Source organism: Grus americana, chromosome 2 (genome assembly GCF_028858705.1).
Source record: "Grus americana isolate bGruAme1 chromosome 2, bGruAme1.mat, whole genome shotgun sequence".
Classification (NCBI taxonomy): Eukaryota; Metazoa; Chordata; class Aves; order Gruiformes; family Gruidae; genus Grus; species Grus americana.
In genome coordinates this window covers 79,299,500-79,443,678 of record NC_072853.1, presented here as the reverse complement: position 1 = coordinate 79,443,678, position 144,179 = coordinate 79,299,500, and the positions used below count along the sequence as shown (strand labels likewise).

Sequence of the window (144,179 nt, the reverse complement as noted above, 5' to 3'; positions counted from 1 at the left end):
CTCCTCACTGAGACCGCTAGAGAAATCCATCTGAATACATACGGTGTAGCTCCATCGAGGGCTACAAGTGGCCACCTTGGAAATATTTCTCTTTTCAGAACATAATGAATGCTGGCCAGCAAGTATTATAAATGCGACTTTATGACCAACACAGTTATTATATTCAGTATATTGAATTTTTCTCCGCCTGTTTCTTCTACGTTCTTAAATATAAACCAGGACGCTGAGAAACAGTGGTCTCCAGCAAGGCCACGGGGATACAAAACCACTTTGTTGCTTCAGTATGGGATTTCAGAGTTTGCAATTGTTTCTTCATACAGTATGAAAATAATAACACCCTATATTTGGAAATGCGATTCCTTGTATGTGCAATGAATCACGCTCAGAGGATTTCTTGTTTTTCCTCTCCCGCCTCTTCATGAGATAATTGGTCTTTCTGGTGTTAACTGGCATTTCACCAGAGTATGCAATCATACGATTAACCAGAGGCTTGTATTGAAAGACAAATATGCTTAAATATCCTGGAAAGGCTTTGTGCATGTATTTAAGCGATTTAGAGAATTAGTGCCCTGATAAAGATACATGTGGTTTGGAAACGGTTTGGAAACTCATAGAATAACTGTGGGGCTATTATTATTTTCATATTATGCACGTTATCTATTAGGTTTCCTTGTCTCCAACAGGATCGTACTCATTTTCATCTTTGCAGAAATATGATGCTTTTCAAGGAGATTATTTATTTAATGTCTTCCCGAAATCATTTAAATTGCCATACTGCCAGGTTAAAATAAATAGATGTTTATCTCACCCAATGGTTCCCTTGTTTCTTGGTGTTTTCATAATGCAGTTTTCACAAATCACAAACATTATGGGACTTATCCCATGAGATGCTCAAGTGCAAGCAGATTATCTGTAAAACATACCTCTTTAGAGCTCATACCTCCCATGTGATCGTTATTTAAGCAATTTTAAATATCTTACTCTGTTGCATCTGTTTTTATCAGAATTCTTCCACCTAAGAAAATATAGTTCCATTAATTTTCTACAGAAGAAGTTAGAGGGGTAAGTCAGTAGATAACGCTGACTACACTTCTGTGGTAAATTCAGTGCAGTTCCATTGGGTTCAGTTTTGTTACTATCCATATTCTTCTGTACGGATATAGTGCATTAAAACGAAGAGCTGTCACTGTTCAAAGCGTATTAATCCATAGAGGGCATGTATGGAGGATCTTTCTGACCCCCTGTACAGAGCTAGTTAACGGGTAACACCAAACGGAGAGTGCAGTATCTCCTTCCCGTGGTGTTCTCATTGACTGTATTATTTTCTTTACAACTCCAAATAAAGCCTGTCACTGATTCAGTAAAGGAAATAGATGCTTCCGTGTGGTTGTATGTTCTTTGGAAACATCCTATGAGACTAGTGTAATTTCCTTTTGATTGCCTCTTGCATATCCAGCAACAAGAAAGTCTTTAACTTCCTCTGTAATAAGGCAGCATCGAGGGATGAAATTTCCATAGTCAAACTGCTTCAGAAGGAGCAATTAATAGTCAGAAGACACTGAGATAGGTAAACATTGTTATCTCTGCTTTTCAGTTGGTGAAATTGAAATAAAGAGGTCAAGGTCAATGTCTTCCAATTTAAAATCTATGGTTGGACTTTGACAGCTAAAGTAGTGACATGATTTGCAAACTTTTGAAACCTATAAAATCAAAAAGGACTGCACATTCCTGAGAATCCTGGAAATCCGAACACTTATTTATATGCCAAAAGTGTTGTAACGAAGTTAGACTTTCTTGCTTTAATGATTAGGGCGATGTTAGGTCATGGTCAAAGATGTCCTGCATCTTTTTAGGTTTTGGAGTTTTGTCTTATGTTCAGCAGTAGATATTTGCATTTAAATTACCCCCCTCTATTTATTTGCACTTGTGTAGTACCAAGATCTTAGGAGGAAATTTTCCTTAAATATCTTGGTTTCCCTTAAAGTTAAGTTGTATTTAGATTTCTTCAGTTTCCTTCGCTACGGTCTGTCTCACATTGATGAAGGAACTTGCACACAAAAGGAAGAAAAAGGTATCATCTACTCTGTGGGTGGTTGTGGAAAAGATGAAAACTTGCCCTCTCCCGATGAAGAGAGAAGAGGGAAGTAAGAGCATCTTGCTTTCCCAGAGGACAGTATCAGGGAAAGGGCAGGGCCAGACAACGCAGCTCTCGAGAACAGGGTTTGCACTCAATTCTTTTCCGCATCCGTGCAGTCTTGTTTGAAAGGGAATCCAGAGTATGGTGGCGAGCGGTGAGGCAAACCAGGAGCAGCATGACTGGCACGTTCTCTTCGCTAACGGGTAATTTGTTAATGAAGTGCTGACCACGTGGCACTCAAAATGCATTGCATGGATCTTATAGGACTCTTAGAAGTTTGGGGTTCAAACTTGAATGTTTTGGACTGATCGGCGCTTTTAATCCTCTCCTTCACATTAAGGCGTGTGGCCAAAGCAGAGGTTTTTCCATTTTCAGCAGACATGACACAGAAAATATAGTTATGCTGCCTAATTTAGTAATCAGTGGTGGAAGAAGACAGGCGCTTCCTTCTCTGCATTCACAAGATCTGACTCCCCCTCATGCTGCATATTCCCCTTCCCCTGGCAGAGGAGTGAGAGTCGAGCCAGGTTATCTCCTTTCTGGTTCTTGCCTGGAGGCGGCACGTCCTGCCTGGAGGCACCGAGCACCCTCGTCATGTCCTGCCCCACACGTGCCCGGTCGATAAGGGGGAACACAGGCTGGGAGCCGCTGCTGAGACAGATCATAACGCTCCCATCAGAAGCCTGGAGACGGTATTTTGGCAGTCCGGGACAGGTGCACACATTTTGTTATATTACTTGTAAAAGTTTCATTACGCCAGTTAGCATATTAGCGTTGCAGGCACCATAATGAAGCGTAATTGGTACATGGGCTCAGTGTGAACTAACTGATCTGGAAAAAATGCCATTTCAGAAAGCAAGCAGGAAAAATAAACCTTGACTTTTCCTAGAAATTTCCAGGAGGCCTTTTATTTACAGAATAGTAAGAGAGCACTGAAAACTTGCTAGCAAGCTGATTTAATTTTTTTGTGGATTGGTTTATAAAAATGGCATCTTGCTTATCACCTAGCAATGAGATTTACCAGCACGGACTTGTATATTGAGCTGTGTTTGATTGCAAACTCTGCTGAAAATGTTGTTTCGGGAATAATAGGATACAATATATTCAAAAAAGAAAGACTGTTCCTAATTTTTGTTGTAAAGGTAAATATCTTCAAACAAGGTTACTGAGACAGGGAAACTCATTCTATATTCAACAAAGCTATAACAAAACTGTCAGCCCTGCTGTAGGATTTGCATTGCACTGTGCTGTACGGCATGCTCTAAAGTTAAACCACAAGAGATAAGTTTTTGTCAGTAAAAAATAGTGACGTGGCCTTCAACTTATAAACCCTTCTGCTTCACCTCTCTTTTCTTCTTAGCTAAATTAAGAATACATTTTTCAATACTGAAAAAAATCAGAGATCTAACATTTAGTTCTACAAATTTGTCTTTTGCTCACCCATATTAAACCTAACTCTGGAACTGTGCTACCTACAAACCTTTCCTTGTGTTAGAACCAAAAGCATCCCTTACACTTCTGTAAAAAAAAAAAAAAAAAAAAAAAAGTGTTCTTAGAATGATAGTTGTGAAAGATAATGAAATGCCCTTTAAATAGCTAAGATGTATTGTCATTTAATTGAGGACTTGCTACAGCATTCTTGGTGAGATTCAATTGTTCTTATGTGTGTGAAGCACCACTGTCTTTCTGCGGAGACTATCCTCTGCTGGTGGCATTGGGACAACTTCTGGAGCAAGCCGCAACGGTGTAAAAAGGGCAGAGTCTTGGATAACAGGTATATCTTGGATCATACGCGTGTTTGCAGTGGGTGTCATTGGGTTTATGCCACACAAGGCATTGCTAAGTATTTGAAGAGCACAGTCAGAAGGCTCGTGACACCCACAAAGAGAGCAGGGTGAGTGAGCGTTCCTGGTGATTTCACGGCCAGGAGGGAGAGGAGCGAGGCCAGCAGAGTCCCTCTGGGGACGGGGAGGAGGGCTGAGGGCTCACCTGGGTAGGGGGGCTCAGAGGAGACAAATACGTTGTGCACCAGGGCGGAGAGCCACGTCACCTGGCTTGCCTGGGAGCAGGTTACATCCTCCTTCTCCCCCGGCGTGACAGCAGTAGCTGTTCACTGGGATTCAGGGTTCCTTCTAGTGGCACCCTCCATGCTCTTCACCCCAGTTGTGTTTACCTCTGCCTAGTAAATCCCTTAGCAGGTAAGACGAATGCATTAATAACACTTTAAAACATGTCAGAATTGTGAGAGACGCAGAGCTGAGTGCTGAGAGCGCCAAGTTCAATTCACACACAATGTCCCCATTGAAATGTTTTGGAGTGAGTCATTTTGGTCTGTGTACGCCAAGTGCGCTGGCACAAGTGCCGCAATAGGTAGTGTTTCTCTTTCTGCGTGGTGGTGTGTCGGCTCAGCACAGATGGTGCAAACCCCCGTCAGCGAAACACCCGGCTTCGTGCAACGGGTGGGTTTGCTTCCTCCAGGGGTGGAAGAAGAGTGGGTGGGGTGGGATGGGCTGAGTAAGGAGGCCTCCCCAGCCCAGCACCACAGCTCAGAACCACACTAGGCAGAGGGTACACCTGGCCTGTCAGCAGGGATTTGAGAGGAAATTAATTTTAACCATTCGTTAAGTCAATCATCAATAACCTTCTTTCTAAATTACAGCATTTGAGCTAATTAGAAATGTGGAGCGGGGCACACTTCTCTGGTGGTGCTCCTCTGGTTGGGTTGGGAAGCAAGGCACGATGCTGGCAAGGGTTCCTCATACCTCTGGAGACCACGAGGAGGACTGTCTTCTGCATACCAGTAATGTTCCTAGGCTGGAGACTTTGAAATAGGGATTACCTCCCAGGTCCATGTGGCCAGGGAGGCTGCCGACACAACTGGAAGGTTCCAGAGCAGGTTTTAGTGAAGGTTGATGGTGAAAGACATGCTAATGGAAAGCTTTGAGGTCCACTGGGAGTAACTTCTGAGAACAAGACACATACTAGTGGGAAAACTCCCTGTGAATAATAGGAATGGGCTATGGCCCTGTGAAATCAACTGTCTCAATTTCCAGTGGAGTTTCATGATGTTCCCATTTTTTGCTCAAAGTCAGAGGTCCTGCAATCACCTGCTTATATGGAAATCACATTTCTAAACCAGAAAGGCGAGTAAAAGGAACCATAAGTATGCTATTTGAAATACTTGATGACTTTGAAGATAATCTGGTAATTTGTGTTGCTGAGTTCAGGATCTCTGAAAGCTTGAGTGTGGTGGTCCCTGAAACCTCTGAATCCACTGTGATGCATACCCTACAAAATGATGCACAGATTGGGAGTAGTCCCCAAATTCGTGGCTTGTCTGAGCTAATTCTGCTGCAATCTGGGATAGAGAACCCACTTTCAATGGGCTTGCTGATGGTTACAGTGCGATAGTATCTCGATGACTTTGCAAGTTAGTTATTAATGAGTAAAAACTCTCTGTAGTTTGAAATTTAGTGGTCGGGAAACAGTGGTTTGAAAGAACATCTGGCTGACAGTTCTGGTGAGGAACATATATTTGTGGGTTAATAGTACAATGGGCACTCCCACACTGTATTGCCCCACTATTCTCCTATACAGGCAGAATAATTTTTCAGAAATAATAGGCAGTCCAGCATTTATAACCCAAAAAGTTCTTGGCTACCCTTAATTCCAGTCCTGTATTGCAAGCTTTTCACGTGTGGCCCAAGGACATAATACAGTGATTTCATACGTCCAGCCTTTCATTACTGGGGAGCAGGTTTCATTAGCTATAGATCTGTGCTGGACTTTGAGAGAAGTTTCTGCAGTTCGTGATCAATATCAAGCCTTCCATAACAGAGATTCAGCCTCTTGGGTCCTGATGTAATTAAGGCAGCTTAACACTTTCCCATTATAAGGGACCTTGTTCTGTTAAAAATTCATCAAGTTTTAAAAGCTCAAGCAAAATTCCTTAGGTCTTAGGAAGGTTGCTTTTATGACTTCGGGGTTGTTTTTTTCTTTGGTTTGCTACTTTTAAGAAGGGAAAAAAAGAAAGGACAAGAGTGCTGTTCTGGCATGTTAAAAAACCTCTGTGTCCTCTTTGAAATTTGACTTTCCATAAATATTTTGATGACTTCTTTTTGCCAGCAGTGTAATCCTTCAGCCCTTTGAACCCAACCTACTAGTGATCACTAGCTGTGTGTTCCTGGTTTTCAGAGGGTCTTGATTCCTTCTTTTCAAAGTCCTTGAGCTGTTTTTCAAAAATACTGATCATTCACTGCTGCTGCTGAAACATACCTATGCTAAAGAGAGAGAGCAATCCTGTAAAACTCTTAAGGGAAAGATGAAGGTAATTAGGCACATAGACAATGTGTCTAAATACATTTAAATTTTTTGCCTTATATGCACTGACAAAATCCAGGTCCTAAGCACCTCCAGCAGTGTACTCTAAATTAGCGGGCACTTACGACCCCTGTCTCTCTGTGCTTCATCTCCTTTGAAAAAGCTTTTTAGTGTGTGACAGCATTTGCTTCACAATGAACCATTCTCTTTAAAAAGTCAGGCTTTACTTCACTTTTCTCATTATTCCTTTTTTTTTCTCCTATTTTACCAGGAAATATAAAAGTTAAGGAGACATGGGGACTAAAATAGTTTCTGAACTACCTTAACAAAATCAGAATTTCTGCCACACTGCCTTCACTTTCAGGAAACTCCTGTTTTTACCAGCCTCCCCTTCAAAAATGTAGCTCAAACCATCTTTAATCCTGATTCCTCACGTGTCTGGCGTTGCACTGTCCCTAATTAGGCAGTGACATGCCATTGTTTTTCCTACCTGTGGCACGAGCAGCACAGATGGGGCACCATCGGAGCTGAGATACTGTGGGACAGGCTAAGTAGGCTCTTATCCTCCGTGCAAAGCAGCTTCTTTGAGAGGAGGCAACGTACGCACCGCGTCCTGCCAGCCCGTTACACAAGAATTTGTGAGACATCTGCGGATTACTGGCGTGAGGATGCTCGGTTTACGTAACGGTACCCAGCTTCCAGGCAGCGCTTCTCATCGGTAGGTACTAAAGTACTCTACACAAAAAAACAAAAGAGGTCAGTGTTATCATCCTCAGTTTACATATTCTGTGACTGGCTTTGAGGAAAGAGCATTTTCTCGTGGTCAGAGCAGTGGTGAAAGACAAGGCGGCTTGTGCAAAGATTTAAAACACTTGAGCAATGTGCCTGAGTGAAGGAGGGTTACCTATTTAGTACTTAAGACCTGTGTCTGAATCTGAAACACGCCTCAATTACCTTTGTGTAATCTTCCAGTCATAAAATTAAATACTATTAATTACCTGTCTGTCTCTGACATATTTTGGGCTGCAGAAGCAGGAGTCCCTACAACTCAGTTTGCTTAACATTTTTCATACTAAGACCCTGTCTTTTGTTGAATGTAGTTTGTGCATGTGTGCACAGCCGTGCAGGTTAGGATTCTCAAAGCTACCTCAAGCTGATCTCCAAAAACCTTTTAGAAAAAGTGCTTCTGCAAAAACAAGTCAGCACAAATTAAAAATTTCTTAGGCATATCATGGGGGAGTTTCAGCCTCACCCTGTCACTGGACGTAGGTTTTAAGGTTGCCACTGTTATTTTGGTGTCTGCACACATTGTATGCCCCATTCCCACAAGCCCTCTGCTTTAGTTCTGCCCCTGTAAAGTGAAATAACACTTCTTTATTTCTGCAGTTTTTCCTGTGTTTTGCTTTTTTGGCCTGTAAGATCTTGAGATCAGAGTCTCTGTCTTAAACACACTGTCTAGCTTCTCTGGAACCCAGTGTTATTCCAGAAACTTGCTGTAGCTTCGCTACAAGAAATTTATAGTAATGTAATATTAGCATAGGCTCTTTGATCAGCATTTCACAACATATTGAAAGAAAAAAACGTTTAGGAAGAGGAGCGTATCTCGTAGGAATGATCATTTCTTTGACCTTAATCTGTCATTGGCAAAGCTTCCAGCCTGCACTGTATTAGCAGATGGATAATCGGCTCCAGCTGAAATTACTTGCACAGCTAAGTAGTTTATTTTCTCATTTTCCTACAGTGAGAGTCTCTAAGAACAGGGCTGGCGTATAAGCGCTCAGGTGCGTTCCTGTACAAACGCGTTGGGCTCATCGTTTGGACTGCTTGAGTGAGAAGCAGAGGAGCTGCCATCTATTCTCCAGCGATTTGTGCAAGGAGCAAAGGCTGGATCCAGGTCACTGTTGCTTTCCTTTTCGGGGGGAAGCCTGGCACAAAAGTGCAGCACCTACTTCTGCCTCATTTGGGACCTATTCCAAAGGACACGGGGAAGGAAGTTTTTCCACAGATTTCACTGGATTTTTGGATCATCTTCAGGGTTGTTTTGGGGGGGATTTTTTGTTTGTTTGTTTTTGTTAGAGTAGCTTGAAAATCTTCTCTATATTGAGCTTTTCAGTGATGTCTTTGTGCCATGTAGAGAGAAAGAATTGAAAGAGAAAATTTACCATAGCAGTAAATGAAATTAGAAAATCACAAAATTCAGAAGAAATGGGATTCAGATGATAAAATCAGAGAAAACAAGAGAATGAACACTCATTTTTCATGTATGTAGTCTTATCGCCCCTAACTTTTGTTAATAGGTTAAGGAGAGCTCTTACAGTGATTTTTGTAAAAGTGTAAGCAACGTGAAAACCAAAAATTATCAATGCTGCTAATAACACAGCTTCTGATGACTTTGACATCTCTAGAAAGGAATTCCTTGCACCATGGCTGGATCAGATTTGCATGGCTTTTTGTCAGGATGACTACTCCTCTAAATTATTCAATTATTATTAGAGCAGAATAAAGCGTTGTGCAATTCTTGCCTGTATCCAAAAAATAGCCTCTCATTTGAATATGAAGATGTAGAGGGCTATTGATTATCAGTTAAAACAATGTAAAAAATTGTGCACAAACTAAGTGGCACATCCAAGAGTTTTATTAGGGGAGAATGCATTTATTTACTCAGTGACGCAAAGAAATTTGCATCTAATGAATAATAATATAGATGCTCAGTAATGTAGTTACAGAAATGTTACGGTTTTGGTATGGTAGAAAATTGTCATTTGAAGCTGGCTTCTTGCCTTGACATATAAACCTGACATAGCTGTTACCAATGACATCAGGTAATTTTAATGAAACATAATTGAAAGAAATTGAAAGGCAGGTTGGATTTGGAACTCCCATCTCAATTATATTAATTCTGCTTATATTAACCACAGACAAAAGAAATTCATTTCATTTTCCTTATTCCTAACAGAATCATGGGTAAATGACATTCAAAGAAAATTGAAAAAGAAAAGAAGAGCAGTTCCTCTCCTTAAAGCTGTGGAAGCTGAATAGAAAAGGGATTTTTATTTTTTCTTAAATAAGGAGAAGCTGTAGCAGCTAGAGAAATAGTCACAGATTTTGCGAGGATGTTCAATCATTCCAGATTTTGTGATGTAAAGAAAAATGATTCAGGAACAGACAAGATGAAGCCAATGCTCTTGAGACAAATATGGGTTGGTGGTGCTAGTCTTCCAAATTATTTTCATTCCAAATTATTTTAAGTTGTGTATGAGTTACTGTGTTGTGTAACTTGTTAACATTTAGATACTATAAAGTTGTTTGGAGAAATCATGCTCCTTGGAAAGGCTGCTGTAAATGGGGTTTGCTTACTCTGTTGCTACTCCAGTTGTTGAGGCACTGGACCTTAGTGTTGGCCTGAGATTCCTGCAAGAAGGGATTGCCCCAAAAGCTACTTGACCATCTCCATTTTATGTTTGGTTTACAGGTGAGAATAAAATGATTTATCTTTGGAGTGTATCCAAGCAGACAACTGTTCTCTCTTTTCCACTTAAAAGACGATCTTCCAGTATCGGTTAGTATCGTAAGTGGACGCTCAGAAGTCAGAAGAGGAGACTTTTCCAGTGCCTGACAGGAGAAAAACTTCCAAGAACTGGAGCGGGAGTTTCAGTTTGGTGCAGTGTTTTGAAGCTTTGGGTTTGAGCCCATGATCCAGCTATTCCAGCACGGGGCCGAGACATCCACCAGTTTTTTCCCCTACTCAACAAATACAACAAATTTTGAGCAAAAATGGTATTGGATCAGGAGCCACAGGTATTTCAAAAAGAGACACAGAAAGCTTTGACCAGTTTGCACCCATTTGCCCCTTGCGTGGCAAAGCTTTGCAAATGTAGGATCCTCACTTGCCCTGTGGCTTGCCCACACGCTTGCTGTGCAGAACTGGGAGGTGCGGAAGTGAATTACTCCAGCACTGAAGCAGTGCTGGGCTGTGCGTGAGCTTGCTAAACCTGCTAAACTGGGGCTGGGAGTCAGGGCTACAGCTGGAATTTAAAGACTTGGGAATTTGCTTTGAGGTTCCATTTTTTTCTGATTGCAAATATGGATGTTTTAGTGAGGGTAAGGCATCTGCAGTATTTCTGCTACTGTTATACAGCACACAGAAATCAGCTCCAACAATGGGTGTGAAAAATGTTTCTAGATTGCTTTGTGGCTATATATGATTGATAAGATCAACAGAGCAGAAGTGGATGGGATACTTCTTATTTAACTTTAGGGAAGCAAACACCATAGGCTGTATCTCCATTAAAATATTTTACACTGTGATAGGAGCAGGCCAGTGATCTAAATGGTGCTGAGCTCCCTACATCCATGTTGCACGAAGCCTGGGATTTTTACTTGAGATGACATGTAGTCAGATATGACACAGGGCCTGCAGCATACCTGCACCCTTCCGGTGCAGCATCTGGGAGGGAGGTGGGACGCTCTGCTGTGTCCACAAGGGCAGGAGGTACCCAGATCTACATCTGAGACAGTTACGTGGGCTCCAGCCACGGTCAGCGGAGTCTTGCAGGGACAGTCAGTGGAGACTACGCATGACTCTGCTCTCCACCAACAGCATTAGGTGGCTCCTACACCTGGCCCACATATAGGTACTGCACTGTGGCCACCCAAAATTAAGGAATAAAAATCTTAACTTAGCTTTTCAGCAGTTAGCCTGAGTATTTCAGCTCTGCCAGTGCTGCAGACCTCAATGGCATGAAAGAGGGAGAATTGCATAGTTGTTGTACAAATTATTCGGAGACTGCTGTTGTTCAGGATCTGTCTATGGGCAGGGAGAAAAGGTGCTAAAGAGTCTACATGTGAACTGTGAGTTAACGCAGTAAGATTGGTGTAACTAGATAATCCCTGTAGAGGCACATGGAATTTTAAAAAAAAAAAAGGTCAATTTTTTAATCTTCTAGCAACCTTATAGCATGATGTCTTTTGTTCCACTGTAAATAATTATATTCTCAGTTCAGAGTTCAGTGGCTGAATTAAGTAAGAAATGATAAAAAAAATTTTTGTTTGCTTTAGAATAAAGCACGGGAATGACAAAATTACTTGCAAAAATTATATGAAACTGCATTTTTTGTGAACTTACGTTTACAGGCAACATTTGCTCTAGTTCTGATGAGTCGCTGGACTTTGCATAAATCAGCAAGCAGTGGCATTTTCTTAATGTCACTAATGACATTTAGGCCCAGAGGGTCTCAGCTGACTTTGTTCACTACAGAACTGTACACCACGTGTCCTGAGGGGAGTTACTGCATCACTGTGTTTGTTTACATTACTCTTTAAGCTGCCATCCCCAGCAAGTGTAATTAGTTGTCCAGTGAAACAAGATCTTTCATTACCATCTTTCCTAATGATTAATCTAGGAATATCTCTGGGATATTTGTTATATATGGAGTTGTGGTTTAACCCAGCAGGCAGCTAAATACCACACAGCTGTTCACTCACTCCCCGCCTCCGTGGGATGGGGGAGAGAATCGGGTGGAAGAAGAAAAAGTAAAACTGGTGAGTTGAGATAAAGACAGTTTTAATAGGACAGAAAAGGAAGGGGAAATAATAATAATGATGATAAAAAAAGATACAAAACATGTGACACACAATGCAATTGCTCGCCACCCACCGACCGATGTTCAGTCAGTTCCCAAGCAGAGGCATCCCAGCCAGCTTTCCCACTAGTTTATATACCGAGCATGATGTCATATGGTATGGAATATCCCTTTGGCCAGCTTAGGTCAGCTGTCCCAGCTGTGTCCCCTCCCAGCTTCTTGTGCACCCTCAGCCTCCTTGCTGGCGGGACGATGTGAGAAGCTGAGAAGTCCTTGATTTAGTATAAGCACTGCTTAGCAACAACTAAAACATCAGTGTGTTATCAACATTATTCTCATCTTAAACCCAAAACACAGCACTATACCAGCTGCTAGGAAGAAAATTAACTCTATCTCAGCTGAAACCAGAACAGGATTAAAACATTTCCTTCACAGTGTGGTGAATAAAGTTACTGTTGTCAAATGCTGAATGACGAAAGACAGTGTTTCCCAAAGGCGCTGTTTTAGGGGGATAAAGGAGGACATTGATCTGATGCAATGTTGTTGAGGTTATATGGCAAATTTAGTGAAGAATGTGTTATTCCAGGCTCTTATAGCATTATATCAGCCAAGGGGCCAGCTAAGAAAGTAAAAATCTCTTTCCAGGGGAAAGAAGACCACACCGAGTATTTGACAATAACTGTGCTGTTACTCAAGTGATGGTGATGGATTAAGCCAACGTTAATGTAACCTAGCTGAACCCTGATATACCGTATACTGATGTATAAAGCAGGGAGGTCTGGTAACGCTGCTAGCCACTGTACTGCACTCTGGAGAACAAGAGGAGTGTGCTTACTCTAAGTCATATGCGTTTATCACAGCATCCAGGCAGACTGAGTGCTTTTTGGTGTCAGCACTCAGTGCTTTTGGGATAGGAAGGGAGTAAAAAGTGCTCCCACAGAGTGCGTTAGGTTATAACAAAATGTCTAAATCACTTATGAATCAGACTTGTATTAGGACTTGTGGGCACAGAGCACTTCAAGGGTGTTGTGAACCTGCACCCAGGATATCTGGCCTCCTAGGGCAGTTCAGCCATGACTCTGAATGTGAGCAACATTTTAGGCCAGTGCTATGCTTACCCCACCTTAGTTATTTTTTTCCAATGAACGTATATTGCAGTCTTTCTTCTGGAAAGACCAGTCTCTGCCTAAATGGAGGAATACGCTGTTACACAACGTATGGTGTCTTTTGGCACATTATACTTCTAAGGTCTTGATGTCTTGTTTCGTCACTGTGTTAGGGCAAGGCTGTGGTAGTATTAATATCCCATTGGTCTTAGAATAGCATCATTAGAGGGGTCAACATAATAAAGTACACCAAGGGCCAAGGGATGTAAAAAACTAAGTATCTGACATCTGAGAAAGGCTTCAGTGCATAGGATCTGTGCTTTCCATGCTCCATAGAGATTAAATATTTTTTGGGCAAAAATATTGTCTCCGAATGGCGTGTTCCCCAGGAGATTAATATGCTCCCCTGTTTAATTGGGTTATTGATTCCCTTCCCATTAAGAAAAATTGCATCAGTTTTAGTTGGAGAATAAGGCAGTAAAAGAGGTGACAGAGCAGCTCATTAGTCAGGGGACTATGACTCATGACTCAGCTTCCATAGGCAGAGAAGGTGGAAGAGACGGTAAAAACTATGGAGGTGGAGCAGAGGAAATGGGAAGGCAATCCTGACATTTCTTTCTAGATCAAAGTGGTCAGCCAAGTCTTCATGTACACTATGTTTGATTTATAAAAGATAATAGCCTTGCTAATATTTTCGGGCAAATGGGCAACAGGGTGGGGTTTTTTTTGTTTGATCAAAAAGAAATTTACTGAAGAACAAGTAAGCAAAATATGAATTTTATCAGGCTGACACCAATGCAAAGAAAGAGAGCAAGTTTGCATTTAGATTCTGATGCAAACAGGTTGGACCAGTGGAGAGGTAACTATAGCACTCATTGCTGCTCCTTTAAAATGCTCTTCCCTTCTTGTCTAAACCTAGCTGTCCAATTTTCTTTTTAATTATACTGTTAAACAACTCTACTGCAGTTGGAGTAGTTTGAAGGAAAGACAATTCATCCCTTTGCTTGAACTGTTCATCTGTCATGTCAGAACCTATAAAGTAAGGAGATGCAGTTTGGCATATAGCACTTGGCACAAACGGGACAATTTGCCTTGAATTGTGCCCCAAATAAAAGTAATGCAGTCTCAGGACTGCTGGAGTAACGTGGTCCTTTCCCCTAATCCATTCTAGAGAAGGCACAGTTCAAACATGCTTTGGGAGTATTAATTAACTGTAGTCCAGGTATGTACAGGTGGAGATGAAGTAAGTGGCTCATGGCCTCACTCAGCCCTTCTTTCCCTGAACCCTCTGACATTTGTGCTCCTTTGCTACAGGATGAGTGTCTCACCTTGAGTAGTGGAGGAGGACCTCAACATACGCTTGTCCTTTATGCCCTCTCAGGATCTCCTCTGTCTCAGCTGGAGAGCATCGTCTGAGGAGAGGCTGGGGATGGTACTAGTCTGACACCAGGGAATTTGCAAAAGACCTCAGATGAGCAGTAATCCATCATGCTGCCAAATTACTCATATTCCCTCAAGCAACCAGATTGGAACCTACACATGGAAGCAAAAAAGGTGCACCAACAGCAGGTGAGTCTCTGCCAGCACTGAACAATGGTTGGGTAAGCAAAGGCCTTCCACCCAGTTGAGGTTCACACAGTCATAGGATCATAGGATCATAGAATCATAGAATCATAGAATGGTTTGGGTTGGAAGGGACCTTAAAGATCATCTAGTTCCAACTCCCCTGCTGCAGGCAAGGACACCCTCCACTAGACTACGTTGCCCAAAGCCTCATCCAAGCTGGTCTTGAACACTTCCAGGGAGGGGGCATCCACAACCTAATATCATAGGATATCCTGAGTTGGAAGGGACCCATAAGGATCATCCAGTCCAACCCCTGGCTCCACACAGGACCAGCTGAATCAGAGCATATGACTGAAAGCGTTGTCCAGACACTTCTTGAACTCAGTCAAGCTCGGTGCTGTGACCACTTCCCTGGGGAGCCTGTTCCAGTGCCCGACCACCCTCTCGGTGAAGAGCCTTTTCCTGATATCCAACCTAAACCTCCCCGGTCGCAGCTTCATGCCGCTTCCTATCACCGGTCACCAGAGGGAGGAGATCAGCGCCTGCCCCTTCGCTCCCCCTCGTGAGGAAGCTGTAGGCCATGATGAGGTCTCCCCTCAGTCTCCTCTTCTCTAGGCTGAACAAACCAAGGGTCTTCAGCCTCTCTTCATATGTCTTCCCCTCTAGACCCTTCACCATCTTTGTTGCCCTCCTTTGGACACTCTCCAATAGTTTTATGTCCTTTTTGTACTGCAGCGCCCAAAACTGCACACAGTACTTGAGGTGAGGCCACACCAGCGCAGTGTAGAGTGGGACAATCACTTCCCTAGACCGGCTAGCAATGCCGTGCTTGATGCACCCCAGGATACGGTTGGCCTTCCTGGCAGCCTGGGCACACTGTAGACTCATGTTCAGTCAGCTCAAGAGATTGGACAATTTCTACTAGTGCCCAAAATTGCTGAATTCCAACCAGAAGTGATGTAGATTTCAATGCCAAGAGGCATAATGCAGCTTCTGGGAGCAGCCTGAGGCAGAAGAGCCTTCCGGATAGAGATGTACATACGGAAACAGTCAGAAACACTACCTGAACTGTTGTACACTGATTGTTGCTCGCTCTTCCTTGTGATGAGACAGCATCATGGCTGAATAACTTTGGGCAATACCAGGTTTCCAGTAAGTCTCCCAAACTCATTTTTTTGAGGATTAGTGTAATGGTAATTTTTAACTGTGCCCATTGTTCTCTTTGTCGATTCATGAACTGTGTTTGATAAAGATTATTCTGTAAATACATCATCACAAACAATGACAAGTACAACTGAAAGCACTTGGCTTACAAGATCTTATTTATTGGTAATTTGCACTGGAGGAAGTGTTTTGAAAGAGCTGTTTTCCACCAAAAAAAAAATTCAGATTTTGTAGATGCTTGGTGTAGTGCAGCATGTTTAACGTGTTAGATGGGAGCAAATCTATACAATGGCTTTCACTATCTCACCAAAATGTTTCAATAATGTTAAAAAAAACATTAGAAGCAAAAAAAGATACATTTTTCTCTGACTTTACCATTGTACTTTATTCCATTTTGATGTGTCTGCGGTATTAAGATATTGGAATGTATTGTTTTTAATTAATCCATTTATTATGTATAAAAATTCAAAGTTGCAAATGCCAGAATTTCATTGCAGAACAGAAATTCTATTTGTTGCACAGCTCAGTAACTGGGCGTTGCAGTCTGTGAAGAGTGTAGCTTGGGCTCTCAGTTGCAAGAGCATTTTTTCAGGGCTGGTGCGTGGTGAGTTGGCATGTCCCAATGGTTAGTTAACACGTTAGCTTCAGACTATGACTGAGGTTCATGCTATGCAAACTTTCTGTGTGGCTGTAGATGGATCACTTGCTCTTTCTGGGCCTCATTTCTCTAGGTATAACCATGTGAATAATAGCAATTCACAGATGTGCTAGAGGAGAAATGCATTAATGAATGTGACCTGCTGAAGTATCATGGACAAATGACTGAATTGCAAAACAAGTGGAACACCAATAATGCTGTTTCTACCAACAGATTTTTTTTGAACTGGATCCTAACAACAATGGGTTTTCTCCACAGTGTTCCTTACATGTTTAAGTTAAGCAAGCATAATAAAAATTAAACACACTCTGGCATGTATAAGCAGATCGAGTCTTGTTTTTTACTCTGTTTTCAAGAAAGCCACTGACAATTCAGTATTAACCTGGTCATCACGTACTTCCATGAGAGACAACAGCTTAATGTCTCCTTTAATGAAGAAGCAAAACATGGGGTTTTTTTGTCACATCATCTTGAAATACTATACAGAGGAAAAAGCCAAGTGCCCAGCTACAGTCCTTTGTTTCTTGGCTGAATACCTGGAATGTGAAGGGAAATAGCTTTTATAATAGAAGAACATGTTATGGGATAAGTCTTTCCAAAGCAATTACATTCTTTCACAGTAACGCTTTCATGAAAGATAACCTGATTAAATTCTTCGGGTCAGGAGCCTATTTTTAATTAAATACCCTAAGGATAGCTCTAAAAGATAAAACATTTCGCTCACTTGGTTTTAATGGCTGTCACTAAACCCTGAATGATTCACACGGTCAAAGAGGCTGAATTTGTGAATAAATCCTAACTCATCCCAGCCTGAATCCACGGTTGGGCAGAGGGGTTATAAAGTGAGTTAAGGAGACTCTGCCACACAGACCTCTGGAAGCTGGAGAAGTACCTACACCTGCTTGCCCTGCCCCGTGCTCCCCTACAGGCATCTGGTATAGGACACTTTCAGATGGACCACTGGTCTGATGCAGTGCAGCTGTTCTTATGCTGCTATGTTTAAACTCCCTAGGGTTTCATCTTTTGCATACTCAGCAGTCTTTTGGGTCCCCAACATAATGAGACTTCAAGCACACTCTCCAGAAATGTTTATGCACAGTTCTGATGATGGGCAGTTGAACATATTGGGGAGGCCAATCAATGTTTCAGGCTGCCTACATCTCAAATAGAAAGGGGGGATGAAGCTTATATATATATTTATATATATATATATGTACTAGACTTACATATATAGATAACATCCATTTACCATTTATCATTCATATATATATGAAATACATCTGGTGGTTATGCAGACAGATTGAATGCACACTTAAGACACACAGAGCCCACAAAGGTCTCAAGGAACAAGCGTCTGGAGATATTAGTAAGATATTCTTGAGCGCAGCCAACAGAGGTAGCTGTTTGGGCAGCAGCCTCTGCGTTCTGCTTTGTGAGCTTCTGCACCTTCTGGGAACAAGGTCCAGGATCATTGGGGAATGCCTGGGAACCCTCTGAGAAAGTGGAGGGTGCCTGCCCCTGCCAGGAAAGAACGAGGGAAGGGGAGCTACCAGGATATGGGTCTGAGGAAATTCTAGCAGCTTCTAATGAATTGATCAGTTGTCCTTGACCCACGGTGCCTGGAGCCTTTGTTGCAGCTGCCCCCAATTAAGGAGCACCCTTTAGCCAGCGCTCAGGAGAGGACTATATAAGAGCCATGGCCCAGAGTACAGCTTTTAGAAGTAGCAATTGGTGCAGCAGGGTATAGGGAAGGAAGGATCAGTTATGGTGATGGCATGCCACAGGGCAGTCTGCTCAGCAACTGTCCCAGCTAGGGTGGAGGCTTTGATGCAGACTGAACTCTGGATGGCAGATGCAGCCCTCCAAGTCCTGGGCTGCAGGGTGTGCTTAGGGCTTCTCTTTGATGCCCAGGGAGATGGCCCACCATCCCAGCTTCTCTTTGATGCCCAGGGAGATGGCCCACCGTCCCACAGGATGTATACCACCTTGGAGGAACTGTGCTGCCAAGTAGAGGACTTATAGGAGGAAGTGGGCAGGCTATGTGGCATCAGAGAGGGTGAAAAGGGAGATAGATAGGGTCTTCTCTGAGATGCAGCAGCTTGAAGAACCCCAGACTGTAACTATAGCAGATAAGTGGGCAGTGTTCATCCTTAATATTAAGGTAAGTGCTGGAGAAGGGGAAGGAAGGAAGCTAGTGACTTCTGGCACCAAGAGAAAGGCTCCTGCCCCACTTAAGGGCTTACAACTGCAATAGGTTGACCACTCTCAGAGTTGAAGAGAAGACAGATATGCCTTCAAGCAAAGGACCTGGTCCACCTGATCCTAAACCATGCAAGACCACCTGGAAGAAATGGTGAGCCTGTGTAATGGGTGACTCCCTGCTGCAGGGGACAGAGGTACCTATCTGTCAACCTGACCTATCATCAAGAAAGGTTTGCTGCCTGCTGGGGGCCTGAATTGGGGACATTGTGGAGGGATTGCTGGATCTCATTCAACCCTCTGATCACTAACCCCTGCTGGTATTCTATGTGGACACAAATGATACTGCCATGGAAACCTGGCACAAAAGTGACTGCAGAGCTCTAGGGGCAGTAGTCAAGGGCATGGGAGCCCAGGTGGTGTTTAAAATCCTTTTAGTAAGGGTAAAGGGTGTGAGGAGGAAGACACTGATAATACAGGTCAATAATGGGCTGTAGAGCTGGTGTTGGCAACTGGATTTTGGGTTCTATAACCATTGGACCCTGTTGCAGATCAGCATCTGTTTAGGAGAGATGGGATCCACCTCACTAAGCAGGGCAAAGTTATTTTCACCAATAGGATAGCTGACCTTGTAAAGAGGGCTTTAAACTAAGAATGATGGGGAGGAAAAGTAACTAGAAGTCTTGAGGGAGTGCTGGATGGGATCAGTGAGCAAAGGGCATGGGGTGATGTGACAGGAATGGAACACAAAATCAAGAAAATGGGGTTTAAGTGGCATGTAAGCAAGGAAGTGCCTATAAGGTACCATTATGGAGAAATCCCCCAAACCCTCTCCAGAAACTCAACATGCTGAGGTGCCTCTCTAAAATGCCTGTATAATAATGTACACAGTATGGGGCAAAAACATGATCAGTTGGGAGATCTGTGTGCAGTTGCAGGGCTATGATCTTACTGGAGTCACGAAGATGTGGTGGGATGGCTCCCGTGACTGGAATGTTGTAATGGAGGGATACAGGCTCCTTTAGGAAGGGAAGGCTGGGAAGATAAGGAGGGGGAGTTGCCCTCTATGTGAGAAAGCAGACAGAGAGCATGGAGCTCTGCCTGGGGATGGATGAGGAGCCAAATGAGAGCTTGTGGGTTAGGTTTAAAGAGAGGAGAGGTAAAGGTGATGTTATAGTGAGTGTCTGTTACAGGCTGTCTGACATGGAAGAGCAAGTAGATCAGGCCCTCTACAGACAGTTAGGAGCATACTCCTGTTTTCAGGCCCTGATCCTCATGGGGACACTTCAACCATGCCCTGAAATCTGCTGGAGAGACAGCAGGACATAAGCAATCAATAAGGTTCTTGAAGTGCATTGACAGTAATTTCCTCATCCAAGTGACAGAGAAGCCAACAAGAGAGGTGTTTGGCTGGACCTCATACTCACCAATGAAGGGTTTGTTGGGAATGTGAATGTAAAAGGCAACCTTGGCTGCAGTGACCATGAGATGGTGATCAGGATCCTGAGGGCAGGGAGGAGGGTAAAAAGCAAGCTCACAACCCTGGACTTCAGGAGAGTGGACTTCAGCCTCTTCAAAGATCTACTTGGAAGACTTCTGTGGGATAAGACCCTGGAGCAAAAGGGGGCCCAAGAAAGTTGGTTAATATTTGAGGATCACCTCTAGGTTCAAGAGCAATCCATGCCAATGAATAGGAAGTCAGATAAAAACGCCAGGAAGCCTGCATGGATGAACAAGGAGCTCCTAGCTGAACTCAAATACAAAAAGGAAGCACATCGAGGGTGGAAGCAAGGATGGGTAACCTGGGAGGAATACAGAGACATTGTCCAAGCATCTGTGAATGAAGTTAGGAAAACTAATGCCCAAATGGAATTGAATCTGGCCACAGATGTGAAAAACAACAAGAAGGGCTTCTATAACTACATAGGTAACAAAAGGAATACTATGGAAAATGGGGGCCCAATGCTCAACATGACCGGGCACCTGGTTACACAGGATGTGGAAAATGCTGAGGTACTTAATACCACCTTTACCTCAGTCTTTACTAGCAAGACTGGACTTCTGGTATCTGGGACTTCAGGAGGAAAGTCTGGAGCAAGGAATATATACCCTTGGTGGAAGAGGATCAGGGAATACTTAAGCAAACTGGTCATACATAAGTCTATAGACCCTGACAGGATATACCCATGAGTGCTGAAGGAGATGGCAGATGTCATTGTGAGGCCACTCTCAGTCTTTGATCGATCATGGTAACTGGAAGAAGTGCCCGAAGAACAGATGAAAGCAAATGTCCCTGGGAGGAGTGGCTGATATGTCAGAGCTGTGCTGCCATCCAGATGGAGCTTGACAGGCTGGAGAAATGGGTTGACAGGATCCCTAAGAAGTTCAACAAGGCGGAGTGCAAAGTCCTGCACCTTGTTGGGGAGGAACACCACTGTGCACTAATATATGCTGGGGGCCATGCAGCTGGCAAGCAGCTTTGCAGAAAAGGACCTGGAGGTCCTGGTGGACACAAAGTTGACTGAGCCAGCAATGGGCCTGTCTTTCAAAGAAGGCAAATGGTATCCTGGGCTGCATTAGGCAAACCATTGTCAGCAGGTTGAGAGAGGTGATCCTTCCCCTCTACTCAGTACTTGTGAAGCCATACATGGAACACCGTGTCCTGTTCTGGGCTCCTTGGTACAAAAGACACTGGAGAGGATCCAGCAAAAGGCTATAATGATGGTGGACTGGAGCAACTCTCCCATAAGAGGAAAGGTTGAGTGAGCTGGGACTCTTCAGCCTGGAGAAGAGAAGGCTCAGGAGGAACTTATCAACATGTATGCAAATATTTGAAGAGAGAGTGTGAAGAAGATGGAACCAGGCTCTCTTCAGTGGTGCCCAGGGACAGGAGGAGAGGCAATAGGCACAAACTGAAACACAGGAGGTGCCATCTGAACTTCAGGAAACACTTTCACTGTGAGAGTGACCAGGCACTGGCACAGGTTGCCCAGAGAGGCTGTGGTGTTTCTGTTCCTGGAGATATTAAAAATGTCTGGACATGGTTGTGGGCAGTCTGCTCTAGATGAACCTGTTTTGATGAGGGAGGTTGGACCAGATTATTTCCAGAGGTGCCTTCCAACTTCAACCCTTGTGTGATTCTTCCTGTTACTGTCATAGGGCTTTTTGATGGCAAAACTAGAGATGTATTACACATTACTGTGGTACTTCACAATTTTATTTCATTCACATTTTTGACTGCATCAGAAATGTAAATTTGCAGAGTTCTACCTTGAGACAATACTCTAATGAGAATATGCTCATTACAGATGGAGCTGTCTTAGCCCATTAGTTGTACAGAAAGAAGTGTATCTGAAAAACAGTCCTTAGAGCATGTGGTGGTATAACACCGCCTCTTCTTGAGCTGCTTGGTATCTGATCCAATTTCTGCCCCCCCCCGCCCTTTTCTGGGCCACATGCCTGGGCAGCAGACCAGAGCATTAAGGCACCCCTTTAACGTGCCTGGCTCTTTCTTTGCTTGGGAACAGCAGTAGCCTGGTACTTGGACCATGACGCTCTTGCTGCCCTATTGTTCGGAAACAATAATGACAATTGATCACCTCCTGACAGCCTGGTACACCTGTACCTGGGCTGTGGCCCAAAAGGGGGTGCTGCCAGAAAATTTCTGAGTCTGCACAACTGATGGAAAGTACCAGAATATTTCACCATCCGAAGCGGAAAAGTACCTGACAAAAGCCAATTATCTCGGATGCTATAAACAGCAATTCTAAGCGAGACCCTTTGAGCTCTGCTGGATTGCAGCAGGCTGTGACCAGCATCTCCCCGGAGCTGGGGCACCACTCGGGTACAAACTCCTTGAGGAACGTCTGCTGACAAAGTCAACGCAAGGCCAGGGCGAAATCAGCCTCCTCGAGTCTCAATCATTGCCTGTTGAGGAATGCCGATGTGTTAGGAGTATTTACTCTAAACTTGAAGGGGGAAATTCTACCCATAAGCTAGCTTCCTTCATCCACCTCTCTACTTATCTATGTGTTTAAATATACACATTTGCCTTCACGAGTGTAGGTGTTATACATCACTGGGCCCAAATATTTCTGTCTGCGTGTGTACCTGCATATTTTGTGTTTATAAATACATGTACCTATACACTTTAAGATAACTTACAGTAAGTTAGTGTGAACATTGCCATCTTCAAATCTGTAATTAAGTTGCTGTTTTGATCATAATATATTTTACTGAATTACTTCTAAATCTTTAAATTAGTCAATCACTGAGCACTGCTAACATTCAACCTTTAATTTAACTTAGACTATTAATAAATTTTGAATTGCTACTAAATGATAAGTGTCAAACATTTTCACCCATGACAGAGCATTAAAAACAAGAAACCTTTGCCTGATTGCAGCACAAGCTGAGACACTAACACAGAGGTGTAGACTCGTATGTAAAGTGCTATAGATGGCCATACCGCATCACATGGGCAGCCACTCAGCAGCCCTAGTGGTTCGGCCTTTGGGAGAAGAGTGATGGACTCCATCCTATGATGTTATACATGTAATTTAAATTAACTTGGCAGCTGGAAAGGAGATTTACATTATGTGTGGCTAACTTAGCATGCTGGCTGTGTACACACTGATCCTAAAAACAGAGGTGGCCATAATGTCAGTGGTACAGTGAGTTTAATTTGGGGCTGACACATGGGGTCAACATCAGCAAACAGAGCCAAGTCAGGAAAATATATTTCACCCAGAAGCAAAATTATAAAACTTCATCTGTTTTAAATTTAATTTCACATTTTCTAAAGGTAAAAGAAACAGTTTTGGGTCTTCCATTGAAGATTTGTTGCTTACAAATATTGATGAAATAATCCCCCCCAGTAAATAAGAGTAAAGGATGTATTCAGTTTCTTTGAGGAAAGTGATGCAATCAACAGCATAATGAGTTCCCCCAGGTCACACAACATATTTATGTTGCACACAGAAATACAGATAAGACCTTTCCACTAGCTACAAGCCCTCCTTTCCTGAAAGCTCCTTCAGAAAATAACATCTGAATGAGGAGCCAAGCAATTCTTTAATCTACCAAAGCCAAGTTTGTAGCACAGAAGCAGACAAGGTTTGAATGCTGCTAATAAGCAATCAGTGAATCCCCATTTCTCTTGATCTTTGATATCTTAAAACAATTGATGGGAAGTTTCTGATTAAAATGAGTATTCTAGGAGGTACTTTAATAATCAAGCCCACTTGTCTTTTGCTAAGCTTGAACAAATGTTCTGATCATATGCAGTTAACATGCTTTTAGTTAAAAACAACGTATAAGCCTTAATTCAGGACACTATTGAAAACGTAACTAAATAATGTATAGGTCCATCTTAAAGAAGCCTTGTGAATAACAGTTTATTTTTACTATCCAGGTATGATATTTCTTTACTGGTAACAGATATTAGGAGTGATCAGGATTTAACCTACAGTGTTAAGGAAAAAAAAAAAAAAAGTGAGTGATTACAACCAGCCGCATCCTGAAAATGGTCACAACCAGCAGGCTGACAGTCAAATTGGCCTGTTTGGCTGAACTGCTGCAGTACTGCCATATTGCTAATGATCAATTTCCACAGCAGTGAGTTTTCTTTCTGGTGCTGTTAATTTTTCCCTTGATTCTTTCATAGGACTCTGGTTGTCTTTTAGGCATAATACCGTCCTGCTAAAGTAAGCTTAACAGTCTATAATGGCCATTTAAAGCATTTTTTTTCTTTTCCATGATTTTTACAGTATGTTTAGCAGTAGAATAGAGTGCATTGGATTAGAAAATGTGTATGTCCAGCTTGCGGGTTAATGGCTCCTGGGGGGTCTCAATATTTATCTGTTTCAAACCACAGGTTTCTCTTTGAAAGGCAATCTTTTGCCTAATTTGTCCTTTTACTGTGTTAGACGCGAACACCAACGCTCACAAAGCCAACAGTGCTCTTCCACAGAAAGACCGTTAGTCTAAATATTAGAAAAAATGGTCTTTTCTCAGCAAAGTCACGAAATAAGGATCTGCTCACACTGATCAAGGAAGATTTATGAAAGAGGTCTGGGAAAGTAAAAGATGATGCTGATTATTTTTTTTAAACCTTTTTAAAATCGGAGCAGATGCTGGAGGGATCAGATGAGAGAGAGGTCAGCAGGTGGGATGCAGAGCTACAATTCCACAAAGAGGGCCTCTGCCCCAGAAATGTGCTGGGGGCTATCCCCGCCCTATTGCTTTATCTGTCCAATTTGTAGACTGTCACCTATATAATGTAGTGTCCCTGCATTGCTCCAAGGGCAGCCCAGGCTCAGGCACCTGCTGAAAGTAGCTTTCTGCTACATGCAAACATATTTTCTTGAGGTTTATTTTATTTAAATGAAGACAGATGCAATCCCAAGTTGGCTGTATGAAGGTCCCACATCTGTACTCTCCTCTCTTTCAATACTGCACGACTGCATCAGCCAGTGCTGAAAAGGGAGATTTTCATCTTCTTAATAAAGCCATCCCTGTTAAGGACCCTAGAGCCATCTTGTGTGACATTACAAGGGCTGCTGATGGTAGGTTCAGGTGAGACACATGCAGCCATACCTGTTGCCATTCCCCCAGTTCTGCAGGGAGGAACTTGCTTGAATGGTTGTTCAAGGGGACGTAGTGCAGATGCAAGCTTTCCTCTGCTGTGCTTGGGGGGGGAAGCCAAAACGCATGCCTCAGTGTAGACATGTGCCCCAGCTCTGGACATCTGGGAAGATCAGGCCCCCAGTCAGGGTAGTAGGGTGCTCAGATGTGAAGAGCTAAATGGAGAGAGTGCGGCAGTGCATTGAGACCCACAAGCAACATCTGTGGCAGTCACTAAAACAGATCCAGTCCTGCATTCTGAGCCTGCCTGCTGTGGTACAGTGTGCACGCATACACTTCTTCCCTCCCACTTCCCAAAACCACGTGGCTGCATCCAGACAGTTGATGGGAGCAGTCCCTCACTCACACCTGTCCCGTGCCTGGGAGCTCTCGGGCCAGGTGATGGCTGGTGCAGGCGAGTGATGTGCCAGGGACCACCCAGCAGCTTCACAGGACAGTGGTGGGGCTGAGGGGGTGACAGCCACGGCTCTGCAGCCAGGGGCACCAAGGCTGCACGGAGCGGGCAGGTAAGGCAGCCAGCTGCAGAAGACCAAGAAAAGTGGGTTGATAAGGTGAATTAAATTGCTTGTTAAATAATTAAACTTCCACTGAGAAAGTGCCTTATAATAAAAGGATGAAGAAAGCATGAGTTTTGCTTTTTTTTTTACAGGATATTAGTGTTCTACATTTGTGCCACAGGTTAGGATAGCAAAGGAAAACTTTTTAATGGCTTCAACAATCCAGCTGCTTTCTGGGGAAATTTTGGCATAAAGCAAATTGTTAATAATACTGTAATATGATCATCAATAATAATAAGTAGATATAGTAGGCCATTATTATGCTATGCATAGGGCTTTTATTATGCATTGTATGTAACTCCTGCTAAAAGGGGTTTCCTGTCCTGAAGGATTTAAAGTCTAAGGCTCTAGTCCTGTAATTTACAGTATACAAATGCATTTCTTAATCTGTATGCAATGCCAACACGGTCAGTTGCATGGGATCAGTCAGTCACAGGACTACAGCCATCCTAGAGCAGAAATGAAAATTGCCTGGGAGGACTCAGTGCTCATTTTTTTTTAATTTAGCTAATACACTTTATTTTCTTGCAAAGTCGAGGTAGCTTTCACTTTAGGAAGAGTAGTGCAGTGTAGGGCAGCTCCAATAACTCACTGTGATTGCCAAGTGAATACTGTTGCGATGAGTCTCTGTAAATCCCAGAAGGTCTTCTGGATATACTGTGCCTTTCCCTTAACTTGGAAATGGTTATTTACAGCCGGCAACCACACTGAGACTACAGAGAAATGAACAACTCAGCCAGCGTGTCTGTAGTTTCTGCCCTCTGAATGGACAGACAGAAGCCCCTAAAGCACCAATCTTACCAGTAGTCTAAAAATTGTCATTAGTAAATAATTACCATGATTCGCTAGTACCAAATTTACTGCAAGATAAATGTCTAAGAGAAGTCATGGATTTTGTTCGTTCATAGTGGCTAATGTCGGTGAAGGCACAGCACCCTGCGTTCCTTTATGCTAACAGGTCAGCGGTAGCGGAGGGGGAATTTTGCCATGTGTGATCCGACGTTTTATTTGTCTATTTTTAAATTGGCAATCACCATCCTCCGGACTGCCACCACAGTTTGGCACCAGCTGAATGAGGGCTCACTTGGAGGGGACTAGGGGAGTCATTTGGGGGCCAGTGGGGATGGCACCCTTCAGGGCTCCGAATGGCAGCCGAAACCAAAGCACTTGGTCAGCAGCAGTGTTTGTGGTCCTCCAGTCCGCTTCCTCCTTTTGCTGCCTGTGTGAAAACTGCACAGTCAAGTCCCACATGCACTGTGAGCACCTTCTTGTGTATTTTGGAATATAGAGTGTATACGCACAAGGAACTCACTTTACTAGCTGCGTAGTCAAGTGGTTTCTGAAGTGGAAGATCAGAATAAGCCCTATTTATTGCTGCTGTTGTAGATAGCACCAATTAAAATAGCCCTTGGGAATCCCCATGTCTCGTACTCACAAGTCCACTCTGACTACTTCTTTTCTTAGACTTCTAAAAGAGAGTGCCTAGACTTCCTTCTTTTCTCCCCTCAAAAAGCTTGACCAGAGTAGCTGGTATTTCCACTGTATCAAGCACTTGATGCAGCCATCATGCCAAAATGAAAATTAGCAGTGTGGGTTTTTCCATTAGCTCTGAATGCGCATAGCTAAAAACATACGAAAATGAAAGTGTGAGGAGGGAAAATAGTGTCTTCATTTGTGGTAGATTTTTTTTTCCCAATTTATCATGTATTTTAGGGGCGGTTGCTGCTCTAAAGGTGGGTGAGATGTAGCAATACATCTTAGGGCTCTTGAATCTGTTTCTTTTAACACTGGGTATCATAAGACTTCTTCAAAACTGAATTGCTGCCAGCTAACCTAAATTGAGGCTGTGCTTTGAGGAAACCAATTCCCCAGCAAGTGTGGGCGCAGCCTGTCGAGGGATGGCAGTTCTTCCTCTCTGTCCATCTGCCAGCTGCCTCAGCCCACAGTCTGCTATATTCCCAGCTGGGAAATAATGAGCTTCAAAACAAGAAAGCAAAATAATTGAACATATTTTGAAATAGCAAAACCATTAAACAGCGATTTAGAAAAAGCCATCATATTGGCTATCACAGCTTAAAAAAGAGCAAAAATCTTTGCATTAGCCTTTGTGCTACTTACAAGTGAGATAATAAACAGGGCAAGTTTATCTTCCAACATGACCAGTGAAAAATACATAAAGCAATACATACAGCAGCTTAAAACTCTGTCCATTTAAAGGAAAAGGAATAAAGGATTAAGGTGAGTATGATGAAAAGTTAAATAATCTGTCCCTCCATAGTCTTTTCAATAGAAGTGTAGGTAAAAAAAAAAATCTGTTTCCTCTGAAAAATCTACGTGTCAACTGCAATCTACTCTGTACTACATGGTGATATGTTCTTTCTCATTCTTTCCTTGCATGTATATATGAAAGAATATTTTTTCTCTCATACCAACACTTAGAAGTTATTTGTACTGCTACATATAGATCTCAGAGTACTACTCATACTGTGCAATAGTATATTTTCTCCTCTGGCTGCTTTTCTCCTCACCCCCAGTCCAGCCTGATGTGTGCAATCGCACTGTTGCTCACAAGTCTCATTTTTGCTACCAAAATATCTCCTTTTCAGTGTGAGATAGCCGGAGTGCCGCTCTGCATGTGGCAGCATGGGAGGCGTAGACATTGACAGCACTATAACACAGTATGGAATGCAGAATCTGACTCATTTGCAAAAGTGCTAAGAATATTTATTGACTGTGTTGGTAGTTGCAGAGTTGAGCAAGAACTGAAAAAAGTGTGCTTTCTTTATGAATGCTTATGGTGTTTTTACTCACAGCTGCAAAGGGAGCTGTAACCCACGTGCACCTGAAGCAGTGCCCCCCCAGGGGAGCCCCGGTTGGGTCATACTGAATTCTCATCCTGGCTCTGCTGCCCAGCCACATCACTGCCTTCAGCAAGCCCGTCTGTCTCTCTGCCTCCGCTATCTGTCAAGTGAGATTAATTGCAATCAGATTCTCCTTCCTGCTACCAAGATTAGAAGGGTAAAGCCAAACATGTCTGCAAGGGACTTGGGTGGCATGCTGTTAAGGATCCACTTGGTTGCTTTTGTGGAAGTCTCTCTTCAGCAACACGTGGTCAGGCAGGAACGTCCCTCATCTCCCATGACCCTTCTCAATTAGGGAAACCAAGAGCATAATCTCATTAGCTAATCTGCGTTGCTGCACCTTTTCATTTTACCTGCACAGTGTTTTGCAGAGGACCAATGAAACCCGTCACAGGGGAACACAGGAAAGACTCCTGCCATCAATGCCTGCGCAGAGGAGCAGCACGGTGATCTTCCTTATTGCCTAAAAATCACAAAGTGTGAAACGGAGAAAGGAGAACTGACAGGGGCCTGCCATGGCATGCATTTATTGTCTAAAGGCTTTCCATGTAAAAAAAAAAACAACCATGCCCAGGTGATTTAAAGCATTGCTTTCTTTTTCCATAAGATTCTTCCCTGATGCTGCTCCCAGGTTTCTACAAGAGAGAAGAGATTTTTGGTGACTATGCTTTTTCTCCCTCGCTCGGGATTTTTCTCTTGCACCTAAGGGATTCTCAGACCCCTTTAACACAAGCACTGTGATGCTAGTTACTACACCTAGCATACTGTCTTCTGAAGTTCAAACACACAGGTACAAAGATACTGTGCTCTCACCACCAGCTAAAAGCAAGGGCTTCCGTGCGTAGCCTGAGTGTGTGAAGTCTCATTGTCCTGTCAACATGGGTTTTATAGTTGGTCACCACAGAGGTGACATGAACTCCAGGATACCATCTGCTTGTGCACAGGAGTAAACATTACTGGTGTTAGTTTAGTATTTAGCTAATCCGTACTTACAAATTTCTAGCACTGGAGTTTCCACGGCCTCTCTGACATCAATTTATTCCAGATCTCTTTCATTTTTGAAGGACAGTGTCCAATCTAGGCATATACCTCCAGCAGGGGCCTTACAAGTGCTCAACAGAACATAAGAAGTACTTGCAGGATTACCTGTAGGTCTCGTTCGCTGTCCTCCTGTTCATACGGTCCTGCAGTGCTCACCTATCGCACAGCAGTCTGCCACAGGCTTGTGTTCAGTTTATGGTCCACTGTAATCCCCAGAACCTTTTCTCCAACACTTCCTAGCTATTTGGTCCCAACTTGCACTCATCAAATTGATTATTCCTGCCCGAGGGTAGTGCTTTGCCCTTGTCTTGACAAAATCTCATCCTCATTTATTTTCAGTCTGCTTCTCCAATTTGTCAACTTTAAATTCAAATCCTGCCTCTGGTGTATTTGGGGGAAGGAGGTAAAACAGTGATGTACTGAATATGGTGAATATGGTCACAATAACCTCACATTCTTCGGAAACTGGTAAAAACTGCAACAAGAGGAGAATTCAAGACTTGGCACGTTGCGCCGACTGTTCTACATTCGCAGCAGGAGAGAAAAGTAGTGACTACAGACTATGTTCAAAATCCAAAAGTTCTTTCTGCAGCACAGTCTGTCGTAGCCGAGCCCTGCTTCTGCCCCTGGCTGCCCGCACAGCCCGCAGCTTTCCCAGGGATGTCAGAACATGCAGAATTTGGCAGGTTGCGCCCAGACGTGCTCCAGCCCGCACTGCCAGCACGTGTCTCTTCCCTTTGATTTGAAGTCACGGAAACTGCAAGGCAAGGCCTGTTTGGAGCTAAGCGTGCCTTTGTTGCTTTGCTGGATCAGGGCCTTAATCAGTCTTTAGATGAGGTGTGAATACAGGAATACAAGTAAGATGAACTGCAACCAGATTTTTCTACATCCTGGTAAGAAGGATGAACCAAGCATTTCTTGGATTCACACCTGTACTGGGCTGACAGGACAAAGAGAAGTATGTTATAAAAGTTCACTATTGGCACTTAAGCAAAGAGCAACGCGTGCTTTTCATAAAGGCTCTCACGGTAAATACGGAGAATAAGGAGGTTGTACTTTTTAGTCTAGCTTTCAGTAGAAACATTATCTCATTTACAGGCAGACTGGTATATATGATAATGATTCCAGTATTTAGCAGCGGCTATTTTGGCCTATTTGTCTGGAAGCCTCTAATAGCTTAGTCTGGTTGAGCTCATTTCAGAGCTTCCCCTAGCTGTGGGACCATCTGTTATCCACCTCACTTTTTTTTTCTTTCCTTGATTGGTTTCACACAGGCCCTTTAGTTAATTTTAAATTAGGGTTGTTTGGAGAAAATCATAGTGTAATCTGCAGTTGTTTCCCCCCCCACTAATTAGATGGAAAACATCCCATGATGAAGAGCATTGTTGAATTTACTTAGTGGAAAAAGGGTGTGGGGGGATTTTCTCCAAAGCTGGAAGGTTTCTGCAGGTAAGCCTATAAAACCTGCAAAAGAGGGTAATCATCACAAGCCTTTACTGCCATCCTAGGTGACCTCCAGTATTTTCTCAATTTGACAGAACAGCTAAAAATATCAAGGGTCTCTTTACTGTTGATCTTTTATGCATATATATATATACACACTGTTGACCTTTTAAATACATACATAAATAACATATAATGTATAAATATACATCATGTATATGTGTATTATATATTAAAAAAACCCTGTCTCATTTCCTTGGGGATTTTCTTTTTAATTTAAAAATGTCTGGCTTCCAACTCATACAGGTCATGAGTGAGGCTGGAGAAGTATAAGGGAGACAGAGAGGTATTAGAAAATTCCTAGGAGCCTCTTGAAAAAAATCTCCAGACAGATGAATCTGGAGGCTTGTTCTGTTGCTGGAAATTAGTTTGTTGTTTGGTGGTTTTTTTATATAATTTCAAACTCTGAGCAAGAGCTAGAGAATGCTGGACTGGGGAATTGCTACTGTGGGGAAGATTTTTAGAAGCAATAGTTCAGAAACAGAAGAGCAATGCCAAGCTCAAGGAACCTTGCCTCGCCTCTATTGTCATTTTGTCATAACAAACAGAGTCCTGTGAAATCCTCTGGGCTTTAAACAATTCACATTTCAAACTGAGAAAAAAAAAAAGATCAAGGAATAGCTGACAAGTTCTAATATCCTCTGTGTTGTCTGAAATAGCATTGCAATAGGCCAAACCATTGACAAGCACAGGAGCAATCTTAATTTGAGATGTTAATTTTCAAAGCAAAAAAAGTCACTTGCTGGCTGCAGGAAACAGTGTTTTTGCAGAATTGCTCATGGCACATTTCTGCTGTGGGATTTTCCCGAGAGCAGCCGTTCTGCCTGTCCCGCGGTGCCTTCAGTCCGAGTTTGGCACAAGCTCCTCCAGTTGAAATCTTCTTGTATCTCTATTCCACAGCCCCGGAGAAGAAAGCAGGCAAACCACAAATGTCAGCCTGGAAGCATTTCCATTTTGGCTGGGAGTAGGGCACCACACGGCTTGGACTGGCTGGGGAGCCCCTCGGCCGGGGGCTTTGGAGAGCTGCTACGTCTGTCCTGTCCACCCTCTTACATCCAGCCCGTATGTACCTGCCTGCGGCCCCGGCCTCTGCGTCCTCGTCTGCTCCCGGAGCCTGCGCAGGGGCCCCGGGATGGGAGGGGAGCACTGGGCTGCTGGTGGGCCAGGGAAGGTTTCCAGGGTGCCTCGGGGGGGTGGGAAAGAAAACCCCGATAAAATGGGACAAGACGGAGTGCAGGACGTGCTCCAGGTTTATGCCGGGAGGAGGTTGAGGGCTACTCCTGGTGATGTAAAAGCACCGGACCCCTCCAGAAGCCAAGGAAAGGGCTTGTGCGACTGTTTCATCACTGAAATATCACTGAATCCGTATTGCTATGCCTTTCCCAGGCAGCGAGGCGTGAGATCCCCTACCGCTGCCCGCAGCAGGCAGGGATGCGACAAAGCAGCGCCAGGGTCGCAAGAGAAAGCCGCGGACATTTTGTTTGAGGAGAGGGAGCGGCACCTCGGCGCGCCCGGTGCCCGCAGCCCGTGCTGCGGGGCTCCGCGGAGGTTTCCATAGCCCCACCTGGTGTCGGGCCGTGGCAAGGGAAGCGCTTCCAGAGCTGTTCCCGTCCCAAAAATCCCCCCTGCTCTTCTCCCCGTGCTTAACGCAAACTGCTTCTCCGTGAAAGCCTCCTGAGGTGCTCGGCGAGTAGCACCCCCATGCCCAGGGCAGCTTACCCCTCCTCCCAGGGGTCTGGCACACCAGAGCCTTTGTAGCTTTGCAGCTGCCGTGGGCAGCTGGGATTTCTAGGAAAGGATGAGTTGGCATTTGGCTCTTACGCCACGTATCGCTTACTGGGGTAAAGTGGTGGTGGCCTTCTCGTTTATCAGCATGACCAGGCTGTGAGCAGTGACAAACCCTGGGTGCAACCACAGGGTCATGGCGTAAAAAAAACACATCGACTTGGTTAATCAGGCTTGCTTTCTGTAAGTGAGAGGAGCCACAGCTAAGGCTTTTTCTAGTAACTGTGTGTTTACAACTTGCTGCGCTGCTGCCCCTACGGATCCCCGGGCGAGGAGACAGAGGAGGCAGCCAAGGAGCCCTGCTCTGCCTCCCACCCTGCGGCTGCTGCCTGCGTGATTGCACCTGAGCGATCCCATGAGGAACGAGGGGGAAGCTCAGGTATCAGGGAACAGGATCCTGAATCTTCAGCACTGGGGTTTACATCTGCAACCAAAAAACAGCCTGGTTTGCAGGATTTTGTATTTTTCAGTGGTACACAGTAGCAATTGCCTTTTTCCAATACTGAGTGAGAAATTTAAGAGCAGAGACAATGCTACTATACTTTGCGCAAGTACCTGTTTTAAAATCAGTTTTTCTACCTGACTCCTATTCTGGTTTCCTGTGTAAGCACCTACAGCCTAGGAAAGGCAAGACTGAGTTTAGGTATCCTGGCTTCCCTGGCTGCATCTCCATTCCTGTAAGACATGCAAATATCCTTCCTCTTCAGCAAGAAGGGAGTCCTTGCCAAGTTTGGGACGGGAGGTGCGGCTTGCAGAACGGCTCCAAATCCCCCAGAGGCAGCCACAGAGCTTTTCAGAGGGAGCCCTTCCAGCCGTGGGCTCTTGCTTATCCGGCTTGTAATCACGGCCGTACCCATTAAGACTCTGCCACTGGAGCCAGGAATAGACCAGAGTAATCCTGGTGCCCGGCAGCCTTCCCGATAGTTTTGTAATTCACAGCCGTATGCGTGACATCTTAATTCAGCTTATTCTGCCGGGGCATTGCCACATACAATATGTACGGGAACGATCTGACCCTTACCCACCAAGACACCGCTGTTCTCCATGCGTGCTGCAGTCATGAGAGGCTGCAGCACCACATGTGGACCCTCAGCTACAAATCTGGCTTTTCCTACATTTGAGTTTGCAGCTTAAATGATGTAGTTTTAAAGCAGTTCTTTTAACACAGTTTACAACTGTTTTGTGTTTATTAGGTGGACCCTGGATTGATTATTGACATGCTTTTGCTTTGCTAACAGTTTTTGCTGACGTGAATGGAGCTGTTGTCTTAAGGTATCTCCTATTAGTGTTTCTATATTGCTTCTGCTGTGGTGGGCGAGAGACATACCTGAGGTGAGACACTTCCCTGCACAGTGCATTTGACAGGCATGAAGAACAGCACATGCGAGGTTCTGCCTGAGTGTCTGGAAAGTGGAATAAACAACCGTTAAAAGAAAATAACCTTATTCTTCATGCACGCTTGCAGGGGAGCTTGTGCCAGGGTGCTGTGCGTGCATGCTGGGATGGAAGATGCACCCAGTGAAGTGGGTGAGGGTGGGTGCTTTTCCTTTTTACTACAGTCAGGTCACTGCTTGCTTTGCAAGGCTGTGCCTTGTGAAAGACAAAGCACCCGTTAGGGGACGTGCAGCAGGACGGTTCAGAGCTGCAGAAATAATGATGGGCTGAGCAAAACGGGGGGGTTTGCTCAGCTGGGGAGCATTTCGTGTTTGGAGGTAATACTGTAACAGCACAGTGGAGCAGTTCCTGCTTTTCAGAGAAGGTTTTGAATATCAGCGAACAGCATCAGAAAGACCTGGGAGGACACAGCTGGGATGGGGATACTGAAGAGTTGGGGACAATTGCGAAACCACAGGCCTGACAGGAGGAAATGGGGGGGAAGCCTGTAAAGAAGTAACAGAGGATGGAAAGAAGCCTGCACTGAGAAACAGAGGGATGTGGAAGACCACAGTGTATGTGTGGTGGGCATTGTGCTTTAACTGCAAACTTGTAATGACTCCTGTGTGTGTGTAGAGTCAAGAGAAACTGGCCATGACATGGAGTTTGACGCTGTAATTCAGGCATGCACAAGTTACTGAGGGCCATTTCTGACCACAAGCAAGCAGCACTTTGGTTTTGTGTCTCAGCCGAGAGGCTGAGCGTCCAAACATGATGCTGCTGGGGTGCAGTTTTTGAGCTGAGCCTGATGAAATCCCATCACTGATGAGCTCAGCAAATACAGTGATCTTGAATTATCAGTCCCTGTGAGAGCTAAAGCCACATTGTGGTTTTCCCATTGGCAACTGTTGAGCAGGATGTCTGTTTCTCCACTGCCTTCGCTTCCTCCTTCTCCCTGCCTCCACACACTTGGGAAGCCTGAGATGGTGTGACCATCTGAGCATATGCCAATCTCTTCAAAGGGCATCTGTAATCCCCCATGCTAATCCTCCTGCAAGAGGAAGGATGCTTGTAGGCAGCACTTGCAAATCCACACCCAGAATATTAAGCTTGTTATAAAACCTGGCCTGTCATTGCATCTGCTGACTCTTGTTTCCAAAGAAATTGTTGCAGATGAGTAAGTTTCTCCTTCCTGTGGGCTTCCTTTGAAATGTCGCTTCATCTTAAAGTCATACTGCTTGTTTCACACACCCTCATGAGAAGAAATGGCAGCACCTAGGGACAGCTGTCATTATTCACTGCACTAATAGTGCTGAACATGATAGGCCAGAGTTTCAAAGCAACCTCTAAAACTGTACCCACCTGCAGATGCAGCAAAAGCAGGCGGCTAGATCCATATGTGTCTGGACATCACCTGCTGGCCCCATGCAGGCGAGGATCCCCCGGGGCCTGGGGCATACACAGAGCCCCCAGGGGAGGAGCTGAAGTTCCCTGTATCAGCACAGAGTGGGGCACACTTAGGCCATGCCCACACAGACAACCACAGAATGGTTTGGGTTGGAAGGGACCTCAAAGATCATCTAGTTCCAACCCCCCTGCTGCGGGCAGGGACACCCTCCACTAGACCAGGTTGCCCAAAGCCCCATCCAACCCGGTCTTAAACACTTCCAGGGAGGGGGCATCCACAACCTCTCTGGGCAACCTGTTCCAGTGCCTCACCACTCTCACAGTAAAGAATTTATTTCTTCTATCTAAACCAAATTTACCCTCCTTCAGCTTAAATCCATTACCCCTTGTCCTGTCACTCCATGCCCTTGTAAACAGTCCCTCTCCAGCTTTCCTGTAGGCCCCTTCAGGTGCTGGAAGGCTGCTAGGTCTCCAGGCTGAACAACCCCAACTCAGCCTGTCCTCATAGGAGAGGTGCTCCAGCCCTCTGATCAGCTTCGTGGCCCTCCTCTGGACTCGCTCCAACAGGTCCATGTCTCTCCTGTACTGGGGCCCCCAGAGCTGGATGCAGTACTCCAGGTGGGGTCTCACATGAGCGGAGTAGAGGGGCAGGATCACCTCCCTTGACCTGCTGGTCATGCTGGTTTTGATGCAGCCCAGTGCAAGGGGGACTTCAGCACCAGCTGAAACATGCGGTTGGTTAACAGATGACTTCTGTGTTGCTCTAAAGCTTTTGAAGAGTGGTGTGCGTGCTGAGAGCGCTGCAAGGTCTGTGCTATTTTGGCTCCCCGTTGCCTTGCCCCTTGTGGCAGTTCATCTGCTGGGGTGTGGCAGGGCTCCAGCTGGCCGTGGTGCAGTGGTGTAGGGCTGGGACTCAGCTGGCTCGCCTGGCAGTGTGCGGAGCTTCAGAGGTTGCAGGTGGCACAAAGGGAGGGACGGTGTCCCTCCCTGGAAGGCACTTCCATGTGTTCTGCTGACAAAGGGTTGGGTGGGCAGCAAGAGGACCACCTGCTCCAGCTGATCTTTGGCGCACGATCAGCTGGGCAGGTTCCCCGTGCTCAGGAAATATAATCCTATTAACGCACACCAGGCACAGGCAACAGTGACCCAAGGACAAAGGCCTGGCAGAAAGCTGGGACAGCGACACACGGAGCAGCACTCATCTGCTGCTGTAGCCTTGGATGCATTCACAAGGGGAGGGAAGTGTAATTTGGGTAACACCTTTCAGCCACATAACTAATTAACAAATACTTAATTCATTAGCTCTTGCTCTGGGGTGGGGAATCTGTTACTGTGGAAAATGAAGCAAAGAGGCAGTAAAGCATACGTTTTTCCAAGGTGGCCACGTGTTATTGGTGCCTGTGCTGTCCTCTGCCCATTGGACACTCAGACCTGCTCTCAGACCTTCCCACAGAGGCAGCGCTGCTAAGTGACCACCTCCGATGAACACACCCAGCACCTTCCTCTGAAGTCCGGGTTTACGGCTTTGACAGAGGAGGCTCCGCTCCAGCCTCCCTCGCACCTCTCCCAAACCCGGTACACCTGTCCTCACGCCGATGCCTTTGGGGCTGCAGCCTGAGGCTACGTGCAATCCAGAGTACCTGTGCGTATTGCCAGACGGGATGCACGCTTATACTGGATTACACCTGATGTCAGGTGTGGTGGGGGCCAGGTGCCCACCAAGCCGCTCTCTCACTCCCCTCCTCAGCTGAGCAGGGGAGAGAAAATACAATGAAAGGCTCGTGGGTGGAGATAAGGACGGGGGAGATCACTCACCAATTACCATCATTGGTAAAACAGACCCAACTTGGGGAAATTAATTTAATTTATCGCCAATAAAACCAGAGTAGGGTAATAAGAAATAAAAACTAAATCTTAAAACACCTCCCCCCATCTTTCCCTTCTTCCCAGCCTTAACTTCACTCCCAGTTTCTCTCCCTCCTCCCCCCTTCAGTGGCACAGGGGGACGAGGAATGGGGGTTGTGGTCAGTTCATCACATGTTGTCTCTGCCGCTCCTTCCTCCTCAGGGGGAGGACTCCTCACACCCTTCCCCTGCTCCAGCATGAGGTGTCTCCCACAGGAGACAGTCCTCCACCAACTTCTCCAACGTGTGTCCTTCCCATGGGCTGCAGTTCTTCACAAACTGCTCCAGCATGGGTCCCTTCCATGGGGTGCAGACCTTCAGGAGCAGACTGCTCCAGTGTGGGTCCCCCATGGGGTCACAAGTCCTGCCAGCAAACCTGCTCCAGCATAGGGTCCTCTCTCCATGGAGCCACAGGTCCTGCCAGAAGCCTGCTCCAGCATGGGCTTCCCATGGGGTCACAGCCTCCTTTGGGCATCCACCTGATCTGGCATGGGGTCCTGCACAGGCTGCAAGTGGATACCTGCTCCACCATGGACCTCCATGGGCTGCAGGAGAACAGCCTGTCTCACCATGGTCTTCACCACAGGCTGTTGCAGGGGAATCTCTGCTCCGGCACCTGGAGCACCTCCTCCCCCTCCTTCTTCACTGACCTTGGTGTCTGCAGGGCTGTTCCTCTCACATCTTCTCACTCGTCTCTCTGGTTGCAATTGCTCCTGGTGCTGTGCAGTTTTTTCTTCCCCTTCTTAACTATATTATCCCAGAAGCACTACCACCATTGCTGACAGGCTTGGCCTTGGCCAGCACCGGGTCCATCTTGGAGCCGGCTGGCATTGATTCTGTTGGACAGGGGCAAAGGTTCTAGCAGCTTCTCACAGAAGCCACCCCTGTAGCCCACATGCTGCCAAAACCTTGCCACACAAAGCCAATACCTCAGGCTGCCTCTTCGTTGGCATCAGCTGGCTGATCTTGGTGGTGGCTTTGTAGCCCCGGGCAGCAGAGTGCAGCAGCTTGCAGCATGACCGGGGCTCTGTGCAGCATGGGCTCTCTTGCTCAGCCCACAGTCATTAGTGAGGAGCTATCTCCAGGCAAGACAACGCTGTTCAGCAGCTAAACCAGCACGCAAGGTCCTGTCTGGGACATGTTACACGTTTCAAGAGGACAAGGCCAGACTCTCTTCAGTGGTGCCCAGTGACAGGACAAGGGGCAATGGGCACAAACTGGAACACAGGAAGTTCCATCTCAACATGAGGAGAAACTTCTTCACTCTGAGGGTTACCAAGCACTGGAACAGGCTGCCCAGAGAGGTTGTGGAGTCTCCTTCTCTGGAGATATTCAAAACCCACCTGGACTCAATCCTGTGTAACCTGCTCTAGGTGATCCTGCTTTAGCAGGGGGTTGGACTAGATGATCTCCAGAGGTCCCTTCCATCCCCTACCCTTCTGTGATTCTGTGATACACAGCCTCACATCAAGCACAGAGCTGTAAAGCCTCCCCAAGAAGACTGACACATGGAAACAGCAAGTGGATGAGTAAATTCTTATTTCTTAGTTTCAAGCAGACATCAATTGGAAAGCGGTTGTATGCTTTTAAAAGAAAACCACAAGGTCCTCTGTCCTTCCTGGCAAAGATCATGAGCAGCCCCGTGCTGGAAGGGTCTCTGCACCTATGGCACGCATGGCACTGGCACAGCTAAGCACAAGCAGGGACTGAGTCACCAGCCAGAAGTTGCCAGTTTTCACAGTTACTGAGTCTCGGTCACATTTTGGCTTAGTTGGTTTCCATTTCAGCAGTATCTGTGACAAAAAGTGTGGAAGAGGCTCTCTTTCTTCACAGGGATTATGCTTAATCATAGCGGGTGTGAAATAAATGAAAGCAGATGTCAGACTGTGCCCTCCAGGCCATTAACAACTCAGGAGGAAAAGGCAGGTGAGGAACCTCAGCCCTGAGCAGGCAGAGGGTACTGCCCTGTCGGAAAGCTCCAAGCAAAGAAAGGGCAGAGGGAGCAGGCAAAGGACCGAGGATCGCAGCGCAGCAACTGTGAAGGTGCTAAGGCTTAAACGGAAAAATCCATGCAAGCTCAGAAATACACATATTAAACCTTCAGCATGCATGAGGACATTGGATTTACTTCTGATTGTTTAATGGTGAATTTCCAGCTCCGTCAAGTGACGTCTTCCATCAATATTCCTGCAGTGATACATCTTGTCTCTACATTTAAGCACAGATGGTTATGTAGCTTCTATACAGATCTGGCACATGGGGCAACACCAAGCTTTTAATTTCTTTATCTTTAAAGATGATACCAACCTGATAAACCTATCTAAATCTGATAAATCCACGAGAAATCACATGGAGATACAGAAAGAGGAATCAATAAGGCATTAACAGATGCTAGAGCTGCCGCCTGTAAATCAATTTGGAAGCATCCAGTGTACTACAGTTTGTAACAAATACCTTAGGCTGTAATTGTGCACTGGACTAAGCTAGGAAAGAATAAGCATCAAGATCCAGGAGCCAAGGACCTGCAGTAGGCTCTGAGTGCTCCGGAGAGCTCAGCTCCACTCCCCTAGCTGAGGAACTAGTCAGGTCTGAGCAGTCTCTGACTTCTCTGGTTGCCATCAGCACCTGTACTGCCCCATGCCAGTGCTTTGGGATGAGCTGGAAGGGCAACAAAACTAGAACTGAGAGATGAAAATTAAACTCTGGTCAGGGTTCTGGCAAAGGGAATTTTGAAAAATCTGCCTATGCCATGTAGAATATGTCTATAAATCGATTCACGTGTGCTAAAGAAATTGAATCTGTGCTGAATCTGTGCTACAGATTTTGAGTGTGGCATCTTAGCTGAAGTCTAAGAGAGCAAGGAGTAATAGCAGCAATAACAAAAAAATTGAAATTCAAGTGTCTGCGTGTTTCATCTTTACAAAATCTCTCTCTAGTTCACTAGCTTTTGCTGAGTGACACCCAGGCTATCAGCCCGGGTACCGCATCTCCTTCTCTAGAGAAAATGAGTTTGACATGCAGGCTCTAGGGGCAAGGCAGAAAAGGCAGCATCACTACAAAGGCAAATGAGCAGAGCTGCTCTGGGACGAGTATGGTCAACCCTACCACCAGGGTGCTGGGCCCCCCCGGCATCCCTGTTCAACATCCCCTGCTTCTGCAATCCAATGGAAGCAGTTAACGAAGCAGAGCTTTCTCCCACAGCTCTGGAAAGGAAAACATTCACCCTGATGGTTTGTTTCTCAGGCATTTCCCCAAATCCATAAAGGGTGGGGAAAAGAAAAAAAAAAAAAAAAAAGAAACAATAGTTTTGGATTGTTTCATGATCCCAGGAACTGGTTATTTTTAGGGGAAAAGAAACCCCTAAGATCATCTTGAATCATTCAAAATGTTGTTTTTTAGAGGAAAATATCTATTCTGATCATGATTCTTAACTACCAATTTAATTTACAAGTTAAAAAATCAAAATGTTGTTTAATCTTTACTCTTAAAAAAAATCTGCTTGGACACTTTGTCAAACTCGACTTTCATAATTTTGAATAAATGGTATTTTCCAATGGAGATACAACAATTTTGCCCAACTCTTCTTAGGATAAAATGTGCTACCGTTAGCCAGCATACTTTAATACAGCATAGACAAAACTGCAAGAGCAGCTGGGAAATCTTCCAATGTAAGTATTCTGTATCTTGCGAAGTCAAAGATCCTCAGGCAAACATAGCTAGAGACAGCAAATCTCTCAAAGGGCTAAAATCCCAGCTGAGTCTCAAATTCACTGTGCAGGAGAGAAAGGGCTGTAATCTGCTAATGAAAGCAGATGTACAAGAGTCATTCTGGCAGCTACATCTGTCATGCTTCTCCTCCCCACCCTGCCTTGTTAAACCCACTCTTCCTTCTAGTCCTATGTGCTTTTCTCATCGATGACAAAAATAGGCAAGCACAAATGTCAATCATGCGAAGTTTATTCCTTAGGACAGGCAGTCTTTCCTCATCCTACGTTAGAGTCTTATTGAGTCCTAATGCTCCCTCAGTCTCTAGGGGAAGACTTCCCATCATTTTGGCCAGGTAGTGGGCAAGACTCTCTGGGGTACGCTGCAGCCGTGCAGCTGCCTCCCACAGTGGCCCCTGTGCTGGGTGTGCACGGGAGGGGTGCCGGGGTGAAACACAGTCCGGGCCCTGCACCAGGCACCCCCTCACCTGGCAGGAGGCTGCCGGAGGGGCTGCCAGACGTCTGGCGCTGCATTCCTCGTGTTGCAAGAGGGAAGCGGGCATCGGGGCCTTGACGGTGTTGAGGAGGCCAATGTTCCTCCCGTCCTGTTGGGAACCAGCAGGTGTTCTGAGGGGCTCTGAAGCGCCCAGGTTGGCACCAGCTGCGCGCAGAAGAGAAACTGGCCCTTGTTAAATAAAGCTGGTGAGCAGTTCAGGCCCGGGTCTTGCAAAGAGCGAGCGGGCTGCCCCCAGCCTTTGCTTTGCTCCTTTATGGCAGAAGGTCCCCAAAGGAGCAGGAAGGTACCAGTGCCCTCACCGAAACACCGCTGCTGCCAGCCTCCCCCTCCCCAGAGAGGCCGCACGGCGTGGGGCACACCCCGCAGCAGGCCCGGGGCACGCCCCGCCGCTGCTGAGGCCCAGGAGCGGGTCTCCGGCTGCGGGCGCTTTCCTCAGGCTGCCGGCCCAGACCCGCGCACCCGAGCTACGGAGCCCCTTCCGCTCGCGCTGGGCAACCCGCTGCTGGTAGTGCCCGCCAGGCCTGAGCCTCTCAGAGACCGGGCACGTCCCCGGAGCAGGATTTCGGGCGCCTGTGCGCGGCACTTCCCCCGGCTCCCCCCTCCGCAGCGACCGGCACTCGGTGAGCGCGGCAGGACCCACGGCCTCCCGTCGGCAGGCGGCGCCCTCTTCCCCGCTCGCGGCGCTGCGGGCCCTGGCGGATGTCGCGGCTGACCCGGCAGCTGCCTGCCTGGAGGTCACAGCAGGCGAGCGGACAGCGCGCCCCGTACCGCGTCTCCGCCCCAAGCTTTCCTCAGATCTCCCGCCGCACCGCGTCGGGGCCGCTGTAGTCCCTCCCCGCGTAAGGAAGGAGCGGGGCTGCCGGCCACAACGCGCAGGCAGCGCACCGTCCTCCCCCCCGGAACTGACCGCCGGGCAAAATGACACCACGCCCCACCATCCTCTGCGGCAGGGCATGCCCTCAGTAAAGATGGCGCCGGCCCCGCCCCCCTGTCGCGGAACCTCGGCGGCCGCCCCGCCTGCAGCGCGATGGCGGCTCGGAGCGCCGTGTGGCTCGGGGACCCGGTAAGGCAGCGGTGGGGGCTCCGCCGAGGGAAGGGGGCGGCAGCAGCGGCAGTGCGCGCTGACCCGTGTCCCCCCTGGGCAGGTGGAGCGGGTGCCGTGCCCCTACGACGTCCATCACCGCGTCCCCCGAGCGTCGCTGGAAAGGCACGCCGCGTCCTGCCGGCTCCGCAAGATGGGCTACTCCGCCGAGGAGGAGGTGGGCGCCCGGGCCGGCTCCGGGCGGGTTACATGGGTGGAGGACACACGGGGCTGGCGCCTCTGGCCTGGGGGTGTCGCCTGCCCGGCTGAGCGGGCGGCAGCGGCCTGGGGGGGAAGGGGTGGGGGGAACGGGACGGGGGGTCCCCGCTGGCCGGGGCCGCCCCGGGGCCTTGACTGAGCCGCTTGTCCCGCAGGCTGAGATGTACGACTCCAGCTTTTTCTACGAAAACCTGAAGGTTCCCACCGTGGCCATGGGTGAGCGATAGCGGGGCTTTGCCTGACGGGGCCGTCCGCGTCCTCGGGGGACACCTGGGGCTGAGGGGACACCACGGGGGGCGCAGAGAATGAAGGGCTGAGGGGACACCCGGGGGGGGGGGCGCAGAGGACGAGGGGCTGAGGGGACACCCGGGGGGGGGGGGCGCAGAGGATGAGGGGCTGAGGGGACACCTGGGGGGGAGGGGGGGGGGGCGGAGGATGGGGCTGATGGGAGACCCCCGAGGGGGTTCAGAAGATGGGGCTGACCCTGTGAGGGCAGAGCCCGGGTTCTCACGGCAGCACACAGCACTGCCTTGCCAGCTATAAACTCTCCAAGGCCTCTTAGTAAAGTGTTTTCATTGTGTAGGTTTATTTTCTCACCATCGTGTTTTGCCTTAAGTTACACTCATTACTCTTTTGTCACTGTGTAATTCTGCTCTGTAGGTCACTTGGGTGTTTTCATCTTAAAATCCAGGGAGGATTTTTTTTTTCCTCTTGGGTTATTTTCTAGTTTCTTCCTATGTTCTTTTTGCATCAGTTGCAGAAAGAGTATTAAAATGCATGTTTAGAAGGTGAAAAAACTGGCCCTAGAATTTGGGGATATAGTAATGGTACAGAATAGAGTTATAATATACATACACTTCTTTTTCCATATCCCTGTAACATGGAAATCCTTCTTTCCCCCCCAGTTAAAATATGGAATAGATTGAAATCATATTTTCAGTTCAGACCTTCCCTTCTGCAAAAATAAAACTACAATGTTCTGTAATGTTCTGTAAGTCTCATAGTAGAGGTTGGGGAAGAAAAACTAACCCTACTGAGTATTTGATATAAAAGTTCTGTGATGTTTTGTTTTAGATAAAGATCTGCAGTTTCACATTGTTAAGCAAGCTAGAGCTCAAAGCGCGAAAGAAGGTACCAGCTACAGCGAAGGTAAGTGGCAAGCAGATACTGAGACAACTTCATCAGCTCTCGTGTGGAGAGCTGCTCTTGACTCCCCCCGTCAGAGCTTCCTTGATTCCACTTGTGAACTGCTATGAGGATTTTTTTTTTAAGTTATTATTAATATTCCTTCCCTTGTATATTTTGGAGCATAACTACTTTCTCTACTTGGGGCAACCAGGTAAGAGAATTTGAGTCTGTTGTGCTCAAACCTCTAGTTCTCTTCAGGACTGGAAAATCAACACTGCAAAATTCAGGAGTTTCTTAAAGCACTAGTCCTTCACTTCCCATCCTGCTACCAATGCTTTGCTTTCTGCCTGCATTTTCTGATATTATCTTCTGCTCTTTGTGGCCCAAATTCTTGTCTTGCTGCCTCTAGCCTTGTTCTTCATGTGATGGGTGGGAAGGAAAAGGAGGGCTGCTTTTTATTTTGTTTAAGGAGTAATTGTTAGATATCAGCTATATGTGCTTGTCCACCACTCCTCAGATGAAAACTGTACCAAACAACACGTGTATTATCGTTATTATGTTGGATTGTTTCAAGACTCTCCTAAGAAGCTGTATAATAAATATACTGATATATCTGCAGATATGGTGTTGTCCTTTGCCACTGCTCTCAGCTCATTAGTTCCTTTATGTTTCATTTTTCATTGGGTTTTGTGGGGAGTAGGTTAAGTCTGAGCTATGCTGCTTTTTTGAGGGTAGAAAAGACCTATAGAAATCACTGCAGAGTTGCTGCGTATGGTTTGGAAATTACTGCAACACCTGAAAGATACAGCGTTTACTGTCTGTGGTCTTTTAGTTTGGTAGACATGTATGTGCAGAAGGAGAAGTGCATTTGTTCTACTTTCTGGCCTCGACAGACAAATACAGCAGCGCTTGCTCGGGCACAGATTTTCATGTTGTCTTTGTTTCCCTGGCACAGCAAATGGAGCCTTAACAGACAGTTGCTTGGGAAGGAGCTTTAATGTGATGGGTACTGTGTTTGGAGCACACGTCAGGTGCAGTTTTTCCAGAGGGAAGTGGTAACTCGTTAATTTGACACAAGCACATCCAAGTAGAGAAGAAACAGATCAACCTTTTATCGAGTGGTTGCATTGCAAAGATACGTCAGTGAGCCACTAGATGCCAGTGTTTGCTATCCGGTTTTCTCTTCAAGCTTGCATTTCTCTGAAGATAACACTAAAACAGTGTGCGGTGGCTTTCATTGTGGCATCCTGGCCTATGCTAAGATTTACTGACTTGGAATTGTTTGTTTAATTTAAAGTCTTTGGCAACAGAAACAAATGGAAAGCATTTTTCTTTGTAAATTTACTTTCTTTGGCACAGTTAGTCAAAAGGAATTTTCTTTCTTTGTCTTTAAAAAATTCTAACCGTATTCGACTATTAGAATATTAGAAAAGCTATATAATAGGACAGGAAGGCTGGTCTTCATCACAAGTTGTGGAATTATTGTAAAATCACAAGCACGTAACTATTAGGGCACTTTTATGGGCTTCTGTGACCCTGCAAGAACAGTGCGTTTTAAAAATAAGTCTAGTGTTCATGTTTAAATGTGTTAGTTCAGATTAGAAAAGTTCTGGTTTAGGTTCCCGGTACAGTGATGAAGAAATCTTGTATTTTAGGTTTGTTGTTGTAAATTAGAGTTATTGTGACTCTTCTTCCTCGTGTTCGGTGTCTTTAGTGAAAGCAGGATGTGAAAGATTGCCCAGCTTCCGTTAAGCGCTGCATAATCGAGAGAAGCAGTAGCTTTGCTGTTGTGACGACTCCCGTGTACACCCTGCCTTATGCGTTGGCTCTTCTGTCTGCCTGGAGACAGGTGTCTGTGTGGCCCAAATTCTTGTCTTGCTGCCTCCAGCCTTGTTCTTCATGTGATGTGTGGGGAGGAAAACGAGGACTGCTTTTTATTTTGTTTAAGGATTAATTGTTAGATATCAGCCTTGCGGGGAGTGGGATTATGGAGGTCAGGTCAATGCCTATGGGGAATTTGAATGTTCTCAAGTAAAATGCTTTTCTGCAGGCAATATCCTAGAATACTGCATCCTGTATCTTTAGGGAAGTTGCTTTGCTGCCATTGCAGTGAATAGAGAATGGATTTATTGGTTTTTTGGAGGATGTGTGTTTTATCTGGGGAATGGGAAGAGTGAGTACAGGGCTGATCATTGAGAGAAAGAAGAGTGTGCAGGCACTGTGTTTGTAACTATGAAGTTAAGTTATCTGAACTAATCTGGAGCATCTTGAAAGTGCCTTTGTAGCCCTTTTAGCTATCAATGCCTGTGGCAGTCTATTGTAAAAGCTCTGTAGAGAAAGTGACAGTGTGAGTGAGACTGATTTGCACAGTGCCCAGTTATCTAGTCTCCTCAAAGCTTTTGCTCTTCTTGGCAGAACAACAGCTATTTTGCAGCTAGTACTTTGCAGAACACTTTAGGAGTAAGACCTAACCAGTTAGAGTTGCAGCTTCCTTTCTTTTGCTTTAGCTTGTAAGCCAAGAGCTGAAATTGATGGGACAATACAGAGTGTCCTTTTGATCTAATCTAGTACAATCCCTTCACAGCATAGGAAAACCTGTAACTAACAGCATAAGCAGTCAAGAGGGGTTGCACAGGCTGCCTGTGGTTGGGGAGGGATTTGGGCCTTTTTTCTTTGAGCAATTTTTATCTTTTCAAATTAAGAGGGATGAAACTTCTTACAGATGTGTAGGGGAAGGAGGAAAACAGTATGGGTGTTTACTGCATTGCTTGTTTGTTGAGCTTCTTGGTGTTTTCCTGTATAATTATGTTATTTTACTAATAACAGCTGTCTGTTCACCCTCCAGGATCTTACTCATTACTGCCTGTAGAAGTGCCTCAAAATCACAAGCGTTTTACCTGTGACCTGACTCAAGCCGATCGCCTTGCTCTTTATGATTATGTTGTTGAGGAAACAAAGAAACAGAGGTCTAGATCCCAAATCATGGAAAATGACAGTGACCTCTTTGTGGATTTGGCAGCAAAAATCACCCAAGGTTTGAAGAACGGTCTATTGTTGAATTTGTCGCTTGGAACTTTGACTTTGTGTAGTTAGATCAGTTTTATTGAAAGCCAAACGGAATTGCTTGTGCTATTTTTATTGTGAAAAGCATACTGTGTTTAAAAGCCACAACGAAGACCTGGCATCAGAAAACACTAGTTTGGTAGCCTTTATGCTGTTTCCTTCTGAGAAAGCCCGAGTGCCCTGCTCTTGGCACACATACTGTGTGTATCTTAGATGGATCTTTTGTCTTTGCTGCAACTGACTTCAGGTTGCTTCGTGTTGCCAACTTACTGCGTGGCTTGGAACAGTATTTGCTGTAAGAGATGATGAGATTAAAGATCACTTAAGAGTAAAATCCGAACAAGAAAGCTTGGCAGTCGTCCAGTGGAGCTCTTGAGCAATATACAAATGGGTGTATTGGACTGAGGCCTCTCATTCCTGTTGAGTCACGCTAGTTTGTAACTATACCAAGTGCAACATACGCATCTGTGTTATTCTGTGGGCCCTACTATGCCTCGGAGGTAGGAGATAGCGTTTGTCATCTACACAGGTAAATGTTTTACAGAATCTGGCTTTGCGGTTTATGGTAATACTGGCTTTGAAAACATGGCCTGTGTTTTGTAGGTGTTTGACCAAATCGCAAGCGCATATATTGATTTGCATCACCGTCAGGAGACTGAGATCACATAACATTTGCTTGGTGGCTTTTTAGTCTTGTGTAAACAGCTAGCAAGAAGGTTGGAGAGGAAGCTTGTGCTAAGTTCATAATAGCATAAATTCATAAATACTAGATAAACTTCTGAAAGAACACAATTTATTTTATGTTTCAGACCTTTATTACTAAAGCATCAGACTTGCATACCTGCTGGTGCTAATATCCTGTTAATGACTACTTGTTTTACTTCCAATTTTTTGCTAGATGATAGTCAGAAAGGTCCGAAGTCCCATCTTGAAATTCTGGCTGAAATGCGAGACTACAAAAGGCGGCGGCAATCATACAGGGCCAAGAATGTTCATATAACAAAGAAGTCGTACACTGAGGTGAGTATCTGAAAAGAAAGAGGGTTTTTCCACAAAAAGTGCTTATTGTGCATCAGCATAAACAATGATATACCCTTTCAGACAAAGAAAATGTCTCCCTTTTTCTGCTTCTTGTACCCTGCTTTATTAGACTTGCAAACTAGAGAGGAATCTGTTCTTGGTTTTTGGTTTGTTGCAGCAAGTCAGAAAGACCAGGACCATTTCTGATTATTAAATTTTGAATGTGAAAATGCCAGGAAGATACAGTTGACTATTGTAATTTATTTTACAATAAATTTAAATTTATGCTGACATACCTGTTTCTGCAAACAAGACTTTCTATTCAAACATCTGATGTATAAGGTTTTGGGGGGATTTTTTTTTTTTTGAGATGTTTACCTTCTGCTGTCTAGTTGCTAGTTCAGGCCACTACCTTTTTGTTTGTTTTTAATATATCTTAATCTCCAGGTGATTCGCGATGTGATTGGTGTGCATATGGAAGAACTCAGCAATCAGTGGCAGGAAGAGAATAGGTTGGATAATGCAGAGATATGTGAAGGAGGGAAGTCAAAATCTTCAGGAAGGTATGTCACAATTGACAAATTCCTCGGGCATGGCAGCAGCCTGATAGCCTGTAATGTTACCCTGTTACCCCTTTCTAATAGGACACATACCAACCTTGGCTGAGACATACGCACAGTTTATTTTAGACTAATTCTGTTAGGCTCTTGCTTGAGAGGCTCTTTCTGCGTGAAGGATGGGGAAAAATGAATTACTAACTTTTTCAGAGGTAAGGAGGTAAGTCACAAGTGATCCAGGTGAACAGGGGGTTTCTGATGGAGCTGGGGAATGAATAGTGCTCCTTCTGTGTCCAAATGTGTATATATGTATGCAATAGCTGGGGACAGAAGGACACTTGAAAATACAAGTACCCAATTTCTTCCCCTTCCTTATCGCATGATAGGAAATGCTATGGTAGATATAAAATACCTCAGAGAAAACATTTTCTCTAACTTATTAACTATAGAGACCCTTTACAGTTCTTAATCACTGTGAATGCTGCTGTGCTAACTAGGCATGTGTTTTATGTATACATATTTCTTCTTGTGTCAAGTAACACTGCACAATCTTTCAAACATTTGTTGCTGAAATAAAAATGAAATCATGACCTAGTGATAGTCTACTTGTGCTGCTTCTTCAGATCTTTAAGATGAAAATGTTTTTGAAACAGACTAAAAGTTTTCAGCATTAAAATGAAGGTGAATGATGAAAAGGCCACAGATCAGGCTTACTGGGTTTTCCAACTGTAGGTGGCAGCTTAAGGCAGGGAGTTATGGATTTAAAGCAAAACAGAGTGAATCTCCTACTGTCTCCTGTTTCATGAGTGTAGGTGGTAAGACTGAGGGGCAGTGGTTGTAAGAAATAACTGGATTAAACAGTGTGCAGAGATGTGCACAGATGAGAGCATGGACTGTGGGCCTCTTTTGGGAGTATTGCATTTCTTAGGGAGATAGAGAGGCTTAACAAAAGATGTATCCTCTGTCTTGGAGCATTAGCAGGTCATTATATTACAAAACTGGTACTGAAAACAATAGTCTGTGAAGCTATTTTTATTGAATAAAATCAATAACCTTTTTTTCAGAAAGGAGGACAGGCGGTCAGCATCAGTGGACTCACGGCAGTCTGGAGGAAGCTGTAAGGATACTGAACGCACCAGACACAGGAGAGAGAGCAGCAGGAGTCCAAATAAACGAAAAAGGAGTCACGAAAGAGGCAAAGACAGAGATTCTTGGAGAAAAAGAGAAAGGTGAGCATAAATAGTGACAGCTGACTCTACCTCTGAATTGGTACAGCCATAGCCATTGTCTGAAAACTTAGTGCAGAGAATTAGACTATCATCTAGTCCAATTAAAAAGCTAGGCTAATCTCATGTACAGTGTAACAAGCCAGTGGCATGAGGCTACTAATACTGAACAGAACTCGCTGTGAGATCATAAACTGTGATCTAGACTTCAGTATTTACTCACATCAGAAAGGTGATGCTTTCAACAGCACGCTGCAGGATTAGCACAGTACTGTCACAGGCTATTTTACTTCTTGATTGACATATGCATCATCATCATATGCATAGGGGGACATACTGTCCATTTAACCAATGAAGTGTGCTTGTTATGTTTAATCCTGATTTCTGCTCTAGTTTGCACTGGGAATAAACAGGATTATTTTTTTCACTAATATCACAGAATGATAGAATCGTTTTGGTTGGGAAAGACCTTTAAGATCATCAAGTCCAACCATTAATGTAGCACTGCCAAGTCCACCACTAAACCATGTCCCTAAGCACCACATCTACACATCTTTTAAATACCTCCAGGGATGGGGACTCCACCACTTCCCTGGGCAGCCTGTTCCAGTGTTTGACAACCCTTTCGGTGAAGAATTTTTTTCCTAATATCCAATCTAAACCTCCCCTGGTGCAACTTGAGGCCATTTCCTTTTGTCCTATCGCATGTTAATTGGGAGAAGAAACTGACACCCACCTTGTTTCAGCCTCCTTTATCTCCAGACTAAACCCCAGTTCCCTCAGCCGCTCCTCGTTAAGATTTGTGCTCTAGACCCTTCACTACTTCATTGCTCTTCAGACACGCTCCAGCACCTCAACGTCTTTCGTGTAGCGAGGGGCCCAAAACTGAACACAGCAGCACTCGAGGTGCAGCCTCACCAGAGCCGAGTACAGGGGGACAATCACTTCCCTACTCCTGCTGGCCACACTATTTCTGGCCACACTATTTCTGACAGAAGCCAAGATGCTGTTGGCCGTGGTGGCCACCTGGGCACACCGCTGGCTCATGTTCAGACAGTAGTATAACAGTATATACATACAATCACTTGTCTAGCTTTTCCGTGGTAGCTGCTTCAAAACAATGGTATTGCTCTTCAGTTCTGAACATATTTTTAGGCAAAAGAAAACAATATGATCAACAAGGGTGCATTTGCATCTTCAAGACCAAGGATGTTTGAGCAAAGACAGGCTGTTGTACAGAAGAAATGCTGCATTGTCCCTAGTGTGTAGGGAAGAAACGCTCTAGGTAACTGCATGGATGGGAATGCTTGTTTGTCTCAAAACTGGCTTCATTACACAGTGATGCTATTCATCCTAAACTAATTGCCACTATAGCACTGCATGACAAGACTTTGATTAAACCAGCATGGGAAATAAAATGTCTTAAAGTAGTTTACTTTCTTTCCTTAGAAGAGAACATGATTACATTTAATTAGAGCTTTTCATTGCCCACATTTTTTTTTTTCCCCCCTTCAAATTCTGTCAGTCTGAGCCTAACAGCACACACAATGTTTGTGTTTTTGTTTTAGGGATGAAGACAAATACCACAGCCATAAAAGAAGAAAGTAGAACAAGAACCTAATTACTTTGTCCGATGTTCAAAAAAATCACTTGCACAGGAACTATCATAACTGCTGTTGTGCCAGGGACAGTAATGCTGCGTATGTAATATTGGTGTTGCATCACAGCCGTGCTTGGAAATGATCGTTAATGGATATAGAACAGAGCTAATCCCTGGAGTCTAGGATCAGCTACAAATGGAACAGACATGAAGAAAGCTCTCCTCCTACCTTCCCACCTGACACTGTCACCTCTGGGAACAGCGTTCCAGAAAGACAGCACTCGCTGTCTAGTTACAGCATGTACCAGAGGTGAGAGGGCAGATTTCAGAGTTCTCTAACAGGCTAAAAGATCTTCAACTGCAGCTAGTGGTAAAAGGACAGAAACAGGAAAGTTACTGTTCCCAAGCTCATGCTCAAAGAAATTTAGGACCAACATCATTTGGCAAAGGTGGTGAGACTATAGCTCTCCACAGAAACCAGTGGGGAGGTACCGAGGACACTTGTAATGTTACTGATGGCCATTTTCAAACAGTGGGTGCATACCCATTTCCTTCCAGAAATAACTAGGAGGAGTTTCCATCCTATAGACTAACATAAGTATTAGTGACAGAGATTGATAAAAACACTTCAGACATGCAGGTACTTAATAAGGGTGTGCAGGAGCATTCCACTTGACTTCAGTGATGTTTTTATTATATCAATTTCTAATCCTCTTAATTCCTCAGAGAATATGCTACAGCACAATCAGTCATCATCAGTCAAGTTTCTTACTTACTTCAACAAAGTAAGCAACTATAAAAGATCCATCTTTCCTACAATACTTTCTTCTGTTTGAGTTGCCAGGAGAGGGCACTCCATATGCTCCTGTTTTTGGCCTCCTCTGGTACTGGAATCTTTCCAGTTTTACTGTAGCCACTACTATGCTGTCTCTTGTCTCAATTGTTTCTGCAATTAAGTGTGATTATCTGTCACTAAATACTTAGTCTAGTTCTGATTTAGACTTCTCTACCTACTACAGCTGTTCAACTCAAAACCAAACTGAAGTGTCAGGCATTCCTTCCCTATATGACAAATGCAGTAGTTTTTCCTGTCAGAAAACAAGATGTATTTTAAAACAGAGCCTTAATTAGACAAGTGCATCTATGAATGGAAAAGGATATCTAAGTTCTGAAAGGGTCCTAATTAGAGGGAAAACAATATGGAACCATGGCAGTCCTTTTTTGAGTTGACGTTTCTTCTGCCAGCTCAGCCAAAGGGTTCTCATGAAGTTCTCTTGAGTAAGGCCTGGTCAAGCGATTCGTTTAATAGAGCTTGTTCATGCAGACAAGGTAGTCAAAAACAAGCAGTACTTGTGTAAGAGTCAAAGTCAGTGCTATCCAGAAGCATAGTAAGAAATGCACCAATTAGACCTGTCCACTCTTCTCTAAATTTATTTGTGTTTTACTTCTTTTCTTACAATCACATGTGAAGTATAGGTAGGAAGATCCATCACAAAATACATTTTACTCAATATAAACAAATGAGTGAAGATATCACTCCCTAGGTGTGAGCATCGGTATTTGAGAGGCAGGAGAACTGCATAACTGTATTCAATTAACATCCACCAAAGGGCCATTTCAACAGCAGGATAAAGAAAAGGAAGTGCCAGAGAAGAGGATCATCTTGTATTTTAATGCACAAATAACGGTCCTTTGAACAGAAACTGTCTGGCATGTATTTTTTCCTTCCTTCCCCCATGCCCCTCTCACCTGGTGCTGAGGAGTAAGGTTGATCAAAGCAGTGTTGAGGGCTGGGTCAGAAAGTTTCTGAGCAGCACCATGCCAGTTTGTTGGTCGCTGGAAAGGAATAAACCAAATGTTTTAGAACAACACTAACATGGTAAGTCCTAGCGTGGTGGGCAAGATACAATTGAGGATTATATTAATAGTAAGCAAGAGTACTATTATTAAAAAGTAGTTCTTATTAAAAATCGTCAGTCTGGTAACTAATGACAAAACCAAGCCAGTTCATTTGTGGACTTGTGCGTTTTTGAGCTCCCATGGACACGGAGCTGGTAGCAGTCGAGGCAAAGACCGATTCCAGATAGAGGGTAGGAAGGGTCAGTGTCTGTCTGCAAATGTGCCACATAGGCAGTAGTCAAAGGACAAGCCCGTTGCAGATCTTTTAAAATAGTTTAAAAATAAAGTGCATTTTGTGTGACCTGTGTGTGACTATGGATAAAATGAGTGGGAGTTTATCCACTGAGAGCTGGATTGAAGACATTGTCATTTTCATACGTTCCTAATGCTAATTCTAGCAGAAATATATGCAGTATCTTGATGGATCCTTTCCTTCATCTGCTAAAAAGTTACATGATTTTGACATTGAATTTTGTGGGCACAAGACTTCACATAACCAATCCAAGTCTGTTAGAGATGATGTTTTCACCTGTAGCAGTTAGCATGAGTTAGGCCCCGTTAGCAGTGCTGTTAGCACCATCCTGTGAATTTCAAGTTTTGGTGTTGTAAAAGTTGACAAAAACATGATTGGCCATCTGTCTAAAGCAAGAGAACAGTGTTGGTGTGCTCAAGAAAAAATGTAGCCAAATAATGCAAATACCCTGTTGATTGTCATGAAGTGCAGGTGTCCAGAAGCATTCAGAACAAGCAGGCTGTAAGCACCAGCGATGGTGACAGCGCATCACAAAGTGGCAGCACAATTTGAATGGACCCATCATCAACAGGCTGTTCTCCACCCAATCCTGTAAGAAGGACACCTAATAATATTGGTGGTAACCAGAGTACAAAAAACCCCAAAAAACAAACCAAAAACCAAAACACCACTCTGGTTGAAGCAAGGGGGAACCTTCTGGCCCTACATCAGCATTCGGGACCATCTTGTCAACACCCAGAGCACTGGAGAGTACCCAGGGGACCTCAAAATCCTGCACCAGAACCATGCAGAGCACAGCTGCTGCTGGTACTGCTATGCTGACCTGCCTGGCTTTTCTCCTGGATTGCAGCCTTTGAGTCCTTACAGAAAAGGGAAGTCATGGAATCCATAAATTGCATATGGCTGTGATTAAAGTGTTTTGGGATCCAAATCCACGTAGCCTTCATACTGCCACTTGGTCTTCACTGATTGAAAGGTGAGCATATGACATAGAGGCTCATCAAACACTAACAGCCAACAGATCATCTAAGATCCTGGGAGTCCCCTCAGAAACAACAAAGAGATTTTCAACTCCAGGTTCTATAGTACCTACAATATATATACACACACACACATATATTATACCGTTGAGGTGATTGGTAGGTTCCCTTCACGTGCAGTCCCACTGATCCCACCTGCCGTAGTGCGCAATGTATGCTATTTAGCAGTAAGACCTTTGATACCACACTAATAAGGTGCTGCAAATAATTACCTTGCCTTGATATATTGAGAGATGTGTCATTCACAGAGGTTCATCCTTTGCTAACAAACTACTGGATGAAGTCAAGAGGTGAGAATGGGGTTGCTTCTTCATTACACAGCAAGCCAAAAATGACACAACAGCACAGAAAAGACCTGCACACAGCCATCGTCGATAGCAAAACAGATAGCTAGGCTGTGAGTTTTTGCTTAACCTTCAACCTGCCATGAAGAACTGCATGAGTTTGTGGCTCACTGACAAGACTGACAATAAACTATAAACCAATCTCAGAGGGAGCAGAAAGAGAAACAGAGCAGACTAGAAGTTTGCCCACAAGCACCCCAACTTGGTACAAATACAAAAATAGGATGAACTATTCAGGTGGGACTGTGTCCTACCTTTGTCCATTATATCCACTGAGAGCAACACACACAAAACCATTCCAGGAAGGACAATTTGCCATAGCTAATACCACAGATATTGAAGAGGCAAACCATTTAAGACCAAGTATGTACTACATGTTTTCTCAAGAAAATTTCTAGGGAGAAGTAATTCAGGAGAAACATGATAGAAACTTTAAGTGGGAATTCCCAGTTTCTCTCTGATTTATGATCTATGGTAAATCGAAAGAGCAGCCCAGAAGATGCTGTTGGTTCCAGTATCAGTAATATGCAGATGATACAAACCTGTACGTAATTGCTTCCTACATGGAAAATTATACCACCAGGTAGCACTTCAATATTTCAAAGGAAGATGGATAAATAACAATTTATCATTTAACAGTTCAAAAGCCAATGTTGACCACTTACCAAGAAATAACTATGTACGCTTTTGATATAACCTTAGTTAACCTTTAGTCCTGTCATTATGGCTATACCCAAAGTGAAGATAGATTATTCTTCTGAAATTAAAGGTTTATGGAGAACCCAGGGGAGATCCACACATTAAAATTCCACACACGGATTTTTACTTACGCTTGTTCTTTAATTTTGTGGAGGAATGCTTCAGTTTTCTGCTCTGGTATCTCTCCATCGATACTGGCCAAATAGGAGTAGAGGAATGAGAATGTTTCGAAGGGAATGCGAGCTGCTCCGCCTTCTGGGTCCCTTGTTAAGATTTCACAGGCATGTTTCATTGAACTCAGTAAGGACTGTGGGGGGATCGGTCAAGAAAAGAGAGGAACAGTATCAGAGCCATGAACATCCTTTGTATACCATGACCAAATCCATACCGTAAGGCCACTAAAAGTGAGTCTAAATGAGATAAAGACTTTATCATCGTCACCTAGCTTTCAACCCCAAATTTCCCCTTCAATGCAGGTGCAGGGACAGAAACAATAATGAAGTCCTAGTAGAAACAGGGGTAAAAAATACCAGAATCCTATGATGTTTAAAGATTGCACAGGGCAGTCTGAGCACTCTCTCCAGTATGGCCAAATTGCTCTATTCTGCTACTGTAAAAGCTCAAACATCACTATACCTAGCTATATATATATGTACGTATATATGTGTATATGTATTACCTTGACAGATCTAAGTGAATTCTCAGCAGCAGTTAAAACAGACATATCTACAAAACCCAGTTAATTCATATGGTTTAGATGATTTTTTACTATGACATTATATGATACTAATTTTTAGGAGTGTTGGTATTTACTACCTTCCTTACTTGTATCCAAGTTCCATTTTAGTAGTCAGTAGAAAATGCACTGAGGCAAAAAGCATTTGAAGAATGTTTCAGTTTAGTCAAAGCCAAATAATATCTGAGTTCCCGTTAGAACAAGCATGCATCAAAGTATTAATTCCAAATATACTTGTAAAAAAAAAATAATCCTTTATTCAATACAATGCCTATAATCTGGTGCCTTATCCATGCTGAACTACATGGGGAAACACAGAAAAATTCAGCATGGAGCTTCATTGAGTCAAAGACTGGTTAGATGCCATTAAAACAATGAAACAAACAAACAAAGAAGAAAAAAACCAAACACACGCAGGCCTTTTTTAACCCAAGTAGTAGTATTTTTGCTATAACTTTTTCAAAATTTATCCTTACCTCTTCATTAATAGGCAAGCATTGACTTTTTACAAAGCAAGTATTTCCTAACAGTAGAACAGCAATATTTAAAATAAATGCAGTATCTGTTCAAGATCTAGAACACAGGCCAGAGAACTGTAACTTTATAATCCCTTTATAGTTTTACTTAATGTCATTCTTCCCCGGGAAGCCCCTGTGGGGAAGGAGAGGCAGCTGCCCACCCGATGGCAACAGACTCGGCACGGCCTTCCAGCCACTGCGGTTTGGTACCGCGTACTGCCGTTCCTGCTTCTGCAGCTCCAAGCTGACAGTTGCTCCCTCTCACAGTGCAGCAAAGTTATTCACATCAATTTCCCCACCTTTCAAACGCAGTTTAGCAGGCTATTTCTCTAGTCAGTTCTCCAAGGCTGTAAAAACACATCAGTGCTTTACAGAAAGATACTTTAGATGACTGGTGTTTCTAACAAACTCATACTTCGAATCACAGAATGGTTTGGGTTGGAAGGGACCTCAAAGACCATCTAGTTCCAACCCCCTGCCACGGGCAGGGACCCCCTCCACTAGACCACGTTGCCCAAAGCCCCATCCAACCTGGCCTTGAACACTTCCAGGGAGGGGGTTTCCACAACCTCTCTGGGCAACCTGTTCCAGTGCCTCACAACCCTCACAGTGAAGAATTTCTTCCTAATATCTAATCTGAATCGACCCTCCTTCAGCTTAAACCCATTACCCCTTGTCCTGTCACTACACTCCCTGATGAACAGTCCCTCACCATCTTTCCTGTAGGCCCCTTCAGGTACTGGAAGGCCGCAATTAGATCTCCCCAGAGCCTTCTCTTCTCCAGGCTGAACAACCCCAACTCTCTCAGCCTGTCCTCACAGGAGAGGTGCTCCAGCCCTCTGATCACCTGTGACCTATTCAACTATGAACACAATTTACAGCTGCAGGAAAATGAATGTAAATTTCTTATGTATGTCCTCTTCTCTGGTTTAGAAAACTGAAGTTTAGGTTTCAGTATGTAGAGTGGAAATCAAAACATTCACTTAATATTGGAAAGGAGGGATAGATTGAGGTAAATTTAGACTGTCTAGCTTCATTAGAATTATGTTTCTGTGACTCTGTTTTTGTTTTGATTATTTTTTTTTAAGTAACCAACCTTGCTGTTACTTTTTTTTTTTTTTCAAATGAAGAACCAAAACTACAAAATCATGTTGGGAGAGGGATTGGAATCAAGAAATACACAGCTGAAATAAATAAATATGATTGCATCACTAGGCCAGTTTAACATTCAGGGCTTCCAGATATTGCAACATTCTCAAAATATATATTTTTTTTTAGTACTCCTTCTTCCCTACTGTAGAAGTCATTAAAAATACTATACTTCATAAGAACATCACTTAGTGCATTTTACAGTATCTCATTCTGTTGAAATGGTCTGCTGAGATTTTATTACTGACATTAAAAGAATTAAATGTAAATTTAGTAACATTAACTGCTTCTGTGAAAAATTTAATGGACTGCACATTCAATTAGAAATTGACATTTTAATTTCTCCCTCCAGTTCTCCTCTACAGACACACCAATGCCATAAACATCATTCCTCTATCACGGTCCCAGCTCCCTGTGGACATGCTGGCTGTTCTACTGCCATCCCAGTAAACTGCAGACAGAGCCCCCTCTTTCTGGTTAAGCTCCCCTGACCAAAAGCTGATGGGGAACAGCAGTAAACACACAAGCCACTTTGTCAGCTGCTGCAAGAGCAGTCACCATTCCCCAAAGTCTATTTGCATTAATTGTTCTATGGTCTACCTCATATACTATCATATATGACCATTTGTGTTTGGATATGAGGGTTCCTGCTGTGAACATACCCCGCCGAGCACACTGCACCCCAGTGCCAGGAACTTCATCCATTCCACCTCCTCGCCGAAATTGTCCAACTGGAGGATAGCTTTCAGTTGGTCCTCTGGCAAGCACAAGTGCTTCCATTTTTCCTTCAGTTCTGCAACACTCACCGTGCCTTTGGGAGAAAGCTTTAAACGAAATCATGGTACCACAATAAGAACTCTGAAACCCAGAATGAAGCTAAGAATACAGTCTCTCCCCAAAATACATCAAATACTTGACAGTCAGTCTCCCCAACCATCCCCAAAACATTAGCTAGCATCCTCGACAGCATTGTGCATTTGATAAAGGCCAGTTTGTACCTGTTTGTGCAGGATTTTAAGGAGTCCTGGGGTCAAACCAGCACCTGTTTTCTCTGTTGCTAAAGGCATTTCAATCCTCTCTTTCACAGGAGGGGGCTCGCCTTTCGACAACGCTGAAAAATACCTAAGTGAATGGGAAGAGCAATACACTTCAATGCCCATGGCCATCACACCTGCACAGAAGTAAACGCTCTTACAGTTCAGGGAATGAATCTGCACGCTCCTGGGCAGGAACGGCAGCACTCGGCAAGCTGCCCGCATGCACGACTCCCATCTCCCCCTGCCCAGATACCACCTTTCTTTTTAGCAGAAACCATGACCTTTAGACTTTACACACTCCTTTTTACAATGCTCTAATTCTTCAGGCATTTAACTTATTTTGTGCATGAGGTCGGGGTCTGGCTGGCAGCAGTGCCGCACGGCCCCTGCTCTCACCAGCCCCACGTCCCAGCAGGCTCAAGCAACCTGGCGGCTGCTCGGTTGGGGTGAGCTCCCTGTGCATCCGTTGCCCGGAGGTACGCTGCACCCCACCTCCATTGCATTCCTAAGAAACACCACTCGTTCTAAGGTGTTCCCACTGCCTTTCTCCAATGCTGCAGCTGTAGCGATTCAGCTTCAAGTTTTTGTTCTTTTTAAGGGACAAGCCAGACTCCAGCCTGACTTTGTTAACAGCCTCCCCCCCACACATACACAGTACGGGTGTTTTTCAATTCCCCCAGCTAAGAACATCTCAGATAGTTTTCAAGAGCTTGCTCACACAAACTGTAGGACAGGAAAAAATGATAGTGAGCAGCTGAGGTAAAAGAAAAAAAAGAAATTAAAGAAGAAATATTTAAATCAACTTTACAGTGAGAGATTTATTATGTGGACTATCACCTAAAAGTTGCATCTTTTCAGGTTCTTTTTCTATTTCAATAACATTTAAAGAGACTCCTCAATTTTGTTCCTGGGAACAAAGAAGGGAACCTAAGCAAACCGAAGAATAAGAAAGCTATTTTCTAGGTTTCCTTTAAGTTCCAAGAATTAAGTCTCACATGAGGGGAAAAAAAGAAAAAAAAAAAAGGTTTGGTCTTCAGGACACAGAAATTAATAACAAAAAGAATTAAGATGCATTTTTCCATACAGAAATCAAACTATTCCAGAAATATGCCAGTCTTAAATCTCAAAGAAACAGAAAATAAATCAAGTACTACACTATTTTTAAAAGGCTCACATACTGCATTAATGCACAGAAGCGTGTATGCAACATACCGGTCAGTTTAATATTCAAAGCCAGCTCCACTGTACAATAAACAGAAGCAGTGAGATTTTGTGGGTCCATAAGCATAGCACTATGTCATTATGTGATCATCATACTTACGCAGCTGCCCACTGCAAAACATCAGGAGGTTGAGTCCTAATAGCAGCTTTAGTAAATTGCTTCAGAATATCAGGTAGCTCAGGGGGGATTTTGATCTGCTGAGCACAAAACATGGTTTCCGGAAGAGGCATGGTCCGTTTGCATTCAGTTACAAGGAGCTGAAAGAAATAATAATGAAACAACAGTTCACAGATGCAGAATATGAATGAAAAACTGTGTGTGCACATGGGGGCCAACAGTGCTGGTACCCAAACTCCCTCCTGTCCTACTTGACAGCTGGGGCTACTGGAGAACTGGCAGGCTCAGAAGGGTAAACAGACGAGCACTGCGCCTCCCTAAAAAACTTGAACGTGATGGCAACGCCAAGTAAAAGGCTGGAGCTCCGACACCAACCACAGCTCCAGGTAAGGAGAACTACTACTTTCACAGGTATCTTCAGATAGTCTTACACTGATTTTTCTCCTCAAACTTACCGCAATACGAATTTGTAAAACAGGCAGTCCAGACAAGTCAGACCACACCTGCCAAGGTGAAAGCTAGCTATGCTGACACTGCTCACTACTGCCCGCCAAGTAGAGCCCTGTCATTTTTGTAAGGAAGCTAGAGTACACAGATTACCAAGTTTCTACTATGTTTATGTGTTCAAAAAACACTGTAGCAAAAAGTTACTACATTTGTGCTCCCAGGCAGACTTGACATCAAAAAATTACATTAACAAACAAAACATTCACGTGTGCTGCAATTACGCATTGCACTTTGCTCATACAGCTCTACAGGTAGGTTCCTCTCATTCAGGATGAAACTTATTTGTTGCAAGGAATCCTGTTCCCCAGGAGCCAAAAGAAGGGACAGACATCGGTTATTGCATGATCATTGTCCCATTATAGCAATGGAGCACATTTGGTGGGAGATCTGGGCACTCTCCTTATCATTTCAAAGACTACAGCCCACTTAAGCTGACTTAGCAACAGGAGCTGAAAACATGTCAGCTATTTGCAGACGGGAAGAGCAGTGAAAGCAAAGGCATCAAGAAAGGAATCAATATAACAGCTTCCTTTATCCCTTTAAGTTTTTTTATTTTCAATTTTTAAGATGAAAATAAGAGTATCTGGCAGGTGGCTTTCTCCCCCTGTCATGTGAATTTTCCTGGGGGGCGGGGGGGAAGGGGGGAAGTCAGCAATGGAGGAATGGGACTGCTGTGACTCAAGGCTCCTTTGAGGATCAAATCATACTTAGAGCTTCATTTCTGGAGCAACACAGACAGGGTACAGCATCTTCATTACTCCAACGCAGCAAATTTGCATCAGGGACAGACATCAGAGCATGCATTTAATTACTACATCAGTCACACACTTTCAGTAGTGATTCAAAACCGCAGCTCTAGCCAAGGGACTGAAGCTGAAGGCAAAAAGTTGGGGATTTGAGGATACAAGAACAGAAAAACCTTGGGGAAGGACTATACGTGTGTGTGCTTGTGCCCTTAGGAAACAGTCAAAGAAGAGAAAACCAATCAGAAAAGAAAAAGTAGAGAGGGAAAACAGAAAAAAAAAAAAAAAAGACCTGCTTTGCTATAGTAAGCCATTAATCACAGAGTCACAGAAGGGCCGAGGTTGGCAGGGACCTCTGGAGAGCACCTGGTCCAATCCCCTGCTCAAGCCGGGCCCCCCAGAGCTGGTTACCCAGGACCACGTCCAGACGGCTTTTGAGTAGCTCCAAGGATGGAGCAACTCTCTGGGCAACCTGTGCCAGCACTCGGTCACCCTCACAGTGAAAAAGTGTTTCCCGGTGCTCAGAGGGAACCTCCTGCGCACACCCCCAATGAGCAGAGGAAGTGCAGTCAGGTCAGCCGGCCTTTGCCGCTTTTCAGCATCATTCCCCGGCAATACCTACCATTTGCACGCTAACAGGGGTTACTCTCTGCTAAACACAGGGGTTACCTAATCTCTCTCACCTCCTATTTGCCCTTATTTTTCTATTTTTCTTGCCGCGCGCCCAAAGCCAGCCCCAGGAGCCCTGAGTACAAACCCAAACCCAACAAGCCCGAACACGCAGATGAGACTCGCCCAGCCGTGGGTGACACCAACCCACGAGCCCAGAGTCTGAGGCTCGACCGCCTTCAGCAGCGGGCCTGTGCCGCGGGCTGAGGGCCGGCTGCCCTCCCGGCCGCCCTGCGCTGTCCGAAGCGCCGATTGTTACGACCCCCCGGACGCAACCCCTCGAAGGCCGCCGCCAGAGGACCCCAACCGCCGTCCCACGGCTCCGGCCGGCGGGCAGCGCCCTCGGGAACCCCACTACCCCCGCCAGGGCAGCACCCGGCCGAGCCGTCCCTGAGCGGCCTCCCCAGCGGTGCGGCCTCCCTGAGCAAGGCGCCTCACCTGCCCCTGCGCCGCCGCTCTCCACGGCCCCGCTGCCCGGGCAACGCGGTGGGGGGGTGGGCGGGAGGCCGGCGCCTGCTGACGGGCAGCCGGCCGGGTCGGTGCTTGACGGGGGAAGGCGGGGACGGGGCGAGGGAAAGGGGTTGTTGCCTAGCAACACCTGTTTTCTGCAAACTTCTGAAAAGACCCGAAACACCTGGACAGTAAGTCACCGGCAGGGCCGGCAGCAGGGAGGTTGCTCGTTGGGTCCCCCAGGGTGGCCACAGGCCGCTGGCCCCCTGCGTGCCCCCAGCCATGGCGATACACAGCTCTATTAGCAGCATTAGCGTTGCACGTCCATCGATCCTGCCTTTGGCTCTCCTGGCTCCATTCCAGGCTTGGATGAGATGTGAACAAACGCTGTCTGAGCTACAAAATAGACTTAGGGCAACGTATTCCCTAAAATTCCTATTACTGGCCGTAGCTGCTGCTTCAAAGGACGGCTCAGCCAGAAGCAGCTCTGCTGGTCAGCCCCCATGCTCCTGGAGATCCAGGACAGCAAGGCCGCCGAGGGGCTGCCCCACCACACGCGGCACCGCCAGCTGCTCCTCAGCACCCTCTTCTCCAGGCCGGGCATATCACAGGTTTGACGAGGCAGCGTGGGCTCTGCCACCACCCCAGAATGCTGATGAGCCAAAGTGGCCTCTCTGCATCAGAGTCTTGGTGGGCGATTAACAAGACCTCTGCTCTTTCCACTGCGGCTAAACCAGCACCGGAGGTAACCTGAAAAGACACTTGCATCTCTTGATGAGAAAGCAATGCCCCTCCTGTCCCTTCTAACTTGGGCTGTAAGTAGCCCGAGCACTCAAATGAACTTGGTAATAGGATTATTCGCTTCAGAAAGCCTTCACAAGCCATTGCTCCAAAGAAACTCAGGGGCTGCATGCTTGAAGCAGGCCAAACCGTTACTGAAAAAGAACACAATCTTATTTGAAGCCAGCCCTTTGTAATCCACATTATGTTCCCGCTGGTGAATATGTAAGGCCATGCAGGACAAAAATAAAATGATGGTCTCTGGAAAACAAAAAGCACACATTTTAACAACTGTTTAATCTTTCATAAAACATGAATACTCTGCATAAGCTACAGGCCAAGCATTGGGCTTCAAAATACTTTGCAGATTCCTGCAACTACCTGAAAACAGCAAAGATATGGCATTCTTTAAATGGGCAGATGCTTTAAAACCATTAAGAACACTATAGCAAACAATACCTGTAGCAAACTTTATCCTGCAGGGCTTTACAGAATGAAATTAATTTCACAATGCAGTTTTTCAAAGGTGTCTAGGGATAACAGGTAAACAACAAAAGTCTCCTATTTTCTATGGACCCACTTGGAACTATCCTAAAGGTGATCAGAAAGTAAATCTCACACCCTCAATTCTTCCAGCTATTTGATCCAGTGCAGTGAAATCATGCATAAAGCTGCCAGACCATATTATGTGAAACAGCAGCATGTAAGTGGAAAGTTTTTCTATGACTATTTCATGGAAACTCTGCATTCTTAAAACACTTATGTGAATTGCAAACTGGTGGGAAAAGCAAAAGGCTAAAACTTTCATAAAAAAATAAAAATAATTGGAAAATAAGAGACCAATTAATCGCATGCTGCTCCAGAACATGCTTAATCTGTAAAGTCCTGACTAAATTCAACTTTGTATAAATACTTACATGTAACAAAAATTAACAAGACATACTGCATCAATAACCCCCCCCCCCAGGGGACATGCTGTTGCTCTCTGCAGAAAGAGGAACATGGGCACTGCTCTTCTCTCTCCTTTGACTCCAACTGGCCAGAGATCAGATACTTAACTGGGGGGTGGAGGGGGAAAAAAAACAACCCAGCAGTTATATGAGTTACTATCATCCTTACTGCTCAGCCTCCTGATTTATAAGTGGAACCAGATGCACCGCACATTTTCTACTTGTTAGTCCTGTGTTAACAATACACAAAGTATGGGTGTAATTACTCGTGTTGGTTTAAGTTTGGCATATTGGGATATCATTGAGTCCCTTTTAAGAAGTCATTTGTGCTTCAGGGAACTAGTATTTTTAGCTAAAAATAGCATGCTTTTCACATGCAATTAGACTAAAAAAAAATCTGCGTAAAGATTACTGCAGTTCATGGATATATGAAAGGAAGGAGACATAACAAACAAGAAAGCAGAATAACTTCTGAGATGGTGAGTAAAATTAAGATCGACAGGTAGGTGAGGGAGAGAGGCTTCAGTTTCAAAGGTTGGTGGTGTGACAACAGTTGCTAACCATACGCAGGTTAATGCAAGGTTGTTTAAGGAAACCTGGGATTACCACAGGTAAGTAATGCGGTTGTTAGGACAACAAATCCCTTTCAAGGAGGAAGAAGAGGACATCACGGAAAGGCACAGTGAGAGGGATGCTGATAAGCTGTGTTGAAAATCTTGGCCCACAGTTATAAAGGTAGTAAGGCTTAAACTATTTCTGTTAAGAAAAAGCTGATCCACTCTATGAAGACACAGGTAGTAAGTACACCAGTGTAGCTTCAGTGAAAGAAGCAACTCAAATTCTTCCTAGACACTGAGTACTTCCCCCCCCCCCTGCATGTTACTGATTACTCTTTATATAAAGAGCGTTTACAAGTGTATCCCTGGACACAATGGTTGCTTTATAGCAGCACTGCCTGATTTCAGCTTCAAAATTCTGCTGCTGCTTCCTGCTTCCACGACTCCTGGTCACAACTAGCTAAAGTATCCCGTATGTACTCCATCATGATGCAGCAGTATTTTTAGATTCAGCAGATTCCTTACTGAACCTCACCAGGCCATTTACACAATTTGCACCTGCTGAGCATGGCACAGCAATGCAGATCATCACTATCTAGATTCTAATACATTAATTCAATATAAATAAATAATGAGCTTTGCAATGTTCTCTATAACCAACAAGGAAGTCTGTTCACTCTAGGTAAAACTAGCGTCATTTTCCAGGAACAGAAACACTCCTTGAAACATAAATCAGACAAATAACATTAAGTGCCCCCCTTACCCTAACCTGATGTCAGACAACTCCAGATATGTTTGAATTCTCCTTAAATGGGAAAAAATAAATCGCACCTGTGCAGCTCTGGCATTGGCCACTACTCAACAAGTAAGCATGTAAAAGGTGAAATCGATGTGCGGAGTTGTGAAATAATCTTGTCGTTCCATCCTTCAGTATTATACAGAATTCAAAACGCTGTTTATTTTGGAATAGTATTTGATCTTTGGAAATACTGTCTTCTAAAAATTTCTATTATTGAGGATTTCCTTTGATTTCAGCATATCGTTTCTCAATATATGGTGACTTCTAAATGAAGAAATTAAAACCCGAAGCACATCTTCTCTGGAATAATCATAGACCTAATAATACTGCTGTTAACTATGCAACTCTTTAGTTCCAGTTAATCTAATTAAGAACTGAAATATCAGTAACAGAGCTCTAACTTACCATTATGCTTTGTAGAAGTTCTTTCCTTACCAGTTTCAGAAGACAGCTACCTTTTTTTGCATCTTGAACTTCATTGTACTACCACGATTCAGTTCCCCGTTTAATGTTTTTATTACCTGTATCACCATTCCTGCTAAGAAACCCACTCATTGCCGGCGTGCGCAGCGTCCATTCATAAGCCAAGAACAACATGAACACTGTCCCTGCCACAAAGAATTTCCAACCTAGACACAAATGATCGGGCAGAGAGCGGAGTAGGAGGAAACCAAACACCACTGATCAGTACGGCAGGCAGTGGAAGCAAACAACCCCTGTCATTCACGCTGTTTCGGGTACATGGCTTTTTACAGAGTGCTCTGAAGAACAGCAGGGCTGCTGGGCAGTTTTACGAAGACCTTTGCTCAAGCTTAGGGGAAAGCAAGGAAAGAATTAATGCACTCAGCTGAAAAGTGATGCAATTACTGTAACTGGTGTTGGAGCTGGCATCTGGGAAGTTACTGACAGAAAATAGTTACAGGTTCCAGAGGGCACTTGGAAATGAAAAGTAGTAACTTAGGGTTTACCCAGTGGAGAAGGGGGAGTCAGAGAAAGGATGCAGAGTTTTCACTATTTTTAATCAATATAAAATAATCTGTGTAAAAACAGTCAAAGCCATGCTGTAATTGACTTCCTTCAGTATGCAAAAGACAGCTACAGAGCCATCTGACAGTTCTTGGATGAAGGCCTGTAGAACTATTAACAGCATTAGATACTTAACACCACGAAGGGATACAATTAAGCCAGTACGCATCTCCAACCCCTCCTCCATTCAAGACCCAAAGTCAACACAAATTGTGGTGAAAGCACACGCACACACTGAATTTTTCCCACTTGAAGAGTAATATAAGACCACTGCATGCTGTATTACTCTAGCACACATGGAAGCCACTGGTACAGAGCTTGTCAGCTGTCTTGGTAACAGTCAGTTAACTTACATGCTCGCTATCAGGTTTCTATCCCAGAGTACACACAGCACAATAAGGCAAATTAATAAAATTTAAAACAATAAAAAAGTAGTGCTATTTAATTCTTGTTCTATACAACCTCCATCTTCTTTCCCAAAACACATATAAAAAAAAGGAGATAAGGAGATGAGATTTTTTAAAAGTTCACAATGGACAGTTTCAGAAACAAGCTTCACCTGTGATGCATAAAGCAGTGCAAAAGCAAGCACAACAGTTTGATTTGAAACCAGTTCTCCATAACAAAGTGCGAATACAGATAACGTAAGCTACATTAAAATAGCTACAGTTCACACTACATGACCGGCTTGATTCAGTTCTTTCTGGCATGACTTGTAAAATAACAGTAGTGAGAAACAGCACAAAGGCTTTTTCTTAATAAATTTTAATGTTAAGACCAGTTTGTCTGGATAAAAACATGACGTTACAATAACCACACTACTGCAAATTCCGCATGATGCACAGTAGTGCTCACAATATTTTGAGTGGCAAGACCATTTTGGAACTGTTTACGAAAGATACGTCAAAGACAGAATCTTGGCATAAGAATACCAGTTAATCTAATCTTGTGAAAATGTATCTGTCCCACAACGTACACCACTGTAAATAGTCAAATGCAGTATTTATGCACATCAAAAATATATGGGGCAAATACTCAATTTAGCATTTAGTCAGTAACAGTGAATGAGAGAGAAATATTTTGGTTATTTTTTCTATGATTTCATTTCACTGGAAGTTTCCTAATAAATCACTCCAAAGAGTAGTATTTGTGGTTCAAAGCGATCAGGATAACAGTAATTCTGTAAAATGGTAGTTTCTGACCTTCTGATAGTGACAGCCCAATCCTCCTGCCACTAGACTCAGATGCATTTGGCTTGTGCTCACTGCCTTAGAACATGAGTTCAGACACCAAAATAATGCACTACCACCACTACAGCCTGGACCACATTAGCTCAAAAACACTCCAGATCAGAGATGCAACATCAATAAAAGGAGATGACACTCTCAAAGCACCTGCCAGATTCTCAAGTATTAATTATATACACATATGGTTAAGTACAGAATACTGAAGGACAGTGTACCGAGTCGCAAGTTAAATGTTCCATCAATTTCCCAATTACTGCAATGGATACTCACATTGCCCTCATTTAATCTAGGAAAGATACTGCAATCTAAGCATGTGATTTGATGCTACTTAAAGCTTTGTGATACTGTTATGTATTTTCTTTAAAATATCTACATAAAAAAACCCCAAACATTACTGCAAAAGAACTCGATCTACATATAGAAACAACACAGACTTGATTTGGTGGCTCTTGTTTGACTGTGTCCTTGCAAAGAAATCTGCTAACTTCTCCTTGCCTGTTGAATAGCATATGTATTTTCCTGCCTCACAGGCAAAAAAGGGTACGTGATGAATCACTTCCTCAATATTATTCCCATAAAAATTCACAGTGACCAATTCTGAAAAAATGAGATTTTTTGTTGTTGTTGTGTTTTAAGTAATTGTGCAATGTAAAATTCATACTACAATTTGCAACTTTGGTAACTTACAGAAAAAAAGATTTCAAGCTCTTTAGTTAAGGACCAGGTCGGAATGTTGCTTACACTATGCTCTTTGTTTCTGTGCAAACACATCAGATAAGGTTCATCCCTCCTCTTGAGGTCCTGAAAAATTCTATTACTGACAAGAAATTGGCTACAATTTAAGTTGTAATTTTGCTTGGTACCTTTACATGCTTCCATCACCTAGCTTTAGTAAATTTTGTACTGTTACAATTCAGGAAATCCTGATTCCCAAAGCCAAACCGCTCCCCCCCATCCCCAAACAGAAAAGCCCAGCTGAACCTCAACAAGTACATCTGAATTCTCAGAAGAGGAAATATTTTCTTGATTTAACAGCAACTGTACAATATTACAAACTCAGACACATGAAAAACAATTAGGCAATAGAAAATGTACAACAGCTTTGGTGTTATACAAAATAATAAAAAAGACTTGACAGCAAGATACATAGTTCATTATGTTCTCACCACAGCCACTTGATTTCTGACTGTAAGACAGTTATTTACTTTTGATATTCTCTGTGTGGCCTTTTCCACTCATGAAAAATCATACTATATTACTACAATAAGACCTGTTATGAACACCATAAAGTAAGCTCCAAATTTTATAAAAACATCTTGCCTCTTCACGCTATTGCTTTGTGGCACATTGTCAACAGAACAGCAGTCCAAAATAAAGTGACAACTAGATTTAATAAATTAATATACTTTTTTAAAGATGTACAATGCACATTCTTTTTAATCCAAGGTTTTAGGGTGTCAGGATACTTCTATTTACACATGTACAGACCTCAGACAGCATTGATAACATCAGAAAATGCAGATAAGGAAAAGAGCCTTAACTGCCATCTGGATGCTACTAACAGAAGCCAAAACAATGCTGAGAGAATTATTGGGAGAGATATCCAAAGACTGAAGAAGAGTCTATGAAAAAAGGGCATGTAAAGGCAAAGGGAAGGTCAAGATGTTTAATATGACCATCTATTCTTGTGAAGACTGAGGTGGAGTTGTTGATGTGCCTTGTTTACCAGACTTTCGTTCGTAATTCACAAGTCGTTGCCCAACAAGGTACCTGAGATTATAGTAAAAACAGTGAGAAGTTAATCGAAGTTAATACAATTCTGTAACACAAATCCGCCCTATCTCCTTTGCTGCCCCAGTAGCTTTCTCATTTCAATAAAAGTTATTCTACAAGTGATCGCTCCCCTCTTAATGGTCTTCAATCATCATTATCTTTTTTCTCACCATTCAGGCATTTCATAATGAAATACAAGCATTACACGTTTGTGTTTACAGCCTTAACTTCAGTAGTCCTAAAATTCAGACATATACAAGCTGAATGAAGATATGAAATGTAAAGAGTGTGTTTGTATTATTTATATACCCAGCCCCTTCACTGGATGGTACTTTTAAGAGCATCTTTGCAGTATCTGAGTCACTGCCGCTTGAACATCTGGAACAACTCAGCTCTAAAACCAAATGAGAGCGCTAATGAGGTTCTAAGTTCAAAACAGAATCTTCCACAACGCAGAACATGCATTGGGTAAAAGAGGCTCAGCTCATATGTCCAACAAAACCCACCCTGATTGAAAAAAGTAAGTAATGTCAAAGAAGAACTTTTACTGCCGCTCAATCTTTCTTAAAGGGAAAAAAAATACCCTAATGCTACTCCATGTCAAGCTTAAGCGCTGCAAGGTTCCTTTATTTAAATTCTGTTTCAGTATCTCATCAGCTCGACAGTTTTCCTACTTTTCGCATTATTCCTTAATTCCTCTCTATCATTGTTTCACACTCCTACTTTTTGCCATCTAAATTCCTTTCCATGCTTTCTATTTGTATGCTGGTTCTACATGTAGAAGAGCCATATACAACTATGAATTCTTCCCCTGAACCCTACCATTTCCTTTAGAAACTTTTTCATCACCACTCTTTTTCTCATGGTACCATCATCAAACTACTATCACATTTTTTGTACATTTTAGAATGTCACAAAGACTTGTATATGCTTTTGAAATTTGTTACATGAAAGATTTAATTAATCATATTTCTAAACCATAAATTTCTACTGGCTAGCATGACTATGGTTGCTTACTTCCTGAAATGAGATCATTAACTTAAGTTGTACAAACTTCTTGCCTACAAGGCTGGTTATAACAGTTAATTTAATATCAAAGTAATTTTCACTTATATTTTCACAGCTTTGTGTACTGTTTACATGCCTTATTTACACAAGAAAGCAACTTGTAACATTAATGCGAGCTGTAATTCAGGAAACATTCTACCTGAAAGATACTAACATTTAGCTCAAAACCCATTTCTAAATATAAATACCAACTATACATACTACAGTAGGCCAAATACTACAGAACATGTTATGAAGGCAGGTGGTGAACAGTATTCAAATCAGCTGATCAAATTAAAGGTGCTAAAATATAAATTGATCTGCTCAGAGTTTAATTATAGTTACAACTCTCTTAATATTTCTAGATACATTAAGTGTTTGGTGTAAATGTGCAATTAATAGTATCAGTCACTTCCTAACATTTAAGATCCAAAGAAGTTTATTTTAGGTTTGACTCCTTTTGTAGTCAGTGGAAAGCAAAACTGTTTTAGGGTAACTCAGGACATGAACACAAACTCATTTATTCCTTTTGAATACAAAAGAAGCCTTGGAAGACTTAGTTGCTAGGGTCCAAAAGTTATTTTTCTAAATAACCAACACATAAGTTAATTAGGTTAACACAAAAAATAAGGTAATAAGGATAACACAAAAAAGCTTAGAAACTAAGCAAGATAACCAGAAAAAAAAAATTAAGAAAAATCAATATTTTGTCAGGCACCTGAGTAATACAGAGTAATATTAACAGAAAACATCAGAAAACAGTACAAGATTTGGTAAGGACAAACTAGCAAATCACCTGAACACTCTTTAAACAGGTTAATTGGACTGATGAGTAGAAAGAATACAACAAACAGGTCTGCCTCAGAGGGTCATTTGTCTAGAAAGCTTCTTAAAATCCCTTTTAGCCCTAAGTATCTACAACACCTGAATTCAATCTGAAGTTATCACAATTTAAAGTGGAAAAATTAAAAACCCCACACTATATACTCACTTGTCATTTTTAATATGTTCATAAAGGCGCTTGAACTGGCGGACTTGGAAGGAGAGAATTCCCATCAAAACCACCACCATAAGCAGAAAAGGATAAATCCGTCGCTGAACTAGGTTTTGCATTTCAGCGGTAACTCCTGCAAAACAAGACACAACCCTCACATAAACTGACATTGTTAAAGTAACACACACATTTCTGCTTCTGCACCAGCTTCTATCCTTTTTGTTATACTGTAACTTCAGTAGAAGGGTCATGAAATAAGTTACACATCCATTTATCTCAGAGATCCCACATGACAGCTGCTGCTGTTTTTCATCTGAAGCATTAAAGCCAGAAGATTTTTATTAACACAGTGAAAATCCACAGTAAAAAAATTGGACTAATCAGGTCTTCTTGCATATTGACTTCTGTATACCTCGTGTCGCAAAAGAGTTGACACTATAAAAGTCTATTCTTCAACCTCTCACTTGAATGCAAAAAGGGACTTCTTGAACATGTTAACATCAGAACTAACTAGCAACAAAGACAACTGTTGATGAAAAAGCACATCTACCCTGCTTCTAACCAAGTATTTTCACCTGTTCTATGCTTCCTTTAGAATCTGACAAGTCAGGAAAGATGTCCTCAGTACAGCTCTTAAAGAGAGACTAAAATTAAATTCATTTCTTCTGTGGACAATCAACCTTTATCATCCCTTTCCCCAATTAGCTAAATACCTACATTTCTGCTGTTAGATATTATGCAGTCCCATACTCTTGATGTATTCTGCATCTAGTTTATTAAAAAGCCCGTCAGAATACTGTATTGCATTTCTCCAAAACCCCCAAACTGTGTCACCTTAAGTGACACAGCAATCCTTAAGAATTTACATTTGCTGGCAGAATAGTGTTGGGTCTTTGTGGGGTTTTTTTGTTTGGGGGTTTTGGGGTTTTGTTGTTGTTGTTGTTTTTGTTTTTTTCTAAACAACCTAGACCTTGGAGTTTTATTCCACAGATATATTTACATTGCTCTAAACCGTCAGATGATGAAGAGGTATTCTGAATGTATACATACCTAATAAAGGTACAACACCAGAAGCTATGATGTATGGTACACACAGGGAAAGTAACAGAACAGATATTACAGGTGCTGCCAGTTTACGGATTATGAAGTGTAAATCAATGTTACGAATCCCATTTGCATATACCTAAAAAGAACAAGTTAGAAGTAGAATGGATCAATTATGAAAGTCACGCTTTGCACTTACAATAATAATGACAAGGTTTTACACAATTCTCCTTATGAGAGGAAACAGGTGTTCCCAACTTGAAGAAAACCATGATGGCCATAGTCAAAGGAAAAACGCTGTGCCAATCTACATCATGAGGGTTCCACAAAATAACTTAAATAGTGCCCAGAAGAGCAACTTAATCTGGAGTAGTGTTCTGATTTTATTGCAGGACTGGAAGAGACCAGCTGAAAGATCATTAGAGCTGTGGGTAGTGGTTTTGTGGGTGACCGGGGATCACTTAACGCTGTTAACTTCCTGAAAAAGGACCCTGTGTACGCTAATAGAGCAAATTATTAAATTTGGTAACACAGGCAGAAAATAGGATTTTATTTTATACTTGGCTGGGCAGACCAGAGCCTCTGCATGCGGAGTCTGTGCCTGACGACAGGACCTCCACAATTCTTGAGTAGCTAAGGTGTCAACGTGACTAGACCAATCATGGAAAAAGACCGATTTCAAATGGCTACCGCATACAGCGAGATAACGGCCTCTGTCCCACAGCCTGGATGTAACCATTTCTAAGAATGGCTCTGGAGAGCGTGTGCATAACAAACAGGCCCAGGGAGAGCATTCAAAATGGAAGGAAGAGCCATGGTATGCATCAAAAGGTACTAAGACTACGTTTCTCCAGTGTGACACCTGAAGTGGTCAGTAAATGGTTTAATAACCAGGACTATGTGCTAGACTTAATCAAGAGACACACCTTTTGTACAGAGGTCGGGACATGCACCACAGCCATTACATATAGTGCAGGGCTGAAAAGTTACTTTTCAACAAACAATTGAGATATGTCATTGAGATGACAAGCGTAGAACTTAAAAGGTTAAAAATAAAGAAAAAAATATACTTCTGCCAAAGAAAGCAACAGGCTGTGTGACTCAGAACTGCTCACAGAAACTGTTCTGTCTTGCTTAATAATCAAAGGGGAGCTGAAGTGCTGTCCTTTATGTGCACTCGTCTAGGAATGAGAGAATCTCTACAGCTCTGGAGAAAGCAGGATTTCTCTGTTCTTGAGTGGTGGACATAAATAGTGTCCAGTATTTGGACATATATGAATTCAACTGAAGAAATAGTGATGTTTCTCACTTTAATACAATCCTGATAAAATTGCATAGATGTATACGCAGGATATTCTTGATTTCAGATTTCTGAGGTTTATTATGTGTACCTTAATATACAATTTAAACAGATTCTACAAGACTAGTTGAGTTTTACTCAATTACTCAAATTACTCCATTACTACAACAGTAACTCTGTTTTCTGACTCACACATTCAAAAAATGTTCAAAATGTATTATACAGATAATTCACATGGACGGTTCTTTCCTACCTGTTCGATAACAGTTTTCAGCCACCACTGGGGACCCATCAGTGTTATGGCAGCAATTATTTTGGCATGCAGAACTCCAAGAGCCCAGTCCTAATTTTGTAAAAATGGACTGTTAGCATTAACATATATTTTAAAATAGTTTGACAACTAAAAGCTTTTAGAGCAACTGGTTAATGTTACTTGTAAGTGAAAAGACAATTACTTTTTTATTTACCCAGGACATTGTTTACATGAGGTGACATCATCTGCAGACTCCTAAGAAAAAGAGGATGCTCACAAGCTTAACTGACATCTGTAAAATACTCAGCTCCCTGGAACCAGGAAAATAAGCTACTACTATAAAACCAAAGGCAAATACAAAACAAATGCATTACGCTTACTTAAAGCAACAGACTGATGTTCTGGTACAAACTAATTAACACTGGTAACATTTACCTAGAAATAAGTTATTTTGGTTCCTTAAAGAAAGAAGAAAAAGAAAATACAGAAATGCTCACACAAGTCAGGAAACAAGTTTGTTTTTTCCCTTTTTTTAAGTGTTAATTGTTCACAAAACCCTAGCGATGTGAGAAAAGCTAAACAAAGCAAGGCAATGCTCTTCACAAAACAATGTTGTACTACTTAGAGGAAAACTTATGCTTTTAAAAGAACACAGTATAACTACAGGCTTCTAGTAAATACTGCATATCATGAGTCAAACCTTTCTGGATTACAGATATTTGTAAGAGATTCTTCAATAAAACCCACCAAAAATAGAAGGCAAAGTATAGGTTGACAAGGCAGAATAAACAGTTACAGAACTGGTAAGACTTAAGACATCATAGGTTAATAAAAGGTTTAACTTTCTTAAACTGCCATGCAAATGTATTTTCTTTAACCAATTATTTAAAAAAGACATGTTAATGTCTATTACCCCAGATACTTTCAAAAATTTAAAAATTATTGCAAAAAAGTCACTGTTAAAATTGCTTCATGTTTGCTCAAGCATGTAACCTTTCTATGACTCTATTCTCTTTAGTGAAAAATGCCAATTACTCTCAATTTCAGTAGCTTCTTGTTAGTTTAGAACAAGTCTCAAATCCCTCTAATCTGATATTTTGAGGAAGCTCTGTCACGTGAAAATAAAATCTTTCAGTATATTTAATTCCAAACTTTTGAAGAACATGCAAAACCTATGAATTTTTAGAATCTCTAGCATTACAAATTCTTTCCAAAACTGTTTGGAAATCATGATTGTCTACCACTGCAATCATATGATGTCCTGATTTATTAGTCATTTCCTTAAACAGACACCTCCAAAGTATACTTGTATTATAAAATAATGGAATATTTAAATTAGCAATCAAATTCTTCTTTGTCTTAGGGCTTTCAAACATTTGGATACTGAAAGTAAATGAAAGCTTGTTTGTGGACAGCTTAGAAAACTACTGTCCCTGAACACTTTCTTGTTATTTAGTAATAGGCATTCTAGGTATTTTGAGTCATGGTTCCCTCAGGGTTTCTTTTAGTTACAAGTTCTTTCATAATTCAGCCTAGGTGATGCAAGCAGTTGTCACACAATCTACTGTTCCTTCATTTCTTCCACAAACTTGCAGGAAAAAAAGCTTGCACTCCTTTAACTTGTGAGACTTGACTGAAAAAAACCAAAACACTACCACCACAAAATCCTGTATGAATGATTCGATATCTCAACCTAAAACCAGAATGACCTAAAGCATATAAAAATTTCATTCATAGTGTGTATCATCACTAAATTAAAACCTTGTATGGAAAAAAGATCAGCCAAACCTCCTGCTGCATAACTGTAGGCATAAAGCTTTCCAGAAAGGTCAGACAGAATACGTACATCTGTGCATATGTACATACAGCTATACTAACTTCTGTACATAACTTTACAATTATGCTACTGATAAAAGTGTCTGTCTGATCACTGAAATGCAAAGAACCTTTGATGTCATCCCACAAAGTTCAGCTTTTCATTCTTAAAATTCCTAAGCATAACTTTTTGGTTTAAATAATCCTCACATCCAGACTGGCTGTCTTTTCTCTGCCACTCAAACATACCTATGGGAAATGTTCTGAAGCATCGCATCAGCATGAAACAAGAACTCCTGTACCCCTTAGTTCTAAGTAAATGAATGTATCAACAGCAGAAGAAGAATGGGAGCAACTGACCTGCCAAGGATAGAAGAGGGGTGTTTGATCCAAAGGAACTCTCAAAGGTGCAACAATGACCAGTTCAAACAGAAGACCGAGCAGAAGTGGAACCACGCCAGCTAGCAGTATAGCCACTATTAATGTCTTCATTATCTAAAAAACCCAAGACATCTAATTAACGTGTTTATCAGTGAATTCTTTTTGTTTAAACTTCATAATGTAACTTAAACTACACAAACAGATAAAGTTGGAGAAAACAACCTACACAGACCTTTAATTCATATATACACACCCCTAGAAATAATTTTTATTACGTACATAGTTTTGCAATGCAATTTTTCAAGATTGGGTCCTATTCCATGCCACCTCCAGAAAAAAAAACACATGACTGTGCCTGCTGGTGTCCATATAGTTTTAGACCATAAAGTCACCTTTGACTGTTATCAGTAGGGAATACTATCCAATGACACTTTATTGAATATTCTTGTATGTTGGAAAATTAGAGAAGAATCTTTCCAAAACTGCTGATTTTTCTCCAGTGAAAACCTAACCTTAAAGATTCACTCATTATAGAATATTTCTGACTTAAAAATGAAAGACTCAGAATACCACGCTTGACACTCTCTTTATTGTGGAATTCTCTTAATTTACATGTATCATCCAAAAATCAGATAGAAAACTAGTCTGACTTAATTAACATGATCAGGAGAAGAGGTAAAGGACAAGTAGAACGTTACATTTTAATTCTGAATAGAGTTAAATAGAATAACTAGCTTAAGATTTCCTAAATTAAAATGATGGATGAGATATTTGGGAAATGTGGTAATACATGAAAAATACACTTACACTGCTCTTCTGTCTGTAAGAGTCCAATAAGTACACAAGCATGTCCATCACAAGATACCATTTATGCTATGGCTATTTAAAATTACTATACTTAGGCAAGAAATCTACTACAGAAATCCTCAAAACCAAGATAAATAAGTGGGATATAAATTTGTTGCCATGGTGAGAATCTGAACTCCTGGTAATAAAAAAGGGTATTTTCTTTAAAAATACTAATTTGAAAGAGGCAAAGATCTGGCAAATCATAAAGATCTTTCTGAAAATATGCATCAAGCTGCTTTGTAGAGACACGTTCATCATCATCATCTATCAGCTTTACTAGTTTAATTTGATAATGTCAAGTTGCTAATTAAGTAACAGTTAAGCTTCCAGGTGTATGTGAAAACATAAATGTATTTGAGGACACATCACATACAGGATAAGATAATGCAACATATTCCCTTCTAAAGGAAAACAGAAAAACATACATGTACGTGTAAACATATATACACAAACTTATTTACACTGATTGCTTAACATTGTGCTAAACAGCTTCCAAAGATACAGTTAGCCTATGCAATAGGAATGCAAGCTGCAAAAGCTTCAAAATGGTCTGAAAAGGAAAACATAGTATACATCACAAAGTACAACCTGCAAGCAAAAATGAAACAAGTTTTGTTAGCTATTTTTTCGATAATTCAGTAAAATTTTTTCTCAAGACTCACCATGAGAGACCATTCTTTGACCTTCTGAAAAATCACTCTACGACCCTGTGGCATCCAGGCAACAAGCACTGTCACTGCTCGGATAGTTAGCCAACAGACATAAAGACCACAAGCAGCTGTGTACAGTTCATGGATTTTGGCAGTCCCCGTCCAAAATGACATTAACCATCGGCCAGCAAATACTGAAAACACAAGCACTGTTAAATAGAGTAATGCTTTTTGATGTATTAAGGAAGGATGCCTATTAAAAAAAATACTTATCACATTTATTGCTAAATATCAATGCACAAATAGTATTCAGCATAAAACAGAGCCTAGACATTCACCTTCAGAACTGCAATGGATTAGTGCATAAGCTTGAACTTAAGTCTTATGAGCTATGTTTGGGTTATTTCACTGCCCCATATAATTTTTTTAAGACGTACTGATGGGCTTCTGAAACTCTGACAGAAATGAGAGACTCATTGGCAACACCTCATTTTTTAACAGTGTTTCTATTTGCTAGTATTATAGTGGAATTATTTTATGTACTACTATTAAAACAATCACAAAATTCATAACTGATCTCAACACATTATTGACTTTAGGATCATTAACACAAGGAGGTAAAACTGACATGGTACTACGGTAGCCAGCTTATAAAATTCAAATGAGTTTACATGTCTTAATTTGTTCCAAATTACTTTAAAACACCTACAAAGTGTTTTTAATTAATTTGGTTAACATACTTATTCATATATATTTGGGAAGTAGCATGTATATCACTTCAAAGTCTCCTAGCGACCTGTCATGATGACAGCTTCACAATAAATTAAAGACGACACTGTAGAAGACCTGGTAACAACCTATATATTTTCCTTCTCTAAATGGTAAAGCAGGTGCAAGAGTATCAATTGTCATTTTCTGTCAATACTACTACAGAGATTGTCTCAGCACTTGGAGCCCTGCCCTTAAAAGGAAACTGTTCTACAACAAAACAAAGGAAATGGCAATCTCTGTCATTTAAATACCGGTATTATCTCTATCATTTACATTTTAGACTATTACAATTTGATGATGTGCCATTAAAGGTGAGACAGTTTTCCATGTTTTCTCCTTTTAACTTTAAACAATGATTTCAAAACATCTGCCACTGTTGAGAATGGCAACATGCTGAGTTGTTTTTAATCGCAGTTTTACATTAATAGACTTACCTGGTAAGGTAAGGCAGATAAGACTAGCAATCAGTAACGTTATGCACATGAAAACAATCAAAAGAAATATCTGAAATAGGAAAAAAAGAGACACAGTTTATAAGAAAGTTACTTGACCAAAGCAAAAAAACCCTCCAAACATACAAAAAGATGTATCATCCTAGAAAGGCAGCTAAACCGGAATGTTCAAATACCAGCTGATGTTTCACTGTATAAATAATTCACCAATAAGAAATGTATCCACAGTACATGCAGCACACCTAGAGCGTTGTGTATTTCTTTTAAGAGTTCGGATCATTTGTCACAAAGGTAAAAATTAACATTTGAATCCCAAATGAGTTCTTTGTTATGTTACATTCAAAAATAACCTCTTTATTTCTGCACTGACCAACACAACAACTCTCAATTAACCCTCAAAGGTTTCCAGCTCCGTATGCAAGATAAGCAAGACTTTTTTATAATAAGGAAAATCCTGCTGAGAAAGTTCTTGCAGATGTCTTCAGGTTTATGTGAGCAGCAGCTGACAGCAAAAGCTGATGGCTCCTTAGTTGGGTTTGCATCTTATCAGAGAATTCTCATGTCTTGACTTTGAATATTTGAATGTCTCAAGCATAACGTGCGATGAAGTTCTACTTCACTAATGATCAAAGCCACGCAACAAGCAAGCTTATTATGGGAAAACTAACACCTTATGATAGCAGACAGACAAAGTTAAATCTGTAACACACATTCTCCTTGATGGGACTTTTGGGGACAATGTAGCTCAGTCTCATCTCTAGGTTAGGATCTTCAGTGCTACTTAAAGAAAGAAAAATCTTGTGATTTTGTAGACATTAGCCTGCGTGAGGAGGGATGATTCCACCATACCCAATTCCTTCCCAGGTGAGTGCCACACACCATTTTTCATATAGAATACTCTCTTGAGGGTTAGGGATCCCAAATGATGAAAGAAGAAAACCAGAGTAGCTGACAACTGGATTGCAGGCAAAAAACCCTTCTCAATGGTGAGGAACACACGGTGTGACTTGCTTGGGACCAACACTGTCTAAATAGTTACTTAAGGAATGCTGTGGAAAAGTCAGTCCATGTGGGAATAAACCACACACAAAGGACTAAAGCTGATACGAAGCTTTTAAACACTACAGACGGCTGCTTCTTGGATCAGTGAACAAGAGAACGTACAAGAACAACTCTTGACTTGGACCTAAACAAGGCACATGCAGCTAGTCACTTATACTACAGAAGCAGCACTGATAGTGACCACAATATATTCAGACTCAAAGATCTTGCGAGGACAGCCCTCCTTTCTCCTAAATCCACCACAATAATATTATTTCAAAAAAGCAAACTAGCTAAAGTGAGGACATTTATTAAAAGAATATTGAAAATAGTAGTCAAGAGGAAAAACACTCACAGGAGATGTGTTTAGATACACTGAAGGTTTGGCACAAACTCACACTACTGATCATAAGACTTAAAAAAAGAAAAGTCTCCCCAAAGTTGCCACAGTAAACAGTAACATAAAAATGGCTCCCAGAAGAAGATATTTCCAGACATTGGAAATAAACCCCCAAGGAAAAAACCCAACCAAACAAAAAACCCCAAAACCAAAACCAGAAAATGGATGAACTCTGGTAAGTGAAATTCAAAACTCCAGCAAGACAAGCCAAAATGGATTTAAGCAATAACATACCAAGTCTATGAAAAGTAATGATAAATTTATTTTTATAGACAGGTTGGTGGTTTTTTTTGTTTTGTTTTTAAAAGGATCAACAATACAGTAATAAAATCTAAGAATCCTCAGAAGAAAGCTTGCCAGAGAGTTTGCAGGTTCTGCTGACAACTATGGATTATGAAAGGAATGGTAAAGAAAGACAAGGCAGTAGCAGGAAAATTCAACACATCACCATTTGCTCTGGAGGGGCTTTGCGAGATTCCCCACAAGGGAACCTTTGTTTAAAAAGGAATGAGTTGGAAGAATTATGTAGAATGCCTGATAAAATTGATGATGTAAGTAGAATAATAATAAAAAACCCTTTTGATTTTGAGATTAACAATATATATTTAATTAAATTTGAAAAAAATCAAACCCATAGTTTTACATGCTTATTTGTAACTGAAATAACATGAGAGATTAGTTCTTATTGCTTGTTCAATCCATATGGACATGATGAGTGAGTTCTAGTGGAAAACATACATAATAAAAACTGAACATAAGCCACCTTCTATGTTCTTACAACTTGGTTAAAATGAAGAAAAAAAATAATGAAAGCCTAGAAAAGATCAGATATTTACACTGTGCTTTTTTTTCTTCTCAATTAACCTGTCTGTCATCCCAGTAACTTCACATGAACTGGACTACGTCTAACTGAAAACACCACAATTATGTTTTCTTACTATAAAGTTTTATCTGAATGTTTAAACATGTTAACTAATGCCTTCTGCATATTACCTCAGTTTTCAGCTGGACCAGTTTCCTGTTCCATCTCATCATGTGTATGTTCTAGCACAGGCATTCACAGCAAGAAGGGAAGAAAGGGGCAACTGCCATGGAAAGATGACCAGCACCACTCCTTTCAGCACTAAGTGCTTAGTTATGCTACATTAAATTGGTCTCAGAGCATGCTCTGACCAAACTGCGGTAGTAGCAGCTGCTATGAGAGGTAAATTCATTCTGCTTGCCTAGCCTTTTCATCCCTGAGCTACTTCCTCCCACTCTTTCCTCGACAAGAGTTTTGTAGCTCATGCATTCCTGTGGAGAGCCATTTTAGAAGGTAAAAACAGCAGTGGAGGGAATTAACTCCCCCTCTTCCCCACAAAAAAACCCCTCTAAACAACTTCAAACACCTAGAAACTCCACAGTTGTGAAATCCTAAAATACTTTCAAATTTGCTTTCAGTTCTACTGGGCTGAGATTTATAGGGAAAAAAGTGTGCTTTATTTTGTACTTTGTTATGAGAATTCCAGTAGATTCAGCATTTTAAGGAAACTTCAGAAGCAATACTACATTGTTCTAACTTTAGCCATTGCTTCCATTCTTGAACTATACCTGAAACCACAATGAATGAGCTGTGGTTAAGTTTATATTTGGTTAACTCAGTTCTGGTAACAACAATTTATCCAGTTTGACCTATATATTATTCTAGAGAGTTAAGTATTTGCCAACAACACTTCCTTTCTAATTACAGGAATTTAGAATTTTCGAGTACTATAACACTTTTCTGTGATTAATACAGATGCAACAGTAGCTCTCAATTTAATTTAATAAAGCAAAAAAGTTTAAAATACGCTTCAGCTACAAGACCAAAATATGCCCTCCTGAAAGCCATGCCTTGCTAGAGACGCTCCTAAACTACCTATTTGCTGAGGGGTTATTATATTTCTCTCCATTACTAACTGTTAAGAAAAAAAAAAAAAGACATGACCGAATAGATAATACACAGCATGTACAGGATCTATACATAAAATGGTAATTGAAGGTCTTACAGGCTGAAAAAACTGTATGTGAGAATAACTATAAGTCTACTTTTAGAAAGACGCAAACTGTGCAAAACACAAAACATGACCCACCACTTCTGATAACATGTGGGCAACATCCTTACAAAAAAAACCCCACCTATTTTTCAAATGCTTTTCCCTTTTCTCGTAATGTGTTAGATATACCTACCCTGAGCGGGAATTTTAAAGGCCTACGATAAGGCTGGAAACCCACAGGTCCTCCTTGTTGAAGTATGGCTTGATGGGCTGCATGAAGACCTTCTCCCACAACTGGAATGGCATTATTATTGCGAGCATGCTGGTTGTTAGGCTGCTGGTTTGCATTGTTTTCATTCTCTTCCTGGTCACCAAGTAGGTAAGAATGGAGATCCCTGTAACAATCAATATTTCAGTTTTGTTCTGTTTGATATGAATGAGAGTTTTACAGAAAGACAGGCCTACTCAGAACAAGTTGTACAAAACTTACACAGGAGTGCTGACAGAATCTTGATAAAGTAAAATAAACCATTTTCTGATAACGTACTCAATGTCATCCTAAACACAGAATTTAGAAGAAAAATGCTAGTGTGGATACAGATTAGAACAGTAGGAATATAGTCACAAAGATCACTTGTCCATTTGACTGCTTTAAAAACAACATCTGGTATTAAAGTTGTGCATCTAAAAGGAAAATTGCAATGGTATTTCAGTTTGTGTAAGCAGGCAGATCAACTGACAGCTTCTATCTTACTGCTACTGAACTCCATTGGACACAATTGCCTTCAAACCTAAACTGTACAAGGACAGTATTGTATTGCTATAGACATGTTTTAAAAAAAAAAAAGTCAGGTAGAGCCTTTCAAAAAGATTCTAAATCACTCAAAACCTGTTCACAACTTTCTAAGAACACCAATCCTAGAAAGAATCAATCTACTTTAAAAAGTATTCCGTTGATAATTCCTGCATACATCAACAGCAAATAGATTTTTTTTTTAATCAGACTCAAATAAACAACAACACCCAAACCCAATATGAACATTTAGAAGCTAATTTTCCTCAGCTTTAGCAGAATTTTTATTAGCAGTAAGATGCATGCAGATGTCCTCCTGGCAGATAATGAAAACATTTTCATAGCAGTTCCCTTTTTAAGAAAAGCAGAGGAAAAGATTTTCATCTTTGCTCAACTAAAATTGCTGAATATATTTCACAATTGTTCTTAACAGCTGCGACAGTGGAAAAAGCAAAGCCATTTCTATGATCATATCTGAAATTCTCATCTTGCATCATACTTAAACACTATCAAAATAAGGACAAATTAATTAAAAAACCCACAAAACTTCCCGAAATGCAAACTAAGAACAGGGGTGGGGAGAGTTTCCTTATGAGAAGCTAAAATAAATATTTTGGATTGCAGAGGAAGAAAAAAGTCTTTCATTCTTTTTCTCAGAGTCTCAGACATAACTTAGCAAAGAATAAATCTTCATCCTAATGGTGCTGCATTAGCATGACCCACAATGAGCAAGCTGTGATGTGAGAATGATAATACACTTTAAATTTAAAACTTTACAGAAACAAAAATCAACCTTAATTTTTTCTTGACTAATTTGGCAAACAACTGGTGAACTAAAAGATCATTTCCCTTGATAGGACAAGGGGTAATGGGTTTAAACTAAAAGAGGGTAGATTTAGACTAGGTATTAGGAGGAAAATCTTCTCTATAAGGGTGGCACTGCAATACGTTGCCCAGAGAAGTTGTGGATGCCCCCTCCCTGGAAGTGTTCAAGGCCAGGTTGGATGGGGCTTTGGGCAACCTGGTCTAGTGGAGGGTGTCCCTGCCCATAGTGGGGCATTGGAACTAGGTGGTCTTTAAGGTCCCTTCCAACCCAAACCATTCTATGAAGTGCTAGAACTCTGCCTAGCAGTCTAAATTAAAGAACCTCACTTTGTATAATCATTTACTGTAGCTGACAAAGGTACAGTTTTGTCCTTCTTTAGAGGCTGAATTTTTAACTTTAAAATCCTCAATTTACAGGTATTCACTTCCTTAGCTTAATGTTCTAAATTTTTCCTTTTTTTCCCCCCTCCTTCTTATAGTAAGAAATGCAAGATGGGCACATGAATCTTACTTCGATGACTCATGGAAATGCTCTGCTGACACTTACCTCTAATTTTTCCATATAATATGTTAACAAGCTGTTAGTCATACTTTTATAGTTTTTTTTTTTTTTTTTTTACTAAGCAAATGCTGTAATAGTGTACCGAAAGAATTACTTGTCAAAGACTAGTCCAGAAGTAGGTACGACTAATGCTTAAAAGGTGGTACTTACATAGGAAATCACTATACAAGTTCTTCATCATGTATTTATCTGTAAAATAACTATTAATGCTACTTATTGGGATAACTCCCTTAAAAGCATGCTGCTTTCACATTAAAAGGCTAAGATGGACACAATGCTTGGAGTTGATTTTGTCTTTCTGTACTTACAGCAAGTATCCAGCAGTAACAGTCCATGCTCGTACAAGACCTTTCAACCACTGTCTCGTATGTCCTTGTTCTAGCAAAGCTGGAAGCACCACCTGAAGCAAAAGGAGCTCTAGGGAAAGTTCACTTACTGGAGCATCACTAGAAACAATGGGAAGAGCAGGAAGTCAAACATAAGGAACATTCTGATAGTAATCTTTTACACTGAATTACATTACCACCACCACAATAAAAAAATACACTGGATGCCAAAAGGAACAATTCTTATGTTTTTGCAGGCATTTTTCCTTGTATACTACTCTGAGCACAGATTAAGTGTTCATGAGTGTTTAGACACTTAGGCACACAAGAAATTTAAGAAAAAATGCTGAGAAAGATTATATCAGAGAATGATTTGCTCTTCTATTTGCTTCTATCATTGCTGTTTCAATTATTATTTAGAAATGGAAAGATATTGCAATCATTAAAAAGAAATTCAGTTACAGATATTCTTTTATTCTTGAAGTAATAAAAATGAGGAATGAATGTGAAAAACAAACATTGGAGCAACTTGCCTATCAAAAAGTTGAAGGGGAAAGTGTTTTGAGGGCATATAAAACTCAAATAGTTACCATTATGGAAATAATACAAAATGCCTTTTATTTTTCTTAGTAGCTTTTTATTTGACAAATTGTATGACGTATCCACATCCTTTATCTTTTTACTTTTCTAGAACAATGAAGTTTAGATTAATTGAAAACAAACAAAATAACATACCAAACAATATCACATTAATGCTCAAAGAGCACAAATACACTTTTTTCTAGTTACAGGGAGACAGAAAAAACACATCTTTTTAAAATTAAATGCTTACCTGTAGAGCATAACATTATATGGAAGAAAGTTAGGCAGGAGATACTTAATAATGCGTATAGGAAGCCAGAGCATGAGCAGTACAATTGATCCAAAGACAATCTGCAACAAGGAAGTTAAACAAGTTAGTCCCAACAGCAGAAACAACCAAAACTAGTTTCCCCACCCTTCTCTGACATGTTTCCCATGTGTGGTGGGTTAACCTTGGCTAACAATCAAACATCCACCCAGCTGCTTGCTCATTCCCCTCTCCAGCTGAACAGGGAGAAAACAATGAAGGCAAGATGACTTGTGGATTGAGATGACAGTTTAATAGAGAACGCAAAAGCTGTGCATGTAGGCAAAACAAGGAATTAATTCACTACTTCCCATCAGCAGATGGATGATTAATGACTTCCTGGAAACCAGGGCCTCAGTACATGTTAACAGTCACTCAGAAAAAACAAACACCATAACCATGAACATCCCTGCCTTCCTCCTCCTTTCCCACAGCTGTTACTGCTGAGCATGATGTCATATGGTATGCAATACCCCTTTGGTCAGTTGAGATCAGCTGTCCCAGGTATACCCCCCTCCCATCTCTCAGCTTATTCGCTGGAGGGGTGAGGGAGCTGGGCAGAGCAGGAAAGAGGGAAAGCCTTGATGCTGTGCAAGCACTCTTCAGCCATAGCCAAAACACTTGTGTGGAAGCAACACTGTTTCAGCCACTAATCCATGGGCTGCTATGAAGGAAATTAACTCCATCCCAGGCAGACCAGTAGCTACGATGCCCTCACCAAATAGGACTGTGGCGGAATAAGCACTGGCTGGCCAGCTGACAGGATAACGTCAGACAGTTCTACTTTCTTCTCCCTCCTCCAGCACTGGGATTACCAATTTTGGATTCTTCTCTTTCCTTAGTGGCTGAGTTTTGAAGCAACCTGCAGAAGCCTCAAAAGATCTTTCCATTTCTATTTCCTCACATTTTAAATAGGCTGAAAGATCACAATTTAGTAGGGGAGATCAGGTGCATGAAGACCATGCACTTTTATAAATCCTGTTTCCTTAAGGAACCAGAGTAATAATCAAGTAAATTTTAAACACATTCTTACATTTCATATAAATGTATCACTAGAGACTAAAAATGCAAAAAAATTATGTGCTTAACTATACAAAAAAATCAAATGCCATTTTTCTTGAAACTTAATAGTTTATGTTCTGCACAAGAAATTTCTTAAAAATATTGAGAAAGAAGCACAACTTGAAAAGTGTGACTTGTTTTTTGAAATGGTAAGCTGTAAATGATCACCATTTGGGTCCCATATTCTAGCATGAGGCTGGTAAAAGTTCTGAACTAATTAGCTAAGCAAATCAAAAGGTGAAGTTCAAGTAACCATCAGTTCCAACACAGTCTGAGAACCCTTAGTAACAAACAGATCTTTGATCATATTTGGGCCACTTACTGTGACACAGTTTCAGGCAGCTAAAGCATTATGATTATCTAAGGACAAAATACTCTGAAAGGTGGACAGGTCAGCTCCTCTCACGTACTGAAGGGCTCTCTAACAGAACCAAGATCCCTCTATGAGCTTTCACTACTCAAAGTGCTTTGGGTGTATTAATACAGTATGTCAAATAATAATGTTTCTGATATATCAGTTTTCACAGTTAACATGACATTTATGTCAAAGACAGCTCAAGATCCTTCCCTTACTGCATGCTAGGCAAACTTCAGACAAACAAGCAAAAGGAAGAAAAAACCTTCCATTGTTTTCACTATTTTGTAATGATAACCTGGAAACGGACACCACTGGCTAGATCAGCATAATCTGACCAAAGACTTAACTAGAAAGTTACTCTACCTCTGCTGCACTACTTTAGCTGAATTGGACACAAAATGTTTACTGCAATAACTACAAGCATCATGAAAAAGTTACATGATAGACAATATCCATAGTAATAAACACTCTTCTGAATACACAACCATTTCCTGTGATTTTGCATAAGGAGAAGATATCACAGAAAAATTTGTTCTGGAAGGGACCTCTAGAGTTAAACTACCCCAACCCCCTGCTCTGAGCAGACCCAGTTACATCAGGTTGCTCAGAACATTATTCAGTTGAGTTTTGAGCATCTCAAAAGATGTAGATTCTGTTGGCAACCCGTTCCAGTATCTAACCACCTTCATGGTAAGAATGTTTCTCCTTAAATACACAGTAGCATATATGGGAGCTAATGTATGAAATTTTATTTCAAAATACAGAAATTTGAGAAAAGTCCTTACCACTGATAAGATAAACCTCCTGAGATGTCTATAAATGGGCAAGTGAATCATTTCCTGCACAGGATTAAAGTCTGGATCATTCAAATTCCTGAGAAACCATAAGACACCAGGTCTCAATACCTGAAGTAGGAAATAGAAAACAATTATGAAAATTATCCTTGTATTCTTTCATTTTGGATAGCTGCAGCAAGTAAATTTTAAACATAATAACAAATAGAGATATTTGTTGAACAAGGTTCAACAAAATAGTACAGAAATAGAATAAAGGAAGCATTATCATAGAGAAGTAGAGAAGCAATAATAAATTATAAGCATAATTTTCAAGTATTAATCTTAAGGAACTGAAACATATTTAGATTAATTTGAAGGCAACATGCATGTTTAAAGACTCTTTGTAACCTAAAAATCCACTGCAGTAAGTACCAGTGTAGCCCTTTTTACATAAGTCTGAAATCCAGTATATACACATGAAACACAGTAGCAGCAACACCCACATGTGAAAGATTTAACTGACAGTTCAACATGCAAGCTTCTCTAACTATGTTACATACCAATCTTGTTCTTATAGACTCACCTCTCTCAGTAAAAGAATAAAGGATGCAAAATAAAAGACGTAAACCATTCCAACTAGCCAGTGTAGAAACATTGTGGTACCTGGGGCAGATTGAAAGCTCAATTCTCTATCTTTCAAAGTGGCATCAAACATTTCCTAGAAGGTAAGTAGTAAACAAATATGAATAAAGTTTGGCAAACCTCCACAATTACTCATTTTGTTCACCCTAGTTCATACATAGTACTACTAGGCATTTAATTTAAATGTCTGCCTTGTGCTAACACATAAATAATTATAGCATTTAATTAAAAAAAGTTACCATAAGAACAGCAAATAAAGATCAATTTCTGATCAATTTCTTTTGACAAAGAAAGAAGTCAACTCAAACACTACATAAATTATTAATCAGTTCAAAGTGGCACTGTGATGGAAGCAAATACTTACTCCATTAAATAAAATTCTAAGGCGAGAAGAATTAATTTTCTCCATTTAAAATTAATCACTTAATTTTTTTCAGGACAGAAACACTGTCCTCAATTCCAAGCAAATGCAGCATGTAACTTGTCCAAAACAGAAAGAGACTGGACAACTATTAAAATATGAAGTCAGAACCATTTCACATAAGATAGTTACATAAAGAAGTTTATTCAGTACACAAGTTTGCCTATAAGTTCATTATCACAGTGGTCTTGTAAATGCAGTAAAAAGGATCTTATTTTAATAATAGCAAGTTAATTTTTATTTAGCAACATAAAGAAAAACAAAATTAGCATTACACACTATCCAAAAAAACCTTTACCTCTGGAAACACTGTTTATAAAAACAGAAGAGTGCCTCATATCAATAACTCGCTCTCATCAGAATTTTCCCTTTAAATATGAACACCGTTAAAAAACGATTTTATCCCATTTATTTCCATTCTTACCAAAGAGCATATATCCAACCACCAGCCACAGATAAGAGGAAACACACCAATTTCAACCACCACTAACAAGGAAACCTTTAGGAAAAAAGAGAAAAGAACATCTCACTAGTTTAACAGAAATTGCTACGGAAATTATAATGTAAGCTTAAATTGAGAGGGCTTTTTGCCACACACACAAAAAATAGGATTACCTTGACAACAATATAGCAAACTCCTAATAAACGTCGTGATCGCTGGAACTTTACAAGTGCTGCCAAACCCTGAATAGTTTTGTCAAGAAAATAATACTGAAAAATACTTTATATCGCAGTTTGATTAATATAGAATCATATCACAGAATCATAGAATGGTTTGGGTTGGAAGGGACCTTAAGGATCATCTAGTTCCAACCCCCCTGCCACGGGCAGGGACACCCTCCACTAGACCACGTTGCCCAAAGCCTCATCCAACCTGGTCTTAAACGCTTCCAGGGATGAAACACTATTATGTGGCTTTTAGCAATAGGAAATTTTTAAAAAGACAAAAGTGAAATAGGAAGTATATATTTTATCAGGGTTCATATTTTCAAAATTGGCTGTGACTCTGGAAGTCACAATCTGATGAGCTGGATAACCCCCCTAAGCATGCATCTAAAAATAAATGAATAAATAAATAATACTACTACCATCCTTCTTAAATTAAACATCCAGAAGTTTTCTCAAGAAATAAAGAGTTGCCTTTGAGAACATCTGCCACAAGTAAGCAAGTTTCAAAACTGAAGGCCTACCTCAAATGGTAGCTTTCCTTTTCATGCTGCCTGAAACAAATTCTCACCTTTTCAAATAAAAGCTAGACACGTATTACAGTTTGGGAGTTTGTTTCGTTTTCTTTTAGGAGGCAAAACAATCAACTGCTTTACCACATTTGCTTTGCATATTGGCATAGTGCAGTCTAAAGTTGCTGTTAGCTGTACTTACTTTTGAACAGAAAACTGTTAACAAATGTTTATTCTTTCAAATAGAGGTTGGTGTGGTCCCTTTAAAAACACGCAGCTAGAATGCAGACTTTTTACTTGTGACCAAAACCTTCCAGCTTTCAGGACTCTGCCGTTACTTAATTTTCTCTATAATTATGAGGGTCATTACCTGAAAGAAATCCTTGCTGCAAAATCTCAGTGGTTCAGAGACAAACAGAAACTAGAACAATCTGCATTCTAAAGATCTGGCAGGATCAAAAAGATGTAAATAAACTTCCCATCATACCCTATGTATTTTCATAATCCCATTTCTCTTTCTGCTCTATGTAGCCCACAGCAATACCATAAGGACAGTGAGGAAAATACAATGATTCTACACTAATCTTCTCAGACCATCAACATTTAGTTGGAGGCCTTCAAGCAAGCATAAAAGCCTATGATTTTCTGTTAAACATGTGCAAGTGTTCTGAAGAATGCAGTCACACTGACAACTTTTACATGTCCAAGAGAACAGAAGATCTCTTTTCTTCTAATTTCAACCAAAAAACCAGAGCAAAATTATAAGTTAATTGCATCTGCATCATCTCTGTGACTCCTGAAAATATCGCCAGAAAAATTATTTATGTGTAAAATCTGAACCAGGTAACTACTGACAAAAGGATACATGACAAACAATTAGAGTCACTGCTAGCAGAACATATCCCACAATAGTTGTAATCAGGCCTTCAAAGTGAGATGCTTGAACCTGGAGAGGAAAAAAAAAGGGAAAGCTTATCAGTCTCTTAAAAGATTATATGTCCTTTTATGTAATTAAAATAAAGTCCAAATCTCAACTCTTCAAGAAGAATGACAAGTTTCCTTAGCTTTCACGTATTTTAATAATCTACTACTTTTTTTGGTTTCTCCATAAAGAGTAGAAAATGTTTACATTCACAGGAAAAGTCTAACAACTACTTTCTTTAAACATGAAATAACCTCTATATATGAAACAAAAATTGTTACCTTACACTACCTCACCACCTCCTAGCTTTCACTACCCATGACCATCAACTATGAAAATTACTCTGTACACAAATTAAAATATACATGAGGAACAAGACTCTGTTAAAAAAAACCCAAACCCCAAGACACATGCATTAGAAATGTAAATAATGGAGAAAGTTGGAAAGAGTGAGACAACATTTTTATCATAGATAAAAAAAAAGGTTTGAGGAGAAAAATGACAGACACTCCAGATACTTTTGCGATCACAAAGTGGAAGGACGCCACGAAAATGTTGTGATTAAATAAATGTCAATATTTTTTACATTTTGAAATTATAGAACAGTACTTACATACTCCTCAAAGCCCAGGCCAACAATGGAGAAGTGACCAATGTGGTATGGACAAAATGCTGCATAATGTAAGGAGAAAAAAAAAGACCGTGAAAACTGTTAACTGGAGCCTTATTTGCAGGATGCGTATTATAATATGGGTAATTATTCTACTTCTCATTAATTTTCTGAAAACAACTAAAAAAATTACTTTGTGCAAATATTTGCAAGTGTTATTTTTCTAGAATTTTACAAACACTGAAAGTCAGATGAGAATTCACACTGAAAGACTATAGACAATATAAAACTGCACTGAATAAGATGTCAGTCTTTTCCTTCCTAGTTCATCTTGCTGTGTGTAAATTAATTCCATTTCTCAGTCTTACATACCAGGGTGGCATTGGTCTCAGACTGCTGTAGGAACCTGTTCTGTATATTCACCCTTTCCCATGCACTAAAAGACTTAAGTCAGCATTTTACATCTTGATCAGACGGGACTCACTTTAGCAAGGTTTCAGTTTTAGTGCTTTAATTCTTAAGAATACTGTGAAAAATGCAAGCCCTGCAGAAATTTGCCAAGGGAAGAGAAGATGAGGAGGAGAAAGATGATGCTCCAGTGAAGAGATGAGGAGCAATTGAGAAGTCTTTGACTTTGAATTAATGTATTAAGAACTGTCAACATTCTTAACATTGAACTCACTCTTGCCAATTCTGAGGTCTCAGGAAGAATCAATTAGAAACCACAACACTTTCCCTATTTTTGGACACCTGTGTATTTGCAACAGGATCAAGTCGTCGTTTTAGCTCACTCTGTGGTCTTCTAACAGAGCTACGAAGGACTACAGAATTCAATGTCACTTTCCTACAGGAGTAAAGGGAGTCAAAAGGAAGTAAAGGGGCTGCAGTAACTGCAAGCTTTATTTTCACCTATATTGCCTTCACTGTATCATGATAATCCACTCTGGGGACTACTGTAGCCTAAACATACCCTCAAATGAAAAGCCTGATGATTTTCTCTCTTCCTTATTTCCATATGACCAACATGTAAAAAAAAAAAAACCCAAAACACACCTAGGAAAAGATTTAGCAAAACTTGTATTACCCTAATCAATGATCAGAAAGTTTTAATTTATGTGCCTTTCAGAAAAATCAGCAGTTACTGGGAATAGCAAAAATGTAAAAGACAAAGGGAGAACGTGAGCTCTTTCTGCCCAGTAAGAACAAGAGAAAGAAAAATGAGATTAAAAAAACCCCACTCAACTCCTATAGACAGACTCATGACTTAAAAGTCGTTATCTTTTTGACAGTGTTTTATGAGATTACAGCACACAGTTTATCATGGTTTTTCAAATAACTTTCTTTAAAAGACAATTTCTAATAGATCCCTTTTAATAAAAAGCGTGAAGGAGTACAAACTCCTCTGCAAGTACTAAAATGAACTATAGAAAATATGAATTAAGTCAAACTTAATTAACTTGTCCAAAGGAATACACAGGAGAATTTCTGGACCAGTAATTAAGGTTCCAAATTCTCTCCTCCTGTTTTATCTTCTAGGAACTGCCTCCTGTGACATTTGAACTCACTAGGACAGTAATTAAGAATAACTAAAGACTTGGCAGTTGTAAATTAGGCATTATTACTTAGTGGGAAAGATACTAAAAATAGGCTTGAGAGGCACAAATTAAATTCCCAGATCTCCTGCTTGCTTGGGAAAGTCATTCCCCTTCTCTACTTGTTAGCTTCCCACTTGTTCAGTAGCTCTAAGTGTGCTTTAAAACACATCTATATGACAACTTTATTAATTATTATTAATTATTGAATTTAAATCAAGGATTTAGAACTTTCATAGTTATTAACTACTTATTAAAAAAGCCTAAATTTTATAGCAGCTAAAAAAACTAATTAACTTCTGATAACTACAGATCAAAATAGACTAATTATTAGAAAGAAGTAATTCAACTATTTTTCAAGTCTTATTAGAAGAGTTATAGTTTTTTTGTGAATTAAATATACATGATTCTTTTTATTTTCTTTTCATCTGCTGATTCATTTCAGTAACTAGATGCTCAAATCACTGGGTCAGTACTGTGAGCTTTACTTTACCAGCAAAAATTTATCTACAGTATCTCTTTAGTTTATACAGCCCAAACTCTTTTGCCAAGAAAGACCACTCAAAAAACTAAAGCAAAATAACCAAACCCTTTCTAAACCGATAATTCAGAGCAAGTGAAATTTTGTGTCCAGACAAGATAGAGCAGGTGTATAAAATGCTCTATCTTGTCACTAAAATACCACTGCTTCTGCATGCAGCTGTGCCAAATTAACAACACTAACAAGCTTGAGCACCATTATCCAAAAGCTTTGTTAGCAGTGAAACAGGCAAAGTTGAGGCACTCAACAGGTGTAAAGTACAAAAAAAAAAAAAGAATCTGAATCACAGTCTAATAGCTCTCAGGAGGTTCTTAAAAAATTAAACATATAATTCTAAATTCGTTACCTCTCTCTTTGCAGTAAAACCAGGGTGGAAATGCAAATTTACTCTACATAATATAAGCAGTAAATGTAAAATAGGAATAGAAACTCTCAAGGGGGAGCTTACTGCTATTTGCAATAAGTTAGGCATTTTACCCTTTTCTTTTAAGGTTCAAGTGATTGAGAAATGTATACCTATGGTTTGAGGATTATTTTTTTTTTTAAGCTGTGACAAGTTTATGTCCAACAAATTTCCCTAGCACTATCTATATGTGGAATTGGAACACAGAGATATTCCTATCTTGTTCTAAAAACAAGAAGAGTCTTGCAAACATTTAAAGTTGCAATTCAGCTTTAGCACCCACAGGAAGGAGAAAGGAAAATAAAGTAAAATACACCACTGATTGGAATTTACTATTTTCTAAAATTTAAGTCAGTCTAAGGTGTATGAACTAAGGAAAGTTGTTCCATAGTAATTTTGGACACAAAATGAAAGTGTATTTGACAACTCTACAGTCAGCTACGTTCTTGTGCGTCCCCCTCTCCCCCAATTTTGAGCTCCAAAAATGGATTCTTGATAGAAAGAGTGATTTAGGCGTATCTATGGAAAACTGTAAGGAGAAAAGATGTCCTAGCCATTCCTAAAAGTACTGCAAATTAAATTCCAGGAGGTTCCTCCTTTAGTTTAACAGTATTCCAAACAAATGTTATTTTCTGTGCTTTGGTTGCCATCAGTAAGCTTTTGGTAGATTTCCTATTTAAAACCTATCAATTTAAAGGAATTAAAATGACAAAACTAGCAGCAATAAAGACTTCTTATTCATATTTCCAGATAATTTGTGGTTCCATTTTTAGATGTCACAGTTTCATTTATTCTGAGAGAACAGCTGCAAAATTAATCTGCATTATCACTTCACAAAGAAGGATCTTTTTAAAACCTATGAGTAAATGATACTTACCAAACACAAGTATGAACAACGTATTTAAAGATACCACCCAAAAGACATGTTCCTGCAAGGAGTATTGGGGAAGGGGGGAGAAAGACAAGGAAACAGTACATAAATATCAGTCATTTAAATAAGTGACTTTACTTTTGCATCTAAACTTCTTATTTATTGCCTATTATTACCAGAACTTGCACACCTCATATTACAGCCAAGACATTTGCTCTAACACAAGGACCAAAACATGCAGGACAAGACTATGAAAGCATCTGTTCGCATTCGTAGATATTTACCTAGATAAGAGCACTTATATTTAACATTCCTCTTTTGTAAATATAAGCTTTTATTTTAAAATCAATATAAACAGTGCCACCCTCAAAAACAATTACATTACATGTATGTGGATATTTGTTTTATTCATCTGAACTTTTAACAAGTAGTCTTTGTCACAAGAAACCTGTTAACAAAATTGACAGCTCTCACTCTAGAAATGAGGGCTCATCTATATTTTTTAATATTACATTTAGCTAAGATGTCAACTCAGCCATAACTACACTGGAATTTTAATTCTTTTGATATTGATATTTAAAGTCAATCTCTAATGACATAAGCAGCTACATTATTTTAAACATGAGACATTACATTAAAATACAAGACATTTTATTTCAGACATGAGATTTATTCACTACAGCATCTAATAAACACATTCATATCTAAGAGTTATATTTTTTCACATGTTAAATAAAGCAAAATTTATACTCCTGGAAGAGAGCACAAATCTTTTTTTCCCTTTAAAATATAAATAACTTCTCTTTTTTAAAATAAATGATCTGGCAGATGATACTAAATGAATGTAGCTGTGATGGGTTAAAGTTTTGTTGCCATCGACTCTTTGCACTCTCTCCCCCCTGGCCCTGAAGTCAGAGCTAGACATTTCCAACAGTCAGGCAGGATGTGCAGCAGAGTCTTTCAAATAAACTATAACAAAGCCCACTAGAAGACATGCATTACATATAGAAGAAGAATTTGTCACAGAGACAATAGACATAGGTTCACCCACAGACAAGTGTAAAAAGCCAACAGTCTTTTTAGGAGTGCTTTGCTAAATTATCTCAATCATAAAAATTTTTGGAACCAATTTAAAGGTTATGTGCTCCACTAGACAGACTGACTTTGTGAAGATTTATAATAAATTTAATACTGATACCAATTAAAATAATATTCAAGAAGGGAAAAATTATAGGGAGGAACAAAAACCTCAAAGTCAAGGAACATAAATGAAGATCTTAAATTTTAAAATCTAGTCTACACTAAAAATTCACTAGAGGTGTTCTGGTGATATTAGGCTAATCAGAGAAGTCTGAATGAGGACACTATTTTAATCATAACAAAAAGCAGAACTTAAGGCAAGTACAGATATGTATTTTCAGAGGATACTTTTAAAAAGGGTCTAATTTTCATTTACAATGGAGTACATGATCCAAAGTTACCTATATCTTTTAAGCAATTCCACTTTTATGCCCAACGCACCACTCTACTCCGAAACACCTGAAAAACCCCATTTGCTTGAATGTGACATCATATGAAACTCTCCTTTAAAGAATATATATACTATGAAGATAGGGACTTCAAACAGAATTATGACATTTTAAGAAATACAGTTTACTTAAATTAAAAAAAAGCCTGCTGTAGTAATTCTTGAAATGCAGGATTTCACTTACTAAAAAAACGAGAGATCCATCAAGTCCAAGCATCTGTGAAGATAAAGTTAATTCTATTTACTCATCAGAAAAACCTAAGTAATATGCATCTAAAATAAGTCTCAGATGCCTCTTTCACACCAACTTTCATATCATCAAAAGCTTTTTTTACTGCTCAACAAACAGAACTTGGACATAAAGGTAGAAACTAAGATCTTGTTCAACACAGTAAACTGGGTTGGTCAAAGTCAGTGATACACATGTGGAATATCTTAATACACATGTATTTATATATGGCAAACTAAACATATAATCAATTTGTAGACTATTTCTCTCCAAGACTTTGAAAACCGACAAAGACTTTGTATTTACGAAAGATTTTAGTGATTGAACTGTTATTTGAAAAATGTGATTAAACAACTAAGTATTAAAAAAATAAGAGCAATTTTTTTTTTTTTGCTTCCTAATTGCAAAGTACCAGTTTGTTTCACAGAGAAAAGTTGAAGGTTAATATTTTACCTTCAATGCATAAAAGCAACTACTAACAGGACAATGTTGCTACACTGTATGTTAAGTTTAGAACAGAATTGGTTTAAAGTTAGGGTAGACAGGAAACAAATCCTCCATCACTCCGCACAGCTGCTATGGTAAGTGTCCACAGAACAGCCAAAAATAAAGTATCTATTAAAAAAAAATCTCTCCTTTCCCCTCATTTCAAGGTTTTCTTTACTATTTCAATCCAGACACTCCTATTCCATGACTACTGTTGTAAAGTACCAGGTTCAAGGCTATTTTGTACCACGATTTTGCATTAAGTTCCAAAATACTAATGTTGCACATATTTTACGAAGTAAACCAAGATGTAAATATGCAGAAAATTCGGAAAGCTTGCATGCTCTTTTCACAAGATGAAATAGCAGAACAACCTATCCTACTTTTGATACTAAATGCCAACTAGATGTCTATTGCCTATGCCAGCACATAGGACTGGAAATGGTTATGAGTTTGCTGAAACCGATTTCTAAGTTCATAGAGAGGCATCAAAACATTTTCAACTAGGAGTACATCAGCATTTCCCAGCACATAAACTGGGTTCAGAAACATAACACTTTCCTCTTGAGACACACGGTAAATGGTTCAGAAACCTGAATTTATGTATGCCCTTTTTCATTAAAAAACTTTCAAAACCCCTGAAGTTTCAACTAGATATAAAACAAAGATCAAGACCTGTCCCTCGTGATGAAAATTATATTTCTACTACACTGCAATCGAGATAACAACTATATCACAGCCTAGGAATACAGTGACTAGCTTTACAGCTGGCTGCCATACGTGCTGGTGACACTGGTAAATCACACAAAGCTGCTGTATCTACCTTCAGGTAGATTTTGTTGCATGTGGTGAGCTTTAACTCAGATGTTGGCTACTTCTAAACCAGCTACAAAACACTAGTTCTTGAGTTTCTACACTATGATTACAGTGTACATGCATCTCAAGCTTTAATTATGGAATCTGTGATCCATAAACAAACTAGAAACAATGTTACATTAAAATGTTGCATCATTTTTTAAGAAATACATCTGCGTTTTGCAAATATGCAAATAAAGTAAATGAACCAAAATTTCTGGTTCTCTCTCCACTGTAGTTTAACACTATCATGAACACAAAAATTAAGCATTAAGCTATATATAACTCAACATCTATGTGCTCCTAATCTGGCCTAGCATCCTCAATACGAGCTGCAACTCATTTCTAAGCCTGAGTTGAAGACTTCAGAAAAGTCTATGCTAAAATATGTTTTAAGCTGCTACTACATTTCAAATCAAAGAAATGCCTTTTTGATAGTTAAAAAGTAGCATAATAAAATTTTGGTTTTAATACAATTACTTTTTTAGGTCACTAAAGCCTCTTCCTGACAGTTTTCACACTAGATAACAATATCCAAATCTATCTCAAATGGATTTTGACACAGCGATACTACAAATTATTTCATGTATGAGTCTGAATTATTCAATTCAAGAAAATGATTCTTACTCACTCGCTCCCAAGTAAGCTCTTCCGCTGCTCGATCCCATTCCAAAGCATTCCAGTTCATGTCATCTGAGGAGACAATGGCCATTTTTACAGCTGTCAGACTCATCCAAAACAAGATGTAACCACTCCATGCCATGTTTTAAATGAAGACTTAAATGCATAACATTCAACTCATAACTGATGATAGCTTTTCAGCAAGCAAATGCCTCAGCACTCGAAAGAAATACATGAAGTTTGCAAAAATAAGATAAATAAGCTGAAGTGGAATTTACAGAGCTTCCTTGAATGATGACAGTTCTATTTTCAATGATTTAATTTAAAAAGAACTAGAACATTACTGTTTCAAGTCACCTGTTACCTTGTGCTCCATTGTTTGCATCTGCTGCATCTTCTACTACAGCATCTTCTTCATCTTCATTATCCTCCTCCTCCTCATCTACTTGTTCCTCTTGAATTTCAGGGTTCTCACCTACAACCACATTCTCAGCAGCTGGATTAGCAGGCTGATCAAGCACAGCGTTTTCAACGCCTCCATTTACAACAGCCTGAGCCTGTAGAAACAGGATTTAGTATTCAGTTAAATTGATCATACTTTCTCCATACTTTTATCCTGCATATAGAAAAAACAAATAGTATTAAAGAAATGTTAGTAATGTTTTTGGGTTTTTTGTTTGCTTGGTTTTTGAGATAAGCATTAAATTTGAGACCACTAAACCACTTAAAAAAAAAAAAGAGAAACATTCAGATGTCTTCACAGAGTAGCTGAGATTGGAAAGAGCCTTTAGAGATCATCTAGTCAACCCACCTAATCAAAGCAGGGCCAGCTACAGCAGGTTGCTCAGTGCTTTCTCCATTTGGCTTTTGAGTAACTCCAGAGATGGAGACCTCACAACCTCTCTGGGCAACCTGTTCCAGTATTGATCACGCTTACAGTAAAAAAAACCAACCTGCACCTGGGTTATTTTGTTTGTTTTGTCTAAGTGGAATTTCTTCTATTTTAATTTGAGCCTACTGCCTGTTGTCCTGTCACTGAATACTACCAATAAGACTTTGGCTCTGCCTTCTTTACATCCTCCCATCATGTATTTCTACACACTGATAAGGTCCACCCTGAGCCTTCTCATCTCAGGCTGAACAGTTCCAGCTCTCTCAGCCTCTCATCGTATGTCTGGTCCTTTAATCATTTTTGTTGGTTCTCCACTGCATTCACTTCAGTATGTCCATGTCTCTCTTGTACTGGGGGAGCCTAGAACTGGATACAGCACTCCAGATGTGGTCCCAGCAGGGCTCAGTAGAGGGGAATTCTCTTGATCTTACGAAAACCGTCATTACATTAGAATGACTATAATTCAAGGACAAATCAAGTCAGTCATCAAGCTGAAGATCTCTATCTCGGCCTTCAAAAAGTTGACATTTATTACAAAAGAAAACAAAATTCTAATTATTTTCCCCCTAAGCTTATATCATCTCTTCTCCTGCAAGCACTAAAGAGGTACATGTGTGTGTTTTGGGGCATGGAAGCTCCAGCTTCAGAGGTTTCAACAAAACCTCCAACTGCTTTGAGAACAGTGAATTGTTACTTCATGAACTACTGAAACAGTTATGAAGATGACAACATAAAAGCAAGCTGCATCTTCATTGACTATGGCTGACAATTCAGCTTTATATGCACAAAATTATCTTAAAAAATGTAAAGATACAGACATAAGAATCTGAATAATGTTAAAGTTACTTTACAGAAATTATACCATAACAAATCCATTAACAGTCCATTTTACAGAACTTTAAAAACGTAACAGTGGTGTCACTGAGTTTATATAGGAACACATGTTCAACTTCTGCTAACATACAAATAAAGATAACCTGCAGTAAAATAACATTACTGTTGGGTTCTGACAATGTATTTACTCACAAAACCACGTGTTCTAAATTTATCATGAACTACTGAGTAGTTAAGTTTTACCTCATTTTGTTGACCAACACCATTGAGTGGCTGTTGCTGATTTTGTTCCAACCACTGTGGTGCTCCTCCATGGACAATCTGTTCACGTAACCAAACAAGGCTGATAAATGCACACAGAGTGCATGTTACCACAAAACAGCCCTGCAAACAGTCAGCCAGCAAGTTCTCCCTGTCAGAGAAATAAAAAAAACCCCTGAAACATTAATGACATATTTTGCTAATAAGGCTAAACGTAGTAATTGTTAACTACCACACACAGACCCTCCTAGTCCAAATCAACAAATAAACTGGTATTTGTACAAAAAGCCGAATTTATTTGTATGTCTAGGAGAAGAAAGTATCTAGATGTAATTTTTACCTGATTTAAAATAAAAATCTGTTTAAAGAAGGTTGCTTTTGGGAAGGCTGTATGTAGCTGTGTACAAATAGTTTTAAGTGCCAAGATAAACACTGATTTGGAAAAGGTTTTATTTCCTTCTGGTTTGGTTCGTGAAATTACTACTGTTTAAACATAAATATTCCTGCAAATCAGGATCTGACTCAACACGAAGAAGAGCTTCAAGAGCAGTTCAGGAAAAACAATCTTCCAAGAATAGCAAAGGAAACACAATAGTCACTAAGTAAATTATTTGCTACAGTAAAAGGTCTGTTTAAGCGGCTAGATGTGTAGTATCTAGTCCAGTGAAACATTTTATCTGCTGAGCTACCTTAACCAAAAGAATGGAACTGCAGGGTTTGCCTTCAACTGCTCTACATTTCGGGTAGTCTTTTATCCCAGAGATTGTCTCTGTACTTTAAAACCCCTAATCTATCAAGTCATACATAACTAAAGCAGCAGCAAAACAAATTTCAGTTAGCCAACTGAAACTAGAGTTTCATGTAATGCAAGGGGTAATTAAATTGGCTTAAGCAACCATCATCCCTAGTTCCAGGTACTCCCCCTGCCCCCTTGTTTCTATCCTTACACTATTCCTTGATTACAGTAAATTTGCTCAGGAAACTATCCAACTACAATATGTTCTTTAAAATAAATAAGAAATATGCCACAGTACTCTGCCATTCCCAAAGAAGTATCAGTCTAGCTCTCCATGCAGCTGCACAAATACCTGTGCCTGCACAGCACAATGAATACCATGGGGACAAGAAGTTCAAAATGAAAAGATGACACAAGATGCTATTGAAATTGACTCCGTCAAAAAAAAATACATGTCAAAGCACAGCTTCACATGCCATTAAAATCTGACACATACTTGAGTCCTTTATTTTCTCCCTAGACTGTGAAAGACTTGAGAAGAGGTGCTCTAGGTTCAGTTGTTTCAGATTCTTCTCAAAAATAAAAATAAAATCTGCACTTACTGGGAGATAACAGGAAAAATACCATTATTAGTCTCAAGTGAACTGACTCCTGAACCTCACAGAACATTCATTCAAAATTTGCTTCACTTGCAACTGAGTCTACTCAAACTGAGTTTAACTTCCTCAGGTTCAAGATAATGAAAAAAGTAAGAACCAGCCTGAAACTCTGTTGTGTTGGTATTTACTGATTCTTTAAGTAATATTGATTTAAAAAAAAAAGGCAGACAATATTCAATAGCACTGAGTTGAAACATTAAAATCTAAGTGTCAGGTAGAAGGCAATCCAATTAAAAAAAAATCCCTGTCACATAAGACTTAAGGTGGATAAAATTAAATTCAAAATATAAAAATGTAACAAAGCAAACAATGTGATATTATTAGCAATATATATTAATATTCTACTACATGGCATCTGATTTAAACTGTAAGAAATTATTTTTTAAGTAAGCGTAATTTTGCAGCATAAATTTTCTTGACTTCAAATACAAATCTTCATTAACCAGGACCCATTTTGTGAAGTCAGTTTTCCATCTCCAAAGATCCTGAATAACTGAACTTCAAAGTGAAATGATTTCTACTGTAATATTGTTGGCCATACATCTTGTTACGCAAAGAGTAACTGGCAGCGGCTCACATAAGATGATGGAAGATAACAAGCATAACTGGAAGAAAGGGATACTAAGTTCCAAAGCAACCATTTTCACAGTAATCTGACTAGAAAAGTTATTTGTATCAAACCGTTTAAATACTTACGTTGACAGAATATCTAATGGCAGTGTCAGTAGTGAGCTCACAGAGCCAGTAAACAAGCACTTGTAGATACGACCTGCATGAAGAAACAGAACCATTTTGGTTATAATCTCACTTGGAAAGGACCACAGGTACCCTCTTTTCACCTCGTGTCCTCACTAAATTTAAGACAAGGAAAAAAAAAAATCTCAACTTTCAGTGAACTAACAGAACTCAAGACCATACACAACCATGTGGATCAAAGCTGTATTTATTTTGGCTGAACATTCTTGATCAACTATACATTAAAAGTGTAAGAACTGCCATACTAGCTTAGATCCAAGATTAACCTAGACTTGTCTCCAGCACTGGTCACACCAACAGATACCTAAGGAAGAATATGGAAACAGGTTAAAGATACTTGCAGCAATACTTCCTCAGTACAGTCTCACATGTTTCATGCAAAGCATCTCAGTTCCTGTGCCATAATATCTCAGTACTAATTAATCCTTGAAGGATTTTTTTCCCCCCATTAATTTGTTCAACCATATTTTGAACCTGTATAAACTTTTGGTATTATGATATCTTGTAGCAAGGAGTCTCACCATTTCATTATCTGTTTTAAATAATTGTTTTATGGAGTAATATTTGATGCTAGTTAATGTTAGCTTTTTACCATGATTCTTCAGTCACATAATCTTAAAAGTATGTTATCAGTGTATATTATCTACTTCAGAAAATTAGGTTCAGATCCATTGGAGCATGACATAGATTCTCAAACAGGATGAGGCAAGAATTAAGGCACCCATAGCCAGAAATGCAATTCTTAAGATTCTCATTCCACCCTTTAGGCAGGCATAGGTACCCAAGTACATACTGGTACACTACAGTTTCCGTGACCTAGAACAAATAGCTCAGGTACTACCTCTCGGTTAAACCTGTTTGGGACTTACAGAAAGTTTATGTTTCTACATCTCTCATGAATCAATCCACCAGAAATGCCCCAAAGGTCTACTGCTTATACTCACCTTTTATGTAAGTCATAATATAGCACTTGGAGGAAGTTAATACTTACATCCCCAGTGCAATCCACCCCTCCTGCTGAAGTTCTGACATTGGTCAGAAAAGAATAACAAAATAATTATACCAAATTCAAAGGTTTAAAGCAAGATAGAGCACAAAAGAGACAATGGCTGTAGCTGATGTAATAAAAATGTTCAGGCTCATTGTAGTCAGTGCTACTTACACATATTATATTGAGCAGTCACTGAATCAAATTTAGCAAGATGATACTGATCGTCTGCTGCTGGTGAGTTTCAATAGCTTGCCTCTGCCTACCAGCTAGCTACATGGTGGGGGAACTTCAAAGGGACAAGATACTGCTGTGAACTCTGGCAGGCCAAAAGGGTCAAAGAACATCAACCTTATAACTCCCAGTTACACTACACAGGTAGGAAACCAATGGGACAAAACTCATTGTTGAGATTTTTATGGAACAGGAAGGAAATTTTATTACACAAAACCTCTAAGCAAACTGATATCTAAGCAAGCTATTTTTTCCTCACAGATTTCACTAGCTCACAGATTTCACTAGCTCACAGATTTCACTAGCTCACAGATTTCACTAGCTCACAGATTTCACTAGCTCACAGATTTCACTAGCTCACTCTCATATAAGCACTAAGACATGTAAGCCCAAGTGGTCTGGACAGGATCACTTGCGGACAACACTGAAGACAGAGGACACCACTAAGTCCTCATCATATCTCTTGGATTCTTCTTGACTGGCATTTATGAACTGATTTTAGACTGACCTTTCATACTCTTCATGAGTGGATGCCGTTTGAGATCTTTGCCTCATGGTTTTGTTTCATCCCTCTTGAGTCTGAGGCAAAATTCACGGTTCTCCTGTTTTCCTTATCTGTCTATCTTACAAGTCCAGTCCTGTTGTTCATCATCTTAACACCTTATCTTTCGTCTGTTTGTTTTCCCTCTTCATTTGAATGACATCACATATACAGTTCTCTAACAAGCAGCAAATGCTCCTTTTATCCCTTCTTAAGCTGGTTCTTCTGGTGCTTACATACACAATTCCAATCATACTTTACTACTCTCAGTAGTTCTACTACACATCTCTACCATTTTAACCACTACACAATTACATGAAACATGTATACAACCATTCTCTTCAGCTATATTGTTTGGGTTTTTTTAAATGGCAAGTGAATCACTCCAGAAAAATACATTCATGTGCCATATTGGCATGTGGACAGTGATTTCTAAAATCTGAGATAAAGGAAGTACTTCAGACAACCCAACTCCCACTCTAGCATTTCCTGCTGCCTTAGTGTACACATTCACTTTACTCAGTGTGTACATCTCTGTCTTACCGTGCGTACTGTATAGCTACCTTGGGTATTTCATTCTAGGAACCACATAGATAAATCACAACGAATAAAACCATTTTGGATTACACTGGCCCTATTAATCCTACTTCTCTGAAAAGATCATGGCAAATTACATAACTGGCTTTTTTTGTCCACTAATGTAAATACACTTTGTGCTAACAGAACAACAACAGCATATCAGAGCCTGCTGGGATTAGGCTGAGGGTATACAGAGAGATAAATTCCTTTTACTCAGCCATGTAAGATGGGCATGCAATAAAAAAGTAAAATTACCAAAACAGAAAGTAGAATTTATCCCACAATGGGATAACTGCATGACTAGCACATTAATCTGGAAGACAGATTTGTTCAACTATACATCTCCTTTGGTATGTTTGACAAGTGTTTATGCTGCACCTTTTTCTTCCAGAGATGAAATAAAGAGAAGAATACTTCCTTGTGAAGCCAGCCGCACATTATTATGTGAGTCATATGACAGAAACAGGGAAGGCAAAAAGATAATATTAAAAAGTCCTTAAATATTTCAGAAAAAAATAACGATTACATTTAAAGCATTTAATGTAAGAAGACAAGATCTATACAAAAATCACATCCATGAGACAGATTCTGACAAATTTCAGAAGTATATGTATTTTTCAAGGTTTGTTAGATTGAATGGCTCTATCATGTTGGACATCTTCCTGGGCAAATATGGTACCCTTCACAGTACGTTAATTCTTAAAGGATTTTTTTTTTTTAAACACAAATGTCATTTTTGGTTTTTAATACACATTTACTAAGTTGTAGGTGGTGACTTCTGGTAACATTTCAGTATTACTGAAGAGCCAGCATCAGGTTTTCAGACAGTTATGAAACATAACTGCCTTAATTAATCTACTGAATATGATTTTGCTGTCCTTTAGAAGTTCTAGTAAGAAAAGCATAAAACATTGGCATTTTGAAAGACAATAGTAGAAAACCAAGGTTTGTCTAAAAACCCAAAGAAGAAATTTGAAATATTTTTTAGTTTTAATGCAGAGCAGTTTGTAAATCTTGTTTACTCTAAGCCCAGAAAACCTCTTTTTCTTGCACAGGAAGGACAGGCTGCAGAAAGAGGATCACTCTTATTGCTGATGCCAGTATTGTGCTATTCTCAAACTAAGTCAGTGCCAGCTACAAATAAAAGCACAAAACATATTGAGAAATTGTCTAGGGAGATGCATTTACTGGCTTCCTGCTCTTTTGTTCCAAGGTTATATTACTGTTTGTAAAGATGTGCTTCCAATCATTTCCTTGACTGAAGACTATATCTCTTTTGCCTTTTTTCACCTTCTTTATGTTTTTAGCTTGTTGAAACATCAATAATTCTCTTCCCATTTGTATTTCAAAAGTGAATTTCAAACCAGATAGCACACATTTAAAATACTGTGGTTTCTCTTAAATTTGTTTACTACTAGTTTTACTAATCAATTTATATATGACTATAAAGGAATTTCACTTTTCAAACTAAGAAAAAAATGCACTTTCATTTATAGATGGTTAGAAAAACCAGGACAATTCTTCTAATCTAATGTTAATATACGGTATCAAATAAAAAACTTCTGTTTAGATTTTAAAGATGATATTCCAATAAAATGCCTCATTTGAATTAAGAAGTTTAAAAGCCCTTTTATGCATTTTCTCCTATCTCTTAACACCATCCTGCATTGCATTACTGGCTTAAGAGTCAAATAGCTCGAACTTCTGAGTGAAAATAAGTGAAATAACGTCTTTGAATTCATGATTTATTTTATTTAAATAAACCAACAATGGTCTCACAAAACTTTGTTGCAGGAAGCGGCATATTTTCCTGCCTATAAGAGTATTAGAGTACAAAAAATTAATACTTACATGCAGTAAGAGGTACTACTCCCAACCATGCAAAGGCCACAAGTGTATAATGAAACCAGTATCGTATTGCTGTGCCAATACTCGTAACCAGTCCAGCAAAGATGTCTTGGATTGGAAGCCGTGAAGGCATATCTGGAGAATAAACTGTGTAGAAAAGGCACTTATGAAACAGTTCTTCCTTTAAAGAAGCATTTATGTAAAAGTCCTGCCAACTACAAAATATTTGTATTTGGCAAGAGCTCATTAGAAGAGTAAGCATATTTTATAGATTCCCAAGAGATGACCCCAAACAAATAACAAAAAAAAATCCTGTCACATCACTTATTTGTTACATTGTGTACTGAGTAGACTGGGAAAATTAATAAACTCCAAGCTAGTTTTTGACTTAAGTTTTCTTAATAGCTTTATTAACAGTAAACTCTGATTATCTCAAAATAAGCTCAAGCCTGCAAGGAAAAGCAGATTCTAAATTCAGTAGCCCTTCCACACAGCACTACCTCAAAGATAGCCCTGTCTGTTACTTATAAACCTAGTTCAAGGAAAGAGCACAAGGAACAAAAGCAATTAGCAATTTTGCATACTGTTGATTTGTTTGTGCTAGATAATTTAGATTCCTCTTGCTATCCAACAGCACACATGCACAAAAAAAGAAAATCAGCAAAATGCAAGTACCACACAGACAAGAAAACTGAAGGGAACTGATTAAGTATCTACAAAACATTGAAATTTACACAGAATAACTTTTACTTTCAAGAGATACCTATTTCACACCATGCAAGATTTCTTCTAAGGTCACTCCTATTACAGAACATAACACAAATCTCTCAGCCTGTATAGACATTTTCATAATAGTAAGTTTTCTTGACTTTTTAAACTCAACACCTATGAATTATATAAACCCGTCCCTACTCAAAAGTCAAGAAAAGCAGTGACAGGGCTGCTGCTTTTGCAAACAATTAGCGAACATCTATCTTTAATTACATTTAGCCAGCTTCTACACACTTACACGGATGCCAAGAGGTAGTAATGCACAGTATCAATAACAGATTTAAATAAAGATGATAAACTACAGTTAGGAGTTGCACAAAGACATTGCTGCCTGGATGTTTAACAGTTACATTGGAAACAGTTGAGGTTGAAGACTTTAACGCATTTAATTAATAGACTGTTTTTTAAAACATCACATACTTTTAACTACATAAGGAAACTCAATTTTTATAAGAACTGCTACAGAAAAGTTTTCCTTTCCACTCATGAACAATCTTTCAACTTAAAAGTCTGAGAACCACAGCTTCATGCAATCGACCTCCATCTCCCCTTTTCTCTAATGAATATCCCTGCTATCTTTACCTACATTCCTAATCATCCTTTTATTAATCTCAGCGAGGAATCCTCTACAGGAGGAAAAACCTCTTTTCTCTCCAGGGATATTTCCCTAGGTTTCTGTATTGTAAAGAGAACTCAAGAACATAGAAAAGCAGTATCAAACATGCAGAAGCAGCCAAAAAATGTGGAGGGTTTGGTGCATTTCAACAACATGTGGATTATATTTGACACAAAGTAACAAATAAACCGTAGCTATATGGTTTTCAATGTGAAAGGTTCTTAGTTGGCAGGTATACAGCAAGGAACTGGAATTTATAAAAAAAAGGACTAAAAATATAACACTAGGGATGTGTAGCTGTGAGAACATAGAAGAATAAATTGAAAGTATGGCATTTTGACACACTCTACCAATTTACAATTTTCTTATTACAGAAACAGATTTAGTATACAATTTGATAGTACCATAGAAAATGCCAATTGAAGACTTACTAACAATCTCTCAGCTCACACTGAATGAACATTCTGGAAAATTAACTGAGGAAACAAACGGGCCTTTGTTAAGGGTTCTTAAAAGCATACCTACCTAGAATATATTTGTTACACATTTATGGTATCACTTGGACAACATTGAGGGTTATTTTTTTTTCATTTTCAAAAAATATATTTTGATCAAAACTTTGGAACTGCAAAAGAGGCTACAAGGAAAACATTAACTATGCATTAATGATTTATTTGCTGGGGGAAGTTGGGAGGGTTTAAAGTTTTGTTGTTTTTAAAAAAAGCATCTTTCAGGAATTGCTGAACACTCACATGGGATTGTAAAAAAGGATGCCCATCCTAACTCAGTAAAGCTGAAGTGGTTAGCACCTCTACGTACTCATTTTTCTAAAGTCTTTAGGATTACAACTGAGCATTCAAATAAAAACATCACCCAAATTTTAACAATTTGGTGATTTTTGGTGATTCAGGAGCTGGGAAGGTCGAGACGAAGGGCAGGAAGACTGCTGGTTTTCCTCTGCTTTGCCACACCACAAAATATATAAAGTTTCTACCACTAGAAGCTTTGTACTGCGATGATAAGATAAAGTCCTTCTATGTCCTACAACATTCTGGTGGGTGAAATGCAAAAATTCCTAGCATGACAGGAACCCCTGGTGTGCAAGCACACTGCAGCACTGAAGCTTACTGCAGCACTGAAGCTTACTGCCAGTGATTTTCACAGCTAATCCCTGCACTTGTCTCTGTCATCTACCACCATTTTCTCTCCACATTCCTCCCCTTTTACCCACTCCCCACCACCACCGGTGAGGCCTGACACTTTGACCCCTGCCATTGCAGTATACATCCTCTTCATTCCCTTTTGCACACTTGTCGTCCTCATCCTTCCTCCATCCCTTGCTTCTGATCCCAGTAATATTTCCTAAATCAGTTTGGGGAACTAATTTCCTACATTATTGACCACAGTTCCTCCAAATAATAAAAAAAAATATCACTCTACTGGAGGCCAATTAAAGTAATATTTTTTTTTTCTATTACAGCGTGAAATTCAAACAGACTTTGGCTGAGCATAAGTGAGCTTTCATAGTTTTAGTTCAACTTCTTTGAGCCGTCCAGGCCATGCAAAAACTAGAAAGCTTTTTGGATACTCAGGTCACACCTGTGTGCAGTGTGACTGCTCTTTTACTTGTGAATACTAGATTTGGGTTTTTTGTTTGTTTGTTTTGTTTGGCTGGTTTTCCAGAGGCAGTTTTTTTCCCCACACACACCATTCCCCTCACCCCAGGTAAGCCTAACTTTTTCAGGAACACAAAAATTAATTTTGCTTCTCCAAAGCAGACAGCTCAGGACAAAAAAAATCTGCTATTATACCAACACAAATAAGGGAGGAAAACCACAAAGCTGTCTTTAATAATTTTCATTCTCCTAGAAAACAATAAGGAAGAAAGATGACAATAATGATCAGTAGCTTTCAGGGAAACAGTTTGTCAATAGATTTCAGCTCACAAAAATATCCAGAACAGGAAAGTGGGGGAAAAAAGTTCCCAATGCTATAGTTCACCCAAGTGACACCTTTGAGATTCCAGGAAGCTCCCTCATCATTCCCATTTCTTCAGCGGTGATTTAGTACAAGTATCACATAACTGTACTTTGACAAACACAATAGGGACAATCTGCTGCACCCGAATGCTCTAATTTCCACCAAACTTTCAAAGAAATAAAACAAACCAACACTTTCAATTTAACCCCTCCCAATCTTTTCAAAGGACCAAAACTTAATCCAAATGAAAACTACTCTGTCCACACAATTTCCCTTGCAAGGAGATATGAGAGATAGTCATAACATGACAAGTACAAAAAGGAGCTCTCACCAGAGCAGTATCTAAGCAATAACAGGGGCTTTTTGAATACCTGTATGTTCTGTTATGATAATGTAATACGTAATGATAATTATAAACATTAGCAAACCTGGATAGTTCCAGACTACACTTTTGTTGCTTGTATTAAAAAAAGTACTCTCTATACAAACACCAGCCGCACAACAGAAAAAAATGACCAATAAAGAGAACACCTGAAATTCTATTGCTCCTCTTTCCTGTTCCAGACCAGCTGTAGAATCCCTGTACAAACCCACCTCCACAAAGCATCAGCAATGTGTAACTTGTCCCAAAGCAATGGTCCAAGACTCTCCCTGTCTCGTAAGGCCTTACTCCCAATGAATGTGAACAGGCCATGCAGGTTTAAGTACATTTATCTCCAAAGTTAAGGCTAGTTCTACAGAAGGCAAAAACTGGATGCTTTCTGAAGCATGCAAACATTTGCAGAGAAGTCATATTATAGTTCCATAATTATCATATATCTAATATAAATTATAATATCATCATAAAATACAACAGAAAGTTATCCATAGTTTTCATGTTACTGCCCAGTAGCATTTTGAAAATGCAAATCTTTCCCCTAGAAGGAAATAAAGATCCTAAATGTATTTTCCCAGTTATACGTGAAACCTACAGACTTCGTGCCTCCCACGAATCCCTTCCTATAGTGCAAGTGCATCTGCTGAGGGAAGTAGAAAGACACTAAAAAAGCAACACCCTTCTGACATATGCTGTATCAAAGAAACTCTACCACTATTTATTATGAAGACTCAGTTTTTTTAATAGTCTTATTTTTCTCTGCAGCTGTCAAAATGCAACTGAATCCTATTTAATTTCTCACTCTTTCCCCATCCAAGTCAGTCTATTTATCTGCCCATAACCTAAAGAGCTACACACCTAGTGTGGCAGAAAGCAAAATATCTTGCTTTGATTAGGCAAAGCTGTCATTTAGCCTACTTCAGAGAACCTCCAAACTTAGTTCTCTTACCCATAGATTTTCTACTTACTATTACACTTGCAAGCCACTTATATGCCACCTCAGTCATACTTGTGCACTGATCATGCAATAGTTCATATAATTCATAAGTAAAAACCATGTGGTATATAGCTCAAGGGTTAAAGCACTGGTTTCGTAAAAGAGGGGTTGAGAGTTACTCTTTAGGTTGGACTAGATGATCTTCAGAAAACCCTTCCAACCCAAACCATTCCATGTTTTTATGTTCTACGCTCTTGAGACATACACAGATTTTGCTCCAGACTGCTAAGGTAAAACGAAAAAAATGCCACCTCTTCTCATGCAAGCCAGAGGTCTAACAAAACATGAAACGACACTAGTATGTATCTCAACTGCATGTACAGTCTGCACTCAAGCTGGCAGCAGACATGTTGAATTCTGTGCCAATATACAGTATTTTGTCTCAGAAGTTTATGTTTTTCCAAACTGGACATTCTAGAAGTGCTGAATCTATGGACTACTGGGTTAAAGTTTGTTAAAATGAATAGGGAAAAAAATTAGCCCACTATATTCTTAAATAAAATCTTAATTACTTTGAATAATGTGCCCAAGAAAACAGATCACTCATTTTAATATAATTACATAGTTTCTTACAGATCATTTTGTACAAAATTAAACATCAAAAAGTTTGGAACAATTTATTAAGTGTTACTACATACATGCAATTACTAAGTGATGGTTTTTGCACAAGTTACTTAAAAATATGAATATATAACTTCATATTTTACAATTATGTGTGATACTCATTTTTCTTTGCCTTAAAATCTGTGAACCATGAACTCTTTTACATTAAGGTAGATATGCTAGTCACATCTGGAAGGTTTTAAGATGATCGAAAAAGTATCAAGACTTACGGATTAATTAAAAAAAACCCCAACCTTAAGTATTTAATATGAAGAATCTCAGTGTGCTACAGGATAAGCTTAGGAGCTCAATTAATCCAAATAATTTGCAGGAACAGATAGTTCCTGATCCAACAAACTTTCATATTAACAGTTATACATGAACAAAGGTGGCAAACAACAAGAAAGAGGAAGAACAGTAACAAACCAGGATTACAATACAGTGAGGTCCAAATGCACGCAAGCCTTGAATTAGTGACTTTGCATGCAGAAATCAAAAGCTTGTTTCAGATTCTAATAACTTACGAACTGAAGAACATCGTACCCATGTGGCTTCCTTCCATTTTACAATCTGTGTATTAACTAAGCTTGTGACATCACATTGACCACTTACCAGCCATGCAGCTGCTTAGGAAGCAGAGGGATCAACTCATCCCAACCTCCAAAGATCAGGCTAGTCTACTTCCATATTTGTATTTTTGAAAATATTTATGTTAATGTTACTGTCTACAGAAGAGAGATGTTGTGAAAACTATCTTCTCATGGGAAATATAGCCTCACCTTCTTTCATGCGTCAGTGCTCAATGAATGTTTAGTGTGACATCAAGAAATGTGCATACTAGCACATGACGAAGGATTAGATTGTTTAGACTAGATGTTAGAAAGAAATTCTTTACTGTGAGGGTGGTGAGGCACTGGAACAGGTTGCCCAGAGAGGTTGTGGCTGCCCCATTCCTGGAAGTGTTCAAGGCCAGGTTGGATGGGGCTTTGGGCAGCGTGGTCTAGTGGAGGGTGTCCCTGCCCATGGCAGGGGGGTTGGATGATCTTTAAGGTCCCTTCCAACCTAAACCATTCTATGATTCTATGAAAGGAAAGTACATGTGTAGGGAGGAAAAGAGTATAGAATAGTTGCTCTTTAAAAACTCAGAAAGAAAACATATGAGCTAAAAATGAACAAGCACCTTGACACCACTCAAAAAAGTCCAAAACTACTTTTTTTTTAATAGTTGTATTAATTCATAACTTGAAGAACTGCAGAAAAGGAATTAATTTTAAAACATACAAAATTTAGCTTCAAAGTGTGCATTTGAAAATGGAGTAATTTGTCTACATGACTAAACATTTTTAGAGAATGATGCTATTATTCAAAAGAAAAGGCAGGAGTACAAAGGAATTGATAAGATGCAAGTTGGACCTTCTACTCTTTCCTTCCTTCCAAACAGTAACTAACCTAGTAGTTCAGGTGGTAAAGAAGCCACAAGATGTTACAGAATTTAAAGACAGTGAAGGACTTAAAGAATACAGTGACAGAACGACAGCAATAGCCTTAACAAGCAAACCAAGCTAAACTAGAAGAGGAGTTGCTAGTATTACTGCACTATTCTCAAATTAGTGCCTGTCTGTTGAAGCACAGATACTAATTATGCACATGCATTTATTCCATCACATCCTATGGTGAATTAACTTATCTGAAAGTGCTCTAAACTTGACATGGTTATAGGCCAGATCCAACTTCATTTTGGATGACTGGTATATACATCAATCCCATCTTTGCCTTATCATTCCCTCTCCAGCACCTGTGACTTTCCTAGCTCCCACAAGCAGATCCAGCTTCCAGACTGGACATCCACATTATCTTCCTAACAAGGAGGGATAAGAGAAGCTAAGGAAATCATAACTGCATGAGTGCGCGGTGTGAGGGAAACAATGAAACAAGACACACTGGGTAGAGGGGGCTAGAGCAATCACTGCTAGGTACCTGACATATGCTACCACAGTGTGCAGCCTGGTAGAAAAAGCAGCACACTGCAATGTGGAAAGCCAAGAAGAAAACATTATCAGCTGAGGGTGCTCAGTCTGGGGAGTGGTCAGTGTGTGTGGCAGGAGGATAAGGAGACCTTTGCTAGAGGCTGAATGGGGAGAAAGTACTCTTATTACACCAGGAAGAAAGAGGTTCGCTTATTACTAATTTCAGGACTTCTGTGACAACTGGTAACTTGTGAAGCCACAGTAGTTACGTTTTCTCATGTGTCTGTAATCTGCAACTACATTACAAGCTGTGCTGGTAACAGCTATGTCAATCAAGGATTAAACTTCTGCAGGAACACCTCTGTTGATAAGGGCAGCGGATAAGCTTTCTAGCATCAATAGCAATGCACATATAAAGTGCATCTCATTTAGAACTTCTCATTCTCTTTTTTCTATATCCTAAGGAAAACACTATACATTTTCATCTTTTTTTCTCCATATAAAACTAGAATGTCATCTTTCTTCTTAAGAAGTAGTAAATCACTGAAATACAGTCTTCTGGTCTTGCACGCTAAATTGTGTAGAGGACCTGGTAGCAGAATGCAATTTTGAAAGTGGCTAATTAGCTTGTAGGGAGCTCCAGAACTGGGGATCACTCTTAATTTGCAAAGCTTCCAGACAGAAGCAATATAATGCCTTTATAAAAACATTTAACAAATAAAACCTGCAAGCAGATGACATCTCTCACATTTCTTACACAGGTCTCTGTAGTATTTAAAAAGAATAACCTCAAAGCATTGCTGTGATCAACATAAAATATGCTGTACTCCTCACAGTGGTAAGACAGAGTTATATATTGTACATTTCACTGCTGATAATTTTAAAAAAATGGTCTATGTGTTTAATTGTTGGCAGAAATGGAAAATTCTGGGGTTCAATATATAGAAGGAAGGTGGATTATGGGATTTTTGGAACAGAAAATACATGAACTAAACCATCTGGCTCCTTATCCTGAGTTTCCTCTACCAATGCAAAAAACTAGTAAAAAAACCTAAAAAAGGTGAGAAGGGAGCAGGAGAAGGGATGAGTGCTCTATCCTTCTAACTGGGACCAGCTACCCTGAAAATGAGCTTTAATTTTTATTGTACCACACATCTAAAATCGGCAAACCTCATCATCTTTCCCAACTCAAGACAGCTTCTACAGTGCAGATACTCAGCAGTTTTAAAAGAAATTTAAATTGCATATCTGCACCATGAAGAACCGAGCTCAGCAGTTGTAAAGAATAAATCAGCACAAATGAATTTAATGAGAAAAATAGGTAGCACAAGAACCATTTTACCTTTTCAACAGGCAATAAGTTGGCAATACTAAATAATGAGCCTAGCCTGCCACCAAGCCAAGGGACCTCACCTATTTCTATTACTATCAGTTAAAATGTAATTAAAAATCCTCTGGGAACTATAAAAAGGTACATTAATTCTTCATCCTAAGTTGCCCAACTTATTTAGTTGAATCTAACATAAAAGGCAATGCAATACTGGGTAGTTACTGTATCTTGACTGAAACACAAGTGGAATAATTATCATTTGCATTATCTGTAACGATCATTTGAATTGAAACTGACAGAAGTCATGTCGTAGTGTTGCAGGTGGACAGTTTAAAGGTAACTGAAAACTGGTTTTCAAATTCAAAGCCTTCTGTTGTTTCACCTTAACATTCAGACTTCCAAACGCTCAAATTTATCAATGAAGCTGAAAACATGCCATATGCTGTAATGTCAGCAACAAAAGAATGGGACAGAGGCAGTCAGAAAAGGTATAAAATAATACTTCTTTTTTGGCTCACATACATAAGATTATGCAAGAACCAGATTATCCATTATTTAAACAATTTACATGGTCTGCAATAATATGCACAAGATCCACAATTCTAACAAGAATATAGAAGTTAAAACACAAGTTTGGATCTAGCATGCTGAATGAAAAAGCGATCACTTCATACATACTAAGAGAAAACAAGAAAAGAAATTCTGAAAAGAGAGCAGTAAAACATACTTACTTGGTGTGAAAGCAAATCTGTGCTTACATAATTCACAGTATTCTTTTCTGCTGTGTTTAAGCCACTGAACTAAGCTGCAATAAAAAAAAAAACATTAATACACGCTATTACATCTCTCCACCTTATCCCTCCATTAAGAAAACACAGCAATTCTCTGTTTTCAAACATAAATCAGGATATCAGTACTATCAAGCAGGACTTAAATTAGTGTGTTTATCAAGTTCATTTAGGCCATCGAGTAAGTTTCAAAAAGTAAAAAAGGTAAGCCGACTGAGTAATAGCCACTCTTCAATTACATCACTTACATAGTACATCCTTTGAGTATGTTATTGAGAAGGCTAATAACTCAAGGCATATATCCTGACGTGGACACCCACGAGTGACACCAATCCTTATAAATATTTCAACATACAACACATATAGGCACACAGCTAAGATTTGGAGCTGTTGTATCTGTGAAAGAACGGCTATTAAAATACCACCAAAAGGAATGAGTGCTATAGACCAGAACTGCAGTTTTCACTTTAACATTTCCCTGAACAAAAATACACCTCAAAGTGACCAAAAAAGTACTAGGGTATTTTTATTTCTTGCTATGACGTTAGATGTTCTTTTTATTCACAACTGTAAGTGGGCAGAAAAAGCCCCAACATACTGATTTTTCTTGTTAGCTTTCATAAAGCTAACATATGAGCAGAACTGTAGTCCTAAACAAAACCAACAATCAGTACATTTTTTCATGTATAATTACTAAATTCTCTGTGAACTGTAACGAACCATCATTACAAACATTAAAACCCCTAACACATTTCCACTGAAAACTGCATTTCCTTACTAGTTACCCTGAAGTCTTAGGAAGTATTGTTTTCAGAAACATGTTAATGTGTTTTATTAAAAGAAAAAAAATTATTAAAAAAATCCACAAACACAGAACTCACCATTCCTGATGAATAAATTTAATACTGCCAGTACACACACATGGATGGTACAGGGGTTTCTCGGGAGTTCCTTCAGACCGACAGACTCTGCATATATCTGCTGACAAGGACATAAAGCTTATTACACTACTGCTTAAAAAACTCAAATTTACAAGACAAAGTATACAATTAAATTCTAGAAAGTTTGCCGTGTAGCAAAATTAAGCCAGACTAAATTGAAAGGAGATGAAAGACAGATTTCATCTGATGCAAGACATGAAGACTGAGAGATCACCAGAAAAAGCAACAAGAATGTTATCTGCCTGATCATGTTTTTAAAAAAACCAAAACATGTCTTATTATATTTCTAAGATTTCTAGGAAACAGACACAGTAAAAATATAAGCAGAGGTGCTCTTTGCCTAAAAAAGTTATCACTAAAACAATAGATTGTTAAGGATAATCTTCCTGAAAGTGAGACTTGAAAATGGAAAAATTCCATCTGAGTTTTGAACAAGTTAAACAGAGGCTGAGCAGAAGAGATTTACTGATGTCTAACAATGACTCAAACATACCACTACTCTTGAACCTAACACATATGTTCCTTGGTGCTCTTGATGAAAGGGAAAAAAACCCACCGTAAGAAACAGAAGTAGAAAATTTGTGAGTTTGCTACCCAAATTGAAGGCCATCCATTTAGCTGTCTACGGTCCAGTCACAAGAGAAAAGATATTTTCTATTTCTTATTTCATAAGTTCAATAATATTTCAATAGGTCCTGCACCTTCTTTATTCTCTATTTTTTTACATTTTCTTACAATTAAAGATTGCAAAATGTTTTATGGACAAAGAAGTGAGTGTAAACCTCTCCCTCTAAAGAACAGATGTTTATTTTAATACCATTCAGATATCCAGAGCATTTAAACACACAACTAAAACAAGTATCTTATTTGCTTATTGACAGATGTATGGTATCTTCCCTTTACTGCTCTTACTTTTGTTAAGGAAAAGAACATAAAATGTCCATTTAAGATGGATTTTAAGATTTAAGTTTTGGATTTTCTTTTTTGTTAATTATTTCTCTATCAATGACCATTCAGCAAACCTGCAAGAGTATAACAGATACACATCAGAGATCTGTCTTAGAAAAATACCAACATAAATTACTGATGCAAGAATACTGAAAATATGCAATGTCAAGTCTGAATCACCTATCTTTGTTCTTGGTTCAAATCTCCAAGTTAATATTGTTCTACAAAAAGTTCCAAAATGTACCAAACATTAAAATATGAATGTTTTTCTATAAAGAAGTCACAATATGATCATATCCATACCAGAACAGTTTCTACACATAAAGCATAAGAATTCCAGGGATTCCAAAGAGAAAATAATTTTCTATCTATAAAAGAGAGATTTGAATTCATTCATGCAGGCCGACAACCTAGAATTAACAGAAACATGTATTCAATACCACATCAATGATGCTACAAAGAGACATAAAGAGTATTTCTGTCACAAGCCGTATTGACCAATGACATATTGCTGCAAACATCAAGAGCCCCTGGTTTCTCTGTAAGCTGACAACTTTGCACACTGGATCAGCCTCATAAAGGGTCAGACAAGTGCCAGAGCCAGCACAAGAGACAGGATGTGAAACTGCTGCATTAAGAATACTTTCTGGCACCAAAGGCAGCAAGTTAAAAGCACACTGTTCTCTGAAAGACCCCCATAGCTCTCTGAACCCACTCATGAATGGTCCATTGGCTTTCACAGCAGACCATTCTCTTATTGTCAAGCCTGTTGGGAAAAAACATAGTTTGCTTTTCTGAAAGCAAATTAATTCTTTATTTGGAAAAGGATTTTAATAAGCTAATACAGGAAATAAGTTAAAACCTGAATTTTACTTTTTCAAAGGCTATGAGAATTTCTAGATATTCCCACTTGTTTTATAAATTTGAATAAACATATTATGAGTGCAACAATCCGGACTGTTCAGCAGGCAATAGCTTCAAATCAATAAGGGTCAACATGTAAAGCTATGCATCTTATGACCTACTGTCACGTTCAGAGTGAATTCCACTGTGTAACAGACGCTGTTTTTCTACTCGCGCACACACTTTGCTTCTGGTTCTTCATGCACGTGTTTTGGAAAGAATTACCTTGGGTAATACAGTTCTTTTTTGTTCCCCCAGAGACTGATTCTCTGCCTACCACCTCTCTGAGTGTTCATCATTGTAATATCCAGAATTGAAGATTATGTTATTTAGCAACAAACTGATTTAATTAGAAAGAAACAGAAGTACCTCTTGTCAGCAAAACCTGGTATCTGGTGCTTTCAGGTGCTACAGAGAAGTAACTCTCACATTCATTCTGAGGCAAAGAACCTGCCACATGGGTCTGACCGTTATTACCCTCAATTGCCTCTCTTATCTGAGTTCTCCCCATCCAGTTAAGCTTTCTGGCTCAAAAATACAATTCGGTCAAGCACAAAACCCATGGGAAACACAATGGCCATAACCTCACTAATGGGCTATCAATAGTTAGGAAAACCCATTTGACACTTTGTAGCAGAAGTTCAGGCACATAATAATATTAGAGCACACATTCCCTCCTCCTTAAGGCAGTAACACAGCCTTTTCTGCTGCTAGTGTTTAAAGCTTTCTAACCTTGGGAAGTCTCTTCTGCGTTCTGGCAACTGTCGTGAAATTCCAATAGTGGGAATTGAAGCTTGAAACTGTAGAAGAAGTTGTAGTGGTATTTATGGAAAGTGAGTATATAGACTGGTTACTTTCATCCTACTACTCAGAGCTTTTGAGGGTAACATTGATAAGACTACAATATAATATCTAAGGCTACATGTATATGTGTGTGTTTATATCTACATATCTCGAAACCCAGAAAAGTCCAAATTCCAAGTGTAGTTTAAGACGAAGGTTTAGTTAAGGGAGACAATACCTTAAGATATAACTAACAGCCCCCTCTTCTTTCTCTTCCAGGTCTCTCTGTTCACCTAATTAAACTCTGTAAAAGCAGGTATGATCAAAGACTACCACTGCTAACGGCCTGTAACAAATTATCGGCTATGCTGTTTGAATTAAATCCACTGAGATGGATTTAGCAGCTACCAGAGTGATGGGAACTTAGCTGGTCATTTCTGAGTATCCACTTCACAGTTTGCAATAACCCAGGTTTTCTGGGCAACCAGAGGGCAAGCAATCATTTTCAGTTGTTAATTTCATCAGTATAAGTAACTGTTGGTCTAGAGAGGCATGACTGAGTTGCAGCAAACTGTTTTAAAAGTTGTTAGATTTTAAACACACGAATATTTTGATAAACCATCTGTTTTCACAAGTACTCAAGATGTCTACAGCACAACCCAAGGGACATTTGTACAAAGGTGCTGTCTTAATTCATCCGACATTGCATGTTTTTCCAGCTTTTTTCCTTTTTAATCCTCTCAAGCTGGAAAATCAAGTGTCACTAGATAAAAAGCTACATTCAAAGTGATGCCAAAGTAACAAAAGCCAAGACACAAAACACCTTCTTTGGAACTGTCTTGCCACTGCAATATATATTTGTAGTTATTGCTTAAGATGACAAACAAAGCTCAAATACTGCCAGAAACATAGCACAAAGCACATCCTTTATTTGTTTTGGTTTATGCTACAATATGAAGTCCTGGTTTCTAAAAGTTCTGCATTATCAGCTTGAACTACATAGTTCCTCAACATTATCTGAGAAGATCAAAAGTGCTGACAAAGCATACCCACATTTGATCTCAAGTAAAGCAATACCCTTAAAAATGGAAACTACACATTAAAAAAACATGACTATGATCTCTTTGAAAACTTACTGTAAAATGAGATAGGTTACTATGTGTTGGTCTCTTGCAGAAGAGACGGAGAAACACATCAGCTCCTGCATCATTTTACTATTTCAACTTTTTCAAATACATTTTCCAGCATACATAACAAAGTTAACTTTGCAAAAGAAGCAGCAGTTAAAGCTGCTATTATTATTCATCTGAAAGCGGAAATTTAAGAACTCGCCAAGTTACAGGACCGGGTATGACAGCGCCTGCCTGCCAAGAGAAAACTGGGCCGGGCGAGGATTTTGCGGGACGCGGGGGAGCCCCTTCCTCACGGCCCCTCAGGCTGCCCCAGCGCGGGCTCTCCGCATTTTGCCTTCCGCGCCGGAATCTCTTTTCACAAGGCCTCTAACTCGCCCCCGAGCCCCCCAGCAAAGCCCCAGCCAGACAAGAACGTAGCCGGTGGGAGCCTCCGGCGGGCCCCCGCCGCCCGAGGCGGCCAGGGTGAGCACCGGTAACGGCGAGCCCCGGGCCCACAGCACCGCCCTCCCCTCCCCTCCCCCCGCAGCGCCCGGCTCCCAACGGCCGCGGTTACGTAAGGGGCACCCGTGTGCGCACCAGCCCGCGCACCCGCTCCCCACGGCCGCCGCACGCCCCGTTTCCCCCCCCCCCCCGCCCCGCGGAAGACTGACGGGCCCGGCAGAGGAGAAGCGCAGGGGGGGCGGCCCGGGCACCTGCAACCCCAGTACGCGAAGCCCCTCCGGGCGTAAACAGCCCCCGCTCCGCCGGCTGCCGGGCCCAGTGACGCCCTCTGCACCCTATGAGGCAGCACGGAGGGAACCCCCGCTCGGCCGCGGGAGCTAGTGGCGGGCGCAGAGCGAACGCGGTACCTTCCTCAGCGGTCTCCATCTTGTCTGGCTGACGCAGCGCCGGCCGAGCGAGTGGTGTGACCACGGGGGGCGGGGCCGCACGGGTAAGCGGTGCGGGCACCGTAGAGACCGCACCACCGAGCCGGCAGGGCTAGAGCGCCGCTCTCCCCGCGGGCGCCCCCTAGCGGGGGGTGACGGGGCCGGGAGGCCCGGGAGCCGTGCGGGGCGGCGGGCAAGGCCGGGCCGGGCCGGGTTACGCCACCCGGCGTTCAGGCTGGCAGAGCGCTGGTGCCTGCTGCGTGACTGCCCCCTCCGGCAGCGCCTGGCCCTAGCGAGCAGGAGCGGGCGGGCGGGCGGCAAAGGGCGAGCAGGGCGGGACGGTTGGCGGCCTCCATGGACGGAGGCGTCCGTGCTCGGGGCAGCGGGTGTACCGGGAAGAGCACGGAAATCAGACAAAATACAGCTAAAACCGGTTCTAAATTCTACCCCAAACCAACGAGAAACGCCGCATTCACACTTGAAGTCGGCCAGGCTTTGGGAGGGTCGGTGTTTCAGGGATCAGGAATGCACAGGCCACGGAGGTTCCGTTGGGCCTGGAAACAGCCGCCCTCCTCCTCGGGGGAAGTTGTTACCTGTCCTCTTCTTCAAATCCCATCTCTCCTTCCTGGGCCTGAAATTTCCAACAGAGCTAATAAACTCTCCAGCAAAACACTAAAATCTCTTTTAGCTCAATAATTTATGTGTTCAGGTCTTGCTGGCATAAGTAGGCGAGACAGTGTATATTCTTTGTACTCTGCCGAGTGCACAGAAAGTTATCAGGTGTTCTCAGGTGAGTTAGCAAGAATCTTACTAAGGAAGGAAACAGAAGTTCATGTATTAAGGGTAAACAGAGATCCTATATTGATGAAATGCATGTGTGTATTATGTTAGTTTTCCATTGTAGCATCTATCTTAATGCCTCTAGTTGATGAACGGGTCATAGCAACTTTCAGCTCTCTACCATATGACCCTTTGTGTCCAACCAGTCATTAAATCCTTTGCATTAAGCCTCCAGCCATCACGTCAGCAGTAGAGCGGATGGTAGTTCAAGTCGGAACTAAAGGTGGCACAGGCCCAAATTACAATGTTATAACTCTTTTTCCTCAACTTTAACCACATTAGCACCTTCAAGATTACCTTCTTCAAGCACCAGAGCTGCTGGTGGGATATATGATACTGGCCTGTGCAAGCGAAAAAATTCAGGAAAATGTGAAGGCTTGGGGTGGCTCTCTGGTAACTCTGTAATTACAGTAAAGTGCTGCTATAAAACACATGGTCTATGCTATCATATTCAGCTCTTCTGTGTCTTCCCTCTTGGAAAGGAAAGGTGAAAAAACTCACACTCATAACTTAAAAAAAAAACCCAATAGTTTATTTTAAAAGTAAGCTCATTTTCCTCTTGACAAATTATCTTGACATATTAAAAAAGTGCCCACATAGTACTGAGGATATGAGAAATGCCAGTGTATTCAATTTGTCTGAAAAAGGAAAAATCGATGAAAAAAACAGAAGAAAAAAACAAGAAATGGGGCACTTCAATTTCCAAGTACATTCATAATTCCCACTCTTTATTTCCCAAACATGTAACCATTGTTATTACTCTGCTGTGATAAATATAAATTAAATGTCATATAAAAGTCTCTAAATTATCATTCACATTCAAAAGGCCATGGCAGGATTAATGTACATAATTCTCCAATTTCAGTCTTTCATGGTAGGCTTTTTTAAATTAGGTGAAGACTTTTGAAATGAGTTGGTATATGTTATGTTGCCAGTGAATAATTTCATTCCTGTCCATATCTATTCAGCCACTTAAATTACCTAACAAACATTACATGTGTACCATCTTCTCAGCATTTAGAGAGAATTAATCCTAAAATTTTGTTCTTAATATTTCAGTATGGGCTACACAATAGCTTACCAGTAAATATGAGCTGAAGGCAGGCCATTATCATTGAAACAGAAAAGAAAAAAAAATAATATTTTATTGTAAGTTAAATTAAATCTCTCTCTTTAAGCCTTTTTTGGTGGTTTTGGTGAACATATTATTAATCCTCATCTATTTGGTAATGTTAGGTTTTCTTTGCCTGAGAAATATCCACAGGTTAAGTAGTTTTTAATTTTTGGTACAGAGGAGAACGTTTGGAGATTGTTAGTAGCTTCTGATGGTCATCAAGGTTAAGAATCAGTGCCAACAGGCACTGAACAAACATACTGCAAAAAAAAATCTCTGCTCCAGTAAGTTACTATCTGCATAACAGAGGAAATATGGAAATTGTATGGGTGGAAACCGAAGACAGTAATAGATGTAACCCCAAATCACAGAAAGTTATGGCAAAAGGAAGGGCATATTTAGAGTGGGTGGGAGGAGCTGCAAAAAGACAAGATTCTTTTGAACATTGTTTTATTTTGGTAAAACATTTTGGGTTTGTAACATTTAAATGTTTAGAAAATACATTGGGGTTTTTTTCCTCAAAAAGTTCTCTTAAGAGAATACATCATAAACTGAAACTATCCAGCATTCGTACTATGACATTTCCATATTTTCTCCCATTTTAAAATGACTTCATAGAAATTATTCCCTTATGTTTTTAGAATTATTTTGAAAGTTTGGAGCATTGAAAAAGCCAAACAGCAAAAGCTAACACTTTTCATTTTTAATTTAGCATTTTGAAATGCATTTATTTTCTTATTCAGTTGTTTGTTTGTTTGTTTGTTTTTCCAGTGCTGCCCTCGTTCTTTTCCTCAGCTCTCCCCCTGACTCTTACCGCAAAAATGGTTCAGTTGGTTATGAACAGCAAGTTACAGAAATGTGGAAAACATAATGGATTATTTTAAGGAAAACCAAATGGGTACAAATTTATCTTAAAAAATCAGGCAATAATTGGGGTGAACATGTATCTGGTTCTTAAACAACTGATGCACCACCGCTAAGGGAGGTCTGGAGTTCCCATGGCAGGAGAAAAGCCATCAGAGCAGGCACTTTGGTAGATAATGCAGAAGAATCAAACTTCCTGAATGAAAACATGACTTGTGATTCATGTTTTGCACACCTGCTGTATGCCATAAAAAGCGTAGCAGTACTGCACCAAACATAAATTTAGGGATAGACATAACAGCTCAGCATGATCAGACACAGCCTTGATAGAGGCTCCGGATCTGCTTATTTTGGAAGGTATTTGAGGAGATGCTTGGCTATGCACCGAGGCTTGTTCTGTGGATTATTAACATTTCAACCAAGAAAGAAACTACGCCCACTAGCATTTTCAGTGAGAGGTGAGGTTTTGCCAGCGTGTAAAAAACCTACTCTAAAGTGATATTACAGGAGAAAACACAGTTTAATTGGTTTGAGAAGGCAGTCAAGGCTGTTTATATATGTCTAGATTTCAAGAAGCTAGATAACACCTGGATGATTGACACATATCCGTTTCCACACATTAAAGAAGTATTTGCAGAACTTGATGACTCTTCTCAAGATCTGCAGAATGTGCATCACCAAATTACATTGCTTAAACGCAGGAGGGATCTTTTCACATGTATTACTTACAGTGGATTTTCTGTTTAAAATGTAAGCCCTATCAACTTGGTTGGGATCCTGCTGTCACGCTGAGAGAGGAGCCGATGGCAGTAATTAACCTACCTGGGGCTCAGAGCTCTGTGACTGCTGTTGTTCGGTGAAGGACTCCTGGGTTCAAATCAAGAAAAAAAGGGCTGTATTTTTCTTCCAGAATATTCCATTCCTAATAACTGTATGTTGCAGTTTTCCCCAACTGGTAGCTGAGCCCCACGCAGCCGCTCGCTTGCTCCCACCAGTGGGATGGGGAGAGAATCGGAAGCGTGAAAGTGAGAAAACTCCTGGGCTGAGACAAAGACAGTTTAACAGGTAAAGCAAAAGCCACACACACAAGCAAAGCAAACCAAGGAATTCATTCACCACTTCCCATGGGCAGGCAGGTGTTCAGCCATCCCCAGGAAAGCAGGGCTCCAACACGTGTAACGGTGACTTGGGAAGACAAATGCCATCACTCCAAACGTGTCCCCCCGCCGCCTTCTTCCCCAGTTTTCTATGCTGAGCATGACATCATATGGTGTGGAATATCCCTTTGGTCAGTCTGGGTCAGCTGTCCCGGCTGTGTCCCCTCCCAGTTCCTTGAGCACCCCCAGCCCCCTCGCTGGTGGGGTGGTGTGAGGAGCAGCAAAGGCGTTGGCTCTGTGTAAGCACTGCTCAGCAGTAACAAAACCATCCCTGTGTTATCAACACTGTTTTCAGCACAAATCCAAAATGTAGCATCATACTAGCTACTGTGAAGAAAATTAACTCTCTCCCAGCCAAAACCAGCACACTGTAGTATCATTTGAGGCTGTTCCGATCCGGGCTGTTCCGATCTGGGAACGCCCCGGGCCAGGAAGATTCGTTGTTATACCCAGAGTGAGATTAAGACACGAACGAGGTCAAATGCTGCTAACCGAAGGACTTGATAGACTACCTATCTGAACAAAGTATTTATTTCCTGTCATAAGAGAGTGGCGATAGGAAAGGGAGAGAGAATAGAAAAGGAGGAAATCTAGCAAGCAGTCAGGATAGAGTTGCGAAAGATAGTCACCACCATGGATCCAGCGGCATCCTGTTGGTCCGTAGTCTTCATGTACTCCTGCGGTGAGGGTCCTGTTCGCTGTTTGATCGAGCAGTCCTTTATAGGGTATTTGGGGAGGTCGTTCCCTAGACGACAGCACGTACTGCATCCCTGTGCATGTGCTCAGTCTCGACATGCTGGTCCCATGGGGTGCACGCCACCACCGTGTGATTCCTCGCCATGGACTACGCATGTCTTAGCAGGCTGGGGTGGTTGCCCCTGTCTAGACATGTCCCTCCCCCACCCCCAAAGCGACATGGCTGTTCTTTGACCACTGTTGGTCTGTTCATGGCAAGTGGGCTCAGCCAAACCGTCAGGAAGTCTCGCAATGAGCTTACCAGGGTTGCAAACAAGCTTTGAGACAGTCCGCTCAACACGTGGTTCCTCACAGAGGCATACTGTTCTTTACCTAAATCACTTCAAGTGAACCTGTTAGATAGTTAGATATTTGTGTCATTAGATTAGAATGATTTTTTTTTTATACATACTTGTGGTGGGTTGACCCTGGCTGGAGGCCAGGTGCCCACCAGAGCCGCTCTCTTACTCCCCTCATTCACCAAACAGGGGAGAAAAGGCATAACGAAATGCTTGTGGGTCGAGATAAGGACAGGGAGAGATCACTCACTAATTGTTGTCACGAGCAAAACAGACCAAACTTAGAGAGGGAATTCATCTAATTTATTACTAGGCAAAACAGAGTAGAGGAATGAGAAATGAAATCAACTCTTAAAACACCTCCCCCCACCCCTCCCATCTTCCCGGGCTCAACTTCACTCCCGGCTTCAACCTTGCCCCCCTCAGCGGCACAGGGGGACGGGGAATGGGGGTTACGGTCAGTTCATCTCACGTTGTTTCTGCCGCTTCTTCATCCTCAGGGGGAGGACTCCTCTCATCGTTCCCCTGCTCCAGCATGCAGTCCCTCTCACGGGCTGCAGACCTTCAGGAGTAAACTGCTCCAGTGTGGGGTCCCCCACGAGGTCACAAGTCCTGCCAGCAAACCTGCCCTGGCGCGGGCTCCCCTCTTCACGGGTCCACCGGTCCGGCCAGGAACTTGCTCCAGCGTGGGCTTCCCACGGGCCACAGCCTCCTTCAGGTGCCTCCACCTGCTCCTGCGTGGGGTCCTCCACGGGCTGCAGGTGGAATCTCTACACCCCCTCATCCTTCCTCCATGGGCTGCAGGGGGACAGCCTGCTTCACCATGGTCTTCACCACGGGCTGCAGGGGGATCTCCGCTCCGGCGCCTGGAGCACCTCTTCCCCCTCCTTCTGCACTGACCTTGGTGTCTGCAGAGTTTCTTACATCTTCTCACTCCTCTCTCCGGCTGCAAAAGCTCTCTCTAACTGTTTTTCTCCTTCTTAAATATGTTATCACAGAGGTGCTGATGGGCTCGGCCTTGGGCAGCGGTGGGTCCATCTTGGAGCCGGCTGGCATTGGCCCTGTCATACACAGGGGGAGCTTCTAGCAGCTTCTTACAGAAGCCACCCCTGTAGCCCCCCCTGCTACCAAAACCTTGCCACGCAAACCCAACACAATACTTCTTGTTTTCCTTGGTAAGAGGGTGTGGTGTGAAACCCGTTACTGTTGTCAAGTGGCTTGACAAATATCTTCACAGATGACAACAGTTAGGGATTATCCTCAGTATTTAGCAGAGGACCTTTTTCTTGACCTTCCAGATGTTATTGGAGGTTATGACTGCCAATGAAATTAAATTGAACTCCTCAGGGCAGGGTTCAGTTTTACTTCATTTAAAACTGTGAACGTTGCAAAAAGAGAATGTGTCTATTGTGGAGAATGACCCACATAGTCACTACAGATACTTTCTATAACGACCCCTGTGTTACTGCTCTGCTTCTCATGCACTGACTAGGAGGGAAATACAGAAGGGATTAGATTTCTAATGACTTGTCATTACTTTTTCTCAAACATTTGCAGCAACAGAAAAAAGGATGGGAGTTGTCTTGGCCAGGGAAAAGTGAGCTATGGTCTAAAGGTCAGAGTTATTACAGGTTGATCAGAGTCGATGACCTCTGCTTTATGAGTTTGATTTCTGTAGTAACTTTTATTTCACTGTAGCTTGCACACTGAGAATTTGGGCATAAACCCCAGCTTTTGCTTGTTTCCCTATGGCAATAATGTATGTGCTGTGTGTGCTGCCTTCACTGTAGGGTCAGCGAATACAGTGAAGAAACCACTTAATGCTTTTGATGTCTAAAGAGGAGAGCAAAATGCTTGACTCAGTGAAGATTTTCAGTTGGGTGACTGACACAGAAAATCAAACACATTTGCTACTCAAAATCTACATTTTCTTGACTCTCCTTTGTGGATCAATTAAACATTTTATTATACTCATTTTTAATGGAGTCGTGATGTCAGACGGGGCTCCGCCAGAGCCTCAGCCTGGTTAAAGGTGCTAAAGCAAAAGTCATCTCACAAGGATGCTGGTATACACAGAAATGGCAGTGTTTCTTTCTCACGGCCCTGTCCTCAGAGGGTCTGAAGAGTATCTTGAGGGTCCTCATTCAGCTCCTGAGAACAAGCCTGTTTGGAATCTGTCCTTTTCAAAGGAGAACATCTGGGAATGTCTCTACTTTAGACCTGAGTGTCTAGTTTATCCCTACTTTAGAAGGAAGAGTCTTCTGAGAGCCTGTATTTTCTGATTCATTATCAGCTGAGCCCTGAGCACACAAATTGCTGTCAGAAAACCGTACCAAATTTTCCAGTCAGGACTTCTATATTCAGGGTGGCAAATGGGGTTCTCCTTCTCTTTCATTTTTCCCTGGATCCTCAAGTTTGATTCCCTTCCTCCTTTCTCCTCTTCTCTCATTGACCTACCAGGAAGGAAAGCAGAGGTCTTCACATTATTTATAGCCCCTCGAGGCGATGCATTACATCTGCTTTCCTTACACACTCCTGGTCTGCCTGAGCCAGTTCCTGATCCTGGAAGGGCAGGGGAGATTTTTTTACGGTAAAGGGCAGGGAGTTCTCCAGGAGGCCTGAACCTCACAGTAGCTTCAAGGAAATCAAAGGCTTATGGATAGCTCTGTTTTTCTCCCTCAATCCCACTCCCGATGGGGGTAAGCTGAAGTTGGGCAAATAGAATTTCTCCTCTGTACCGGGGTCCTACTGTGCAGGAGTGTGGGAAGAACAGCCAGGAGCTGTACATATGCAAAGCATGGTGGAAAGGATTATGGTGAATAGCTTGGCCAAAATGAGTGTGGCCACTCAGGAGGGGTGTGTGTACAGGTGACTCAGAGGAGAGGGGCTAGGAGAGGGACTAGAAGTAGTCAAGAACTGGTAATAGGGGGAGGTCTGTGAAAATGAGAAAAAGACAAGTGTCACAGCCATCTTCAGGGTGAAGAAGGAGAATCCAGGGAACTACAGGTCAGTCAGCCTAATCTCAGTCCACAGGCAGATGATGGAACGTGCAGTGTAAGAGCCTCATGGCAGCTGAGACCCGCAGCCCGGGACCAGGAACCCCGGGCAGACCCAGAGAGGTGGCAGAGCTCGGCGGGTGCCACAGGAGGGCACCTCTGATCCGGCACAGGACGCGGCTCAGCGGCTGGGAGAAGAGGGTGCCAGAGGAGATGGAGCGTCCCTGGGGCCTGCAGTGGGCCAGGCATGCAGGGATCATGGTGATACGCATCCGGCTGAGGCCATCTGGCAGTTTGATGGGCCATGAAACGAGCAGCTGCCAATGTTGGGAAACCTATTGCCTTGAATGCTGCCACCTGATTAATCCTATTACCTGAGAGGCCCCCGGGCATTACCAGGTGTCTGAAGCCTTCACCATCTGAAGCAGCATCCTGCACAGCTGCCCTGCACCTTCCCAGCACTGATGGCAGCTGAATGAGTGAGTCACCAGGGGCTGCCAATCTGCCATCCTGCCGCAGGCTGCCATATCTTGCCTTCACTAGAATAACCCCCCAGATCACATCCTGCGACTGCCAGAACCCTTTGAGCTGGATCAGTCGTTGCCTGTGCTCAGCTGGGGCTGGAGGGAGGTTGGGGTGAAAGATCTGAGGACTTAGTGCTTCCCCCAGGAGCGCCCAGGCAATGTGCCAGCGTCTGGCGGTCGCTGCCTCCAGTCAGCTGCAGAAAGTGCTGTACTCCTCCAGCCCCCGTGGGCAGCCGCCCCAGGGACTGGCAGGGTCCCTCTGTTCAGGGTGATGTGGGAAGAACGTGCAGGGAGTTTCTACCCTTGCCTTGTTGTTGAGGGCCAGGTAGGAGTCACCGTCACTTTGGTGCCAGATTTTCCACTTCTCAGTGAATTTTTGTTTCAAATCTAGGAAATTCCATGCAAAATGTCCTGTCAGCAGTATCAAGCAGTCCAAAGTCAGGAGGAAAGAGAAGAGCTTTAGCTCCAGACCAGGAAGGAGGCAGGGGCAGGGATGGGGTGTGGGAGCACCCCAGCACTGACACACCGAATGGTCTCATGTGGGGAGCCTGTTGTGCGAGCCTGGCAGCGTGGCAGCGCAGTCTTACTGAGCATCATGCTTGTGTGAATCGATGCGTTCACACCAGCAGCCTTTATCTTGAAGTGACAGGAGGACGTCCGTGTAGGTCAGGAGAGAGGGAACCCAGAGCTATCTAGTTTGTCTGAGCAATGGGGATCTGTGAATGCAGGTGAATTGGAAATCTGTACAGCAAAGAGAGCTTGTGCTTGGTTTTCTGTTTTAGACTTTCTCACTGCAGTAGTCCAAAACTGGGGTTTGAAAGTGTATGCGTATGTTAAATGGGTTGATGTATTTATGTTAATATATCTTTCATGATTATATCTGAAATATTCTTGGACCTGCAGTACACTTTGGATTGGCTTGTAGATTTTGGATGTAGGATCAATTCCAGATCAGCCATCGTCACCAAAAAAGGGTTGAATTAGGTTGTCACTGAAAGACACATGAGAAGATAGACATTAAAGACCTCCTTCTGTTTTTGAAAACCCTTATTTATAATATGCAGAGCAACAAACCATTTACTAAAATGTAATTATAGTTCAGTGACTTTTCCATCTATTTTTCCATCACATGTTCCCTAATTGTTATATTTTAGTTGCTATATTGATCTCTGTCATTTTTCAAAGGTATTTACTAATGTCCTGCACTTTAGTATCACATATAATCACAGACACTCAATAAGATTCTTTGCCTACTCATTTTTAGTTATGTAATATGACCATATTTTAATGAAATTTGGAAGCTGAGAGATACGAATATTCACTCACCTGGATGACTGCTTGCAAAATTGCTATATGTGTCTAGTGTTGTGCTCCATGAATGTACTGGGTTTGCGTGGCAAGGTTTTGGTAGCAGGGGGGGGAGTGATACAGGGGTGGCTTCTGTGAGAAGCTGCTAGAAGCTCCCCCTGTGTCTGACAGAGCCAATGCCAGCCGGCTCTAAGACGGGCCCACCGCTGGCCAAGGCCGAGCCCATCAGCACCTCTGTGATAACATATTTAAGAAGGAGAAAAACACTTAGAGAGAGAGAGCTTTTGCAGCCGGAGAGAGGAGTGAGAAGATGTAAGAAACTCTGCAGACACCAAGGTCAGTGCAGAAGGAGGGGGAGGAGGTGCTCCAGGCACCAGAGCAGAGATCCCCCTGCAGCCCATGGAGGAAGGATGAGGGGGTGTAGAGATTCCCCCTGCAGCCCGTGGAGGACCCCACGCTGGAGCAGGTGGAGGCACGTGAAGGAGGCTGTGGCCCATGGGAAGCCCACACTGGAGCAAGCTCCTGGCCGGACCTGTGGACCCATGGAGAGGGGAGCCCACGCCAGGGCAGGTTTGCTGGCAGGACTTGTGACCCCGTGGGGGACCCACGCTGGAGCAGTCTGTTCCTGAAGGTCTGCACCGCATGGGAGAGGGCCACGCTGGAGCAGTTCGTGAAGGACTGTAGCCCATGGGAGAGACTCACATTGGAGAAGTTCGTGAAGGACTGTCTCCCATGGGAGGGACTCCATGTTGGAGCAGGGGAATGATGAAAGGAGTCCTGCCCCTGAGCATGAAGAAGCAGCAGAAACACCATGTGATGAACTGACCGTAACCCCCATTCCCCATCCCCCTGTGCTGCTGAGCGGGGAGGAGGTTGAAGCCGGGAGTGAAGTTGAGCCCGGGAAGATGGGAGGGGTGGGGGGAGGTGTTTCAAGAGTTGATTTCATTTCTCATTCCTCTACTCTGTTTTGCCTAGTAATAAATTAGATGAATTCCCTCTCTCAGTTCAGTCTGTTTTGCTCGTGACGATAATTAGTGAGTGATCTCTCCCTGTCCTTATCTCAACCCACAAGCTTTTCGTTATACCTTTTCTCCCCTGTTTGGTGAATGAGGGGAGTGAGAGAGCGGCTCTGGTGGGCACCTGGCCTCCAGCCAGGGTCAACCCACCACAATGAACAAATTAAAGTCCCTCCTGGAGCCCATGGAATAAAGTGAGTGGGGCCTTGGGAAAGTAGTGTGCCTTGTAGGACTGGGAGCTGTACTGGCTTCGCTCTTCTGAGCTTGGCTTGAGCTTGACTTCTTCAGCATCTCAGTCATGTTCATTTTTTTTTTTAACCTGGAGACAAGAAGCTGGAGAAAACCCCCATATATTTCTTGTTTTCAGAAAAAAAAAACACATTCAGAAAAAATATTTTCTTCTTTGTAAAATTTGCATTTAAGATAAACAGCCATTTAGTACAGGAGAAAAGAAAATTACAGGTGTAACAAGGAGGTTATAATTGTTGGCTTTCAGCTGCTGTTGGGAGATCACAGAAAGAAGAGTTCCTCAAAAAGATACCATATCTACAGAATATGAAGAATTCCTAACAGCCTTTGAAGTCTGCAGATTCTCTGGGAGGTTTCCAGGAGTAAGCAACACAACTGCCAGTAGCTCAGCTGCCTGAAAGATGAACATAAACACATCAAAAATTACTCAGAACTGTACCCAGGTGAAATGTGCAGAATCTAGTTTGCATTTAGGGAAACCTGTTGTTTCCCAAACTTAACAAAACCTTTTTATCCCATCAAAGCAGAAAACAAACCAGGCCTTTTAAGAAACCTATATTACAACAGCATCTTGCATGGTAATGAAGAGCCTTAATTACAAATGCCAAGGCAGCAGTCTGTTTCATTTCTGACTTCCCACTTCCATAATTCACAAGTTCACAGAGGAATGTGCAGTTTCATTGCTGTTCTTCCGAGTCATACCATGCTTACTGTTTGCTCTGAACTCACATACCATGTAGTTGTCCCTGGGAATTCATTTAGCTGTCAGAGCTTTAAGCTTGAAGATATTGGCATTTATGTCTTTTCTCATGGGAAAGAACTTATCACAATCGTTGTATAATAGAAATGGTTGTGCTCAGCTAAACTATGGGTTTCAACTCTGAGGGATTAAAGTGAGCTGCCTGTGGTTTTTTTTAGGATAAATACATATCATCAAAAAAATCCACGTCATCAAAATTCAGTTTTGGTGCCACTTTTGAAGAAATTTCAGGGGAAGAGATCAGCAGCAGACACTGGTTTCTGCTTAAAACCAGACAGGGAGTGTTGGAATAGCTAATAGTATACCGGTATCTGACTGAAACGAGAGGAATCAGGCTTCTGGTTCCTGCTCACATGAAAACATAAGTGGCTGTACAAAGGCAGGATATCCCAGAGAAGACAGAGCGTAAGAAGTAGCCATGTGGGTATGGCTCTCCGCACAAATGAGCATCGTGGAGCAGTAGCTTGGACATCAATCTCTGACCTAGCATATTTATTGTTAAATCTTCAAGGCCACACTGAGGGCATATGTCTTGGATAGAAAGTCCTGGGTCCTTCTTTCAGGACCAGCCCATCCAAGACTTCCTCCCACAGCATTATTCCTATCATCTCCTTTATATCCAAGTTTTATTTTTATATGGACATTCAGACAAATGCTATCCCATTAATGTTAATCTATCACTCTTTCATGAGAAAGAGTATGTGATGGTAGACACACACTATGAATTCCTTCTGAGGAGAAGATGGCTAATTTCCCTTTTTTCCCCTCCCCCTCTTTATCCAGATAACAAGCCTGAAGATCATCCACACCCTGGAGAACCCACTCGTTTGTGTCTGGGCTTATGAGAAGGTTTGCACAAGGAGGAAAGGAAACCCCCTGGAGTCTGGCTTGGTAGAAGCAAGCAGTGATTTCACTCAAAAAAATGGATCTTGCCTCCCTAAGCAAACCTGCAAGCAAGCCGGGAGATCTGGGGAAGCCAGTAAGTTGTGGTGCAGACTGTTGGTCTCTTTGAAGAGAGGCAGGTGACTGGGGATTTGGTTCCAGCTTGCTGGGGAAGGGCTTCAGGTTTGGGTTGGTTTTTCCTCCCGAACAAGGAGAACAGGCTGTAACGAAACATATGAGCTTGGCCTGAGGTCTGAGCGGCAGCTCAAGACGGGGCTCTGGAAGGGGCCTGCCTTACGGTAGCTCATGGTCAGGTACAGACAGGCCATCATCTCTATAGCTGCCTGTGGGAAAAATGGAAAATCAAAGTACCTGAGAGAGGAACCTTGTGAAAGATTGAATAAGGTGGCCCTAAGCTTTTTGCTTCACAGCCCATAACTTGTCAGCTCTCTGGGATCTTGTGGTGGGTCTATCAGGCAACTGAGGTCCATTTGTTTCAGACCAGAAGGAAGCAGTGTGCTGGAAGGGGGTAATATCAGCCCTTGAAAACAAATCTGATAAGGCCTTGAAGTTTTCTGCTGAAGCTCATGTTTTCTCCTTGCTGAAACCTCCAGTTTGAAACTTGCTAGTTCACAAATGAGCTCTGGACAAGCGAGCTCGGGAGTTCACTCTTTGTTGGCACAGCTGCTTGGGCACACATAGCCCTTCCAAAAGTTTTAACTGCCAGGTGGGCAGGGGCAAATGTCCGGGTGGGCAGGGGGAGACAACCTCTTCCACACCATGATGTTTGATGGCACAGACAGCAGGCGTCCTCTCTGAACCAGATAGGGTGGGCAGTGGCTGCAGTCTGGCTGTCCTCCCTGGCCCACACGCATTGCCCGTGTGCCTGCCTGTCCCTGCCCTGGGCAGTGCTGGGCAGGAGACACGTGGGGGGCCAAAATCCATTATTTTGCTTTAGAAAAACGGTAAGAACAGGTGCTCTCTGCAAGCGTATTTAATAAAGTACCTTGATTGCCTTGAATTTATTTATGGATGCTAATTACCTTGTAATATAATTAGAAGCTCTTATATTTACTTTCCTTAAACTGGCTGCTTTGATGTTGCACTTGGGCGTCTGTATTGCTTTGTGGGATACAGTCCAGAGCTGCCTGGAGCCAAGATTACTAATGCATAGACATGTTTGCAAAACAGGACCTTTAAAGTCGAGCAAACATGGGAAGAAGAGTTTTCTTTTCTGGCACTCCGTTTAAAATTTTGGAGTTAAAAACACTCATTTAGTGTAGTCATTTTTGCTGGAATTGTCCAATAATCAATGATAGTAGCAAACATTTCCACTTTTTCCAGTTAGGAAAAAACCCCTAAATGTTCATCTAGAAGATGTATAGCCTATAGGGGATCATGTATCAGTGGAAATTTTGGGGTCCTCTTGGCTTTAAAAAGGATCTCATGGAAAATCTCTCATTCAAATCAAACTGTTCAAGTGCACACTGGGGGTTTACAGGGGAAAAGCTAGATTTCCACTCATTAAAGTTGCCTCTTCTGAAGAGTGGGGTAAATTCTACTGGCACAAGGTGCAGCTTTTTGTCCAAGGCAACTTATTTGAACTGAAGAATGAAATTGTGATTCTATATTAGTGCAAGCACAGCCTTAATTACAAGCCAACAAAATGACCCACTTCCAGCTGATTAACCTGTACTGGTTTTGGCTGGGATAGAGTTGATTTTCTTCACAGTAGCTAGTATGGGGCTGTGTTTTGGATTTGTGCTGAAAACAGTGTTGATAACACAGGGATGGTTTCGTTACTGCTGAGCAGTGCTTACACAGAGCCAAGGCCTTTGCTGCTCCTCACACCACCCCACCAGCGAGGGGGCTGGGGGTGCACAAGGGGTTGGGAGGGGACACAGCCAGGACAGCTGACGCAGGCTGACCAAAGGGATATTCCACACCATATGACGTCATGCTCAGCATAGAAAACTGGGGGAAGAAGGCGGTGGGGGGACACATTTGGAGTGATGGCGTTTGTCTTCCCAAGTCACCGTTACACGTGTTGGAGCCCTGCTTTCCTGGGGATGGCTGAACACCTGCCTGCCCATGGGAAGTGGTGAATGAATTCCTTGGTTTGCTTTGCTTGTGTGCGCGGCTTTTGCTTTCCCTATTAAACTGTCTTTGTCTCAGCCCAGGAGTTTTCTCTCTTTCTTTCTTCTGTTTCTCCCCCATCCCACTGAGGGGGGCAGTGAGCAAGCGGCTGCGTGGGGCTTAGCAGCCGGCGGGGGTTAAACCATGACATAACCCCAGAAAGTTCCTGAAATATAAAATAAACATTAAATAAGTTTTGTTTAAGGAGACAAGTCATACCAAGAAAAGTGAAAAAAAATTTCAGCTTTCATAAATATGTGGAGTGAATTAATCCTTGAAGGTAATAGTCTGAAAGGTGGAAAACTGCAATGAAAAGTACCTTACAGTCATTTCTAAATGCCAATTTTTTGTAGTTTTAGAGAAGAAGACAAAATATTTAGTAAGAAAAAATAATAGACATATTCTTAAGTCATGCAAAAATAGATGTTCAAGTTTTTAGATAAGGAAATCAGGCCTTAATCCATGCAATTATCCATGTCATCTTAATTCTACTGTCTTGCTCATGTCTCTATTTATAGTGTTCAGTGCAACAGTGATGCTGCCTCTGATCTTGGGCAGCTATTCTTGAGCCGTTGCTCTAAAATTTACTATTTTCTCTATATCTTGCTATTAATATTCATTATTATTTGTAATATTTGTAATCATGTGCCTTGTACTGAAATTCCAGAAAAAGTGTTTTTTAATAAAGTCATGAGCTACTGAATAACCTAGAAACACCTGGATAGTGTTAGGTAATTTTAATACGCCTCTTTGCATGTCATCTGCAATATTAAAATAGTTTTCCTGTTATTGCTTTGGCATAATTAACGTTATACTCCACCCTTTTCCTATAAAGTTCACAAAACACACCCACTGAAATCCCACAAGCTCTTTCAGCAAAAATAGGAAATCTGAGACTAAACATTCACAATTTATTTTAGGTAAAAATTAACCCAAACCAGGCATGAGAAATACAGAAGCTGTTGGGTCGACCAGTTCTACATGCCAACAAGGAAATTAGCAACGTACCTATTTAAAATGTTTTTTTATAGATCATCCTTCTGTCCCTGGGTCAGAGCCATACTTTTGATTTTTACAAGAAAAGGAGTTGTATGCTCTGAGAGCTGACCCTAGCCTACCCAAAAGAAAAATGTGATGCTCAGAGGGACATTAAAAGGGACAACCAGAAACCAGATGACACCAGTGACTTCAAATAACTTCTAGAAATGGAGTAGAGTGGAAAGCCAGGAGAGGGGGCGGATGCAAGGGGGAGATGGCCAAAGGGGAGCGATGATGACAGATTCAGTCTATTATGTTTGAGCAGCAAATAAAAGCACAGGGGAGTGGGAGCATGGCAAGAGATGCAGAGATTAATAGCAAAGAAGCAGCAATGGCCCTGGCCGGGGTCCCGGTGCCCCGTGAGGAACGGCGGGTGCTCCGCTGGGTGCAGGGAACACGGCGGTGCCTGCCAGCGCCGCGCCAGATGGAGCAGATAATGTCACTCCCACAGAGGAGAGAATTCGGAACCTTTCTTCTTAGACACACGGGAAAGCATGGGAAAGAGCGGGGATGTGGCTCACTACTAGCCAAATCAGAGAATTCCTGGTGGTTTTTTTAATGCTCCAGGCAAAGGCAGCCATGAACTCCAGACTATCACGCTAGGTAAATTGTAAAGGACAAAATTGTAAGTGTGCGACTAGTTTTCCACCGTTGGCAGTTAAAGCATCTATACATCTAAACCTCCCGCCCGACCTTGGTTTGCAATAACAAGAGCTGGCCTGATTTCCAAGGGTCTTTATTCAAACACTGACTGGAGCCCGAAGCCAGAAACCTGGAAAATGGAATCAGATTTGTTAAACTATATTTCTTCACTCCCAAGTGATGACTCAGATCACTTTAGGTACGCAACATTTTACTGAATGGAGGGAAAGGAGTCGGAACAGCATACAGAAACAAAAGCCCCAAACCCGGCTCCAAATTACAAGCCTGCTGATTAGCCCCTCTCCTTTCAGTGACGTTGTATGAGAGGGACTAGCTGTGCTCCTCTCCTGTAGCCACCCAAGTCCCAAAGGTTGCCACTTGCTCTCAGGGCAGGTGCTGGGTACAGAGCCCTCACTGGCATTTTGGCTGGCCCCGCAGAGCCGAGCTGTTCTCACCCCATCCCTCCATGCCTCCCCGCTAACCTTTCCTGAGAGCCTCTCCACCGGTTCCTCAGAAGGTGCCCTCAGCGGGGGGAACCCCTTGAGGCTGCTGTTGCCGGCAGGACCCGCGCGAGAGAAGAGGGGAGCCTCGCCATCAGCTGCAGCTTCTTGGCTGCAAGCAGAGCATCACTCATCGTACGTGTTTTGAATAGGGTTTTCACAACATAAATATAAGATTTGTAACGATTTCAACTTTCTGACAAGTCTGTTGCTACCAGCAGCACTCCAAATACTGTACCAGGTGATGGTAAATGGGGCATGTTTAAGCCTGTCCATTGGTCTCTCCATTGGACTCTTTCACTTCTGTACTAGATGCCAGCAGAATATTTGCCTTTCTGGGTTTTTATCTGTCAGTAGTTGACTGGGAGAGAATACCTTTCTATTTTGCCTCGGGACAACAGGCTTGCATGTTGTAAGATCTTGTTTCTTATGTTAACATACAGCTAAAAATGTGGCCAACTGCCGTGAGGATTTACTTTGGGGTTTTATTCCACACCCATTTCTGTAAAACCAGGAGGAGCAATTGGAGAAATATTGGTGCAAACCTTCAGGGAAAAAAACAAACAAACAACCAAAAAACCCAAAAAACAAAACCAAAACAAACAAAAACCAGCTGTGTGTTTCAGCTGACAGAAATTTGACCACTGTGTGTTTGAACGAGTGAATCTGTTGTGCTCATTCCAACCCTTGTCTGTCGTCATCTTTTTTTTTTTTTTTTTTGAAAACCCTAAAAATAGAGATGTTCACAGCAGGCTTAAAAAAATAAATGTATAAGTTGCTTGAGACTGTAGGAAATGTATAGGTGCAATGAACTCCATAATCCTAAGTCCATTACAGAGGTGATTACTGGGAAAGAGACAGTCTGTTCAAGTATGGGAGATCTAAATGATTTAGGGTTTGCAGGTCAGACATAATCATGGTGTGCAGGCAAAGGCTTGCATTACAACAGAGCAAGTCCTTTCCTCTCCTTTCACCCTAACCACCCCCAATTAGAGATGCTGGGCATGAAGACAGGATTTACAGTCGTGAGATGCATGTGGGCTCAGATGTCTGCTTCTGCTGGCCCAACCTGTTCCACAGGGGACCACAGCTCAGATGGACCCAAGTTCTTGGGGGGCAAGGTAGGAAGACAGTACTTCAGTCTTGTGGATCTGAGTACCACATGCCCACCCAGGTGGGGTTAGACAAGCTCAAGCCAGAAGCCATTAATATCAAAGTATAAACTGGATCTTTTCAGTGAAGTCTCCCCACTCCCTCTCTTGCAACACAAGCAATGTTTTTAATGGTTTCTTATACAACCCTGATGTGTAAAGCTACTGACAGGTACGACAGGACAAACACCCTCTGTCTGGTCATGACAAACCTTAATTTTGAGTTGCGTGTAGCTCCCACAGCACACAGAGGTGGGACTGCCCGAGTGATAATGCACCTGCACTAGGTGGCTAGGCTGCCATTAAACTCCCTGATCAGCACAGTTGATGGCATCTCGGGGACTAGCCATTTCGTTCTAAAGAAGACACCCAAAGAGTGTGAATCATACCCTAAATCTTGATGACACCTGTGGGAGTGTAGGCACCTTGCTGACATGTAGACATCCTCGTTGTAAAGGTCTGAAGTTTAGTGAACTGAATCCAACCATCACCTGTTTTACATAGTCCTCAGATTACACAGTGGTCACTACCACACTGAGGATCTACAGAGTGATGGTGGGACTTGTTTGTCGTATACACTTAGGATCAAAATTTCTTTATTGATCTTTGACTTGAAATTATGTTGTCATTTTCTTTGAGCTCTTTTGTCTCTCTCATTCCTGCCCCCCAACATGCACACGCACACACGCAAACCATACGCACACACAGAGAAAATTAAAGCTACAGCAGACATCAGCCTGAGGGCTAAGGTAATGTTCCTTGCATACAAGGCCATTATGGAAATAGGAATGGAAAATTTCAGCGAGTCACCATCAGTAACAACCAGCGCAGACTCAAATGTCTCTAACTTGTTGAAAGCAAGTCTAATCAAAAATAACCTGGAACATTTTTGGACTTGTTGGGAATACTTGTGGGTGTGGCTGTAATATGTTTAATCTGAGTGCTAGGGAGACTTCCATCCTTTTTTTATGCTGCAAGTTTGCCAGGACAGATTCATCTTAATTTGGCACAAATTCCATTGAAGACATTTATTATGGACAATAAAAGTGCAGGAATATACTATAAGAAAATGCATCTCTGAATTTAACAAGGCATCAGCAAATGCGCCACTGATGCTAAATGTCTCAGCTCTAAATGCTGAGGTCCAAAGATTCTGTAGTGTCTTAAATGGCTGCATCACACATATCATTTGCTTTGGAGCGTGCAGGTCTGGAAGAGAAATTTTCCCAGAAAACTGAAGCATGCTGATAATAACACTCAGAAGCCTTGTTTCAACTTCTCTATACTATATTGTTAGGAATCACACATATTGAGAGAAATGAAAAAAATAAGCGCAGTATAGCGTTTGTGTGTACCATGCTTTCTAAACTCCTTAAATAATAAATAAAATAAAAGGTGGAGTAAAAGGCAACTGATGTGGAGCCTGCTGCACCCTGCCTCTCTGCGTGATCCGTCCCACCCCTTCCGGTTGGGATGACTCCTGTGCTAAGCCTCTCCTCCTCACCTCCCAATCCTAAAGTCTGCAGAAGAGTTGAAGAGCACCTGGAAACTGGATGGGCAGCAGCAGGAGCAAAATTGTCAGCAGAACTGGTTTTCTTCTTCTTGTGTTTAGTGAAACCTAGCTGGTATCTCTGTGAGCAGAAGCAGCGAGCTGGCCTAAACCGGGATCCTGTACTCCAGGTATGTGATGGCAAACTGGTCCACAAAGACTAAGTTGGTAGCAGAGAAAGGCTAACTACTATTAATTGTTTTGAAAGGGAAAAATCTGCAATTGCTAAGCACTTAGATATAGCTCTTTGAAAAGGCATGAAACATTCAGCAAAACCCCATTCCTTTAAAGAGAGACTTTTATTTTGATTTCAGTAATAATACACAAAGACAAGTATTAGGGAGCGGATGAGGTGAAGATAAAGGGTGTCAACTCTGGGAAAGACTGTATTTCATTTTGAGTGCTTGTGGCAAGCTGTGGCACAGCAATAGTTCTGAGGGCACTGGTAACCATTTTATGTCCGTCAGTAGCAAGATCACATTAAAGGACCATAGTAATTTCCCTTATGGTAATGAATTCCCATTCTTTTCCTTGTTTGGTCCATTGGAGCACTTACCATTGAAATTAATTATTGCTGGAGTTTAAAATGTTATCACTGGACCCGGGGAAACGTCAGAGATAACACATCTTGGCATCGCTAGACCAAGGTCCTGCCGAACAGCAGAGCACTTTGAGATCACGTGCTCATACTCATTTTCTGAGAAGTGGGGGTTGTCCTCAGGACTATCTTTGCCCCTGTTTTACCTGATTTTTTTTTTTAATGATTTTTAGCCTCATCTCCCAAGTAGGGATTTGTTTTTTCCTATTGAAAACTAAGACTCAGCAGGATTTAACCATGTGATTTGTTGCTCCCTAAAAATGTCATAGTTTGGGTCTGTCTACCACCCGAGGGAGTCCACCTTTGCCTTGTGATAATAGTAAATGACTCTCCTCAGTTTTTATGTTACTTGCACGAAAGCTGAATGGTATCAAGACACCCAATGAAGAGCAGAACCACTGGTGAGAAGCAGAAGATATTAGAAGGCCTTCTCTTACCAAGCAGAAGGATGACAGCAGATTCATGGATATCACTTTTTTCCCTGTTAGCAGCAGCGAGTTTTTCCCCTGTTCCTAGCTCTGTGCCAGGTCCCACATCTCTGTGCTGGAGC

General features: G+C 41.5%; 3 protein-coding genes across 9 annotated transcripts; 1 reads left to right on the top strand and 2 right to left on the bottom strand.

Annotated features, from left to right (window-relative positions):
* Positions 1 to 42,987: 42,987 nt before the first annotated feature.
* Positions 42,988 to 54,174, top strand: SNRNP48 (small nuclear ribonucleoprotein U11/U12 subunit 48). The gene is made up of 9 exons (XM_054814723.1): positions 42,988 to 43,093; positions 43,176 to 43,289; positions 43,486 to 43,546; positions 44,405 to 44,479; positions 47,304 to 47,492; positions 48,420 to 48,541; positions 48,989 to 49,104; positions 50,163 to 50,327; positions 51,893 to 54,174. Exons 1-9 carry the CDS (start codon positions 43,058 to 43,060, stop codon positions 51,930 to 51,932), a joined length of 918 nt encoding a protein of 305 aa, XP_054670698.1. The 5' UTR covers positions 42,988 to 43,057; the 3' UTR covers positions 51,933 to 54,174.
* Positions 48,505 to 63,328, bottom strand: ROPN1L (rhophilin associated tail protein 1 like). Of its 3 annotated transcripts, none has more exons than XM_054814730.1 (7): positions 63,296 to 63,328; positions 60,921 to 61,078; positions 59,561 to 59,684; positions 59,225 to 59,386; positions 56,291 to 56,466; positions 53,674 to 53,760; positions 48,505 to 48,549 (listed from the first exon to the last, which is right to left on the bottom strand). In XM_054814730.1, the coding sequence occupies exons 2-6, from the start codon at positions 61,049 to 61,051 to the stop codon at positions 53,697 to 53,699; spliced, it is 657 nt and encodes a 218-aa protein (XP_054670705.1). In that variant the 5' UTR covers positions 61,052 to 61,078; positions 63,296 to 63,328; the 3' UTR covers positions 48,505 to 48,549; positions 53,674 to 53,696. The 3 variants fall into 3 exon arrangements, with proteins under 3 accessions (XP_054670705.1, XP_054670706.1, XP_054670704.1); XM_054814731.1 differs by lacking the exon at positions 63,296 to 63,328 and adding an exon at positions 63,216 to 63,235; XM_054814729.1 differs by lacking the exons at positions 60,921 to 61,078; positions 63,296 to 63,328 and having other exon boundaries at positions 59,561 to 60,564.
* A 4,502-nt stretch (positions 63,329 to 67,830) lies between these two features.
* Positions 67,831 to 123,354, bottom strand: MARCHF6 (membrane associated ring-CH-type finger 6). 5 transcript variants are annotated; one of them, XM_054814716.1, is made up of 26 exons: positions 123,254 to 123,354; positions 118,579 to 118,675; positions 117,641 to 117,714; positions 108,273 to 108,416; positions 104,020 to 104,092; positions 101,911 to 102,079; positions 100,306 to 100,498; positions 99,952 to 100,013; positions 97,935 to 97,967; positions 96,229 to 96,280; positions 92,819 to 92,877; positions 92,149 to 92,229; positions 90,721 to 90,789; positions 90,530 to 90,604; positions 89,626 to 89,760; positions 89,052 to 89,171; positions 86,790 to 86,890; positions 85,940 to 86,077; positions 83,645 to 83,846; positions 79,978 to 80,047; positions 78,785 to 78,981; positions 77,253 to 77,387; positions 75,078 to 75,167; positions 73,531 to 73,663; positions 72,478 to 72,613; positions 67,831 to 70,436 (listed from the first exon to the last, which is right to left on the bottom strand). In XM_054814716.1, exons 1-26 carry the CDS (start codon positions 123,270 to 123,272, stop codon positions 70,346 to 70,348), a joined length of 2,748 nt encoding a protein of 915 aa, XP_054670691.1. In that variant the 5' UTR covers positions 123,273 to 123,354; the 3' UTR covers positions 67,831 to 70,345. The 5 variants fall into 5 exon arrangements, with proteins under 5 accessions (XP_054670691.1, XP_054670694.1, XP_054670690.1 ...); XM_054814719.1 differs by having other exon boundaries at positions 78,785 to 78,966; XM_054814715.1 differs by having other exon boundaries at positions 118,579 to 118,678; positions 123,254 to 123,316.
* Positions 123,355 to 144,179: the final 20,825 nt, after the last annotated feature.

Excerpts from the sequence above, each read along its gene's own strand:
- SNRNP48 (XM_054814723.1), top strand. The coding sequence starts at position 43,058 with ATGGCGGCTCGGAGCGCCGTGTGGCTCGGGGACCCG. Across the intron at positions 43,094-43,175 it reads CCGTGTGGCTCGGGGACCCG|GTGGAGCGGGTGCCGTGCCC; the intron begins GTAAGGCAGCGG and ends CCCCCTGGGCAG. Across the intron at positions 44,480-47,303 it reads AGGTACCAGCTACAGCGAAG|GATCTTACTCATTACTGCCT; the intron begins GTAAGTGGCAAG and ends TTCACCCTCCAG.
- ROPN1L (XM_054814729.1), bottom strand. The coding sequence starts at position 59,821 with ATGCGGGCAGCTTGCCGAGTGCTGCCGTTCCTGCCCAGGAGCGTGCAG. Across the intron at positions 59,387-59,560 it reads TTAAAATCCTGCACAAACAG|CTTTCTCCCAAAGGCACGGT; the intron begins GTACAAACTGGC and ends TTTCGTTTAAAG. Across the intron at positions 53,761-56,290 it reads CACAAAATTAAAGAACAAGC|CGACCAACAAACTGGCATGG; the intron begins GTAAGTAAAAAT and ends ATTCCTTTCCAG.
- MARCHF6 (XM_054814715.1), bottom strand. Across the intron at positions 108,417-117,640 it reads CAGATTTGCTTTCACACCAA|TTTATTCTCCAGATATGCCT; the intron begins GTAAGTATGTTT and ends TTTTCTACACAG. Across the intron at positions 102,080-104,019 it reads CCATTAGATATTCTGTCAAC|GGAGAACTTGCTGGCTGACT; the intron begins GTAAGTATTTAA and ends TTTCTCTGACAG.